This window comes from Oncorhynchus keta, chromosome 24, assembly GCF_023373465.1.
Source record: "Oncorhynchus keta strain PuntledgeMale-10-30-2019 chromosome 24, Oket_V2, whole genome shotgun sequence".
NCBI lineage: Eukaryota > Metazoa > Chordata > Actinopteri > Salmoniformes > Salmonidae > Oncorhynchus > Oncorhynchus keta.
Genome location: NC_068444.1, coordinates 14,740,005 through 14,863,771, shown reverse-complemented (window position 1 = coordinate 14,863,771; position 123,767 = coordinate 14,740,005). Strand labels below are relative to the sequence as shown.

Below are 123,767 nucleotides of genomic sequence, written 5' to 3'. Positions count from 1 at the left end.
ATTGTAAATAAGAATTTGTTCTTAACTGACTTGCCTAGTTAAATAAACATGGCACCAACATGTTGCGTTTATATTTTGTTCAGTGTACATCATAGGCTGTATTAAACATGTATTATCTATATCTCCAGTATACCGTCAGACGATTCAATTGCCATCGATTGCGCCCCCCCGGGGGGATTCTCAGTAAACCGAGTTTTATGAATGAGTCCCGGTTCATTCTAAATAAACAACCTCATTCCCATGCAGCCTGCTTGCGCCAGCAGAGCGGCTATGGTTCTCCGGTTTCACAGTAAATAGGCTACCCCGGATGGGTCTGGTCTGGCGGTCTCACTGTGCTGCTGGTCGTTGCATTTGGAGCGAGACGGAACGTGCCCGGCACAATAATGGATGGATCTTCATTCTCCAGGACCGCCTCTTGTTGTTACTCTGCCCGCTATGCATCTGCGAAACACGGCCTCCGTCTGAGCCAAGCTGGAGACTCTTCCAGCCACAGAATAGAAACATGACTTACAACGAAAACGCAGAAATAGACAATGCCATCTGAAATAAGGAGAATGAGTAGGCTATATAGCCTGGCGTGTGTCCCACATAGGAGTACAGATCTGCATTGCGCCATAAACAGCCTACTGTTCGTAGTAGTGCTGGCTCCCTAGGATGTTTTAGAGAGGCAATTGCTCGAGCCCAAAAAGCTCACCATATCGCCATTATGATAACGTTTTGCCCAATTGCACAATGCTATTTTACGCACCATAGAGTAACGGTCAAAGCGCCGGGTATGGAGCCTGCTTATTTACCTTGGAGATGGTTCCTGTCTCGGGCTCCAGCGTTCCTCTCCGGGGGGAGAAAATATCCAAAGTCCCCGAGTTAAATCATTTATAAACTTGGTCATTAACTCCTGTCTCTTCCAACCGACAGAGGAACGGGTCCGTAGGCTATTGTCGGTAAAGACTTCGGGGTCCTCTCCCCCTCTATTCTTATTCGCTCTCAATTCAATTCAAAGGGCTTTATTGGCATGGGAAACATGTTTATATTACCAAAGCAAGTGAAATAGACAATAAACAATACTCAGTCCTTCTTTCTCTATCCAGAAAACGGAGGTAGTTGTGTTACAGCGACCAGCGAGTAGTCTCCAGAGCTGATATTCGTAAGGCTCCACCTCCTCAGCTCCGAAGTTCTTCCAGTAAGTACACACACACATACACACAAAAGAATAATCAGCGTGTGACCTTCTTTTACCGGGCGATTCCCGTATTAGCGGGTGAGTCCTCCCTTTCCCTCCACTCCGCCCTGACAAGATGAAACAGTTGAAGACGCGTATTTACCCTTGAGGAAACCCATAATTCCTGACTGACAACTAGCCTACATTGTACTTTACATTCACGTCATTTAGCAGACACACTTATCCAGAGCCAATAGGGTTAAGTGCCTGCTCAAAGGCACATAGACCGATTTTCACCTAGTGGTCTCGAGAATACGAACCAGCAACCTTTCATTTACTGGCCCAATACTTTTAACTACTAGCCTACTGCTGACCGCACTGATAAAAAATAAAAATAAAAATCACTGATAAACAGTGATAACGTAAACTCACTCACTTTTGTACATTGCCTTGGTCCGTACAATTGACCTTATTTTAACGCACCAAAAACGTAATACTTCCAGATCAACTGTAATGTCAATACAATTGTAAAGCACACGTTCTCCCCTTTCCAACAGAATCAATTACATGACCTAAACGCTGACTGTTTCTGCATAATTCAAGCAGGCAATGAGCTCCGTCAGGTCTTTTTAAAAATGGCGGGTGGGGAAGCGAAACTAATGCGTGATAGTGAGAAGGAGAGATGTTGTGTGGGAAATGCGTGATAGTGAGAAGGAGAGATGTTGTGTGGGAAAATTGCCTTTTTTTCACTCGATCTGTCCAACTTATGACCTTATCGTCTCTAAAATGTAGATAAAACACTATAAAGAGTTTATATAATGTGTCATTACATACCTATGTGAAGGTTTGTGTCGAATTTGAATCTGGTTTTTAGGGCGGTGCTAAAGTGATCTTAGAAGTAAACAGTGGCTTTGAGATTGATGATCGCATGCAATGATGACGCAAAAAATGACTAGGTATCCCCCTTACCCCGTCACTGTCCATTTCTTGTTTTTAAACGATGAGAGAAGTGCTACACCTGGCGGAGAGCGATTGTAAGACAGAAATAGTTGCTTTATGCGTGCTGTACGTTTTTTCAACTTTTCTCCAAAACTATAGAGCCATTACCATGTCGATCAACGCTTGAATAGAAACCTAGTTCACACCCTCGATTTAAAAGTCAACACAGTCGCTACAGCCCCATTCGTTTTCTTTGTAGCCTCATTTGAATGTTGCGGTTCCGCACATTTGTACAGAATGGGTTGAGTTTACGTTACACAATTTAGACTCATGCTTTCTTGCCTACAGTAGGCCCAGGCTAGAATTTAGAAAAGGGACCCAATTTAGGGTAGCCTCCCAGCTAGCACATAACGTTCTGAGAACCTTAGAGCTTGGCGAGAGTGTGATTGTCTTATGGTTATTTTGCATACAACCTTCCCACAACATTCTGGGAATGGTACAAGATTGTTGCTTGGCTTTGAACATTCTCAGGAGATTTAAGGAACTTAACAAAAAAACGTAAATTTCTTGTCATTTCATTAGTTTAACAGAACGTTTCCTAAAGTTACATTTCATTTCAATTTTGGTAATGTTCTAGGAACATTCTCCAACTGCTTTGACATGGAATGTTCTCAGAGAACATGAAGAAGCAACATTCTGCTGTGAGAATTTCAGTACTTCAGCATAACATTTCCTACAGGTTTCCTCATGGTTCTATTTAAATGTTCTCAAATTGTTTCTGAGAATGTTAAGAAAACTTTCCATAAAAAAACACAAGAAAACCTTAGTAATGTTCAGAGAACATTTTAAGAATGTTATTTAAATGCAGAGGATGCGCACAGTGCAACATACAGGAAAACGGTTCCAAATAAATGACATCATTACGTGTTCCACCACCCATGTTATCTACATTATTAAATGTCCATGTGGGCTCTGCTATGTCGGTAAAACCTCCCGTTCTCTCAGACAGAAAATCAGTGAACATAAAAGTTCAATCAGGAGAAACAACAGGGATTGGCGCAGTACATTTTCATGATCTAAAGCGTGACGTAAAACCTTTTAGATTTTGTGGCATAGAGAAAGTTAAGATATCAGACAGGGGAGGTGATATCAATAATACTCTGAGTAAAATAGAATGTTTTGGATTTTCACCCTCCAGACATTATTTCCTAAAGGACTTAATGATGAAATGCCTATGAATGTTATGTTGTGAATTTGAACATGAATTATGCTCCTATTTAAGATTACTCTGTTTTTCGTACAATGTACCCAATGATTAATGAAAACTTGCTCGGTAGGTCTATGTCCTCATTTTGGTTTTACAGACGTGTTTAATACATCTTATTTACACACTTTATTTGAATATTTATGAAATACATATTGTTATATTTGGTAGCACTTCTTTGTTTTTCCTTCGCCTCCAACCCCATTCGATGTGTGGAACGGATGTGGGCGGGGCTAGGTCTACATAAGGGTGCTAATTTTAAAAAACACACAAAAGCTCTGAAGAAGGCCGTGAGGCCGATACATAAGCTTATTAAATATCAGTGATACTATCAAGATGAGTGATACTATCAAGATCAGTGATACTATCAAGATCAGTGATACTACCAAGATCAGTGATACTACCAAGATCAGTGATACTATCAAGATCAGTGATACTATCAAGATCAGTGATACTACCAAGATCAGTGATACTATCAAGATGAGTGATACTATCAAGATCAGTGATACTACCAAGATCAGTGATACTACCAAGATCAGTGATACTATCAAGATGAGTGATACTATCAAGATCAGTGATATTACCAAGATCAGTGATACTATCAAGATCAGTGATACTATCAAGATGAGTGATACTATCAAGATGAGTGATACTACCAAGATCAGTGATACTACCAAGATCAGTGATACTATCAAGATCAGTGATACTATCAAGATCAGTGATACTATCAAGATCAGTGATACTATCAAGATGAGTGATACTATCAAGATCAGTGATACTACCAAGATCAGTGATACTATCAAGATCAGTGATACTATCAAGATGAGTGATACTATCAAGATGAGTGATACTATCAAGATCAGTGATACTATCAAGATCAGTGATACTATCAAGATGAGTGATACTATCAAGATCAGTGATACTACCAAGATCAGTGATACTATCAAGATGAGTGATACTATCAAGATCAGTGATACTACCAAGATCAGTGATACTACCAAGATCAGTGATACTACCAAGGTCAGTGATACTACCAAGATCAGTGATACTATCAAGATCAGTGATACTACCAAGATCAGTGATACTATCAAGATCAGTGATACTACCAAGGTCAGTGATACTACCAAGATCAGTGATACTATCAAGATCAGTGATACTATCAAGATGAGTGTGCGGTTTCCTTTTTCCTTCATCTTGTTCAAATGTTACCATGCACCTGAAAAAAAGATTGCTCAGATGTACGAGTGTCTTTTGAATGAAGAATGTTATTTAAAAACATACATTCTGTTATCAGAAAGTGAAGAAAATGTTTCCTAAAAAACACAAGAAAACTTTAGTAATATTCAGAGAATGTTCTAAGAATGTTATTTAGAAACATATACATTCCGTTCTCAGCATCGACAAAACTCTCTATCCTATATTTTGTTAAGAGTGTGTTCAGTGTTGTCATTCAGCCATGATTCTGTGAAACATAGGATATTACAGTTTTTGATGTCCCATTGGTAGGATATTCGTGATCGTACCTCATCTAATTTATTGTCCAATGATTGCACATTGGCGAGTAATATTAACAGTAACGGCAGCTTTCCCACTCGCCTTCTGCGTGTCCTCACGAGGCATCCTGCGTTTCTTCCTCTTGCAAATAACGGGGATGTTGGCCCTAATATAATAATAATAATTTGGAGAACGTCCTGTGCGTCTTGCTTATTGAAGCAAAAATCTTCATCTAATCCGAGGTGAGTGATCGGTGTCCTGATATCCAGAAGATCTTTTTCTGCCATGAGATACGGTTGCAGAAACATTATGTACAAAATAAGTTACAAATAACGCTAAAAAACCCCACATAATAGCATAATTGGTTTGGCGCCCGTAAAACTGCTGCCATTTCTTCCTGCGCCATTTTATACATCCAACCGGCCTCAAATGCAGACCACGTGTAACCATGCCAACCCAGGACCTCCATATCCGGTTTCTTTACCAGCCCAGGACCTCCATATCCAGTTTCTTTACCAGCCCAGGACCTCCATATCCCCTGCGGGATCGTCTGAGACCAGCCACCCGGACAGCTAATGAAACTGTGGGTTTGCAACCGTAGACTGGTGGCGTTGGGGTTATGGTATGGGCCGGAATAAGCTACAGACAACAAACTCAATTGCATTTTATTGATGGCAATTTGAATGCACAGAGATACCGCATTGTCATGTCATTCATCGGCCGCAATCAACCCATGTCTCAGCATGATACTGCACGGCCCCATGTCACAAGGATCTGTACACATTTCCTGGAAGCTGAAAATATCCCAGTTCTCCATGACCTGCATACTCAGCAGAAATATCACCCATTGAGCATGTTTGGGATGCTTTGTGTACGACAACGTGTTCCAGTTCCCGCCAGTATCCAGCAACTTCGCACAGCCATTGAAGAAGAGTGGGACAACATTCCACAGGCCACAATAAACAGCCTGATCAACTCTATGCGATGAAGATGTGTCACACCAGATACTGACTGTTTTTCTGATCCAAGGTATTTGTGACCAAGAGATGCTTATCTGTATTTGCAGTCATGTGAAATCCATAGATTAGGGCCCAATGAATTTATTTCAATTGACTTATATGAACTGTAACTCAATAAAATCATACAAATTGTTGCATGTTGCATTTATATTTTTGTTCCGTCTATATACACATAGATATGTCAGTGGCCGTCGGTGCCGTTTATGATTAACGAGGATGCTTTTTTTTACTATTATGAGCAATGGCCTTATTTTCTATGTTAGCATATTGGATGACTGTCATTCATATTCCATTCACCCAGCTCAATGTAACACGGATAGGTTTAGACTACTGAATGACACTCAGATGTTCCCTATACCCATTGTGATGTCACTACAACCTGGCCTATGAAGGAAAGTTTGCAACGTACACTACTGTTCAAAAGTTTGGTGTCACTTAGAAATGTCCTTGTTTTTGAAAGAAAAGCACGTTTTTTTGTCAATTAAAATAACATCAAATTTATCAGAAATACAGCGTAGACATTGCTATTGTTGTAAATGACTATTGTAGCTGGAAACCGCTGATTTTTAAAATGGAATATCTACATAGGCGTGCAGAGGCCCAGTATCAGCAACCATTACTCATGTGTTCCAATGGCACGCTGTGTTAGCTAATCCAAGTTTATCATTTTAAAAGGCTAATTGATCATTAGAAAACCTTTTTGCAATTATGTTAACACAGCTGAAAACTGTTGGTCTGATTAAAGAAGCAATAAAACTGGCCTTTAGACTAGTTGAGTATCTGGAGCATCCGCATTTGTGGGTTCGATTACAGGCTCAAAATGGACAGAAACAAAGACCATTCTTCTTAAACTCATCAGTCTATTCTTGTTCTGAGAAATGAAGGCTATTCCATGCGAGAAATTGCCAAGAAACTGAAGATCTCGTACAACGCTATGTACTACTACTCCCTTCACAGAACAGTGCAAACTGGCTCAAACCAGAATAGAAAGAGGAGTGGGAGGCCCCGGTGCACAACTGAGCAAGAGGACAAGTACATTAGAGTGTCTAGTTTGAGAAACAGACGCCTCACAAGTCCTCAACTGCCAGCTTCATTAAATAGTACCCGCAAAACACCAGTCTCAACGTCAACAGTGAAGAAGCAATTCCGGGGTGCTGGCCTTCTATGTGCACAGGTTGAGAGAATTTTGAGTAATCAAGGTGACAGCCAGTGACACATTTAATACCGCCTTGTATACTCTTGCCTGCATCTAGCTGATCTAGGGCGTAATCATTAGTCTAACAGTTACAAATTTGAGTTTCCATTTGATAAATTCAGGTATGTTTATCCCGTTCCGTTTGCTTCCATTTAAGAAATGTTTTTCAACAGAATCGGCGGAATTAATACACCCCCGATCACACGCAAACACAGTTCACTTTCACAATACCCATGTAAAAACAACATGATCACTTTGCTCCTTGTAGACAGTATGGTGGAATGGAATGCTCGAAGCATGTTGGCTAATGGGCAGGAGTTCAAGCAGTTCATTGTGGCGATTCCAGCTAAGCATGATGTGATTTGTGTGCAGGAAACATGGCTTATTATACAGGGATGTGTATTGATTCGTAGGGACAGAGATGTGTGGGGGGAGGGCACTTCCCTACAGGATGCTAGGCAAAGGTATTGAACAGGAATATATGGTGGTGGAGGTGTGGCTGAGAGGAGGGGTGATAGTGGAACTACTATAATCCATGTCAGATATTGGACCTGGAAATGCTGGAGAGGGTGGAGGGCCGGATAGAAGTAAAGTAATGTGGTGTGGGGATTTTAATGCCCACAACACGCTCTGGGGGAAGGTGGAACGGATGGATGGAAATGGCCAAGTGATGGAAAGTATGTATGATAGAAATTAAAGATCTTGGGCGCCTGAATGATGGCCGAGGGACCAGGATTTATGTAGCCACAGGGAAAGGCTCTACCTTGGCCCTCACTCTGGTATCTAGTGCGATGGCAGGAAACTGTGAGTGGGAGTTATGGGAGGAGTCGACAGTAGGGAGTGATCATTACCCCATAGTATGAACAGTAGGCGGGAGGGAGGTGGAGGTGTCAGTGGATGGAGTAGGCAGGTGGATGTTTGGAAGGGCAAAGTGGGATCGGTTTTAGGAGCTGAGTGAGCAGGTGATGGCTCGGGTGAATATGAGAGGGGATGTGGATTGTATGAATAACTGGGTGAGAACAGCTTTAGTGGGGGCAGCTACTGAGGCTATACCTAAGAGTTCAGGGAGGAGGAGGAAGAGGAAAGCAGTCCCACGGTGGACGGAGGAGTGTGGGGAAATGGTGCGGAGTAAGAACAAGGCATTTAAAGTACTGAAAAGGACGCATAACGTCCAACATCTCCTTCAGTTTAAGCAGGCCCTGGTGAGGATAACTATCCGTCAGGCAAAGAGGGCATGTTGGCGTTGGTTCTGTGACACCATTTGGAAGGGCGACACCTCTGGGAGAATTGTGGGGAATAATTAAGAGGATGAGTGGGGTCAGAAGGGAGTGGGATTATCCAGTGTTGACGAGTGGGGAGGATGTGGCAAACTCTCCTTCCAGACCCATAGACTGCAAACTCTCCTTCCAGACCCATAGACTGCAAACTCTCCTTCCAGACCCATAGACTGCAAACTCTCCTTCCAGACCCATATCAAACATCTCCAATCGAAAATCAAATCAAGAGTCGGCTTTCTATTCCGCAACAAAGCCTCCTTCACTCACGCTGCCAAGCTTACCCTAGTAAAACTGACTATCCTACCGATCCTCGACTTCGGCGATGTCATCTACAAAATTGCTTCCAATACTCTACTCAGCAAATTGGATGCAGTTTATCACAGTGCCATCCGTTTTGTCACTAAAGCACCTTATACTACCCACCACTGCGACTTGTATGCTCTAGTCGGCTGGCCCTCGCTACATATTCGTCGCCAGACCCACTGGCTCCAGGTCATCTACAAGGCCATGCTAGGTAAAGCTCCGCCTTATCTCAGTTCACTGGTCACGATGGCAACACCCATCCGTAGCACGCGCTCCAGCAGGTGTATCTCACTGATCATCCCTAAAGCCAACACCTCATTCGGCCGCCTTTCGTTCCAGTTCTCTGCTGCCTGTGACTGGAACGAATTGCAAAAATCGCTGAAGTTGGAGACTTTTATCTCCGTCACCAACTTCAAACATCAGCTATCTGAGCAGCTAAGCGATCGCTGCAGCTGTACATAATCTATTGGAAAATAGCCCACCCTTTTTCACCTACCTCATCCCCACAGTTTTTATTTATTTTTCTGCTCTTTTGCTCACCAATATCTCTACTTGTATATGATCATCTGATCATTTATCACTCCAGTGTTAATCTGCAAAATTGTAATTATTCGCCTACCTCCTCATGCCTTTTGCACACATTGTATATAGACTCCCCTTATTTTTTCTTTTTTTTTTCTACTGTGTTATTGACTTGTTAATTGTTTACTCCATGTGTAACTCTGTGTTATCTTGGCCAGGTCGCAGTTGCAAATGAGAACTTGTTCTCAACTAGCCTACCTGGTTAAATAAAGGTGAAATAAATAAATAAATAAAAGAGATGATGGCCAAAGTGCATAGCTTGGCAAATTTGTCAGAGGAGGGTCAAAGGGGGAGAGAGGGAATGAGAGAGGAGCATCCTGGAGTGCTGGATAGGAGGGAGGATGTAAATGATGAGTTGAATTTACCATATACCATGGCAGAGATGAAAAGGGCAATAGGTAAGGCTGAGTTAACTTCACCTGGGACAGATGAGGTGTGCTATGTTATGTTGGCCCATCTTAGTGATGAGGAACTGGATAAGGTATTGATGTTGTACAACAGAGTGTATGAGGAGTGAAAACTACCAGGCATCTGGAAGGAGGCAGTAGTTGTACCAATTCGGAAGCCAGGGAAGGACCCAACGAGGCCAACAAGTAATTGGCCAATAGCTTTAACATCACATGTATGTAAGATTATGGAACGGGAGGGGAACTATGGAGCCAGTGCTCTGCTTAGAAGCAGAGGTCAGGAAGGCTCAGGTGAACATGGAGACTGTTGTAGCTGTCTTTCTTGATGTGGAGAAGGCGTATGATATGATGTGGAAGGAGGGGTTGTTAATTAAGCTTGATATTATGGGGGTAGTAGGAAGAATGTACAACTGGATAAAGGATTTCCTGTTTGGAGTTCTATCCAGGTGAGTGTGGGGAAGTCTCTCTCAGGCAGCTAGCTACCTGGTGGATAACGGTACACCGCAGTGGTACGTGATTAGTCCTCTGTTGTTCTCAGTCATGATCAATGATGTTTACGCTCAGGTACAGACGGATTTTGGAAGGTCGTTAGTTGCAGATGATGGGGCCTTATGGAAGTGGGGAAGACATGTGCCATACATAGTCAGGAAGTTACAGGAAGCAATTGATGAGGTAGAGCGGTGGGGATTTAGGTTCTCTGTAAAGAAAACTCAGACAGTGTTCTTTACCAGGAGGAAGGTGTGAGATGAGGTACGCTTGAGGTTATATGGGAGAAACTTGGAGAGGGTGGGGGCATTCAGATTCCTTGGGGTATACTTTGACACTAGGCTGACCTGAGCAGAACACATTGAGAGAGTGGTGGGAACGTGTAAGAAGGTGCTATATGTGATGTGCTGTCTGGCAGGGAAGGAGTGGAGGGCTGGGCGTTCCTCATTCAGGACCATGTATGTTGCATTGATCCAATCTGTAATAGACTATGGCAGTATAGCGTATGGTTCGGCAGCTCAGACCTCATTGGAAAGGCTAGATCTCAGTTGATGTACTGGCTAAACAAGCACTTAGAAGTGGGGATGTTGAGGTTGTAGTTTAAATGAACAAGGCAGATGCAAAAAGCATGATATGGACAGCGATGGTGCAGAGATGGCGGGAGCAGGGGAATAGAGAAACGAAGGGAAGGCATTTATTTCTAGTACAGAGGAAAGTTGGGGAGAGGACGGCAGGAAGGGACAGAGGAGAGGAGGCCATTTTTTTAGGGTGGGACACAGCCAGTTGAATAAGTCCTTAAATGTGATAGGAAAGCATCCAACAGGAAAGTGTGATTATTGCCAGGAAACAGAGACCGTGGAGCGTGTATCGCTACAGTATCAGAGGGAAAGAGAGAGGCTGAGATCTAGTATGAGGGAGAAGGGGATACAATAGATTAGTTTTAAGATTATATTGAGTAGAACGTCCTTAGATATAGTTTCAAATATTTATATTTTTTTAAGAGCAACTTGGCTGGCAGGTAGGGTTGAGTTTCTCCGTGTCTCTGGCCCACACTCCAGTACAGTAGGTGGCGGTAATGCACCATAACGTTGGATGCCAACCGCTGATAAACCCCACCGAAGAAGAAGAACGGCTGTAAAGATGGCGGCTCCCATAACGTGGAGGAGGCTGCGATACTGTGTGTACATGCCGGCCCTGGCTGGGGTTTTCACCCGAATATCAGACCGATTCTTCCGTACACGCGATCGGAGAAGAGGGTAAGATACGACTGTTGTGGAACTTAAGTGGAGAAGAAAAAGAGAGACAACACTGTTTTTCTTTGTCAGACGTAATGACAGCGCTCACATGACAACCTCTAGCTGGGTATGTCAACTCCACGATGAGAACAACTCGGCTAGCCAACCACTTGTCGTGGCAGAGATGTATGCGTGCAGCCAGTCTTTACTTACACAATGTTTCCGTGTTCTTTCATAATGTAGGGGGAAAAAGCTGTTGTCATTTTTCTAGCATGCGTCAAATAATATTGCCACATGTTTTCTGTTGTAATCTGATTGTTGCTTGCGAATAGTTTCATAATGTAATTTGATAATAGTATGGTCATAGCGAAGGTTACATAATAAACATAAGCGTTGCAAAACATTATCTCCCCTTGAATTTTCTTCCGGTTGCTTAGGCGTACTTTTATTTGTGAATTTAAATTTCCACCTCATGTGTTGTCAAGTCTCTGTGTAGGGTAACGTTAACAGTAACTCAGAAATTCTCAGAATGAGGAAATCTCTCTCGGGTCTTTTTGTGGTTTCCTGAAAACCTGAAGTTGCAACAACCGCCAGATATCTGTCTGCCAGTCAGTCTGTCCACACCTGCATATAGTCACGTGCCTCAGTTTCACATCTTTATTATCTACCATAGAGCGACACGCACACTGAGCTCTGAGTTATTGCGACACACGCTCTGAGTCTGTCTCTGGTCTAGGCTTAACTGGGAGTGCCAAGGTCTGTTCTGGAGGTAGCTTTGGGACACAACGTAGTCTGTGTTTTGGTTGAACTCCCTGAGTTCTGCACCATTCTGGTGGTCCAACCAATACACAGACTACTAGTCTGGTGGATGTCATCCACAAGGGGGAGATCAACCCTGGGCAGTCTACTCCTCATTCAGACTAGAGCTGTCTCCCAAGTGGCCCCATATTCCCTATATACTGTACGACATTTGACCAGGGCAAGTAGTTCACTGAGGGGGGAATATGGGGCCATTTGGGACACAACTTTGAGCTTTATCCTCAACCCCATAACCTAAGTAGACTAGCTAGGCGATGGGAACAATGGCCGTAGAGACGGAACAGTTTTATCTTAAACATGATCTGTAGATGTAGCTAACTAGCCAGATGCACTACATGACCAAAGATATGTGGACACCTGCTCATCCAAAATCTCATTCCAAAATTATGGGCATTAATATGGAGTTGCCCCCCCCTTTGCTGCTGTAACAGCCTCTACTCTTCTGGGAAGGCTTTCCACTAGAGGTTGGAACATCGCTGCGGGGACTTGCTTCCATTCAGCCTCTAGCGCATTAGAGGTTGTGCACTGAGGTTGACCCTGACTCACAGTCGGTGTTCCAATTCCTCCCAAAGGTGTTCAGTGGGGTTGAGGTCAGGGCTCTGTGTAGGTCAGTGTGCGGCTGCTTGTCCATGGAAACATTTCATGATGCTCCCGACGAACAGTTCTTATGCTGACGTTGCTTCCAGAGGCAGTTTGAAACTCGGTAATGAGTGTTGCAACTGAGGACAGACAATTATTTCTTCCACTTCACAAAAACAGCACTTAGAGTTGACCGGGGCAGCTCTAGCACGGCAAAAACAGCACTTACAGTTGACCGGGGCAGCTCTAGCAGGGCAAAAATTTAACAAACTGACTTGATGGAAAGGTGGCATCCTATGACTGTGCCATATTTAAAGTCACTGAGCTCTTCAGTAAGGCCATTCTACTGCCAGTGTTTGTCTATGGAGATTGCATGTCGGTGTGCTTGATTTTATACACCTGTCAGCAACGGATGTGGCTGAAATGGCCGCATCCACTAATTTGAAGGGATGTCCACATACTTTTGTGTATATAGTGTATGTCTTCCCTTCCATAAGCTTCTGGTTGATTTAGGCTTATCTGTGAATTCCTATTTGCGTTTCCATGTGTTGTCAAGTCTCTGTGTGTAGAGTAAGACTAGCTCAGAAATTCTCAGCATGAGGAAATCTTTTTTTTTTTTTTTTTTGTGGTTTCCTGAAAACCTGAAGTTGCAACAACTGCCGTCTGTCTGTCGTACAGTCTGTCCACACCTGCGTATAGTCGCATGCCTCAGTTTCACATCATCTTTAGTAGCGACTGTGAGCTTACAACTTTGAGCTTTATCTTCATCCGAAAGCCCTGAGGAGGCCATCATCACCTACACTAGCTAGGCTATATAATGGTTGTAGACAGAATGGTCATGGCACATAGAGGCTTGGCTACACAGTGTCAATGCTCCATTGACTTAGCCAAGAGATAGAGGAATGGGAAAGGCTACAGAGGGGAGGGAGACACTTGCATGTATTCAGGGTAATATTCATTAGGGCACACCGTAGCAAAACGTTTTGAAGTTGAAATTGAGTTCAAGTAGTCCCATGTTTCAATCTGTTTTCTTCCGTTTAATGCCTAATAGGAATGTGAGGTAGAAGAGGGGAGGATTGTGTTGCCGTAGACTTGGTTGTAATAAGAAACTGTGTAAATGATCTGACTTCACCCTCGAGGACTCATACAAATACACAAGGCAACCATGTTCTCAACTGAAATGGCTTGTCTTTACTACGCTGTCACCGGTACATATTGGCTATGTATCCGAATACCTAGACTTGCTTTCTAAATAGTAGGCATTTTCGGTATGTGAAAATATAAAATTTTATAGAATTTGAAATGTCAAAAATCGAGTACTTTAAATTCAAATGTTATACAAATTTCGGCTTTTCATCTAGTAGAATTTGTTTCTCACTTTTGAGGAAGATGATCAGACTTGTGTGTTTGACAGCATAATGGTCGCATTCCCTTGCTCAGATGTTGCATGAATCAACCAATGGTTGAGTGCCACATCAACTGACAAATTGCTATAACATATGCTGTGGATAGGATACTAAAAATGCCTATCCAGGCGTTATAAGATCTGGCATACGTCTGGGCAGAGGAATGTATCCAATGAGATAAGGGGACACGCAGTTTCTTTATTAAACTAGGTAAGTCTGTTAAGAACAAACTGTTATTTACAATGATGGCCACACCCTGACCCAGACGACGCTGGGCCAATTGTGCACCACCCTATGGGACTCCCAATCATGTCCGGGTGTGATACTGGTAGCAGTAGTTCTGGCGTGTGCGCTATGATGTGGCGAATGAGAGCAGATGGTCATTCCAGTTCAAGTGTTCAGCACTTTGATGGCTTGTAGATAGTTATCAGACATCATGCTCTGACACGATCTGCCTGATGGTAAGTAAGTGAACAGGTGTGGCTGGGGTGTGTGGGTTCCTTGATGCTACGGGCCTTCCTTACGCACCGTTTTGAGTAGATAAATATAAAAAATATATATGCCATTTAGCAGACGCTTTTATCCAAAGCGACTTACAGTCATGTGTGCATACATTCTACGTATGGGTGGTCCCGGGGATCGAACCCACTACCCTGGCGTTACAAGCGCCATGCTCTACCAACTGAGCTACAGAAGGACCACAATGTCCTAGATGGGTGGGAGCACGGTCCCAGTGACTTACTGGGCCGTCTTCACCACTTACTGGAGGGCCTTGCTGTCGTGGACAGCGCAGTTCTGGTATCAGGTCCTGATGCAACCAGTCAGGATGCTCTTGATGCAGCGGTAGTATTTGGAGAGGACCCTGGATGGCATGCCAAATTTCTTCAGCTGCATTAGGATGTAAAGACTAGGGTTGCACATTTTGGGGAATATTCAGAGGGGAAAACTTTCTGTGGGAATTAACAGGAATATATGGGAATTAATGGAAATATTTTCAAATTAATATTAATACTATTTAAATGTAGATGTTTTTTGCATTGGATATATTTACCATATCATATGGAGACAGAAACATAAACCTTATCATAAACAGACAGAATTGCAAATGATTAAATCCTTCCAATAGAAATAAAAACAACTTTAGTTACGACTTGAACTTTAATTAAATTAGGTGACTCTTCACATGGGATGATTTCACTGGACAACAAAATAAATGGAATATTGAAATATCCCCAATGATCCATCGCAAATCCCCAAAATGTTTAAAACATACATCTGTAAAATGATAACAAAAGCTTTAGTTTCTAGACTGTCTTCCTCTCAGGTTTCCATGTCTTCTCCCTGGACCTCCTCAATATCCACCTCTTGAAGCCTCATCTTCACTCACTTTCCAACCTGGTTGAGGATGGCTCGTTGTCAGGCTCAAAAAGCCTCATTTGCCCAGATGGCTACCAATTTTTCAACCCTTGTATTGATCAGCCTGTTGCGTGCTTTGGTGTATGTGTGTGTGTTCCCAAACAAGGACCAGTTGCGCTCTGAGGTGGCTGATGTTGGTTGGATTTGGAGGTTGATGGAGGCAAGAGGGGGGGAAAGAGCCTCAGATCCACAAAGTCCCTTCCACCAGGTGGCTGATGAGATGTTGGCACGACTGCCATATTGCATCTCCATCCCAAAGCCCTTGCTTGGAAGTGTACTTCGCCAGACTGCCAAGAACCTTTCCCTGTCGAGACACAGTAGTGATGACACCATATGCCTTGTTGATCTCTGCACCAGACAGGATGCACTTGCCAGCATACTTTGGGTCCAACATGTACTATGCGGCGTGTATGGGCTTCAGGTAGAAATCGTCACGCTTATTGATGACTGTAGTTTCCTCTGCTTGGAGCAACAGTGAAGTCAGCAGGGCAGTACGGATTTCTTCTTACATCTGCAAGCTGAGTCTGAACATCAGACAGGATGGTATTGTCTCCCTCAATCTGTGCCATGGCTACTGCTATAGGTTTCAGGCTGCTTACCACTCTCTCCCAAAATACATCATCCAGAAGGATCCTCTTGATGGGGCTGTCTATATCGACTGACTGATGGCCATTTCTTGGCAAGACTCCCCTCCAGGAAACTGTCAAACATGACAACACCACCCCAACGGGTGTGTGTGATGTGAGGGTAGGGCTCCTCCACTTTAGACCAAGCAGCCTTCATGTTCACAGCATTGTCTGATCAGTTCAAATACCTTTTGTGGTCCAAGGTCATTGACTGCCTTCAGCTCATCTGTAATGTAGTGACTGATGTGTCTGTTGTCCCTCGTCTGTGCTCTTGTGGAATACTGGTGGAGATGATGTAGTTAATTATTCCTTGCCCACGAACATTCGACCATCCATCAGAGATTGCAATAGTCTGCTTTCTATGATTTACTTGACCTTCACTTGAACTCCTGTTGACCTCTGCATCCAGCAAATGAGTAGATAAAGCATGTCTGGTTGGAAGGGTGTATACTGGGCAAAAAACATTCAGAATTCTCTTCCAATGCACATTGCCTTTGAGCATCAGAGGTGAACCAGTTGCATACACAACTCGAGCAAGACATTCATCAGCATTTCTCTGACTACGTTCCTCCATTGAGTCAAAAACTTCTGATTCCAGGAGGACCATGAGCTGTTGCTGTCGATAAGGTGTCTGATTCATATTTTTCACCTCTAATAAGAAGTAGAGGGACTTTTGTCAGGAGTTGCTTGTGAGCGCTGAGGGAACTTTATGCACTTGGCCAGTTTCTGCATCTTTGTTGCATTCTTCCCATATGATTTGGCACAGTATTTGCAAATGTACACAGTTTTTCATTCTACATTAGCTGTAGTGAAATGTCTCCACACTTTAGATAAATGCCACAGGCACTTCCTGTAAAGACTAGGAAAAAATTCCAATTCCATGTACAGATAAATAGTTAAGCAGTTATATTTAACTCCTTTGTAAGATAAATGTTTTAAAATGAAACTTGTATGGAAATGGTTGAATTAACACTCCTCAGTTAGCAGGCTCAAGCAAGCTAAAACCTAACTAGCAGAAATTGTGAACAAGTTAGAAATGATTTAAACACACTTTGCTGTCGGTTACTATTTACTAGTAAACAAAAAATAATGTATGCCATATAAAATATATTCACCCCACCCAGTTGTCATGATGTTAGGTTTATGACCCCCCCATAAATACCTTTCTCCCTTTTCTCTCCACTCTGCTGAATGGACTCTTGGAAAGCTTTCTCCATTTTCTCTCCACTGCTGAATGGACTCTTGGAAAGCCCTTCGTACCACAGAAAACGTATGTTATAATTAAAAGGTTGAGGAATGGAACAATAACCAGTTGAAAGTATCTGTTGGTACTTAAAGAATATGATAATAATAATATAATATATGCCATTTAGCTGACGCTTTTATCCAAAGCGACTTACAGTCATGTGTGCATACATTCTATGTATGGGTGGTCCCGGGAATCGAACCCACTACCCTGGCGTTACAAGCGCCATGCTCTACCAACTGAGCCACAGAAGGACCATGATGTCAGATCAGATGTTGTCTGGGACATTATATCTGATAAGACGACATATCATGTATCTTGGAAAGTCGACACATTCTAGTTATCAGATTCACACAGAATTGTTGTGCAATTTAAATGTTTAAATAGAAAACTGTTTGTGCTAAAATTACATTTAATCTTTTCATTCTAAATGAGAATTGTTTTCATAAGTAAACTATGTTCACTCAGTGGCCAAGTGAACAGACATTGGTTGGAGAGGGATGAAACACGTCCGTCTCTTCTCCAGTATAAAAGCCCCCATGACCCAATTAACGCCAGACTAAGCAAACCCCAGCGTGAGCTGGGATTGTGAATGGTTGAATATCCACTCTACAGAACTAAATTTACACGAGACCAGATCACGTGGAGGTGACGATCACCACGCAGGAAGGATGAATTTCTTCTAGACCAGCCAGAGTACAGCACAAGCTGATTATGGCAAAATGGTATGAACTTAATTCTACTTTTAGGATGTATCACTTCTTTAGTGAATAAGAGTTGTCAGCTGTATATGTGGCCTAGGAAAGGACGGGGTACTTCAACGTATCCATTCTACAACACTTCGACCAGAAAGATTCTTCAAAGAACAATGGCAATCCCTGTTGAACAAACCAGTCTACCAGTCTTCCATCTTTGACCAATCTATCGACACGCAGCTCAGAGTAAATATAGCGTCCCCCCGAAAGGGGGGTTATTAGAATGCATAAGATTCTGTATTTACGGTAGCATAGTTTCTCAAGGTCCGATAGAGACCCAATCTCCTTTGTACCTCAGTCTTCCCGCTCTTTCATTCAAACCCAACCCCCTTTGTGTAGCAAGCCGTCATGTCGGCTTTGCCTACCAGGGACTTTTTTCTTTGTATCATTGTTCGTAACCAATTGTGTGTGCATGTCTTTCTGTGATTTGATTAGTTAGTAAATTCTTATACAAATTTGCTTATCGCAGATTCATAATTTAAGCTAGAGTTTGTGCAGATAACCAAGAATTTTACGACATTCAGATGAGACTGATAGAAGGTAAAGAATAATTAATGACTGACTGCTATTGATATAAAATATCTTTAAGAGTGGATTTTGGAGATAGCTGCTCTATATAAAATAATGCTTCCGTGGGGCCCCAGGTTAATGAGTTAATTGTTGTATGATTTAATTCAATCACGTAATCAATTTGATAATGGCCTGTCATCTCATTTAATCATACTAGAGACGGCACAGTATTGTAATCAAAACTTACCAGAAAGCATGTAGTCCATGGCTCAGAGAATGTAGTAGTGTGGGCTCAATAGCATCTCATTAGTGTGCAAGATCTTGAGAATCAGCTGTACATGTGATGTAAGAGTGCAGAGGGTTGCAATTCCATTGAATTGGGGATAGTTTAACCAAAATATGCCACAAGACCTAGAATTGCCTTTTGTGTATCCCACTAAAAAAATGTTCCCTGTTATAAGAACTTTTTTGGATTAATTTAAGCAAAATTCCCGGGCTTAACTTCCGATGGAAAACTTCTGGGAAATTTACCTGAAAGTGTCTGACCATTTGCAACCCTAGTAGAGACACTGTTGTGACTTCTTGACAAGGGGTGGTGTTGGTCCATGTCAAGTCCTCAATGATGTGGACGCTGAGGAACTTAACCGATGACTCTACTGCAGTCCCGTTGATGTGGATCGAGGCATGTTCCCTTCTCTGCTTCCTGAATTCAACAATCAATTCCTTTTTTGTTTTGCTGACGTTGAGTAAGATGTTGTTCTGGCACTGCAATGCCAGTTCACTTCCATCCCTACAGGCTGACTTATTGTTGGTTATCAGTCTTACAAACGTAGTGTCATCAGCAAAGTTGACAATGGAGTTGGTGTCGTGCAAAGCCACTCTGTCGAACAGGGAGGACACACCCCTGTGGGTCCCAATGTTAAGACTCAATGTGGAGGAGATGGTGTTGCCAATCCTCACAGCCTGTGGTCTGCCCGTCAGGAAGACCAGGATCCAGTTGCAGAGGGTGGTGTCCAGACCCAGGGCTCTAAGCTTGGAGGGAACAATGTGTTACAGCCGTGTTAATAGCGATGAAATGGCGTCTTCCGTGGATCTGTTGGCGTGGGTCCAGGGTGCCTGGCATGCTGGCCTTGATGTGGGCCTTCACCAGCCTCGAAGCACTTCATGATGACCGGGGTGAGCGCGACAGGGTGATAGTCATTTGGGCATATCACCTTGTTTTTCTTGTGCATTGGTACAATGGTCTTCTTGAAGCAGGTGGCGACTACAGCCTGGGACAGGTTGACAATGTCAGAGACGACGCCTGCCAGCTGGTCAGCACACACTGAGGACGCGGCCAGGGATGCCATCTGGGCCGGCGACTTTGAGTATTAACTCTGAGAGTTTTCCTCGCGTCAGCTTTGGTGAGCAAATGCACCTGGTTGTCTGGAGCAGCGATTCTCTTCATGGATGGCTCTGTCTCAAAGCCCACAAAGCCTACCTCGTCTGGGAGGTAGGCTTCGTGGGCACCACACAGCTGGATTTGGCTTTGTAGTCTGAACGGTTGTAGTCCTTGCCACATGCGTCGTGAGTCTGAGTTGTCAGACATCAATTTGTCAATCTTTTTGCGTCCCTAATGGATTCAGAGCTGGTACCTGCTTGCCTTATACTCGTCGTGTGCTACAGAGTCATCGGGTTTTGTTGTGCTGACAATAAATGCTGCAGTATAGTCTCTCAGCATGGCTCGGATATCTACGTTCATCCAGGGGTTTTGGTACTTTTATTTGATTTAACTAGGAAAGTTAAGAACAAATTCTTATTTACAATGACTGCCTAGCAAAAGGCCTCCTGTGGGGAGGGGGTCTGTGATCAAAAATATAGGACAAAACACACATCGCAACGAGCAACGCACTACATAAAGCGACCTAAGACAACACGGCATGATAGCAACATGACGATAAATTGTTATTGTGGGCACATCATCAACACATTTCCTAATGAAGCCTGTGACTGATGTATATTCCTCAATGTTGATGGATGAGTCCTGGTGGGATGAATCTTTGAACATATTCCAATGAATATCCTCAAAATAGTACTGCAGCATCTGCATCTGTCCATCACTTTATTATTCTCTGTTTTGATGGCTCCCTCTTGAGTTGCTGCTTGTAGGCTGTAGGAACAGAGATGTGATCTGATTGACCGAAGTGAGGGCGGGGGTTGGCTTTGTACGCTTCACAAATGTTTGTATACTGAACAAAAAATGTCATTTCTGTAGCATAAGCCGCCTCCAACATAGTTTTAGGGAATTTGGCAGTACGTCCAACTGCAGAGCACTTGGTTACCATGCCAGCCCAGGACATCCACATCCGGCTTCTTCCCCAGGGGATCGTCTGAGACAGCTGACGAAACTGGGTTTGCACAACCAAAGAATTCCTGCTCCGACTGTTAGAAACCACCTCAAGGAAGCTCATCGGCTTGCTTGTCGTCCTCACCAGGGTCTTGAGCTGACTGCAGTTGAACGTTGTAACTGACTTCAGTGTGCAAATGCTCACCTATGGCCACTGGCACGCTATGGCCACTGCTCTTCACGGATTAATCCCAATTTCAACTGTACCGGGCAGATGGCAGACAATGTGTCTGGCGTTGTGTGGGCGAGCGGTTTGCTGATGTCAACGTAGTGGACAGAGTGCCCTATGGTGGGGTAATGTTATGGGCAGGCATAAGCTACAGACAACGAACAATTGCATTTTATCAATGCAATTTGAATGCACCGATGCAGTGACATGATCCTGAAGCCCGTTGTCATGCCATTCATCGGCTGCCATTTTGTTCTTTTATCTATAGGAGGCAATTACCACTCCAGCTGTAGGCTAATTCCTCTCACTCCTCCCTTTCTCTCTTCCTCTCCATGCCCCCCCCCCAAGGTCATCCTTGTTGCTCCTAGCCCCTCTCCTAGCAGAGGACGACTCCTCTCCCCTGCCTCTCTTCAGATCCCCCGGGTCGACTGGAGCTCAGGGCACCGATGGCCTCCATGCCCGCTTCCTTTGGATGGCAGAGCATGTGCCCGCCTTCAGGGTGGCTGGCACACACATCCACATCCTCACCTCCCCTGACCAGTTTTACCAGGCAATGAAGGTACTGTGTGTGTGTGTGTGAGAGGGTGTGGAGCTTTCCCTAAGTCATGTGATGTACTAAACACCCCCCAAATTATGACAATCACTTTTTTTTGGGTAAAGCCTCCTTGTTTGTGTCCTGTAATACCTGATTTTAAACTGTAATTTCTTGTTTTTTTTCTGTTCAGGCTCGAATAAAGACTGCTAAGAGGAGAGTGGTGATGGCCTCTCTGTATCTGGGTACAGGACCCCTGGAACAGGACCTGGTGGACTGTATGCAGGAAGCTCTGCAGCGTTCACAGGAGGTTGACAACTCCGACCTGCAGGTCTCCATTCTATTAGACTTCACACGCGGCTCACGAGGTAGGAGGGGTTCTGTGTATGTGAGAGGGAAAATGTTTTAACTCTTACCAAGCTCAATGTGTGCCTGTGACCCCCCCCTCTGTCTCTGTGTGTCTAGGTCAGACTAACTCTAGGACCATGTTGCTGCCGTTGCTGCAGCAGTACAGCAGTCGGATGCGTGTGTCTCTGTACCATACCCCTGATCTGAGAGGGCTGCTCCGGCTCCTGGTCCCACAGCGCTTCAACGAGACCATTGGGGTACAGCACATAAAAGCCTACCTGTTTGACGATGACCTCATCATCAGCGGGTACGCACACACACACACACACACACACACCATTGTTGTAGTTGTTGGTGTTTTTCTCATACAGTTGATGCTGCTTGGTATCCCTCTTTCAGCCTTTTTACCGGTCTCTCCTCCCTCCGTAGGGCCAACCTGAGTGACTCGTACTTCACCAACAGACAGGACCGCTATGTGCTCCTGGAGAACTGTTGGGAGGTGGCGGACTTCTTCTCTGATCTGGTGGGTGCCGTGGGAGACGTGTCATTACAGCTACAGCCTGACAACTCTGTCAGCATGATGAAAAACATGGTGCACCCCTACAGAGGTATAAAACACGTGTAACACACCAATACAAACGGTGCATTCGGGAAGTATTCAGACCCCTTCACCTTTTCCATATTTTGTTACGTTACAGCCTTATTCAAATAATTGTTTTTTTGTTTTCTCTCAATTTACACACAATATCCCATAATGACAAATCAAAACAGTTTTGTTTAGATTTTAGCAAATGTATTTACTACTCTGTTGAAGCAACTTTGGCAGTGATTACAGCCTGAGTCTTCTTGGGTATGACGCTACAAGCTTGGCACTCATGTATTTGGTGAGTTTCTCACATTCTTCTCTGCAGATCCTCTCAAGCTCCGTCAGGTTGTACGGGGAGCATCACTGCACAACTATTTTCAGGTCTCTCTAGAGATGTTCGATCGGCTTCAAATCTGAGCTCAGAGACTTGTCCCGAAGCCACTCCTGCGTTGTCTTGGCTGTGTGCTTAGGTTGTTGTCCTGTTGGAAGGTGAACCTTCGCCCCAGTCTGAGGTCCTGAGCGCTCTGGAGCAGGTTTTCATTAAGGATGTCTCTGTACTTTGCTCCATTCATCTTTCCCTCGATCCTGACTAGTTTTCCCGTCCCTGCCGCTGAAAAACATCCCCACAGCATGATGATGATGCTGCCACCACCATGCTTCACCGTAGGGATGGTATTGGCCAGGTGATGAGTGGTGCCTTGTTTCCTCCAGACTTGGCATTCAGGCCAAGGTGTTCAGTCTTGGTTTAATCAGATCATATTTTTTCTCATGGCCTGAGAGTCCATTAGGTGCCTTTTGGCAAACTCCAAGCGGGCTGTCATGTGCCTTTTACTGAGGAATGGCTTCCATCTGGCCACGCTACCATTAAAGGTCTGATTGGTGGAGTTCTGCAGAGATGGTTGTCCTTCTGGAAGGTTCTCCCATGTCCACAGGAACTTTAGAGCTCTGTCAGAGTGATTATTGGGTTCTTGCTCACCTCCCTGACCAAGGCCCTTCTCCCCCGATTGCTCAGTTTGGCCAGCTGTAGGAAGAGTCTTGGTGGTTCCAAACTTCTTTGCTTTCAGAATGATGAAGGTCACTGTGTTCTTGGACCTTCAATGCTGCAGAATGTTCTTGGTACCCTTCCCCAGATCTGTGCCTTGAAACAATCCTGTCTCTGAGCTCTACGAGCAGTTCCTTCGACCTCATGGCTTGGTTTTTGCTTTGACATGCACTGTCAACTGTGGGACCTTATATAAACAGGTGTGTGTGCCTTTCCAAATCATGTCCAATCAATTGAATTTACCACAGATGGATTCCAATTAAGTTGTAGAAACATCTCAAGGATGATCAGTGGAAACCGGATGCACTTGAGCTCAATTTTGAGTTTCATAGCAAAGGGTCTGAATACTTATTTTTAATACACCTCCAAACATTTCTAAAAACCTGTTCACACTTAGTCATTATGGGGAATTGAGTAAATGGTTTTTATTTAATACATTTTAGAATAAGGCTAACATAACAAGAGGTGAAGGGGTCTGAATACTTTCAGAATGTACTGTTCATAGCACATAAGTAACACACACATCTACAGAGGTAACACACACACGGTCCCTAGGTGCTTAACGCTTTGCTCAGCTTGGCTGGCAAGTTGTAAATGTAGTGTAATGCGTTGTTCTTGGAAAGGTCCTTGGAATCGGATTAGTTGAAAGTGTAGCTTGTTCCAGCTCAGACACACAGTGAAATCAGAGAACTGGTGTGTGAATGAAAGAGCGAGAGAGTCAGGAGAGGTAGACGGACAGAAAGAAATAGTGTGTGAGTGTGTAACCAGAGAACATTCAGTCAGGATGTTGGGTCTGGTGCTAAATGACATCATGTCTGCAGAACCGGACCACAGTTGTCACAGCGACCAGAAATAGAACAGTGAAGTCACGGAGTTGCTGGTAAACACAGAGGGAAGATGCGTGCGCACACACACTCTAATCATTAGTGAATGAAGTTCTCCTGCTGGAAGAGGGCAAACTTTACAGTAAAAGCACATCTTTAGGATGAACTCATGCTGAGGCTTGCAGGTATATCTCTCTGTCTCTGTCTGTCTCTCTCTCTCTCTCTCTCTCGGCCGTGTGGCGCCAGCCGGCAGGCGTAGACCAGACATTGACCCATAGCCGTAATGCCCAGAACTAACTTTACACACTCACCTGCTCTACTGCACCACATACCGTGTGTGTGTGAGAGGGGAGATAGAGTTTGTGGTTAAAGCTAGAATTGTTAATTGCAAAAATAACAAGGCGGGCGCCTCGCCTCTTTCGTTAAGCTGAGGGATGGACAGAGCTGAGGGATGGACAGAGCTGAGGGATGGACAGAGCTGAGGGATGGACAGAGCTGAGGGATGGACAGAGCTGAGGGATGGACAGAGCTGAGGGATGGACAGAGCTGAGGGATGGACAGAGCTGAGGGATGGACAGAGCTGAGGGATGGACAGAGCTGAGGGATGGACAGAGCTGAGGGATGGACAGAGCTATGGAGGCAAGGACTGACCATCCATGCTAACATTTATAGTATTAACTGCGTTTTGAGGCTATACATTGTTTACATTTATATTGTTTACGAACATGGGACAAAAACAAGCTTATATTTTGGGTTCCGATTGGGATGTGACAGTTGCACTAAGCTCATGAGGCATTTACAAGTTATATTCTTCAAGAATTCATTGGTATATATCATTCATTTACAGGTCCAAAAATGGATGTAGCAACTAAGGATTCTAGTTTTAACCAGGTCGGTCTGTTTTCCTCTCTTACATCCCTACATTTATTTTGTCACCAGGTAACCGGGATGATTTCTCGGCGTCGGCCCGGCAACACATCATGGAGGTGGTGAACACTGCTCGTATGCGCCAAGACATCGCCAACTCAGAACGTTTGAAGCGGGAGAGCAAGGGTGAAGAAGGGGGAGGGAAGGAGGACACTTGGGTTTTTCCTCTGGTTCAGATGAAACCTCTGGGAATACAGGTGGATGAGCAGATCACACAGGTAGTTACACACATGGACACCACTACCCTCACCAACTAATATTGAACAAAATAACTCCCATCGCATGTTTTTTTTAATTATTTTATATAAAAAAAACATTTTTAATGGTGTCTTAATAAATGTGAAAGTGGATCTGGTGTTTTAGTGAGAGGACACTACATCTGAGCATCTTATTTCCTTGTAGCGTTTGCTGACAGATGCGGGTCCCGGTGCAACTGTGTTTCTGACGTCGGGGTATTTCAACCTGACAAGAGCCTACATGTCGCTGATTCTGGGGGTGGGCGCCGACTATCAGATCCTCACCGCCTCCCCGGAGGTCAACGGGTTTTTCGGCGCCAAGGGCATTGCCGGGGAGATTCCAGCGGCCTACATCCACATTGCCAGACAGTTCTACAGCAAAGTGTGTCAGCTGGGACAGCAGGAGAGAGTTCACCTTCACGAGTACCACAGAGCACACTGGACCTTCCACGCCAAGGGTGGGACACACACACACACACACACACACACACACACCATATATAATCCTTGGCCTTAGAGCCTAGATTGATTCTGGATGGTTCTACTCTATTGTGATTAGTTCTGTTTGGCTGTGAGTTGTGACTGGTAGAGACGTACCATCAGACAGGGAGCATCCTAAACGGCACCCTATTACCTAATATTGTGCATTATTTTAACAGAGTCCTATGGGTCCTGGTCAAAAGTAGTACACTATGTAGGTATTGGGGAATTGGGTGCCATTTGGGACTCACTCATGGGGCCAATTCCAACCTGACAGAGAGTTGTACTGTTCTCTGGCTCTGCTATTCTGTCCATCTGTTAACCCAGACATGTTGCTTGAGAGATGATGCCTTGTCCAGTTGGGGAGGCAGGTAGCCTAGTGGTTAGAATGTTGAACCAGTAACCAAAAGGTTGCTAGATCGAATCCCTGAGCTGACAAGGTAAAAATCTGTCGTTCTGCCCCTGAACAAGGCAGTTAACCCACTGTTTCTAGGCTGCCATTGTAACTAAGAATTTGTTCTTAACTGACTTGCCTAGTTACATACATTTTAAAATTCACCTTTAGCGCCGATCCAAGGAAACAGTCACTACTGGGTTTGGATAGACGTTGGGGGTTTCTGTGTGCTTTAGTGTTTCCTTTATAGTTGTGGACATGGTCAACGAGAACCAAATTTAAATTTAAAAATGCTTCAAGGAATTACATCTGAATTACTACCAACCTTTCGCGGATACTTCGTTGATAGAATAAAATGGTAATGTGTCCCAAAAACTATTCTAAACAACTGAAATGTTAGTGGTGCATTAGTAGCTAGGTAAATTCTTGTTGTTTTCTTCAAAAGCCAGATTGAGCCACTGCGAGAGAGGGGGAGAAATGAACACAGTGAAGCAGCGTCAGTGGAATGTAATTTCACACGATCGTAGAAGTCCCATTTATTAGATAAAGCAGGGCGGGCTGGCCATTTCCCGTAATCACAGCACACACTGCATGGGAGAAATCACACAGCACCCAGCCTGGAGAGAATCAATGACCATTAGAGTTGACCCTGACCCCCAGCTGCAGAACAAATCACTGATGTTGGGAAACTGCTCTCTCTCTCTCCTCCCTCTTTCCTTCCTCCACCAATCCCCTTCTCCTCCCCCCTTTTCCCTCATCCTTCGCTCTCTCTCGCTCTCTCGCTCTCTGCAGGGCTGTGGTACTACCTGCGGGGGCATGTGCGGCCGTGCCTGACTCTGATTGGCTCTCCTAACTTTGGCTACCGCTCGGTGCACCGGGACCTGGAGGCCCAGATCGCCATAGTAACAGAGAACCAGGAACTACAGGCCCACTTGCAGGAAGTAGGCCATTCAAACCATCACAACTTTATTTAAACAGACTTGATGGCTTGATACTATGTTTCTGTTTTATACAGCTCTCAACCAAAAGGCCTGTCTACAAAATGCAACTAATTTGATAGCTCATGATCCCAGGAACTATGTGAAGCTGGTAATAATATGCAAAGTAGCTCGAGCGAGCAAGCAGGGAAACCTGCTGTGTGTCTCGTGTACACAAACTCATTCACACTCTCACACAATTACTCTCTCTCTCTCTCGTCTGTAACAGGAGCAGGAGATGTTGTACCAGAGGTCTACAGAGGTGTCCAGCTCTACGTTCCAGCAGCCAGATCGCCATGTCAAGCTGTGGGTCAAATTGGTCACTCCCCTCATCAAGAAGTTCTTCTGAGAGAAACAGCCAAACAAAGGTAACGCTCCCTCTCACACGCCACAGGTACCACACCCACACCTCTGAACGATCGTCTCCTAGTCACACACAGAAGTACATATGCTTTTTATAGAATGGCAGAACTTGGTTTCTCCAAAAGGTCCCTAGCCACTGCTATGTGTACCAGCCCTCAACCTAGCCCACGGCCGCATCAACCTCGGAAGCTGAACCCAGCTACCCCTGATTTGTATCCTACTCCCCCTCACACACCTTTATCCACTTTACTCCCCCCTCCTCCTCAACGTCCCGTCTCTGAGAGAAACTATCTGGCCTTTGACCCCTCAGCATCAGCATTCTGTAGTCCGCATCTGGCCCCATTCGGGTGAGTGTGAGAGAAAAGTCATTCTGCTGATGGCTAGAGTAGGCAGTGGGGTCAAAGGTGGCTTAGACGGGGGAAGGGTGGCTTATTGTGTGTGTTCTAACAGGGATGTAGACTTGCCTTACAGGAAGTATTTTCTTTTTATGGTGACGGTAAATGCTGAAGGGGAGGTGTCTCGTCACCACAGTGTTACTCAGTGAGACAAATAGCCACTAAATGTCAGTTTGTGATCAGCTGCCGTGAGGGAACAATGATGGATGGGGCCACACATTCCTCGTCATACTCCACAAGCATCCAAATACATGAACAAAGATGTTATCTATCTATAGTTTGTTTTTGTTACTGTGTTGTTCTTGTAAATTAACAAATTTAGAAATGGAAATTGAAACACACACTTACAGTGGACATACACACTCTCACTGAGCATGTGAGGTGGGATCAGGGTCTGTTGACTGACCTGGTCCGGGACACGGGGTTATCTATAGATTAACATCCATCCTCCCTCCTGCCACCCAGAAACAGCCCTAGTATCCACTGGCGTAACGCAGTTTCTCTGGAACCCCCCTGTAATGTCACCCCCCCCAAATAAAAATATTAAAGTATAGAATACAGTCCACGGTGATTAAATTGCGACATGTCTATGTGGATGGATGCTTATTGAGTCGATTTTATAGGGTTTCTGTGGTGCCATGGTGTAACTTTGCTTTAGCTAATAAATGTTTATTGGTAGGCCTATTTGGTTGTCATTTTCTCATGTTAAGCACGCTGTCACAATGCTGCCATTTGTAGCTTGCTGGCTTGTAGCAATGTAATTACTTATTCTGTAAAATTATAAATGTTTGATGAAACCGCATACTAATCAGCTACCAAATATATATTTTTGTCCTGTATAGGCTACCTGAATCTGCATGACATGAACCCTCGTACTCTCTCCCAGCTTGGATAGAAAGTTGTCCGTAAAACCAGTCTTAATGCCAAAATGATAGTTGGTCCACCTTCAAAACACTAGCTTACTAGGGATTGTTTCATTATGCAGTGTGCAGTGTACTATCTACAGCTTCACGGTGCCTTCAGAAAGTATTCAGACCCTTTGACTTCTTCCACATTTTGTTAGGTTACAGACTTATTCTAAAATTGATTTAAAATTGTTAGTTTTTTCCCCCTCAATCTACACACGCTACCCCATAATGACAAAGGAAGAACAGGTTTTTAGACGTTTGCTAATATATTACAAATAAAGGAAATATCACATTTACATAAGTATTCAGACCCTTTACTCAGTACTTTGTTGAATCATCTTTGGCAGTGATAACAGCCTCTAGTCTTCTTGGGTATGACGCTACAAATTTGGCACGTCTGTATTTGGAGAGTTTCTCCCATTCTCTGCAGATGGGCTCATGAGTGGCACAGCGGTCTCAGGAACTGCATCTCAGTGGTAGAGGTGTCACTACAGACACCCTTTGTTTGAATCCAGGCTGTATTACATCCGGCCGATTGGGAGTTCCAGATTTGGCCTGTGTAGGCCGTCATTGTAAATAAGAATTTGTTCTTAGCTGACTTGCCTAGTTAAAGGTTAAATAAAAATCTTCAAGCTCTGTCAGGCTGGATGGGGAGTGTTGCTGCACAGCTATTTTCAGGTCTCTCCAGAGATGTTCGATTGGGTTCAATTCCGGGCTCTGGCTGGGCCACTCAAGAACATTCAGAGACTTCTCCCGAAGCCACTGCTGCGTTGTCTTGGCTGTGTGCTTAGGGTTGTTGTCCTATTGGAAGGTGAACCTTCGCCCCAGTCTGAGGTCCTGAGCGCTCTGGAGCCGGTTTTCATTAAGGATGTCCCTGTACTTTACTCCGTTAATCTTTCCCTCGATCCTGACTAGTCTCCCAGTCCCTGCCACTGAAAAACATCCCCACAGCATGAGGATGCCACCACCATGCTTCACCATAGGGTTGGTGCCAGGTTTCCTCCAGACGTGAGGCTTGGCATTCAGGCCAAATAGTTCAATCTTGGCTTAATCAGACCAGAGAATCTTGTTTCTCATGGTCTGAGAGTCCTTTAGGTGACTTTTAACAAACTCCAAGCGGGCTGTCATGTGCCTTTTTAAGGAAGAGTGGCTTCCATCTGGCCACTCTACCATAAAGGCCTGATTGGTAGAGTGCTGCAGGGATTGTTGTCCTTCTGGAAGATTCTCCAATCTCGACAGAGGAGCTCTGTCAGTGACTATCAGATTCTTGGTCACCTCCCTGACCCAGGTCCTTCTCCCCCGATTGCTCAGTTTGGCCAGGCCGCCAGCTCTAGGAAGAGTCTGGTTCCAAACTTCTTCCATTTTAAGAATGATGGAGGCCACTGTTCTTGGACTTTCAATGCTGTGGACATTTTTTGGTACCCTTCCCCAGATCTGTGCCTCGACACAATCCATTCTTGAAGCTCTACGGACAGTTCCTTCGACCTCATGGCTTGGTTTTTGCTTTGACATGCACTGTCAACTGAGGGACCTTATATAGACAGGTGTGTGCCTTTCCAAATCATGTCCAATTAATTGAATTTACAACAGATGGACTTCAAGTTATAGAAACATTGAGGATGATCAATGGAAACAGGGTGCACCTGCGCTCAATTTAGAGTCTCATCGCAAAGGGTCTGAATACTTGTGTAAATAAGGTATATTTCAATAAAAAATAAAAAATAAACATTTTAGAATAAGGCTAACGTATCAACAAAATGTGGAAAAAGTCGAGGTCTGAATACTTTCGAGACAAATACATTATATGCAGTATCTGCTATTTATAAAAATGTCACATCAAATAGCCTAACAATGAGGAAAAAAGTTGTAGAGTTGGGGATAAGTTCAGCCACTTTTGAATATTGCAGCCCATACACAAATAGGCTGCAATATTCAAGTTTAAATTCAATTTGAATCCAACTGGAGAGATTCTCCTGAAGTCCTTTTTTGTGTGCAAATGTTTACCAAAGCCTGTAGGTCCAGGTTTTTGTGTAACCTTTATGGGATCGGTGTCCCTCCCGCAGGATGGTTGAACTAACGTGATTAGCATGACGTTGTAAATAACGAGAACTTTCCAGGACATAGACATGTCTTATATGGGCAGAAAGGTTACATTATTGTTAATCTAACGGCACTGTCCAATTTACAGTAGCTATTACAGTGAAAGAATACAATGCTATCGTTTGAGGAGAGTGCACAACTTATCACGGAAACTGGTTTGATACATTCAACTATGAAGGTACATAATGTACCTTACATTCAGTAATCTTGCTCTGACTTGTCATCCTGAGGGTCCCAGAAATACAGTGTAGCATAGTTTTGTTTGATAAAATCCATTTGATCAAACAATCCACATCTAATGTGTGATGGTTAGTGTCTTTTCTGCAGGGAAGCTAATTATCATTCATTTAACATTCCTGAGTGTAAACTTATTTTTAAATGTACATACAAAAATGATATGTTCTCTATAGTTATGTACTTAAATGTACCAATTGACCAATTTGGCACATTGGGAAGACTTGGTACAACATTTTGAAGAGTAATATAATGGTTCATTGGATCAGTCTTAAACTTTGCACATACACTGCTGTCATCTGGTGATTAAACTAAATTGTGCCTAGACTCCGAAGTGATATAATGGCCTTTCTCTTGCATTCCAAAGATGGGGGGGGATAGAAAATCTAAAACGCATTTAAAAAAAAATATTTTACCAGATCTGTGTGTTATATTCTCCTACATTAATTTCACATTTCCACAAACTTCAGTGTTTCATTTCAAATGGTATAAAGAATATGCATGTCCTGAGCTACAGACAGTTAGATTTGTATGTCATTTTAGGCAAAATTTTAAAAAGGGTCCGACCCGAACTAGGCAAGTCGGTTAACCAGTTGGATTTAGGGGGCGCTATTTTAATTTTTGGATGAAAAACGTTCCCGTTTTAAACAAGATATTTTGTCACGAAAAGATACTCTACTATGCATATAATATACACCTTTGGAAAGAAGACACTCTGACGTTTCCAAAACTGTAAAGATATTGTCTGTGAGTGCCACAGAACTGATGTTACAGGTGAAACCCAGATAAAAATCCAACCAGGAAGTGCTGCATTTTTTGAAACCGCCTCATGCCAATGACTCCTTATATGGCTGTGAATGAGCTACGGATGAGCTTACGTTTTCCCCAAGGTGTCTACAGCATTGTGACGTCTTTTTAGGCATTTCCCTTGAAGAATGGCTGTAAGGGACCATATGGCATGTGGTCACATGGTGTCTCCCGCAGAAAACCTTGCGTAAAATACCGAGGTAGCCATTTTTCCAATCGCTTTTTATGAGAAACCAACTGCCTCGACGGATATATTATCGAATATATTTGTTAAAAACACCTTGAGGATGGATCCTAAACAACGTTTGCCGTGTTTCTGTCGATATATTGTGTAGCTAATTTTGAAAAAAGTTTGGCCTTTTTCGGTCAATTTAAAAATGAAATACAAATAGGACAAAACCCACACCGACAAGAGAACACTACATAAAGAGAGACTTAAGACAACATGGTATCAACACATGGCAGCAGCACAGACAACCGCACAAAGGGCAAGAGGGTAGAGACGGTCCAGTTTGAGTTCTTCACTTGCTGCAGTGAACTGAAAAGTGGAGCGTCCCAGGGACGTGTGCTATGGGGATCTTTTAACAGAATGTGACTGGCAGAACAGGTTTTGTATGTGGAGGATGAGGGCTGCAATAGATATCTCACATAAGGGGGAGTGAGGCCAAAGAGGGTTTTAAATAAGCATCAACCATTGGGTCTTGCGACGGGTATACAGAGATGACCGGTTTACAGCGGAGTATTGAGTGCAGTGACGTGTCCTATAAGGAGCATTGGTGGCAAATCTGATGGCCTAATGGTAAAGAACATCTAACCGCTCGAGAGCACCCTTACCTGCCGATCTATAAATTATGCCTCCATAATCTATTATGGGTAGATGGTCATCTGAATCAAGGTTAGTTTGGGAGCTATGCTGAAAGAGGAGTAATTACGATAGCCAAGTCTAGATTTAACCTTAGCCTGCAGCTTTGCTATGTGCTGAGAGAAGGACAGTGTACCGTCTAACCATACTCCCAAGTACTTGTATGAGCTGAGTGTATCAAGCTCTAAACCCTCAGAGGTAGTAATCACACTGGTGGGGAGAGGGGCATTCTTCTTACCAAACCATATGACCTTTTGTTTTGGAAGTGTTCAGATCAAGGTTAAGGATAGAGAGCTTGTTGGACACACAAAGCTTTTATGTAGAGCATTTAACACAAAATTCAGGGAGGGGCCAGCAGAGTATGACTGTCATCTGCATATAAATGGATGAGCGATCTTCCTAATGCTTGCTGTTGCTGTGAAGAGCGTGGTGCCTAGGATCAAGCCTTGGGGTACTCCCTTGGTGACAGACAGTGGCTGAGACAGATGATGTTCTGACTTTATACACTGCACTCTTGGAGGTAGTTTGCAAACCAGGCCAAAGACCCCTCCGAGACACCAATACTCCTTAGCCGGTCCACAAGAATGGAATGGTCTACCGTATCAAAAGCTTTGGCCAAGTCAATAAAAATAGCAGCACAACATTGCTTAAAATCTAGGGCAATGGTGACCTCATTTAGAACCTTTTTAAGGTTGTAGTGACACATCCATAACCTGAGCGGAAACCAGATTACATACCCAAGAGAATACTAAACCCAGTCAGTTAATTATTGACAAGTTTTTCCAACACTTTTGATGAACAGGGCAAAATAAAAATTGGCCTGTAACAGTTAGGATGAGCTTGATCGCCCCTTTTTAATAAAGGCTGCATCGTGGCTGCCTTCCAAGCAATGGGAACCTCCCCAGATTCGGGGGGAGCGGTTTGGCGATGATGGAGGCAGCGACCTTAAAGAAAGGATCTAAACCAGATGTTTTTTGGGGGGGTCAAGTTTAAGGAGCTCCTTTAGCACCTCGGACTCTGACCGCCTGCAGGGAGAAAGTTTGTAGCGGGCAGGGGGAAAAGGGGGAGGAGCATCGGGTAGTCACATTAGAAGGGGTGGGAGATAAGGAAATGTTGGACGGGCAAGGAGGCATGGCTGAGTCACATAGGACTCGACTTAATGAAGTGGTGATTTTTAAAGAGCTCAGCCATGTGCTCCTTGTCAGTAACAACCACATTAACATTAAGTGACATGGGCAGCTGTGAGGAGGGTTTATTTTCCAGGTCTTTAACTGTTTTCCAGAACTTCTTGGGGTTAGACCCACAAAGCGAACTGCTCCTTAGTTACTTTAACTTTGGCCTTCCGGATAGCCTGAATACACTTATTTATAATTTACATGAACGAGAGCCAGTCAGCCTGTCGGTATGCGTGTGCCGAGTGATTTGCCAAATGGAATTCTTGAGGCGGAGTAACTCTGCCAGATCAGGGACTGAACCCATTTTGTTTTTTCCCAGTTTTTTTTAATGGGCTTGTATTTGTTAACGATACCACTGAAAATATATAAAAAGTCTTCCCAAGTGTTTTACAGAGGGGGTATAGAATCAGCGTGATCAATTTACAGAGGCCAGATTGTGAAGGAAGTCTTGCTCATTAAAGTTTTTTCGCAAGCGTCTATGACAAGTCAGGACAGGTCGTTTCACTGAGCAGCCATTACAAACACAGGCTATAAAACAGTGATCACTAAGGTATCAGTGTGGTGTTTTCTGTAATGACCTGTAAGGATAGCATTAATGGGAGTAGCCTTTTCTGGGTGTTTTGAGTCATACCTTGAATATGAGAGAGATTTAGGGAGTGTCATTGCTTTAGGTCTGGTCAGGTAGTTTAAGCATGTCCCTAATTTAGGTCACATAGCAGGACAAATTCAGACTTAGTGTAAGGGGCCAGGAAAGAGCTTAGGGCACAGGCAGGTGCTGATGGTGGCAGATTATAACCAGCAATTAATTTAAAGTTTAATGCGTAAAACTGGCAAATCAAATTGTTTGGGGACAGACTTGGTGGAGACAACGGAGCACTGAAGGTGTACCTTGGTAAAGACTGCCACTCCACCACGTTTGGAAGATCTGTCTTGCAGAAAAAGGTTATAACCAGAAAGGTTAACATCAGTGTTCAAAACACTCTTTCTTAACCACGTCTCAGTAATGACCAACACATATGGATTGGAGCTGTGAACCCACACTTTCAATTGGTACATTTTAGGTAATACGCTTCTACTGTTAACGTGCAGAAATCAGTGAGGCAGAGCACAATTCAGAATTGGGCTTAGCAACAGTAGATGGGCCACTGTGTACATGCACATTTTCCAGATATAATCCGCAGTAATACAATCGGGGCACGGCAGAGGACAGGGAGCGCTCTGCAGTGTTGATTTTATAACATTTGAATCATATTGTACAGCGATTTCATCAGGTAACATGAATACAAAGCCGGTGAGAGGTGGTTAGAATAAGATGGGAGGCCAAGAGTCTGTAACCAATGGAGTCAGAGTCCCAAGTGTGGGAACAAACAGACTGTCCCACAGTTGGATAAACAACCAAGTTCAAAGTCAATATACCATGCATGAGGCAAATGGCATAAAGCACAAGAGAAATACACTGCTCAAAAAAATAAAGGGAACACTTAAACAACACAATGTAACTCCAAGTCAATCACACTTCTGTGAAATCAAAGTGTCCACTTAGGAAGCAACACTGCTTGCACAACAGCATGTGCAATTTATTGTCAAATGGAATAGACAACAGGTGGAAATTATAGGCAATTAGCAAGACACCCCCAATAAAGGAGTGGTTCTGCAGGTGGGGAACACAGACTACTTCTCAGTTCCTATGCTTCCTGGCTGATGTTTTGGTCACTTTTGAATGCTGGCGGTGCTTTCACTCTAGTGGTAGCATGAGACGGAGTCTACAACCCACACAAGTGGCTCAGGTAGTGCAGCTCATCCAGGATGGCACATCAATGCGAGCTGTGGCAAGAAGGTTTGCTGTGTCTGTCAGCGTAGTGTCCAGAGCATAAAGGAGGCGCTGCCAGGAGACAGGCCAGTACATCAGGAGACGTGGAGGAGGCCGTAGGAGGGCAACAACCCAGCAGCAGGACCGCTACCTCCGCCTTTGTGCAAGCAGGAGCAGGAGGAGCACTGCCAGAGCCCTGCAAAATGACCTCCAGCAGGCCACAAATGTGCATGTGTCTTCTCAAACGGTCAGACACAGACTCCATGAGGGTGGTATGAGGGCCCGACGTCCACAGGTGGCATTTTCCAGAAAACACCAAGATTGGCTAATTCGCCACTGGCGCCCTGTGCTCTTCACAGATGAAAGCAGGTTCACACTGAGCACGTGACAGAGTCTGGAGACGCCGTTAGGTATCGAGATGAGATCCTCAGACCCCTTATGAGACCATATGCTGGTGCGGTTGGCCCTGGGTTCCTCCTAATGCAAGACAATGCTAGACCTCATGTGGCTGGAGTGTGTCAGCAGTTCCTGCAAGAGGAAGGCATTGATGCCATGGACTGGCCCGCCCGTTCCCCAGACCTGAATCCAATTTAGCACATCTGGGACATCATGTCTCGCTCCATCCACCAACGCCACGTTGCACCACAGACTGTCCAGGAGTTGGCGGATGCTTTAGTCCAGGTCTGGGAGGGGATCCCTCAGGAGACCATCCGCCACCTCATCAGGAACATGCCCATGCGTTGTAGGGAAGTCATACAGGCACGTGGAAGCCACACACTACTGAGCCTCATTATGACTTGTTTTAAGGACATTACATCAAAGTTGGATCAGCCTGTAGTGTGGTTTTCCACTTTAATTTTCAGTGACTCCAAATCCAGACCTCCATGGGTTGATAAATTTGATTTCCATTGGTAATTTTTGTGATTTTTGTTGTCAGCACATTCAACTATGTAAAGAAAAAGGTATTTAATAAGAATATTTCATTCATTCAGATCAGGATGTGTTATTTTAGTGTTCCCTTTTTGAGCAGTGTATAACAACTTTGGGCTAGTCATTATACGTTCAGTCACTCGCCTTAACAGTGCATGTGTGCTGGAGGCGACTGAAAGCTCGGGAGAGAGGGGGGTACCTACACCAGACGGGGAGAGAGGCCAGGGCAGACGGTTTACAGATTGCCTGGATTCCGCCTGGCAATGGGAGTAGGTGTCACAACCACTTGGGAGAAACTTTTCTCTGGAGGCAGATTCCTTGTAGAAAATCCCAGCTAGCAACTCTGTGGGAAAAGGTCATTAGCTAGCTATATTTTTTAAAGTGTTGGCGACATGGTCCTTTTACGACGTCCAAACCAAAGTTGTTCTGTGGCTGTTATATTTTGGGGATTCTGTGGAGGATATATTCTCTGCACAGATGGAGGGGGCTTCAAAGGCCTCTGCATTTGGGGAGGGTGGGGGGCTGTGAAAGTCTCCTGCCATTGTTAGGCTCGAGTTTTCACACCTCACTTCAGTGCTAATTTAAGTCAGATTCTTTCCTAGCAGTTTGATAGCCTTATTTAAGAAGCTTTATATAACAAAAGTATCTAAAGATTGTCTTTTACTTTTTGGCTTCAGAAAGTAGGTTCAGACTGAACATTGCTCACTCAATGTTGTGTTGGATGGTATTTCCATGTTCCGCTGTGTTTCTGCAGGGTTTGGCTTGTTTTAGTTTTTCTTGATGGTCCTTGGTGATAGTAGTCCAATCAGGTAATTTTGCCCAAAATCAAGGTTTTAGGTATGGAATTGTGACTTGGAATGACTGTTTTTAATGTTGAGGTTAGTATCCTGTACAAGTCCTTGCAGGTTGTGGGCCGACTGTTTTCTATACTGAGTATTGCCAACTCAGACAGCCTTTCCTGAGACATTACGCATTATACAGTATGTCCATTGTGCTGTGTACAATATAAACTTAGTTTTGAATGATGCCAAGATATACCAGAGATAAGGGACTGTTGATATTGCAACCACCGGTTCACCAGTATGAACAAAATCGCAAATAGCCCTCAAGAACTGTTTTTCTACTAAAGTTGATCACCACATCAGTCATTGGCTTCATCAATAACTGTGTCAATGTTGTCCCCACAATGACCGTACGTACATACCCCAACCAGAGGCCATGGATTACAAGCAACATCCGCACTGAGCTAAAGGGAGCTGAAAGCTGCCGCTTTCAAGGAGCGGGACTCTAACCCAGACGTTTAGAAGAAAGGCAAGCAACACTGAAGCATGCATGAGAGCACCCGCTGTTCCGGACGGCTGTGTGATCACCCTCTCCGTAGCCGACGTGAGTAAGACCTTTAAACAGGTCAACATTCACAAGGCTGCATGGCCAGACAGATAACCAAGAATTGTACTCCGAGCATTCGCTGACCAACTGGCAAGTGTTTTCACTGACATTTTCAACCTCTCCCTGACGGAGTCTGTAATACCAACATGTTTCAAGCAGACCACGATAGTCCCTGTGCCCAAGAACACCAAGGTAACCTGCCTAAATGACTACCAACCCGTAGCACTTACATCTGTAGCCATTTATCCGAGAAACCCTAGACCCACTCCAATTTGCCCACCGCCTCACAGATGAGACAATCTCTATTGCACCTGGACAAAAGGAAACGCTTACGTAAAAAATGCTATTCATTGACTACAGCTCAGCGTTCATTGTCATAGTGCCCTCATAGCTCATCACTAAGCTAAGGACCCTGGGACTAAACACCTCCCTCTGCAACTAGATCCTGGACTTCCTGACGGGCCACCCTCAGGTGGTAAGTGTAGATAACACATCTGCCACGCTGATCCTCAACTCAGGGGTGCATGCTTAGTCCCCTCCTGTTCACCCATGGCTGCATGGCCAAGTACGATCCCAACACCACCATCAAGTTTTCAGATGACGCAACAATGGTAGGCCTGATCACCGACAACTATCAGACAAGCCTATAGGATGGTCGCCTAGTGGTTAGAGCATTGGACTAGTAACCAAAAGGTTGCAAGATCAAATCCCCGAGCTGACAAGGTGTAAATCTGTCATTCTGCCCCTGGACAAGGCAGTTAACCCACTGTTCCTAGGCCGTCATTGAAAATAAGAATTTGTTATTAACTGACTTGCCTAGTTTAAATAAAGGTTAAATGAAGGTAAAAAATAATGGGGAGGAGGCAGTGTGCTTTCAGGATAACCTCCCTCAACGTGATCAAGACAAAGGTGATGATCGTGGACTACGGGAAAATGAGGGCCGAACACGCCCCCATTCTCATCGACGGGGCTGTAGTGGAGCAGGTTGAGAGCTTTGAGTTACTTGGTGTCCACATCACCAACAAACGACCACGGTCCAAACACACCAAGACAGTCGTGAAGAAGGCACGCCGAAGCCCATTTCCCCTTAGGAGACTGAAAAGATTTGGCATGGATCCTCTTAAAGTTCTATAGCCGCACCATCGAGAGCATCTGGTTGTATCACCGCCTGGAATGGCAACTGCTCAACCTCTGACCGCAAGGCACAACAGAGTGTGTACGGCCCTGTACATCACCGGGTCCAAGCTTCCTGCCATCCAGGACCTCTATACCAGGCGGTGTCAGAGAAAGGCCCTTAAAATTGCCAAAGACTCCAGCCACCCTAGTCATACTGTTCTCTCTGCTACCGCACTGCAAGCGGTACCCGAGCGCCAAGTCTAGGTCCAAAGGGCTTCTTAATAACAGCTTCTACCCCCAAACCACAAGATTCCTGAAAAGCTAAACAAATGGCTACCCAGACTATTTGTATTGACACCCCCACACACATTTTTTTTTTTACGGTGCTGCTACTGTTTTATCGATGCATAGTCACTTTACATCTACCTACATGTATATATTACCTCGACTAACCTGTACCCCCGCACATTGACTCTGTACTGGTGGTACTCCCTGTGTATATAGCCTCAATACTGTTATTTTATTGTTGCTCTTAAATTTTTTTGAGTAAATACTTAACCAACAATGCAGTTAAAGAAAAATGCATGTTAAGGGCTTATAAGTAAGCATTTCGCCCTCCACCTGTTGTATTCAGCGCATGTGACAATTGAATTTGATCTGTTTGCATCTGCCAATATACTGGCAGCCCAGTATCCAGACGACCTGTCCCCAGAGCTTCCTATACAGTTCATCTTTTCTGTAACGTGTTGAGCCCGGCTTTAAGGAGAATGAGAGGCTAAATTAAAAATGTTACAGAACTACAACTCCCTTCTGTCTAGCGTCCCCTGATGTTGCTATGGCAATCAAGCTTTTTTTTTACCACCCCTGTAACTGTCATTTCTGCGACAAGATCTTTTTCTAAACTAAAACTCATAAAGAACTACCTAAGAACCCATTAGGTTCTCGGTCTGATATGTGATTTTAAACACCTGAGTAAGCTCCACTGGCTGTGAGGGTGTCCGGTACGCCAGCGCTAGTATCAACACCATACCATCTCCATGTGGTTTCACAGGTACACCCTCCAGGTGCAGTTTCCCAAAATAAAAGTTAAACGTTTTTATATAAGTCTGTGGTTGAAGTAAGTACTTACTGTAGCTGTTATCTGCCAAAGAGGGGAGAAAAAAAGAAAAAAAAGCTTAGCTCTAACAATGGCTGAGTGGTTAAAAATTGATCTTATCTACAGTATGTTTATTGTTTCTGTACTGACAACAGGCTGGAAGCCTTCCAATCACACCTCACTTTCCCATTCAAAAGGTTATCGCCTGAGGTTTGTGTGTGCATGCTTGTATTGTACCGTTCTTTGCATCTGTGTGTCCTAACCATGCTTGTACAAGCTGCCCCCTAGTGGACCTTCCTAGGAACACTGGGACCGTGAGGAAAGCTGTACTATGATACAGTGGAGTTGTTTCATGCCATTTCCAAGCTCAACACGCATCTTTCTCTTACCTCACCGACATCTGTGTTCATCACATTCCTCCAATAGACATAGATGACAAATCTGTAATTATTTTTGTGCAACATTGATGCTTTTTATTAATGAAAAGGTATTTCAGATGAGTGGTCTGAGTGTTTGTTTTCTCTTGCCTCTCTCTTACACACTGAGCAGGAGGCAGACAGCGGCCAGTACCCACTTGGCAGGCTTCTCCTTGGTCTTGAGGTTGAAGGTCCAGATGAAGGTGGGACCCCTCATGCGGGTCTTGTAGACGGGACACTCATACACGTTCTTGGTCTCCTGTCGGTCCACCGGTACCGCCTTGATGAAGATCACCGGCATGTTGGGGGTCAGCTCCTTCAGACGAGCATCTGCTATCACCCCTGTCTGTGTGTCCCAGCGTGCCCCTGTACATACACAACCAGACACACACATACCTACTGTAAAAAGTTTAACTCTAAACATATAAAAACATAATCTCTCCACAATGAGACTGTATGGTTGTGTATATCTACAGTACTGTACAAATGGACCACTTAGTTATTAATGCCTGAGAAATAGCAGCGTTTTTGTGGTGGAAACGAGTTGTGTTTTCCATTAACTACAAACATTAATATGCTGAGTACATGTCAGCAGGAGGAATGTTACTACAGGATGTTTTCTACATTCCATATCCATTAGTTTTGTATTGACAGTGGAATCTGGTACATGATGAGAGTAGTGTGTGGGTCTGAAGGTGAATACACAAACTGTGTGTGGACAGCCTGTGGAGTTTTGAGATCCCTGGAGGAACCTTAAGAACAGTTGAGAGGAGAACTGATCTAGAAGTGTTTACTATGGTACTCTAACCAGCTCATCCAGTGAGTCATCCCAGGAACTGAACTTGAAAGTAAGTTGGAATAGTAGAATGCACAAGGTGCTATTTAGAAATTGGGTAGTGCATCAGTTCCTCTTGTCATATCAGTCCTTCCATATATTAGACAGCTATTTATTCAGAAATGTCCAGATCAACTAGCCCATGTTAGCTAATGTTTTTTTGCCCATAGATTTTATTGTAATATTTGGGAACTCCTGCGCTAAACGGCTCATACAGTGAGGCACCCCAGAAACTGAACTGGGCACTGTGTGTGTGGATGGATGACTCTGTAACCTAAAAGATCAATGTTTAAAAAAAAAAAAAAAATATGGTTTGACTGCACCTGTGTGTTATTGACTGACTTCATCTCCAGGAGATGGATGCTAATGGATAAAATTGCCGCAAATGTGTTATACAGTATCACTTTGGAGATAAAAAAAAAAAAATCCGGCATGGCATTTTTGTGTGTGTGTTTTACTACATAGGGAACAGGATGCCATTTTTAGAATGCAACCAAGATGATAACCCGTACCCTCCATGTAGAGTCCGTAGACGTAGGCCCCCTCCCTGGGTGGACTGGTCATGTCCTCGCGGTTCTTCTTGGTCACCTCTACAGACAGACACATCCTGTCCAGAGGCCACTCGTTCTTCCTGGCCATGGACTGCATGATAGCTGTCAGGAACGACTGGGGGTTGAAGAACCCTGCCAGCCACACCGTGGTGGGGAGAGCGAAGTCTGCTGTCCACGACTCCAATTCCTACACAGACAAAAGCGATCAGCACAGTATGTATGGACAGAATATTCAATACAATCGCATGTCATCGATAATGAATACAATGTTCGCGGAGATCTCATTCTCGGTAAACGCTATGTCGGCTCAATTGGGCGGCAGGGTAGCCTAGTGGTTAGAGCGTTGGACTAGTTGCGGAAGGTTGCGAGTTCAAACCCCGAGCTGACAAGGTACAAATCTGTCGTTCTGCCCCTGAACAGGCAGTTAACCCACTGTTCCCAGGCCGTCATTGAAAATAAGAATTTGTTCTTAACTGACTTGCCTGGTTAAATAAAGTTAAAAATGGAAAATTACCTGGCTTTAAAGGGGAGCTGAACTTCCTGATTTAGCATCGGTTCAATTCTCTTTAGGAAATAATATAATATAATATATAAATATATAATAGTAATAATATATAATAATATATGCCATTTAGCTGACGCTTTTATCCAAAGCGACTTACAGTCATGTGTGCATACATTCTACGTATGGGTGGTCCTGGGAATCGAACCCACTACCCTGGCGTTACAAGCGCCATGCTCTACCAACTGAGCCACAGAAGGACCACAAATGCGACAGAACATCTGGGTTTTGGAGCTGTGCTTTGATGGGTTTGTGTTCGAATGTGTGTTTACTTTTTGTCAAAACCGTACAGTCACTCACCCTTCTAGTTAACTTGAAACAGTCTAACCAGGTTTTGTATCAAAGTCGCCTAGACTAGCAAGCAAGCTAGCAGCCGTGGCAAAGTTGGTTTGACTTAGGCTATCCAAACTTTGGGGCTAGTTAGGGAACGTCCAATAAATTACACCATGTAAATGGAACAATTATTTTCATGTTGCACACCTAGTTGTCTCATTAAATTCTTTCAATATTAGTATATGATTTTATACCATTTTAAAGTTGGTTTGCGGTTAAGTCATTGAAATTTTGAGCTATTGACATTTTAAAAAATATTGTCCCATGTACATTGTGTAATCCCCATAGGGATATATGTCAAACCATATTGACCATAGGCATTACAATTGGGTTGCGTGCAGGTGCAATCAGAATTTGATTAATTGGGTGCTGTGGGCAGGATTGAAATAAACCCAACCAGGATTCTCCCCAAAGAATGTAAGAGAGGTGCTGTGCACTGTAGAAAAAAAATATGTATTATTTATTTATATATATATATAAGGCCAGTAGATAGATTTGCCATTTTCTGCTGAGTCCAAAGGGCGGAAGCACTGCCCTCTCCGGGACTCTCCCCGCCAACGTACTCAGCAGCACCACCTTTTTAAAAATCCTGGGGAGAACCCTGCCAACCTAAGAAACTGTTACGGTACCCTTCATTCTGTGACATACAAGTTTTTCATCATATTTCCACTGTGTAGTAAATTTTGACAAATGTTTACCTCATCACGCAGTTGGGGGGAATTCTGACCTGAGTTAAGCACATGTAAATGGAACGCAATTCCCATTTTTTTTTTATGCACTTTTCTCTATGCATATACACAGTGTACAAAACATGATTTTTCCATGAGACTGACCAAGTGAAAGCTATGATCCCATATTGATGTCACCTGTTTAAAATCCACATCTATCAGTTTAGATGAAGAGACAGGTTAAAGAATGTGTAAGCCTGGAGGCAATTGAGATATGGATTGTGTATGGGCATGACAAAAGATTTAAGTGCCTTTTGAACGGGGTATGGTAGTACAGTTGAAGTCGGAAGTTTATATACACTTAGGTTGGAGTCATTAAAACTCCACAAATTTCTTGTTAACAAACTATAGTTTTGGCAAGTCGGTTAGGACATCTACTTTGCATGATAAGTAATTTTTCCAACAATTGTTTACAGATTATTTCACTTAATTCACTGTATCACAATTCCAGGTGGTCAGAAGTTTACATACACTAAGTTGATTGTGCCTTTAAACAGCTTGGAAAATTCCAGAAAATGATGTCATGGCTTTAGAAGCTTCTGATAGGCTAATTGACATAATTTGAGTCAATTGGAGGTGAACTTGTGGATGTATTTCAATGACTACCTTCAAACGCAGTGTCTCTTTGCTTGAGATCATGGGAAAAGTCCAAAGAAATCAGCCAAGACATCAGAAAAAATTGTAGACCTCCACAAGTCTGGTTCATCCTTGCGAGCAATTTCCAAATGCCTGAAGGTACCACGTTCATCTGTACAAACAATTAGTACGCAAGTATAAACACCATGGGACCACGCAGCCGTCATACCACTCAGAAAGGAGATGCGTTCTGTCTCCTAGAGATGAACGTACTTTGGAACGAAAAGTGCAAATCAATCCCAGAACAACAGCTAAGGACCTTGTGAAGATGCTGGAGGAAACAGGTACAAAAGTATCTATATCCACAGTACAACCAGTCCTATATCGACATAACCTGAAAGGCCGCTCAGCAAGTAGGAGCCACTGCTCCAAAACCACCATAAAAATAAGAAAAACAGACTACGGTTTGCAACTGCACATGGGGACAAAGATCGTACTTTTTGGATTAATGTCCTCTGGTCTGATGAAACAACTAAAATAGAACTGTTTGGCCATAATGACCATCGTTATGTTTGGAGGAAAAAGGGAGATGCTTGCAAGCCGAAGAACACCATCCCGACCGTGAAGCATGGCAGCATCATGTTGTGGGGGTGCTTTGCTGCAGGAGGGACTGGTGTACTTCCCAAAATAGATGGCATCATGAGGAAGCGAAATTGTTAATATATTGAAGAAACATCTCAAGACATCATTCTGGAAGTTAAAGCTTTGGTCGCAAATGGGTCTTCCAAATGGACAATGACCCCAAGCATACTTCCAAAGTTGTGGCAAAATGGCTTAAGGACAACAAAGTCAAGGTGTTGGAGTGGCCATGGGAAAGCCCTGACCTCAATCCCATAAATTTGTGGGCCAAACTGAAAAAGCGTGTGCGAGCAAGGAGGCCTACAAACCTGACTCGGTTACATCAAGCTCTGTCAGGAGGAATGGGCCAAAATTCACCCAACTTATTGTGGGAAGCTTGTGGAAGGCTACCCAAAATGTTTTACTCAAGTTAAACAATTTAAAGGCAATGCTACCAAAAACTAATTGAGTGCATGTACACTTGAGACACACTGGGAATTCATTCTTAAAATATAGTGGTGATCCTAACTAACCTAAAACAGGGATTTTTTTTTACTAGGATTAAATGTCAGGAATTGTGAAACAGTTTAAATGTATTTGGCTGAAGTGTATGTCAACTTCTGACTTCAACTGTAGGTGCCAGGTGCAGTAGTTTGTGTCAAGAACTGCAACACTGCTTGGTTTTTCCATCCTCAACAGTTTTGTGTGTATCAAGCATGGTCCACCACCAAAAGGACATCCTGACAACTTGACACAACTGTCAACATGGGCCAGCATCCCTGTGGAATGCTTTCGACACCTTGTAGAGTCCATGGCCTGATGAATTGAGGCTGTTCTGAGGGCAAAAATGTCTCCCGATCAGAGAGTATATATTATGGTGTTGTACCTTGATCCTGAGCAGCAGGTCTGCATACCAACCCCCCAGGCCCTGCAAGGAGGGGTAGGCGAGCTTGGTCCAGGACTCTGGCACCGTGTCCAGGAACAGAGCGTTACCCAGCTCCTCCATGTCGGTTGTGATTGTCAACTCACCCTACAGAGACAGACAGACAAGACAATGTCCCACCCAATGTTCCATCTGAGCTGCACACAGTATCCCCCGGGACTTGCCTTGCAGAAATATCAGCCCACAGAGAGAAGCAGGAGATTGAACTTTAGAGTAGTGGTCATCAACCAATCAATTGATCTCCAAAGCATTTATTTTCCATTTTAAAAATGTATTTAAAAATCCTTGTTCCTATTATTATTTTTATTAGTCTCTGGCTGTTGGCAGTAGGTGCACCTGATATAGCTGCCCTGAGCACCAGGTAGGTGAACTGTTGCCATTTAATTTGTCTGAAGGTACACACTCTGCCCGCGGGCCCAGTGAGCAAATCAAGTGCACTATAGGCCTAGTGCTGGCCAATCGGATTGCTCAGACTACTGTGTCTGTAGTAAGTAGAAGGCATAAAATAACTTTCACTCTCCATTCATTGGAGTAAAAACATGAATTTGTGCATGAGGCAGCAATAGTGCAGTGTGTTGGGTTCTGACTTCTAAACTTGTAATATTGTTAATCATCAGGTATCCTATGGAAAGGAGAAGAGCCACGCTTGTTACACCAGAAGTTAAATGGTTTTCTGTAGGAGGAATGTATATGAGGGAGTCAATTAAGGTCGGATATGAGCCAGGGGCTTGGAATGTAAGGGAAAGGCACTGATAAAGGTGGAGAGCTGTAGATTAGTGAGGAATAGGGGCAGAGGTCAGGTCACAGTAATGGAGAAGGAACAGATTATTACCCACATCACACAACTTCCTGCCTAGCAATAAATATGTCATGTTTAGAGGGAAGGAGGAGACTTCACCTAAATTGGGGTATATATACACTTGTGCTGGTGGGAACATGTCTGACACATTGGGTACACATTGGGTGAATAAACTTGGTTTTAGCTTTTCATAGTTGTCCTTCAGTTTTTAGAACCTAACAGATGCTATATGTATTTTGCCATCAGCTGGAAGATGGTGTTCCTTTATAGTCAGTGTCAGTTGAGGAAAGAGCGCGGAGGGGTGGTAAGAGGCAGACCCTCAGTCTGCTGCTCTCTCCCTCCACTGAGACTGACCATCAGATGCAGGCACCATCAGCCCAATAAAATAAAACAATTATTTAAATGTATGCTCACTCAGCTATGCCTCACAATACAACAACGGATCTATTACCGGTATGATCATATAGCCTAACTCAATTTGAAACAACAATGCATTGGCAGGGTAATTCAAACAAAACTAATATGCGGTGATCATTTATTGGGCCTATAGCTTACTGCACAAACCTCATTGATACAGTACTGTTTTTAATTGGTTAATGTTGCATAGGCTTAAAAATCTAAGCGGTAGATCTCTGCTTGCATTTAGACTCAAAGTGATCTTGACTCGGAAAAGGTTGACTACTGTTCTAGAGTTTTCCCTGTTAACACTATCAATGTTTCCCTTTACTGTGGCAATTGTGATCGAATCAATGCAATATTAGCCACTTTCAATGCGAGATTTTGTTGTAGGCAGAACGCATCGGAGTAGGATTCTATTGCATTGGCACGCATTACTCAGCCTGTACTCTACACAGACTGGTGTGGCATAAACAATCAGAGCTGCAGTAGGGCTACTGTATATACAAATAGACCATTGACATATTACAGTATGGATCTGTCATTTACTTTGAACTGGACTTTATTTACAGTACGAGTGATCGTGAGTAGATGCGCTTGTTTTGAGATGAAAGCGAGAGATGCACATTTTGTTCATATCCTTTGCTAGTTAGTGAGTTATTAGCCCAGTTATAGATCATTTGTAGTCAGCAAGGGGGCAGTGATTGCTTCCCACAAGAACACAAAACATGTACATTTCTAGACATCTTTGAAAAGCGAGTCCGGTAAAGAGCTTTTTTTTGTGTCTAAAATGAGCAGTGTTGTTTTGAGACAGCTTATTCAAGCCTAAATAGCCAATAGGCAGAGGGTAGCATAATTTGTCTGATTATCTGTAATAATGTTATGAGAATAATAAAGCATTGTATTTTGTAAAGTGGTTTCTTGCATCAAACACAACAGCATTTTCAGTCACCTCCTTGTCTGAAGGACCGGTAGATAAACAGGTTAATGTAAAGCCCTGCATGTTTTTTTTTCAAAAGACTCTTGGAATGTAGGCCTACATTGTACACCACATATTGGCTACTACTTACTGTAGGCTGAATGATAGAACAGAAATGTTCCATGTTAAAATGTTATGGGATGTATTTTCTCCATTGTTTTTGATGGTAAGCCACTGGTAGGCCTACATTATGATCAAGTAGCCTACTTGACCACTGTTAAAACTGTGACTTAAAGTGGGTACAGCCTCTGTGTTCACTGTAAACGTGCGCTGGAAGTATTTTCACAACGTTCCAGTTTGCGCTCAGCAGACCTGAAATTTACTCAGTGCTAGAAAGAATGTGCGGGAACATTGGTCACACCATTCGCTGTACACTCCTTTCAGTTTGACTACAGACAACGACTGTGATGTCATGTCACACACACTCTGTCTCTCCCGTACCTTGAGTCCGAGGTTGAGCTCTTTGAGAGAGCGTGTGATCTCCTTGGTGAGGAAGTTCATCCTCTCACACTCCTGGAAGGCCACGATTATGTAGGGAGTTCTCTCCTCCACCTTGGCCATTATCTCTATCATGTTGAAACCATCTGGCAGCTTCTCCAGGATCTCATCCAGGATGCCCTTCACCTTTAGGAGAAAACACAGGCAAACACAGTGGCATACACACACAGGTCAGGACTCTAGTGGGGGTTAATTAAAGGCTCTGAGGTGGGGTGATAGTGTTTTTCATACCTTCTCCTCTCTGGACACCCCTCCTCCCCCAGCTGCGTCTGACTCTTTGGGCTGCATCTCCAGCACGGTGCGGAACAGCTTCTCTGAGGTGATGGTGAGGAAGCCAATCTCAGCGTTGGGGTGGAGGCCATACAAGTAGGGGCTCTCTGGAGGCAGCACCTCATCTATGTACATATGGTAGCCCTGGACACACACACACTGAGGGTTACTGATAGGTAACAATATTTTTAGTTTTCAAGGGTGTTGTCGTGTGTGTGTGTTCCAAACCTTGTAGTCAGAGTTGGGTGGTACAGGGAAGCTGGGTGCGAGGTACAGCTCTCCCTCCAGCATCTCAGGTCTGACATACTCCTCCAGATAGGTACGACACAACTTCCTGTCCCAGTCGTCTGTGATGTGGCCACCGTACATGATCTCCCCAAACAGATAGCGCAGGTCGTCCCACGGCACCTGGAGAGAGGGAGGTGGGGTGAGAGAATGGAGGGAGAGAAATGGAGAAAGAAGGGGGAGAGAGAGTGGGGTCAGACACACACTACAAGTATCGCCACCAATGTACCCTGCTGCACAGGAACCAACCAAAATCAACTTATTTGATTAGAATGAATGCGCACGTCAGCCATCGAGCATTGAACCTCAGCGATTCTTGAGCTTGGACGCTGACATTGTACACGATGCAATGCAAACAGTATAGCAGCTTTCATTGATTTCAAAGGAAGCAGTCCCTCAATGGCTGATGGCTGTTGTGCAGCAGGGCCATAAAGCTCTAGGCTGATTGAGAGATGGTGATGTCAGTCACATGTTCATTCACCTTGGAGTTGGCCTCCAGGTAGTTAGTGATGTCTCACTCACTCACCTTGTAGTTGGCCTCCAGGTAGTTAGTGATGTCTCTCTCACTCACTCACTCACTCACTCACTCACTCACTCACTCACTCACTCACTCACCTTGTAGTTGGCCTCCAGGTAGTTAGTGATGTCTCTCTCACTCACTCACCTTGTAGTTGGCCTCCAGGTAGTTAGTGATGTCTCTCTCACTCACTCACCTTGTAGTTGGCCTCCAGGTAGTTAGTGATGTCTCTCTCACTCACCTTGTAGTTGGCCTCCAGGTAGTTAGTGATGTCTCTCTCACTCACTCACCTTGGAGTTGGCCTCCAGGTAGTTGTAGAGGACGTTGACGGAGATGGTGAGGTCTCCGTTGTTGAAGGGGTAAGATCTGTTCCAGCCCTGAGCTCCAAACTTCCTCCTCTCAGCCACCACAGCGTGGAAGTAGCACAATGCAAACAGAATCACCTTGAACTCTGACTCTTTAGAGCACATTTCCAGAGTGTCCTAACACACACGTAGAGATAGGGAAGAGATTACATTCAACTCAACTCAAATTCAATTTAAGTGTGTGCAGGTACTGTACACTGAGTACACCAAACATTAGGAACACCTTCCTAATATTGAGTTGCACCCCCCCTAGGGATGCTGGCCCATGTTGACTCCAATGCTTCCCACAGTTGTGTCAAGTTGGCTCGATGTCCTTTGGGTGGTGGACCCCCTTTTTTCTCCCAAATTCCGTGGTATCCAATTGTTAGTAGCTACTATCTTGTCTCACCGCTACAACTCCTGTACGGGCTCGGGAGCGACGAAGGTTGAAAGTCATGCGTCCTCCAATACACAACCCAACCAAGCCGCACTGCTTCTTAACACAGCGCGCATCCAACCCGGAAGCCAGCCGCACCAATGTGTCGGAGGAAACACTGTGCACCTGGCAACCTTGGTTAGCGTGCACTGCGCTCGGCCCGCCACAGGAGTCGCTGGTGCGCGATGAGACAAGGATGTCCCTACCGGCCAATCCCTCCCTAACCTGGACGACGCTATGCCAATTGTGCGTCGCCCCACGGACCTCCCGGTCGCGGCCGATTGCGACAGAGCCTGGGCGGGAACCCAGAGTCTCTGGTGGCCCTTAACCACTGCGCCACACCCCCGAGCTGACAAGGTACAAATCTGTCGTTCTGCCCCTGAACAGGCAGTTAACCCACTGTTCCCAGGCCGTCATTGAAAATAAGAATATGTTCTTAACTGACTTGCCTGGTTAAATAAAGGTAAAATAAAATAAATAAAAAAAAATAAAAAATCTACACTGATTGAAGTGGATTTAACAAGTGGAATCAATAAGGGATCCTAGCTTTCACTTGGATTCACCTGGTCAGTCGGTCATGGAAATAGCATGTTTTATAAACTCAGTGTATAAGCATAGTTGTCTCTGTTTCAGCACCAACTGGTAAAAATACTCTGATCTTGTAGATTGTTTAGGCACATTTTAGAGTTAGGAAAGTATGCATGAATTATTTAAAACGGGTTTGCCTTTACGCATTCTTAATGTTTTGTAAAGTCAGTGTTTGTGTGTGAGTGTACATATGTGTTACCTGGTTGAAGAGATACAGGGCCTTGTGCAGGTTAGCTTGCATGCCGGTGGGCGGTTCGTTGGTGATCTTAATGCCATTCTCCAGCAGGCCCTGGGGGATGTAGTGCGACTCTGGCGTAGGCGAAGGCTCAGCTGACATGTACACGCGATAGTCATCATGGCTACCTATGCTGTAGCGCTCCACTAGTTTATCCAGGCTGCCTAGCCACTTGGCCACCAGGTGGATGTTCTACAAAGGGGAGGGTTTATTATTGAATACCTGGTGAGTAGTCTATATACACTGAACAAAAATATAAACTGAACATTCAGCAATTTCAAAGATTTTACAGAGTTTCCGTTCATGTACGGAAATCAGTCAATTCATATAAATTCATTAGGCCCTTGTCTATGGATTTCACATGACTGGGAAAACAGATATGCATCTTCTGGTCACAGATACAGTGCCTTGCGAAAGTATTCGGCCCGCTTGAACTTTGCGACCTTTTGCCACATTTCAGGCTTCAAACATAAAGATATAAAACTGTATTTTTTGTGAAGAATCAACAACAAGTGGGACACAATCATGAAGTGGAATGACATTTATTGGATATTTCAAACTTTTTTAACAAATCAAAAACTGAAAAATTGGGCATGCAAAATTATTCAGCCCCTTTACTTTCAGTGCAGCAAACTCTCTCCAGAAGTTCAGTGAGGATCTCTGAATGATCCAATGTTGACCTACATGACTAATGATGATAAATACAATCCACCTGTGTGTAATCAAGTCTCTGTATAAATGCACCTGCACTGTGATAGTCTCAGAGGTCCGTTAAAAGCGCAGAGAGCATCATGAAGAACAAGGAACACACCAGGCAGGTCCGAGATACTGGTGTGAAGAAGTTTAAAGCCGGATTTTGATACAAAAAGATTTCCCAAGCTTTAAACATCCCAAGGAGCACTGTGCAAGCGATAATATTGAAATGGAAGGAGTATCAGACCACTGCAAATCTACCAAGACCTGGCCGTCCCTCTAAACTTTCAGCTCATACAAGGAGAAGACTGATCAGAGATGCAGCCAAGAGGCCCATGATCACTCTGGATGAACTGCAGAGATCTACAGCTGAGGTGGGAGACTCTGTCCATAGGACAACAATCAGTCGTATATTGCACAAATCTGGCCTTTATGGAAGAGTGGCAAGAAGAAAGCCATTTCTTAAAGATATCCATAAAAAGTGTCATTTAAAGTTTGCCACAAGCCACCTGGGAGACACACCAAACATGTGGAAGAAGGTGCTCTGGTCAGATGAAACCAAAATTGAACTTTTTGGCAACATTGCAAAACGTTATGTTTGGCGTAAAAGCAACACAGCTCATCACCCTGAACACACCATCCCCATTGTCAAACATGGTGGTGGCAGCATCATGGTTTGGGCCTGCTTTTCTTCAGCAGGGACAGGGAAGATGGTTAAAATTGATGGTAAGATGGATGGATCAAATACAGGACCATTCTGGAAGAAAACCTGATGGAGTCTGTAAAAGACCTGAGACTGGGACGGAGATTTGTTTTCCAACAAGACAATGATCCAAAACATAAAGCAAAATCTACAATGGAATGGTTCAAAAATAAACATATCCAGGTGTTAGAATGGCCAAGTCAAAGTCCAGACCTGAATCCAATCGAGAATCTGTGGAAAGAACTGAAAACTGCTGTTCACAAATGCTCTCCATCCAACCTCACTGAGCTCGAGCTGTTTTGCAAGGAGGAATGGGAAAACTCGATGTGCAAAACTGATAGAGACATCCCCCTAGCGACTTACAGCTGTAATCGCAGCAAAAGGTGGTGCTACAAAGTATTAACTTAAGGGGGCTGAATAATTTTGCACGCCCAATTTTTCAGTTTTTGATTTGTTAAAAAAGTTTGAAATATCCAATAAATGTCGTTCCACTTCATGATTGTGTCCCACTTGTTGTTGATTCTTCACAAAAAAATACAGTTTTATATCTTTATGTTTGAATCCTGAAATGTGGCAAAAGGTCGCAAAGTTCAAGGGGGCCGAATACTTTCGCAAGGCACTGTACCTTAAAAAAGGTAGGGGCGTGGATCAGAATACCAGTCAGTATCTCCTTCGCATCGAGTTGATCAGGCTGTTGATTGTGGTCTGTGGAAAGTTGTCCCACTCCTTTTCAATGACTGTGCGAAGTTGCTGGATATTGTTGGGAACTGGAACAAATAGTCAATCCAGAGCATCCCAAACATGCTCAATGGATGACATGTCTGTTGAGTATGCAGGCCATGGAAGAACTGGGACATTTTCAGCCACCCGGAAGTGCGTACAGATCCTTGCGACATGGGGCCGTGCATTATCATGCTGAAACATGAGGTGATGGCGGCGGAAGAATGGCCCGACAATGGGCCTCAGGATCTTGTCACGGTATCTCTGTGCATTCAAATTGCCATTGATAAAATGCAATTGTGTTTGTTGGCCATAGCTTTTGACTGCCCATACCATAACACCACTGCCACCATGGGGCACTCTGTTCACAACGTTGACATCAGAAAATCACTCGCACACACGACACCACACACACACTGTCTATCATCTGCCCGGTAGAGTTGAAACCAGGATTCATCTGTAAAGAGCACAGTCAGGTAAAGACCCTGGTGAGGACGACGAGCATGCAGATGAGCCTCCCTGAGACGGTTTCTGACAGTTTGTGTAGAAATTCTTCAGTTGTGGAAACCCACAGTTTCATCAGCTGTCCAGTGGCTGGTCTCAGATGTGGAGGTCCAGGGCTGGCGTGGTTACACAGTCTGCGGTTGTAAGGCCAGTTGGACGTACTGCCAAATTCTCTAAAACAACGTTGGAGACAGCTTAAGGTAGAGAAATGAACATTCAATTCTCTGGCAACAGCTCTAGTAGACTTTCTGCAGTCAGCATGCCAATTGCAATCCCTCAAAGCTTGAGACAGCTGTGGCATTGTGTTGTGTGACAAAACTGCACATTTTAGAGTGGCCTTTTATTGTACTCAGCACAAGGTGTACCTGTGTAATGATCATGCTCTTTAATCAGCTTCTTGATATGCCACACCTGTCAGGTTGATGGATTATCTTGGAAAATGAGAAATGCTTACTAACAGGGATGTAAACATATTTGTCCACATCATTTGAGAGAAATAAGCTTTTTTGTGCGTATCGAACATTATCTGGGATCTTTCATTTCAGCTCATGAAACATGGGACCAAAACTTTATATGTTGCGTTTAGATTTTTGCTCATTGTAGTTAGTCTACAACTAGTCTATATGAGGTTACAATTGCAGTTTAATAACAACCAGAGCCATATAAAGCAACAGGCAAAAATATCCTTCACAAAATATTCCATGACAATGGATGCGTCCCAAATGGCACCCGTATTATAGGACCCTATCAAATCTGCATGCGGAGAACGCAGACAGAATCATGGAATTCAGACATTAAAATGGGAATTCAACAATATTCAAAAATGTATTGAAATCAACTAAATATATTGCATTTATTAGAAAATGTATGAATTTGCCCAAGATTATCATAAGAGATGAACAAAATGCATCATTGATTCCTATTTTCCTTCAACTTTCTGAATAGGCAATGCAGGAATGCCCCTCTCTGTGTTACACTGTCACACCGAGAAGATTGAACGACTGCTAGTCTTTAAGTAAACTGCGGTGTCTTAATCCAATAATACACAGGAAGCCTGGCCAACCCTAGCTGTAAGCAAGAGTGTCGGATCTGCTGGCTAGTAGCCTTTAGTGATGATGCCAATGATAACCTTCAACAATTAAATGTTAACTACAGAGTAGTCTATGTGGACCTGACAGAACAATATTATGATTATTTGCATCAATGCAGTGGCGATTTGTTTATCAAACTCTGTAATCACATGTGCACTACAGAAACACCACTAACCAAACAAGTAACTTGCTGGTGCACACTTGAATTAAAGGGCATCAACATCCAAAAATGAACATTAAATTCATTAAAAATCCTACAATGTGATTTTCTGGATTTTTTTCTCATTTTGTCTGTCATAGTTTAAGTGTACCTATGATGAAAATTACAGGCCTCTCATCTTTTTGCGGGAGAACTTGCACAATTGGTGGCTGACTAAATACGTTTTTGTCCCACTGTAGTTGAATAGGGTTCGATTTGAGATGAAGACAATAACTTGCACGCTGTTTAAACTCCAGCCTGTGAGTAAGGAGTAAGTGGTGCCCATTCAGTGTACCTGCAGTATAACCCAGTGTCCTTCTCTAGCTGCCATGTTCAGAGCAGCCTCGGCCACCACCTCCTGGCCCTGACCCAGAGACACGTTGTGGAACTTCCCGTTGTCAAAGGTGAAACCCATCTTCTTACCTGGACCAAATGACAGGATGGCAGGTTGGACATGAAACAGATAGGGTTCAAGGTCCTACAGCAAGTGTGTGTGTGTGTGTGTGTGTGTGTGTGTGTGTGTGTGTGTGTGTGTGTGTGTGTGTGTGTGTGTGCGTGTGTGCGTGCACGTGCACATACCTAGAGCTTCCACATCTTTGAGGGGGTCGACTCCTGGGGAGAGGATGAAGAACATGGGAGTAGACGAGCTGCTCTCCTCAAATGATACAGCGAACTCCACGCTCCTCCCCTCCACGTACTTTGTACCCATCTTCTCCTCCACAAAAGTACTACAACACACAGAACAAACACTCAACATTACCAGAACAAACATCTGCTTCCTTTACACTGGTGTGTGTGTGTGTGTGTCTTGTACCTGACTGCGTAGGACATCCGGTCTGGTCTCATACACCTCATCATGCAGAGTTTCTGGAGGCCTGTCTTGTTCTTCCACTCCTGAGGAAACTTTTCCTTCTCCGGAGCCTCCGACTCAACAAACTTCTTCCAGCGCTTTGCAGATCCCTCCATGTCCCGGTCCAGGTTCTTAAACTCATCAAACTCCGACAGGGCCTGACACACACACATACATTCACAAACCTCTATTACTCAGCTCTGCAGGTGGATAGTGTGTGTGTGTGATTGTCTGTACACTCTCAGAAATAAAGGTGTACAAACGCTTGTCACTGTAGTGGTATGTAATTTGTATATTTAGTTATAGGTACATCAATTAGGGTACCACCACATTGACAAGATAATTTGTTCCTTTTAAGTGGCAAAAAGGTTTTTGGGTGTTGTTTTAACACTGTAGGGTGTAAAGCCTTTTTGCATATTTCCCAGGATGTCTTTCAAGTAAATCTGAGTTACCAGTACCACCCATGACTGTTTTTGCTAGTGACTGAGACATGGTTGTGGCTTTCAGTTCTGTAGCCTTCACTAAGTTAATATTTGATAATTGAAATTAAACTCTTTATGACAACACATTACATACAGGTAACTGCCAAAATACCAGGTGCTTCGACACAGGTGTGGTTCCTGAGTTAATTAAGCAATTAACACCCCATCATCCCACATTAAATACTACAGTAATTACTATAGAATTACATTTACATTACATTTAAGTCATTTAGCAGACGCTCTTAACCAGAGCGACTTACAAATTGGATCTATAGCAATGTCAGCCATGACCTTAGATATCTCTGTTTTCTATATATTTTGGTTAGATCAGGGTGTGACTAGGGTGAGTTTTTGTATGTCTAGGGTTTTTGTATGTCTAGGGTTTTTGTAGGTCTAGGGGTTTTTGTATGTCTATGTTGGCCTGATATGGTTCCCAATCAGAGACAGCTGTTGTCTCTGATTGGGGATCATATTTAGGCACCCCTTTTCCCCACTTTCTAGTGTGGGATCTTGACTATGTGTAGTTGCCTGTCAGCACTATTTTGTATAGCGTTTTGTTTGTTCTTTATTTGTTTTGTTTAGTGAGTTTCCGTTTATTAAAATATGTGGAACGCTGCGCCTTGATCTCAGTCATACGACGAACGTGACAAGCAATCTGTAGTATACTACAGTCAGCAAAAACACTACACTTTTTTAAATATAGTAAATACTACAGTATTTAATTTGCATATACCATGCCCATTCCCCTCCCCCATTTCACAATTTGTGCCACCCATAAGTGAGAAAGCTAAATGCCAAGTATTGACCATATATTGTGTTCCCTACAGGTTATAGAAAAGAGCAGAAGCTCTTAACTATCTCTTCAGACCCCAGTACAACCTACCTATAGTCTGGAAATGTTACTCTTTTAGTATTTCTCCAGTAGGTTTCCTGAAGGAGAAAGCCCACTTATATGTCAAAGATAATAAAACAAAAACACTATAGTAAATAATAATAAATAATATTATTATAGTAAATACTACAGTAATGTCTGCAAAAATACTACAGTACACTACAATCCGCAAAAACACTACATTAATTACTATAGTATATACTTCAGCTCTTACTACAGTAGTTCTACTATAATTAACTGTAAATACTACACTATTAAAAAACTATACAGTGAATCCTACAGTAAATTCCACAAAAACACTACAGTAAATACTATAGAATTAATACCATTGTATACTATAGTATATTTTCATTTGGGATGCTTTGGGTCATGTACAAAAATGCTGGGCAGGCCATTATTTTGGCTACCATAGCTATGTCCCCATTGGATAACAATGCCCCAACCCACAGGGCACGAGTGGTCACTGAATAGTTGATTGCTCCATGCTTGATTGTTCATCTTGATCATAATAGATTCATCAAGTATATGGTTTGGCTACGTGAATTAATCTACACGCAGCCAGAGCCAGTAGCAGCAGCATCGCCCTTGCAAAAAAAACGTTACAGATTGGCAAGTGAAACGCACACTGGGCACTCTGATTCAATCAACACAGGGGTGAGCTAACTTCCTGACTGATGTCTTAAGATGTTGCTTCAATATATCCACATAATTTTCCTTTCCTCATGATGCCGTCTATTTTGTGAAGACCACCAGTCTCTCCTGCAGCAAAGCACCACCACAACATGATGCTGCCACCCCCGTGCTCCCACTTTTTCCTCCAAACATAACGATGGTCATTATGGCCAAACCGTTCTATTTTTGTTTCATCAGACCAGAGGACATTTCTCCAAAAAGTACGATCTTTGTCCCCGTGTGCAGTTGCAAACCGTAGTCTGTTTTTTTTGTGCCGGTCTTGGAGCAGTGGCTTCTTCCTTGCTGAGTGGCCTTTCAGGTTATGTCGATATAGGACTCATTTTACTGTGGATATATATACTTTTGTACCTGTTTCCTCCAGCATCTTCACAAGGTCCTTTGCTGTTGTTCTGGGATTTATTTGCACTTTTCGCACCAAAGTACGTTCATCTCCAGGAGACAGAATGCGTCTCCTTCCTGAGCGGTATGACGGCTGCGTGGTCCCATGGTGTCAAATTATGTCAATTAGTCTATCAGAAGATTCTAAAGCCATGACATAATTTTATGGAATTTTCCAAGCTGTTTAAAGGGACAGTCAACTTAGTGTCTATAAACTTCTGACCCACTGGAATTGTGACACAGTGAATCATAAGTTAAATAATCTGTCTGTAAACAATTGTTGGAAAAATTACTTAAAAATGACTTATGTCATGCACAAAAATGACTTATGTCATGCACAAAGAAAGTAGATGTCCTAACCGACTTGCCAAAACTCTAGTTTGTTAACAAGTAATTTGTGGAGTTGTTGAAAAACGAGTTTTAATGTATGTAAACATCTGACTTCAACTGTATAAATATATACTTGCTCTTAGAATGCACGACTTTGACTCGAGTCTTGACCCGTTCTACCTTGGACCCGACTTGAGACTTACTTGTGACTCAAATAATAGTGACTTGGTCCCACCTCTGGCAATAAGTTCAACTTCTAATAGCTTGGATTAGTTTAGAAAAATCTATGTTATTTGTCTTTGTCTAAAAAAAATAATTCAAAAGCCACTCGCATGTCTGAGCTATCTTTTTTGCAGGTGCATGGTAACATTTGAATAAGATGAGAAAAAAGCAGGAACCCGCACACTGCCCTTGATTGTATCACTGATCTTTCAGAAGCTTTATGTATCGGCCTCACGGCCTTCGTCAGGGCTTTTGAGGCTGTTACGTAAAGCTTGTTAAAGAGCAGTGATACTATCAAGAGCAGTGTGCGGGTTCCTTCTCTTTTCTCATTTATCTTTGTGTCGCATAAGATCAATCAATGTGCATGCAAAAACACACATTGAAACAAACCATTCAATTTTTTTTACTTGCAATAGAGCATGCTGGGAAACATTATAATAATGGGTGAGGCTTTTGAGTGTGTGTGATGACTGTACCTTTATATTCAAAATATTGGGTACAAAAATAATTCACTATTATAATAGATTATCAGCACATGTACCCTAAAAGGTACAGCACAGTACCATGTGAGATTATATGTGTACCTCTGAAAGGACATTATGCAAATGTTGATATTTTTGTACCCCTGTTTACAATACTGTACTCTAACCGTAATTTTTCTTCTGAGAGTGTAGAGTGCGTGTGTGTTTGGGCTGTGCCCACCTTGATGCCACCCCAGCCCTGGTTGGCCAGGAAGTCAACCGGAGAGCCCAGGCCAGCTTTGTACGGAAACCTCAGGAGGAAGTCCAGCTCAGTAGGGTTGATCTCCTTCTTCATCAGCAAGATCTACTCACACACACAAATAAATACTATTCTCATCCACCAAGCAGAAATGTTCTACGTAAGTATATGGGCCTGTGTGTGTCACCAAATGTCACTTTGATTCTGTAAGTTCCTATTTTGTCAAAAGTCATTCTGTCTGCGTCCCAAACGGTACCCTATTCAGTGCTCTAATTTTGACCAGGGCTCATAGGGCACCCTATTCACTAGTCTGTCTGGTGTGTTTTCTGACCTGGAATGCAACCTGAGCGATGAAGGTAAGCTTGTCCCTCTCAAACAGGCTGCGGTTGGTGTACATGAACACAGAGTAGGTGATCTGATCTATCAGGTTGTTCACTCTGTGTTTCACCTCGTCCGCCGGCTCTGTAAGCATGATGGCCACCTCAAACACAACACTGAAAGCCTACACACAGAGACAGACACACACACACACACACACACAAAACCAAGTTTTCATCAAATATTAGTTCTGAGGTTGATAATAAAGTATTGAGTATTGAGAGTGTGATTCTAAAGTCCTGTGGAGTGTTACCTTGAGGGAGAACTGGTAGATGGGGTTGATTTTGTTCAGGTCGTTGAGGATAAAGTAGAGCAGGGCAGCTCGTATTGATGCAGGTCTGTAGTTCTCTCTGGCCTCGTTGATCTTAACCTCTGTTATCTTCGCTTCGCGCACCTGAAGGCCACAAACCCAAACATTCTCCACTCACCTTCACACCATAATAGACCATCATTAGAGAAAGTGTGTTTGTGTGTGTGTGTGTGTGTGTGTGTGTGTGTGTGTACCTTCTCCTCGATCTCGGTGGCGGTTGCCTTGGTGATTTCCAGGTTCTCTACGAGGGCGGTGTCTCCCAAAAAGTTTCCGGAGGCAGCCGAGAGGCGAGCCAACAAAGAGTCCTCCAGCTGCTTCAGCACAATCTTAAAGTTGTTTTGCTGCTTGGTCAGCTCAGCCTATATACACATCGCAGAGCAACGGGGACAGGTTAGTCACAGCACCCGGAGTAGAGTAAAGGTGACCTTAGATGCTGATCTTGGCTCAGTTTTGCATTTCCCCCACTAATGGTTAAAACGGTTGGGGAATGTAGAAGCTGATCCTAGATCAGGTTGTGTGGTTCCCAACACTTCACCCCGGAGCCACACCATCTTCCACTTATCCTGAAGAAATCCACTTGAAGACAGGGGAACTGACTTTTTTTGTGTCACAAACCATATAAATTATATTGGATATCATTTTTCATTGCTTGATTTGGCTTGCCCTCTCTACACACACAAAAATAATTATACAGTGCCAAATAAGGGTTATTTGGCTTGTAACCATAGCGGATCCCTTTTCGAGTGCTATATAGAACCCTTATTTGAAGGTACTATAAAGAACCATGCTCATAAGGTTCTAAAATAAACCTTTATGGTGCAATAAAGAACCCTTTCCTAAACGACAAATAATCATTAAAAAAAGGTTCTAGCAAAGGGTTCTATAAATAACCTTTCTCGATCTCAAAGGTTCTACAAAGAACCTTTTGAAGAACCATACAGTTTTTATTTTGGTTAGCCATATTAAATTGTAAAAATCATTTAGTTCTATTTGTAAGTAAAGGAGGCTTTGTTGTGAAATTGGAAGCCGATTCTAGATTTAATTTTGGACTGGAGATGCTTAATATGAGTCTGGAAGGAGAGTTTACGGTCTAGCCAGACACCTAGGTATTTGTAGTTGTCCACATATTCTAAGTCAGAACCGTCCAGAGTAGTGATGCTAGTTGGGCAGGTGGGTGCGGGCAGCGATCGGTTGAAAAGCATGCATTTGGTTTTACTGGCGTTTAAGAGCAGTTGGAGGCCACGGAAGGAGTGTTGTATGGCATTGAAGCTCATTTGGAGGTTTGTTAACACAGTGTCCAAAGAAGGGCCAGATGTATACAGAATGATGTTGTCTGCGTAGAGGTGGATCAAGGAATCACCCGCAGCAAGAGTGACATCATTGATATAAACAGAGAAAAGAGTCTCCCCGAGAATTGAACCCTGTGGTACCCCCATTGAGACTGCCAGAGGTCCGGACAACAGGCCATCTGATTTGACACACTGAACTCTATCTGAGAAGTAGTTGGTGAACCAGGCGAGGCAGTCATTTGAGAAACCAAGGCTGTTGAGTCTGCCGATAAGAATACGGTGATTGACAGAGTCAAAGCCTTGGCTAGGTCAATCAAGACGGCTGCACAGTACTGTCTTTTATCAATGGCGGTTATGATATCGTTTAGTACCTTGAGCTTGGCTGAGGTGCACCCGTGACCAGCTTGGAAACCGGGTTACACAGCGGAGAAGGTACGGTGGGATTTGAAATAGTCAGTGATCTGTTTGTTAACTTGGCTTTGGAAAGGCAGGGCAGGATGGATATAGGTCTGTAACAGTTTGGGTCTAGAGTGTCACCCTCTTTGAAGAGGGGGATGACCGCGGCAGCTTTCCAATCTTTCGGAATCTCGGACGATACGAAAGAGGTTGAACAGGCTAGTAAATAGGGGTCGCAACAATGGCTGCAGATAATTTTAGAAAGAGAGGGGCCAGATTGTCTAGCCCAGCTGATTTGTATGGGTCCAGATTTTGCAGCTCTTTCAGAACATCTGCTATCTGGATTTGGGTGAAGGAGAAGCTAAGGCCATACAAATTTGACTTGATGTATAACAGATGCCCCACTTAACAATAGACCAAACAAATATACAAATAAATGTTTTACATAGATTCATTTTAAACTATTCCTTTTGACAAATCGATTGATTCGCTTCGTCACTGTTGTGGTTGGGATTCGGTTCAATCATGGTGAATAGAATCGTGGGAATCAAGTTTGTGAATTGTAAACAGTAAAATATGTAGTAGCCTTCCTTATGGATCATATTGTTGCGAAATTTGATTTGCAGATACATTACATGACCAAAAGTACGTGGACACGTGCTCATTGAACATATCATTCCAAAATCATGGGTTTTATGGAGTTGGTCCTCCCTTTGCTGCTATAACAGCCTCCACCCTTCTGTGAAGACTTTTCACTAGATGTTGGAACATTGCTGCGAGGGACTTGATTCCATTCAGCCACAAGAGCTTTAGTGAGGTTGTGCAATGATGTTAGGCGATTAGGCCTGGCTCGCAGTCGGCGTTCCAATTCATCACAAAGGTGTTCATTGGGGTTGAAGTCAGGGCTCTGTGCAGGCCAGTCAAGTTCTTCCACACCGATCTCGAAAAAACATTTCTGTATGGACTTCGCTTTGTGCACAGGGGCATTGTCATGCTGAAATAGGAAAGGGCCTTCCCCAAACTGTTGCCACAATGTTAGAAGCTGTAGTTTATGCTTTCAGTACTAGATTAATTCTCTGACCCTTTGATGGGGTGGACAATATGTCAGTTCATGCTGCAAAAGTTCTAATAGGTTGGAGAATGTCCTCCAGAAGTTATCATAATTACTGTATAAGTCTATGGAAGGGGGTGAGAACCATGTAGGCAGTATACCATATTTTATGATATACCGGTATTGATGCATGGACCGGTATTTTAATATTTGGTTGTTAAATGTGATATGCCATGTGTAATGAATGTCAATGTTTATAGTTTACTTCGCTACTTCAGTCATCTCTCTTCGCGCCACTTTCCACACAGACCTAGCCACGCCCCCTGTCACTCAAGGAGCGCATTTGATGTTCCTCAACCACGAGACACGTTTAGTCTGCATGGTCAATGCAGCACATGCAAAAATGTTGATAACAATGCTGTTTTTTTTTTATAAATCCACTAGTGTTCTACAATGACACTATTAGCTTGTGTTTCTTACATCAGCAAACAGCTCGTTCGTCTTTTCTTAGCAAGTTGCCCTAAATCTTGTGAGATGATAATTGTTAGTCGCTAATGCTAATAGCTAGCTAGCTAATAAATGTACTGAGTAAGAGCAAATGTAGCTAGCTAATACAGCCTGATAATACTAGTGATGGTGTAGACCTAAATCGGCATGTGGTTTATACAACAGTATCTTCTAAATCAAAGAGGAATATCCAAAGCAAGAATATGTTAGCTGCATGAAGTAACTAAGACCCTGTCACAATAACCTCCCTGGCATTTTAATTCGTTGTCATCTCAAACAACACTACTAAAGGTGCTCACTATTATATCCTAACTATAGAATTAGAATAGTCATTCTATTTCCATGATTCCAACAGTTTTTCTTGAAATCGCAAGTCAAATCGCAATTGCAACATTTGGTTAAAAATATGTACCAGATTATTTGTCCATGTAGTGCAGCCCTAGGTGGCAGTGTGGAAATGATCTCAATTGAGCAGTGGTGTAAAGTATTTAAGTAAAAATACATTCAAGTATTTTTTTTTTGTTGGCATCTGTACTTTATTTGTTTGTTTTTTGACTACATGTTTTTTGACTACATTCCTAAAGAAAATACTGTACTTTTTACTCCATACATTTTCCCTGACACCTAAAAGTACTCGTTACATTTTGAATGCTTATCAGGACAGGAAAATGGTTCAATTCACGCACTTGTCAAGAGAATATCCCTGGTCATCTACTGCCTCTGATCTGGAGGACTCACTAAACACAAATGCTTTGTTTGTAAATTATGTCTGAGTGTTGGAGTGTGCCCCTGGCTATCTGTAAATGAAAAAAAAAAAAGAAAATGGTGCCATCTGGTTTGCTTAATATAAGGAATTGGAAATTATTTTTGATACTTAAGTACATTTGATCAATTACATTTACTTTTGATACTTAAGTATATTTAAAATCAAATACTTTTCGACTTATACTCAAGTAGAATTTTACTGGGTGACTTTCACTTTTACAATTTTCTATTAACGTATCTTTACTTTTACTCAAGTATGTCAATTGGGTACTTTTTCCACCACTGCAACTGAGTGCAGGAAATGCAAAAGTGCTGAAACCTGTTTTGCTTGAAGTTGAATTGAACAGTATAAAACAATAAGATTGGAGAAAGGCTAATTGAAATCACTTAGAATGTATGTGTTGCCACCCTAGTGTTAACGGTGTGAAATGGCTAGCTAGTTAGCGGGGTGCGCGCTAATAGCGTTTCAATCGGTGACGTCACTTGCTCTGAGACCTTGAAGTAGCCTACCGTACTCTCTGATCTGGCAACAGCAGACTTACAGTGGCACATGCACACACAGAGTTGTAGGCTACATGTGGGAGCTCTTTAGCATCTTGAAAATGCGCCTCGGAAGGAGTAAGCTATGATTTGATGTTCATTTTTTCCCCAGATTTAGTCTTGGTGGCAACAATTAAGCAGCTGTACAACATAGAGGAAACACTGTATTCATCTCCGGTCACATTTTTTAAGACCATTGAAAACTGAATTTAAGACAAGACCAAGTCCATAACAAACCGTTTTGAGGACAGCCGTTTTAACAAACCCCTCATAGAGTATTCTGTCTGTTGCTGTTCTTGTTAAGTTGGATTTGGCCTGCTCAAAGTGAGCTTCGAAGTTAGACCGAAAGAGCTCGCCACCCAGCATGGCCTCCGCCATAGCCTACAGTTCTTCATTCTTCTCCCCACCGCCAGAGAGAAGACAGGGAGCAAAACCATCATTTACCTAACTCTAGGCTGCTATAAATATTTATTTGGTTTGTCATTCTATAATTTTTAATGGAATTTGAGTGGTTATTTAATATATTTGATTTGGAATTTATCAGAATACTTTTCCAGAAATAGTTTTGCCATCTCTAAGTATTCTCAAATTGGAAAAAGTAAGGGAGTGCCACTCCCCCACGCTCTACACCCCTGTCTACAGGTGTAGACAACTAAAAGACATTGTGATTAGATGTTCCCGACCACGTCCGAAAGTAGTCAGACAGGCATTGTGAGATATCTTAGGCTGCGTTTATACAGGCAGCCAAATTGACATTTTTTTGACCAATCAGATTTGAAAAGGATCTGATGTTAAAAGATCTGATGTGATTGGTCAAAAGACCAATTAGTGTAAAAAAAAATCAGGCTGTTCGTATAAAAGCAAGCTTACAAGAGTAGAAGAATACCTGTCAAATCATTTGCATACAGGGAGGATATCTGGGCACAATGTGGACACAGTGGACGGATAAGAGACATTTTACTACCATATGTAGATGCAACAGCTACAATCAGAATGTAGATCAGAACAAAGGACGCATGCTAGCTCTAGGTATAAAAACGGCTTCTGTCACCTTGAGCTCTTCCAGGTCTGGCCGTTCCTTAGCGACCACGGCGGCTAGCAGCTGGTCCTCCAGCCCATCTCTGGTAACCAGGAAGTTGATGAGCGTACACTGAGCCTGCATCTCAGGCTTGTAGTGAGGGTTGAAGTACTTAGTGTGCAGGATGAGACGGAAGCTAGGGCTGTACTCTACCTCCTTGTCTCCTATCCGGATGTACCTGCCAGACAGAATGCATGAGAGAGACTGAAGGACAATTTTGTTTTTATTGGATGGCAAAGAAATATAATACATTTTAGGTGTGGCCCTCCGGACCTCAGTGAAGACTGAATGTGGTCCTCAAGGAAAATTAGTTTGACATCCCTGCCCTATGTGGAGTCATTGTGTATCTGAAATGGCACTGTATTCCCTAAGCAGTGGACTACTTTTGACTGGTCAAAATAATATATATCGCATTAGTACCAGGTCAAAAGTAGTGCACTAAATAGGGAATATGGGATGCAGACATTGTGAGGAGTCATAGTGGCCCAGGGAGGGGTGTCAGAGGGCTGTAAGTGGTATATAGAGGTGATGATGACTTACTTGCCCTTCTTGATGGTGTTCCTGCCCAGTAAAGGGTCCAGAACGGGTTCTACATTCTCACTGATGTTCTCTAACAGCAGAGTGTCTCCGTTAGACACAGTGCTCTCGATGCTGTCCAGGTACCTGCACACACACACACACACACACACACACACACACACACACACACACACACACACACACACACACACACACACACACACACACACACACACACACAGGATAGGTAGTATATCAATGCCTGGTAAACAAGACCACACACTGGCTACTCTATCAGGACTGTGTGTGAGAAGGACTGACCCTTTCTGTCCCAGCCGGATGACTTTAAGGTTGTCTCCGTATTTCCTTTTGATCCACTTGATTCCCTGGAGCTGGGCATCCACGATGAGCGGCCAGCGTTCCGTGTTGCACAGGATGGTGGCGTTCTCAATGGACATGCGGTCACTAGGCAAGCCCTGGTTGCTCCAGGCAGCGATGTCTGCGTCATCTGTCAGCAACATCAGGGGGTCCAGCCCCTCTGTGATCGGGATGGGGACCTGGGAGAGGGAGGGTTGGAACAGGAGATTACTACAGTATACTACATCTGCATCACTTTGCTGGTTAGCAAATGTTTAATTGATAACACACTCATTCATGCAAGTCAATCTCCTTTCAAGTGATTAAGTCATGTTGAACTAATTTATCATTCTATTCATTCAGTGACCCGGGTCTGACTGTGATGTTTCCGTTACTGACGTATGGGTTGTGTGCTGAGCCAGGAGTGTGTGGTGTACCTTGAGCTCTTTGAGGTAGTGTTAGGAGTGTGTGGTGTACCTTGAGCTCTTTGAGGTAGTGTTAGGAGTGTGTGGTGTACTTTGAGCTCTTTGAGGTAGTGTTAGGAGTGTGTGGTGTACCTTGAGATCTTTGAGGTAGTGTTAGGAGTGTGTGGTGTACCTTGAACTCTCTGAGGTAGTGTTAGGAGTGTGTGGTGTACCTTGAGCTCTTTGAGGTAGTGTTAGGAGTGTGTGGTGTACCTTGAGATCTTTGAGGTAGTGTTAGGAGTGTGTGGTGTACCTTGAGCTCTTTGAGGTAGTGTTAGGAGTGTGTGGTGTACCTTGAGCTCTCTGAGGTAGTGTTAGGAGGGAGTGGTGTACCTTGAGCTCTTTGAGGTAGTGTTAGGAGTGTGTGGTGTACCTTGAATTCTCTGAGTTAGTGTTAGGAGTGTGTGGTGTACCTTGAGCTCTTTGAGGTAGTGTTAGGAGTGTGTGGTGTACCTTGAGCTCTCTGAGGTAGTGTTAGGAGGGAGTGGTGTACCTTGAGCTCTTTGAGGTAGTGTTAGGAGTGTGTGGTGTACCTTGAGCTCTCTGAGGTAGTGTTAGGAGTGTGTGGTGTACCTTGAGCTCTTTGAGGTAGTGTTAGGAGTGTGTGGTGTACCTTGAGCTCTTTGAGGTAGTGTTAGGAGTGTGTGGTGTACTTTGAGCTCTTTGAGGTAGTGTTAGGAGTGTGTGGTGTACCTTGAGATCTTTGAGGTAGTGTTAGGAGTGTGTGGTGTACCTTGAACTCTCTGAGGTAGTGTTAGGAGTGTGTGGTGTACCTTGAGCTCTTTGAGGTAGTGTTAGGAGTGTGTGGTGTACCTTGAGATCTTTGAGGTAGTGTTAGGAGTGTGTGGTGTACCTTGAACTCTCTGAGGTAGTGTTAGGAGTGTGTGGTGTACCTTGAGCTCTCTGAGGTAGTGTTAGGAGTGTGTGGTGTACCTTGAGATCTTTGAGGTAGTGTTAGGAGTGTGTGGTGTACCTTGAGATCTTTGAGGTAGTGTTAGGAGTGTGTGGTGTACCTTGAGCTCTCTGAGGTAGTGTTAGGAGTGTGTGGTGTACCTTGAGATCTTTGAGTTAGTGTTAAGAGTGTGTGGTGTACCTTGAACTCTTTGAGGTAGTGTTAGGAGTGTGTGGTGTACCTTTAGCTCTCTGAGGTAGTGTTAGGAGTGTGTGGTGTACTTTGAGCTCTTTGCGGTAGTGTTAGGAGTGTGTGGTGTACCTTGAGCTCTCTGAGGTAGTGTTAGGAGTGTGTGGTGTACCTTGAGCTCTTTGAGGTAGTGTTAGGAGTGTGTGGTGTACCTTGAGCTCTCTGAGGTAGTGTTAGGAGTGTGTGGTGTACCTTGAGATCTTTGAGGTAGGGCAGCCAGTACTTGTCCATGAGTTCAATGCGGTACTTCTTGGTGAAGTAGCCCACGTAGGAGACGAAGGCAGAGATGAGCATGACGTCACCACTCAGAGTCTTCTCCTGGATCTTAAACTGGGCCACTGACTCTGACCAACGCACCTTCTCTGAGGCCAGACCTCCCACCAGCCTGCCAGAGAGAGAAACACAGTCACACCACGTGTCAATATGACAGTTATCAAAGATGGTAGACTAAATCTTATTAAATCAAAGATATAATTTCAAATTCTAAAAATATTAAAATATCTCTATACCTATACTGAATCATATGTTCAAAGACACAGTTTGAATTTAAACCAGGAAGGCACAGGCAGTGAGTGTCATCCCATGTCTGTGGTTGTGTTTTGTGGTGCAGTGCTGTACTGTACTGAAGCTGCACATCACCTGTTGGCCAGAGAGATGGTCTGATTGGTGGCGTCTGCTTCCTGTTGACACCTCAGCTTGTCCGATGTGGCCTTCTCAAACTCCGATGTCAGTTTGGCCAGGTTAGCATTCAGTTGCTAAATACAAGACCACAACATCCCTCTTTCATGGATAATAAGACCGGGAGGGTGAGAATAGAAAGACAGCAACAAGGCACATTTCTGTTTCACAATGGAATTATTCTATTCTACACTGTAAGTTTATGTCAACTTGAGTCAAATCAAGGAAACCAGCTGCAATATGATTTCTAGTTCACTCAACTTAATAAGAAAGGTTCTGCTAACATACATTCCTGAGTTGTCTCAACACATTTGTCAAAGTTGAGTAAACTAGAAATCGTATTGTAGCTGGTTGCCTTGATTTTTTAAAGTTGACTCAACTTTTGATTTCTAGTCCTGTCAATTTAACAATGCAAGGATATCATCAGCTAAATGATTTAAGCTCCATGGACCAATGTAGCGAATTCGATGGGTAGCCCCGACCTGGTCCAGCGACGGTCAACCCAATACCTTAGCCATTACGCCAAGAGAACCGAAGTTGGATGAACTATAATAAATATTTTTACGTTGCGGGTCTCAGCAAACTAAACTCTATTGTGGGATCAACTCAGCTATTTGTGTTGCAGGATTTCAAATTCAATTGTATTTGTCACGTGCCGAATACAACCTTACAGTGAAATGATTACTTAACTGCATTGTTGGTTAAGGGCTTGTAAGAAAAAATAAGTTTTAAGAAAGTATTTAATAAACTGAAGTAAACAAATAAAAAATAGAAAAATAAAAAATAATTAAAGAAGAACAATAAAATAACAGTAATGAGGCTATATACAGGGGGTACTGGGAAAGAGTCAATGTGCAGGGGCACAGGTTAGTCGAGGTAGTATGTACATGTAGGTAGAGGTAAATTAACAGAGAGTAGCAGAAGCGTAGAAATGGGGGGTAGCCATTTAGTTAGCTGTTCAGGAGTCTTATGGCTTGGGGGTAGAAGCTATTAAGCTGCCTTTTAAACCTAGACTTGGCGCTCCGGTACCGCTTGCCATGCGGTAGCAGAGAGAACAGTCTATGACTAGGGTGGCTGGAGTCTTTGTCAATTTTTAGGGCCTTCCTCTGACACAGCCTGGTATAGAGGTCCTGGCTGGCAGGAAGCTTGGCCCCGGTGATGTACTGTGCCGTATGCAGTACCCTCTGTAGTGCCTTGCTGTCGAGGCTGAGCAGTTGCCATACCAAGCTGTGATTTGGACACCAAGGAACCTCTCAACCTGCTCCACTACAGCCCTGTTGATGAGAATGGGGCCGTGCTAGGCCCTTACTTTTCCTGTAGTCCACGATCATCTCCTTTGTCTTGATCACGCTGAGGGAGAGGTTGTTATCCTGGCACCACACTGTCAGGTCTCTGACCTCCTCCCTATAGGCTGTCTCATTGTTGTTGGTGATCAGGCCTACATCTGTTGTGTCGTCGGCAAACTTAATGATGGTGTTGGAGTCGTGCTTGGCCATGCAGTCATGGGTGAACAGGGAGTACAGGAGGGGACTGACCCCTGAGGGGCCCCTATGTTGAGGATCAGTGTGGCAGATGTGTTGTTACCGACCCTTACCACCTGGGGGCGGCCCGTCAGAAAGTCCAGGATCCAGTTGCAGAGGGAGGTGTTTAGTCACAGGGTCCTTAGCTTATTGATTAGCTTTGTGGGGACTATGGTGTTGAACGCTGAGCTGCAGTCAATGAATAGCATTCTCACATACTGTAGGTGTTCCTTTTGTCCAGATGGGAAAGGGCAGTGTGGAGTGCAATAGAGATTGCGTCATCTGTGGATCTGTTGGGGCAGTATGCAAATTGATGTGGGTCTAGCGTTCCTGGGATTATAGTATTGATGTGAGCCATGACCAGCCTTTCAAAGCACTTCATGACTACAGACGTGAGTGCTACGGGTCGGTAAACATTTAAGCAGGTTACCGTGGTGTTCTTGGGCACAGGGACAATGGTGGTCTGCTTGGATTACATCTCCGGATTACATCTTCTAACTAAAGGCAACCGTGACAAAGAGAGGGAGAAGCATCCATCCATGTATATGGGTAAGAGAGTCTAGCAAGCTACATTTTCAGATATGACGCTTTTCTAATTTTGTCAGATAGTCGTTTTCATTTCAAGTTAAAGTGTACTGTTAGCTAGCTAGCTAACATTACGTGTATGATCTGTGTAGTAATATTATTTGTATCTCAGAGCCATTTGCATTGCTAGTTAGAGCCTAATGTTAGCTAGCTAACATTGAACCTGGTTGGTTAGCTACCTGCAGATTCATGCAGGGTAGTAATGTTATGAGTTGGGATTATGGTTAATTGTTTAGCTAGCTAGCTACATGTCTAAACAAAAGACTCCACTATGCAAGTAACTATTTCACTAGAATGTTTATGATGTCACTGCGACAACAGTTGATAGCCAGAGTGAATTTACCAGCTACGGCTATCTACTCCGATTTCAGAGAATTCTCATCTGAGTGTGCCAGAGCGCAGAATAACTGACGAATTTACGAACGTTAAATATGGCTGTGTGTAAACATTGGCAAAAAAAGCATAATTAAATTGTTGCCAGCAGCAGATACATTCACCAACGCTCTGGACAACATAAAAACAGCCTAACCAGGTCTAGGGCGAGTAAAATGGTCAGTGAGCTGTTCTCTCATTTCTGTCTGGAAGTAGCTAGCAGGCTAGCCAACGTTAGCCAGTTAGCTTGGGTGCTTGACTGCTGTTGTTGGGTCGGAAAGTTCAGACCAACCCTACTTTTCGGCCAGAGCTTCCAGTGTGCGCTCTGAACACTCCAAGAGGCGAAACGCTCTGAATTTACGAACACCCAGAGCACACTCTAGCACTCCAGATTAAATTTACGAACAAACCCATTGTACAAGCCTTTAGTCTTGAAATCTTTGGTTGTTTACTACATAGCCTCACATGTGAATCCTTAAAGAGAAGGGTGGGGCTAAAGCTTTTAAGAGGGTGTGAACGATGCTTAATGGGTGTAGACAAAGAAGAGCTCTCCAGTAGGTACCAAAACATAGATAGGGCCATTTTTTCAAAAGTGAGTTTACACGTTTATCAACTTTCAAAGCAGAATTACTTTCCCATTGTTCCCACTGTAGTGTATGATATACCATTTCCTAGCTCTGAGTCTCTCCTTTTATCCAATGTAAAAAACACAATTTCAAATCGAGCCGATCGGTCATATATAAGTGAATTCCCCAAATACTTTTGGTCCTCTAAAATGGGGAGATTATGTCCAAAAAGTGCTTTAATTTCTAAAAAGTTCACCTGATATCGATGAAAATACCCTCAAATTAAAACTGACAGTCTGCACTCTAACCTTTTAGTCATTGTATCATTTCAAATCCAAAGTGCTGGAGTAAAGAGTCCCCCCAAAAATGTCACTGTCCCAATACTTTTGAAGCTCACTTTAGATGCACATCTTAAATCAGGTTACAGACCAGTTAACTAGGCCTAAGACCCCTAGATTTAGCGAGTGCAACTATATTAGAAGGCTAGTTAATTGGTTTTGTAACAATTCTATTGTATTCTCTCACATTGATCTTGGTCTTGATGATGGAGAGTTTGTCCAAGGCAGCGGCTAGCTCAGCATTGGCCTGGGCCAGAGTCTGGCGTTTGGGCTCCACATCACAGTACACCTCGTAGAACATCACAATGTTGATGCACCACGAACACAGACCTGCAGCAGCAAGTGACTTAGAGCGGATGTATTCTGGCTCGAATGTGGGGTCATTCTTAAACGGTCTGCACAGGGAATAAAAAGAAGATACACACAAAATCTATTATCAACATCAACATCAATCATCAAAGATATAAGGGGAAAAGGGACTCAAAACTTCAGAGAAATAAGGATTTCCTGATGAATCAGCTAAAGTGTTTGGATGTCAGCTAGGTTTGTGTTTCTCACTGGAAGGCCTTAATGCAGGTGTCAGGGATGTTCTCCTTGTTGTAGTTGATCAGGGCGTCCAGGAAGGCGTCCACCTTAGCCATGACGTTCTTGGCAGCCTTCCAGCTCTTGTCTTTAGGCACCTTCCCTCCGGGGGCCATCAGGATCATCACAGCACCCATCACGTTCACCACCGCCTCCGGAGGTGAGCCAAATGACTTCAACTCTGTCAGGTTGTTCTGCAGTACAGGGGGAACAGAGAGGTTATACGACACACAGAGTCACTTAACTCACTGAACAACACATACATACACTCTTCAGCATTTTCGGCTCACTGCAGTAGTTTCAATGCTCGATTCCTACTAATCTTGTTAACTATCCTAGAATGTGTTGAAAGCTCTATACATACTTACACACACGTTATGTTCTATCACCGTGGGGCCCTAAAATTAATTTCCATTCAAATTCCCTAAAGTTAACTATAACCACTAACTTTTTATCCCAACTCTAATTCTAACCCAAACCCCTAAACTTAAAATAGCCTTTGTCCTCATGGGGACGTGGGAAATGGCCCCTCCGGGATAATTTTACTTGTTTTATCCTTGTGGGGACATTTGGGGATTTTAGAAACCAACCCCCACACACACACACATCCAGACCTTGTTGAGAGTGTTGAGAGCCTCCTGGGCAGCCAACAGTGCAGGTTCTGCTTTGGCCAAGTCCTCTTCACAAGACCTCTGTTTCTCTCCCACATTCTTGGCGATTACTTGCACTTTGAGCTCCTCATCGTTGGCTATGACCTTTTCCTTGGACACTTTCTCTGTTTCTACACCGACCACCTCGATGAGCTTGTCAGCATCCTCATTCTTCTGCTTGAGCTCCACCTCCTGCACGGCCAGCTTGGCCTTCAGATCATCCACCTGGTGGAGGGAACACACACATCAGAAACAGAACACAACTACACACACATCAGAGACAGAAGACAACGCTGTGCAACACTTCTGCAGGTTGTTCGTCATTGGTGTAAAAGGAGAATATGTTCTTAGTCAACTTCATTGGTAAATTCAAGTTTGGTGGGTTATAAATGTATCAATGCCTAATAAAGTAATGACTAGTGGTGGGCACCAATATCGATAATTCGATGATATCGATTTCGTTTGATATCGATATGACGTAGGCATGATATCGTTTAAAACTTATTTTACCCGCTTTCTACACTCTTTTGTAAAAATAAATAAACGCACCAGCATTTCCTGCCGCACTCGGCGTATGGCTAGCAGAGCAAAGACATAGCATGGGTTCACCCATGGTGTCACGTCCTGACCTTAGTTCCTTTTTTATGTCTCTGTTTTAGTTTGGTCAGGGCACGAGTTGGGGTGGGCATTCTATGTTTTGTATTCTATGTTTTGTATTTCTATGTGTTTGGCCTGGTATGGTTCCCAATCTGCTCCAGGTTACCACGCTGCTTTGGTGGGTAGTGTTTTCTGTCTCTGTTCCAGACAGTACTGTTTTGTTTGTTCTGTCTTGTTCTAGTGTTCAGTGTAATTAAAATATCATGAACACGTACCACGTTGCACCTTGGTCCTCTCCTTCTTCCACCAACGACAACCATTACAGAACTACTCACCAAAAAAGGAACAAGCAGCTTGGTAACCTGGAGCAGAGGGTTCTGGACTCCTGGACTTGGGAGGAGATTTTGGACAGTAAGGGACCCTGGGCACAGGCTGGGGAATATCGCCGTCTCAGGGAAGAGCTGGAGGCAGCTAAAGCCGAGCGGCAGCGATATGAGGAGTTAGCACGGCAGCACAACAGGAACGAGAGGCAGCCCCAAAAATGTATTGGGGGGAGCACACGGGGAGTGTGGCTAAGTCAGGTAGGAGACCTGAGCCAACTCCCCGTGCTTACCGTGGCGAGAGGTTGCCGGGCAGGCACCGTGTTATGCCGTGAGGCGCACGGTGTCCTCAGTGCGCAGGCATAGCCCGGTGCGCTACATCGCAGCTCCTCGTATCGGCTGGGCTAGAGCGGGCATCGAGCCAGGAATAATGAAGCCGGCTCAGCGCATCTGGTCTCCAGTGCGTCTCCTCGGCCCGGGTTATATGGCACCAGCCCTACGCACGGTGTCCCCGGTTCGCCAGCACAGCCCAGTGCGGTCTGTTCCACCCCGCTGCACTTGCCGGGCTACAGGGAGTATCCAGCCAGGACAGGTTGTGCAGGCTCGGTGCTCGAGACCTCCAGTGAGCCTCCACGGTCCGGTCGATCCGGTGCCTCCTCCACGCACCAGGCTGGGCAGCCCCACGCACCAGGCTGGGTGCGCCCTTCACTCCGGCGCTGCCAGAGTCTCCCGTCTATTCGGGGCCCGCTGAAAGGGCCCCCAGTCCGGGGTCGGCGGCAAGGGTCGCCGCTCCAAAGGCGCCACCTAAGTGGGCCCAGACTAAAGTGGAGTAGGGTCCACATCCCGCGCCGCCACCATGGACAGATGCCCACCCAGACCCTCCCCTATGGGTTTAGGTTTTGTGTCCGGAGTCCGCACCTTTGGGGGGGGTACTGTCATGTCCTGACCTTAGTTTCTTTTTATGTCTCTGTTTTAGTTTGGTCAGGGCGTGAGTTGGGGTGGGCATTCTATGTTTTGTAGTCTAGGTTTTGTATTTATGTGTTTCGCCTGGTATGGTTCCCAATCAGAAGCAGCTGGCAATCGTTGTCTCTGATTGAGAACCATACTTAGGTAGCCTGTTCCCACCTGTGTTTGTGGGTAGTTGTTTTCTGTCTCTGTGTCTCTACCAGACAGGACTGTTTCGGTTGTGTTTCAGTGTTCAGTTATTGAATACATTTAACATGGACACTTACCACGCTGCGTATTGGTCCGATGCTTCTTACTCCTCATCAGAAGAGGAAGACAATCGTTACATATGGGACTAGCTTGCTAACTCTTATAGCAAACAATGGTGATGGAACAAAGTAGAAGGCAACAGACAACTGCTGGTGGAAAGCTTTCTCACATTGTAAGAAAGCTAATAGTTGTTGTGTCATACATGTGTTCTTTACATTCTTTAGTTAATACTTGTGCACACTTCATCTGGTTTTAGGCAACTGGCTATTTTTGCTTTAGTTAACGTTGCCTAACCCCACAACCCCAGCTAGTCAGCAAGCCAAGTACAGTGCCTTGCAAAAATATTCACCCCCTTGGAATTTTTCCTATTTTGTTGCAGTATAACCTATCATTTAAATTGATTTTTATTTGGATTTCATGTAATGGACATACACAAAATAGTCCAAATTGGTGAAGTGAAATGAAAAAAAGAACTTGTTTCAAAAAATTATTTTTAAAAACGGAAAAGTTGTGCATGCATATGTATTCACCCCCTTTGCTATGAAGCCCCTAAATAAGATCTGGTGCAACCAATTACCTTCAGAAGTCACATAATTAGTTAAATAAAGTCCACCTGTGCGCAATCTAAGTGTCACATGATCTGTCACCTGATCTCAGTATATATACACCTGTTCTGAAAGGCTCCAGAGTCTGCAACACCACTAAGCAAGGGGCACTACCAAGCAAGCGGCACTATGAAGACCAAGGAGCTCTCCAAACGGTTGTGGAGAAGTACAGATCAGAAGTACAGATCAGGGTTGGGTTATAAAAAATATCCGATACTTTGAACATCCTACGGAGCACCATTAAATTCATTATTCAATGGAATTAATCTGAGAGGCAACAAAAAGACAAGATAACCCCGAAGGAGCTGCAAAGCTCCACAGTGGAAATCGGAGTATCTATCCATAGGACCACTTTAAGCCGTACACTCCACAGAGCTGGGCTTTACAGAAGAGTGTCCAGAAATAAATAAGCAAACATCAAAAGGCATGTGGGAGACTCCCCAAACATATGGAAGAAAGTACTCTGGTCAGATGAGACTAAAATTGAGCTTTTTGGCCATCAAGGATAACGCTATGTGTGGCGGAAACCCAACACTTCTCATCACCCCGAGAACACCATCCTCACAGTGAAGCATGTTGGTAGCAGCATCGCGCTGTGGGGATGATTTTCATCGGCAGGGGCTGGGAAACTGGTCACAATTGAAGGAATGATGGATGGCTTTAAATACAGGGAAATTCTCGAGGGAAACCTGTTACAGACTTCAATTGACTACTCACCTTCCAGCAGGACAATGACCCTAAGCATACTGCTAAAGCAACACTTGAGTGGTTTAAGGGGAAACATTTAAATGTCTTGGAAAGGCCTAGTCAAAGCCCAGACCTCAATCCAATTGAGAATCTGTGGAATGACTTAAAGATTGCACCATCAGAACCCATCCAACTTGAAGGAGCTGGAGCAGTTTTGCCTTGAATGGGCAAAAATCCCAGTGGCTAGATGTGCTAAGTTTATTGAGACATAACCCAAGAGACTTGCAGCTGTAATTACTGCAAAACGCGGCTCTACAAAGTATTGACTTTAGGGGGGGGTGAATAGTTATGCACGCTCAAGTTTTCTCTTTTTCTGTCCTATTTCTTGTTTGTTTCACAGTAATGGTATTTGAATGTTTGGTTTGTTAAATGTGATACGCCGTGTGTAACGTCCATTTGTATAGTTTACTCCGCTACTTGAGTCCTTCCTCTCCGCTCTCTCTCTCTATGCCACTTTCAACACCATACCTAGTTCCACCCCCTGTCACTCTAAGAGTATTAGTGAGGCCGGGCACTGATGTTGGGCAGGCCAATCAAGTTATTCCACACCAATCTCGACAAACCATTTCTGTATGGACCCCGCAAACAGTTGCCTCAAAGTTGGAAGCACAGAATCATCTAGAATGTCATTGTATGCTGTTAAGATTTCCCTTCCACTGGAAATAAGGGGCCTAGCCCGGACCATGAAAAACAGCCCCAGACCATTATTCCTCCTCTATCAAACTTTACAGTTGGTATTATGCATCGGGGCAGGTAGCGTTTTCCTGGCATCCGCCAAACCCAGATTCATCCGTTGGACTGCCAGATAGTGAAGTGTGATTCATCACTACAGAGAACGTGTTTCCACTGCTCCAGAGTCCAAAGCAGTGGGTTTTACATGACTCCAGCTGACGCTTGGTATTGCGCATAGTGATCTTAGGCTTGTGTGCGGCTGCTCAGCCATGGAAACCCATTTCATGAAGTTCCCGACGTACAGTTTATTGTGCTGATGTTGCTTCCAGATGCAGTTTGGAATTCAGTAGTGAGTGTTGTATTGCAACCGAGGACAGACGATGTTGTCACGCTACGCAATTCAGCATTCGGCGGTCCCGTTCTGTGAACTTGTGTGGCCTACCACTTCGCGGCTGAGCTGTTGTTTCTCCTAGACATTTCCACTTCACAATAACAGCACTTACAGTTGACAGAGGCAGCTCTAGCAGGACACAAATTTGACGAACTGACTTGTTGGAAAGGTGGCATCCGATGACGGTGCCACGTTGAAAGTCACTGAGCACTTCATTAAGGCCATTCTACTGCCAATGATTGTCTATGGAGATTGCATGGCCATGTGCTCAATTTTATACAGTACACCTGTCAGCAACGAGTGTAGCTGAAATAGCTGAATCCACTCATTTGAATGAGTAGCACAAATAATTTGAAAGGGCACAAATTATATAGAAACCTTAAAATGAAGATATGATATTGATACAGTATAAAATGTAATAGCCTGTTTGTGTTACATTTAGTGCATGTGGATAACTAACTCCCAGACCGTGTGTGTGGTGGTATACTGTATATCTGACCTGAGCGGAGGTGTTCTCCAGTTTGGTTAATCCGTTCTCCAGGCGCTCCATCTTGGACAGCAGCTCGCTCCTCTTGACGGCCAGGAGGTTCTGGTAGAGTTTGATCTGCTCCAGGAAGGTCTTCGGCGTGGTGTAGTTGTAGCGACGGTCTGACAGCAGGTAGGACTTGGACATCTCATTCACTGTCTTATGGACAAAGGCCATGAACTGGCTCAGAGAGTCCTTCACCTCGGGCTGGGGCGGGGAGAGAAAATCGTACACACAGGAATACAGTAAAAGCTAGATGAGGGGTCTACATGAGGCAACTCAGGGAATGGGCTAGGGATTGTTTTGGAAGGGGGTTGAGGGGTGTATAACGTGTCTTCCTTACCATGATGCCCTCTGTCTCGGAGAGGAAGCGAGCACTGACAGACACCAGCGCCTCCTCTGGCCACTCGTGGAACCAGTCAATGGAGGTGCAGTTGACCACCGCAGGGAACTTCCTGGCTCGCACCCTCAGAGTGGATCCCACCGGAGAGAAACACAGGATCACCTACAGGACAACACACAAGCGCACACACACCTTACCCACCTAGCATATTTGGTTCCTTGGAAGTTGTGGGAATGTATGTTTTTGGTTTCACATTGGTTGTGGCAACGAAGCATTTACATTTACATTTAAGTCATTTAGCAGACGCTCTTATCCAGAGCGACTTACAAATTGGTGCATTCACCTTATGACATCCAGTGGAACAGCCACTTTACAATAGTGCATCTAAATATTTTAAGGGGGGGAGAATGATTACTTTATCCTATCCTAGGTATTCCTTAAAGAGGTGGAAGCCATACGTTTCCTGACCGGTAAAACTAAGCGCTTTTATATGCTCTGAAAACAGAAGTGAAAATGTAGCCTGATCTGGGAATGTTCATTTTTAGGTTGCAGGGAGGTTCTGAGAATGTTTTACTCTGGTTCCCTGAAAGTTTGCCTGGGAGGTTTTATTAACGCTCTGAGAACGGAAATTATTTGAAGGTAATTAAATAACATTATGCGAACATTCTCAAAATGTTTTATGGTTATTATTGAACGTTTTCTTTAACACTCTTAAGAATGGAATCTAAAGGTTATTTGGAGGTTTTTAATTAACTTCCTTAAACCTTTCACTTAATGTTTCAATAATACTTTTAATACCTCAGCACTACCCCTGACTATTTTGGGGAAACTTTTTTGAACTCCAAACACAGATAGGACACATGGAAATGTATTTTCTCATGCATTAATCATGCATTTAATTTATTGTGACACAGCATCAGTGATAATCCAAAATCCTGTGGTCTTCTGTTATCTATCCATGGATCTAGTGAAATCTAATTTTATTAGTCACATCCACATATTTAGCAGATGTTATTGTGAGTGTAGCTAAATACTTGTGCTTCTAGCTCCAACAGTGCAGTAGTATCTAACAATTCACAACAATACACATAAATCTAAAAGTAAAATAATGGAATTAAGAAATATATAAATAATAGGATGAGCAATGTCTGAGTGGCATTGACTAAAATACAGTAGAATACAGTATATGCATATAAAATTAGTAAAACAGTATGTAAACATTATTAAAGTAACCAGTGTTCCATTTAAAGTGACCGGTGATTCCATGTCTATTGTAACGACCCTGGGTTTATAAGCGTGAAATCGACTCTGCCGCTTGAGCATGCTTTTGCGGCACAGTCGATAGCGCGCCGGACCTCGGGCTCGAAGGTCGAGGGTTCGAGACCTGCTCCCTGCTGTTTCATTACACTATGTACATAGAGCAGCAGACTCTAACGTGCAGGGTTGAGTAACCAGGTGGTAGCTGGCTAGTGACAGTGACTTAAGTTCAGGGCAGGGTACTGGGTGGAGGCTGGCTAGTGATGGCTATTTAACAGTCTGATGGGCTTGAGATAGAAGCTGTTTTTCATTCTTGGTCCCAGCTTTGATGCACCTGTATTGACCTCTCCTTCTAGATGGTAGCGGGGTGAACAGGCAGTGGCTCAGGTGGTTGATGTCCTTGATGACTTTTTTGGCCTTCCTGTGACGGGTGCTGTACAGTAGGTGTCCTGGAGGGCAGGCAGTGTGCCCCTGGTGATGCGTTGGGTAGACCGCACCACTAGGGATGTGGCGGTCACACAATTTCGTCAGCCGGTGATTGTCAAGCAAATAACTGTCGGTCTCACTGTAATTCACCGTTAATTAACAAACTAATATATAATCTCTTTGCTTCCACACATCCACTGATGCTGACCTTTGGAACAACTACATTTTAAAAAGTATAATAAACCCATGTAATATAGCATTCACCTTCACAATAAATCTATTATTTATTTTAGACAGGTGTCACGTTCTGACCATAGTTCTTGTGTGTTTTCCTTGTTTTAGTGTTGGTCAGGACGTAAGCTGGGTGGGAATTCTATGTTGTGTGTCTAGTTTGTCTTTCTGTGTTTGGCCTGATATGGTTCTCAATCAGAGGCAGGTGTTAGTCATTTGTCTCTGATTGGGAACCATATTTAGGTAGCTTGTTTTGTGTTGGGGTTTGTGGGTGATTGTTTCCTGTCTTTGTGTTTTCTGCACCAGATAGGACTGTTTCGGTTTTCATGTTTATTGTTTTGTATTCTGTTCATGTTGAGTTACCTTATTAAAATAACATGAACTCTAACCACGTTGTGTTTTAGTTCGCCTCTCCTTCCCAGGAAGAAAGCCGTTACAACAGGTCTAAAGAAGCATGAAATTAAGAAAATGTAGTCTATTTCAGAAGAACAGAATAGCATACTCTGAGTTGTCCTTATATTAGGTCCTCATCTGGCTATGCCAAATGGCTGTGGGCTACACTAGTTCATTTAGCAGACAAGTGTAACGGTCATCGGTGGAAGTAGGTGAGGACCAAAGCGCAGCGTGGTACTTGTTCATGTTATTTATTTAAACTGAACACTATCAAACAAAGAAACAAAGAAACACAACCGAAACAGCTCCGTCAGGTGCAAAACACAGTAAACAGAAAATAATCCACTAATTTGAAGGGTTGTCCACATACTTTTGTATATATAGTGTATTTCTTATTTCTCATGTTTGTTACATTTTTTATAGTATTACATTGATATTGATTATTGATTCTTGGAAACCGATTTCTTAAATTAAAATCAATTGGAGCTGATTTCCTGGTGTTTTTTCCCCAGTCATTTATGTCCAACAATGACAATTCCACACACAAAAAAAGTTAGGGTTTTAGCTCAGATAAGAAATTTGGCCCCGCAGGTCGCCAGTTGGGGAACACTGGTGTAAATGTTATAGGGATATTGTTATCCACGTCAGCAGCAACAATGTTAGGATTAAACATTCATAGGTCACCAAGCGCAACAAAACTTGAGCGTGTAACTTAGCTAGAAAGATGTGTTGATATCTAGTAATTGTCTCTGGCCCCCTCCCAGTTAGGGGGAGTGATGAGTTTTACAGCCGACTCACACAAATCGCTGGTTGAAAACAGTTTTTCGAATTTGTGGATAACTGGAACACATTCTGAAACTCACCAAAAAACAGGACCAAGCCTGGCCTGCTAAAGAGTGACAGAATCCATCCGAGCTGGAGGGGTGCTCTCATCTTATCTATCAACATAGACAAGGCTCTAACTCCTCTAGCTCTACAATGAGATAGGGTGCAGGCAGCAGGCTGTTAGCCATTACTGAAAGAGATTGTGATAATACCTCATATCTTAAAATAGGAATACTTCATGTTAGATCCTTCACTGACCATAAACCTGATGTGATTGGCCTGACTGAAACATGGCTCAAGCCTGATGAATTTACTGCGTTAAATGAGGCCTCTCCTGCTGGTTACACTAATGACCATATCCCTCTCTCATCCCGCAAAGGTGGAGGTGTTGCTAACATTTATGACAGAAAATTTCAATTTACAAGAGCGTCTAGTCATGAAATCTATGCAGCCGACTCAATCACTTTTTATAGCTACTGTTTAAAGGCCTCCTGGACCGTATACAGTGTTCCCCACCGAGTTCCCTGAATTCCTATCGCACCTTGTAGTCATGGCATGTAATATAAAAAAGTTTGGTGACTTCAATATTCACATGGAGAAGTCCACAGACCCATTCCAAAAGGCTATCGGAGCCATCATCGACTCAGTGGGTTTTGTCCAACATGTCTCCAGACCTACGCATTGCCACAATCATACCCTGGATCTAGTTTTGTCCCGTGGAACCGATATTGTGGATCTTTAAAAAAATCCTCATTATCCTGGACCATCGGACCACCAACTTATTACGTCTGCAAGTCTTTACTGAAGACTAATTTCTTCAGTAGGTCCTATGATTGCGTGTAGTCTGGCCCAGGGGTGCGAAGGTGAATGACAAGGCACTGGAGTGACAAACCACCCTTGCTGTCTCTCCCTGGCTGGCTCCCCTCTCCACTGGGATTCTCTGGCCCTGACCCTATTACAGGAGCTGAGTCACTGGCTTGCTGGTGCTCTCCTATTCCGTCCCTAGGAGGGGTGCATCACATCATGCAAGCCTTTTTTTCTCTCGATATACTTAACTTCAGTGGATTGAGTCACTGATCTTCCAGTCTGGTTTTGCGCCCCCTCGGGCTCGTGTGGTGGGGGAGATTTTCGTGGGCTATACTCAGGGTAGTAAGTCGCCACTATTTATGCTGCAATAGTCTATGTGCTGGGGGGCTAGGGTCAGTCTGTCCTATCTGGTGTAATTCTCCTGTCTTATCTGGTGTCCTGTGTGATCTTAAGTATGCTCCCTCTAACTCTCCCCTCCCAGAGGACCTGAGCCCTAGGACTATGCCTCAGGACTACCTGGCCTGATGACTCCTGGCTGTCCCCGTACCCAGTATATTGTGCTGCTGCTCCAGTTTCTGCTGTTCGGCCTGCGGCTATGGAATCCTGACCTGTTCACCAAACACACTACACACTACTACTCTGAATGCTTGGCATTGAAAAGCCAACTGACATTTACTTCTGAGGTGATGACCTGTTGCACCCTCTATAACCACTGTGATTATTATTTGACACTGCTGGTCATCTATTAACGTTTGAACATCTTAAAGAATGATCTGTCCTTAATGGCCATGTACTCTTATAATCTCCACCGGGCACAGCCAGAAGAGGACTGGCCACCCCTCAGGGCCTGGTTCTTCTCTAGGTTTCTTCCTAGATTCCTGCCTTTCTATGGAGTTTTTCCTAGCCACTGTGCTTCTACATCTGCATTCCTTCTCTTTGGGGTTTGAGGCTGGGTTTCTGTATAAACACTTTGTGACATCTGCTGATGTAAAAATGGCTTTATAAATACATTTCATTGATTGACAATCACGCTTTAACCAAACTCTAAGAAACATATGGTTCTCAGAACATTATGTGCTAGCTGGGTGACCCCTCTGTAATGCTGCTGAACATACAGACCAAAACCCTCAACAGCCCCCAATGACAAGCCAGACTGGCCACACTGAGTATCACCTTGAGCTGTTTGCGGACTCTGTCGATGAAGAACTTCCAGCAGTTTTCGCGTGAGTCTGGCAGGCCCACAGCCTTGACCTCGTTCCTCATGGCAACAATGATGTTCTCCACCTCATCGTCTTGGAACAGACCAGGGATCTCCCCCGACGCCAGCAGATCATTGATCAGCACCAGGAACTCCTCCTCGGCCACCTGGCTGTCGGTCATCAGGAACACCGTCCCTATGTTCTTCACCCCAGCCTTCATGTACTGGGCAGCCACGTCCAACTACCAGGAGACAGAGGGAGAGGAGAAGAGAGGAGGGCAAGGGAGATGTGTATCAGCATCTTAACAGAGGTTAACAGGTGGCCAGAGCATAGGATCACACCTTGAGGTCGGGGATGCCATAGCCTTTCCTCAGGGTGATCTGGAACACCTCCAGGTTGGCGATGCTGGCAGCGAGGCGAGACAGAGACTGCTTGCCGCTGCCGCCCACCCCGACCAGCAGGGCGTTACCGCGAGGAGACTCCAGGATACGGTTGATACGGCAGATATGGGACATTGCATCCTCAAACAGCACCTGAAGAACAAACACATATGCACGTACGCACACAAACAAACAGGGTCACAACAGGAAGGTCTAGGACTAGACTCTCTCTTCATCTCAATCAGGTTTTTAACTACTCTGGGTACTATCCAGTGATGACGCAATGCCAACACAAGGTATTTGCTTTTGTAGTGTGTCATAGTAGACTCACCAGGTTCATGACAGCGTTGATTTCGTTGTAGCTGTCCAGGCCCTCCAGTAGCAGCTTGTTCAGAACCACCCAGTCTGGAATAGGGAAGTATTTGGGCTCGCCGATGCCTTGGGCAAAGTGGCAAAAGATGTTGGGCTTCTCAAAGAGGAAACCTGCATCCATTTCCTGCAGACAGAGGAAAATACACACCAATATGGACAATGGGAAATCTACTGTTAATATTGAATAACTTTGTTCAACATTAGTTTAGATTTTTTCTCAATATCAGACAATATGTGTGTGTGTGTGTGTGTGTGTGTGTGTGTGTGTGTGTGTGTGTGTGTGTGTGTGTGTGTGTTAAGTCTTACCTCGAAGCACTTCTTGCAGATCTCTCCCTCAATCTTGGCAAACAGCACCATGTCCTTCTCCTCCACCAGCTTGTCTCCGTACACACGGTCACACTCATGAAGCCACAGTCTCACCAGCTCAGCAGGGGCCCTCACACACTCTGGCATGGAGAACAGAAGACCCTGGCAGCAGACAGGAGAGACACAGAGGGACCAATTGAACATCTCACACACAGGCACTAACATGATGGTGAACTCTCACCACATGTACACACACAGACAGCAAGATATCTCCTTCCTCTCCTCAGTAATCCATAACAAAGTGTCTCAAACCAACTTTATGATGTATGATCAAGATGCCCATCATATAGATGTAAGGGAGAAGGGTTTACCTGGAAGATGTTGGAGAGGTCTCTGAGGTTAAAGACGTAGTGGAACTTGACTGCCGTGGGAAGGAAGGAGGTGGAGATCCTCTGGTGGAACACTGGAGAAGAAAATATACACACAGACAGGTAAGAACATGGAAACAGGGAAAATACTGTAGGCCTATATAATGCATTGGTTTCCCCCATCTCTGACTCTAGTTCAATGTCATCAAATTAGATGGATGAGATGTTGAATTAAGTCATTACATTTTCAGTTTGACATGATGATTATCTCAGTGTTTCTAGGTAGTGTTCTTACTGATTGCGGAGGTGACCAGCGTAGAGCAGAACTTCTTGACAGCGGGGAGAAAGCCATTCATGTCCAGATGTTGGGAGAAGATGGAGTTGTAGATGCTTTGGAGTGCGTCCTGGCCTGGGAAACTCACCGCAAAGACACAGAAGTGCCTCTGAGAGAGAGAGAGAGAGAGAGAGAGAGAGAGAGAGAGAGAGAGAGAGAGAGAGAGCAGGTTTACAGTATATTACCATACATAAGGCAACTATGGGATGCAGAGGGTCAAGAGCAGTCTAAAACAGAACGACTAGAGAGGTTTCTTCTACTATGCTTATTCTCCAGCCTTGTGGTCCTTCTTAGCTCTTGGCGCTAACGCCAGGGTAGTGGGTTCGATCCCGGGACCACCCATACGTAGAATGTATGCACACATGACTCGCTTTGGATAAAAGCTAAATGGCATATATATATATATATATTGTGTGTAGCGTTAGTCTGGTGAGTACCTGCAGTCGGGGGTCGATGGTGAAGCTGCCAGCTGTAGGGTTCATACAGGCCACGTACTGGCAGTTATGGATGTCCTTCAGAGTCAGCTTGGCTCTGTCATACCTGGGACGGGAGGCAGGGAGAGGGGGATGAAAGGGAGGGAGAGAGGAGGAGAGAGATAGAGGTATCAAAACAGTGATTGTAGTTATGTTGTGGTTGTGTAGTGGTTGACTAGTCAATGGCTGTGATCGTACCAGTGTCCGTGGTCCATGTGCTGGCGGATGAGTGTGTGCGGAGCCACAGTGAAGTACTTGTCGACCTCAGGCATGTTCATGTCGTCTATGAAGTAGATGAGACTCTTGCTGCCGGGGGGGCCGTAGTTCCGGCCTGCCTTCTTCTCCAGGGGTTTCTCCAGTATGGCCTGCAGCATGGCCGAGGTTGTGTAGAAGTTGAAGGGGACAGACTGGACCACATAGTAATCAGTGCTGAGGCTGCGGAGCTTGTCTCCCATCAGGACTGACTTGCCACTGCCCGCGTTGCCCACCAACATCACAGGACACTTCCTCTCCATCAGTTTGTCCATGAAGTAGCGGATACGGATGGTCTCAGCCGTGTGAACCAGAGACGCCTGAGAGGAACAGGAGACAGAGAGTAAAGGTCAGAAGAATAACTCTCCAGAATCTGGTGCTTAACAATCCTCTTAAGCTGACTGTCACTGAAATCGGGCACTAGAGTTCCTTTAAAAAACATGTAGATGTTTACATGACTTATTTGATCGATTTCTCAATGTTTAATAAGTCAGAAGACAGCAATCCAGACTTTCCTAGGAGCATGTAAATGTTCTCTGTCAAATAAACTTGTATTTGCCTCCCTCTGGTGTTTGACTGCATCATTACATCCGATTTATTCCACTTCACTGCAACATTACATCAAAAGGGCAGCCCTTAGAAAAACATTTATCCAGCTCGGCTGCTTCATGCAACAGACATACTAAAGGAATCGTTGAATTTGTCTCAGGCAGGCGGATCTAAATACATAACTTTCATAGCAGTATGATAAAGAATGCGATCTACACACTTTCTTAAACCTAAAATAAGTAAAGATGTAATTGTGTGTGGAAGTCAAACATTTGTTTTTCATCGGAGGCAGACACATTGCATTTGCTCAGAACAACAGAATCAAGCCCTTTACATAGCCCTTCTCCCCTTGTCTGTAGGCGGTACACATGCTGTTTAAATGGCCCAAATATTACACATTCACAAATGTAACAAATTTTGACGAAAGAATGAAAAGGCGTTTTCATTTCAGTCACATTTTTTAAATGTATTATAACCCCTCTCCTGTGAAGTCGTGACTTGCGACATACGCCTAGTTTCCTGAAACGGGTCACATATCATCACATTTGTATATGTTTTATTGTACTTTTATTGTGTATTAGATCATATGGGTTGAAAAGTGTTTTTTTGTTAGACATAAATAAACTATTCCAGGTGAAAGCCAAAGGTCATAGCTTTCTAGGGAGGGGAAACACTACTACATCAATAACATATTGCCCTCATGCTAGATTGATGACTGAAGCCAAAGGTCATAGCTTTCTAGGGGTGGGGGACACACTACTACATCAATAACATATTGCCCTCTGAAGCCAGGTCATAGCTTTCTAGGGGTGGGAGACACTACTACATCAATAACATATTGCCCTCATGCTAGATTGATGACTGAAGCCAAAGGTCATAGCTTTCTAGGGGTGGGGGACACACTACTACATCAATAACATATTGCCCTCATGCTAGATTGATGACTGAAGCCAAAGGTCATAGCTTTCTAGGGAGGGGAAACACACTACTACATCAATAACATATTGCCCTCATGCTAGATTGATGACTGAAGCCAAAGGTCATAGCTTTCTAGGGGAGGGGAAACACACTACTACATCAATAACATATTGCCCTCATGCTAGATTGATGACTGAAGCCAAAGGTCATAGCTTTCTAGGGAGGGGAAACACACTACTACATCAATAACATATTGCCCTCATGCTAGATTGATGACTGAAGCCAAAGGTCATAGCTTTCTAGGGGTGGGGGGACACACTACTACATCAATAACATATTGCCCTCTGGCTAGATTGATGACTGAAGCCAAAGGTCATAGCTTTCTAGGGGTGGGGGACACACTACTACATCAATAACATATTGCCCTCTGGCTAGATTGATGACTGAAGCCAAAGGTCATAGCTTTCTAGGGGTGGGGGACACACTACTACATCAATAACATATTGCCCTCTGGCTAGATTGATGACTGAAGCCAAAGGTCATAGCTTTCTAGGGGTGGGGGACACTACTACATCAATAACATATTGCCCTCTTGCTAGATTGATGACTGAAGCCAAAGGTCATAGCTTTCTAGGGGTGGGGGGGACTACTACATCAATAACATATTGCCCTCTTGCTAGATTGATGACTGAAGCCAAAGGTCATAGCTTTCTAGGGGTGGGGGAAACACACTACTACATCAATAACATATTGCCCTCATGCTAGATTGATGACTGAAGCCAAAGGTCATAGCTTTCTAGGGGTGGGGGACACTACTACATCAATAACATATTGCCCTTTTCTAGATTGATGACTGAAGCCAAAGCGAAACAACGCAAAATGGCTGCCAGCTCAATTAACTCTCCAAAATCCCAATTTATTTGAGAGAAACGTCTTACTACAACACTGTTGCGCCACAGAGCACCTCCTAACAAAGACAAACTACAATGTCCTAAGAGTCTTGGAAGCTAAGAGTTAGTCCACCGTGTCATTCATTAATTGGGTGAGTTGCTAGGCAGACAGACAGGACTCTGACCTGCAGTGGGAGGTCTGGATCCAGCTGGAACTTGGGGACTAACTCGGTCCAGGGCTGGAACTTCTTGGAGTCTCTGTCGATGTAGTAGTCAAACACAGTCCCTGCAGATGGGAACTTGATGGTCTTGAACTCATTCACCCACCACTTACTGAACTCCACACGGTAGTCTGTCAGCTACCGACCAAACACACACATACAGACAGAGAGAGAGAAGTTAAGTTAGTCAGAACTTAGCAGAATCTGACTGTCACTTTCCTTCACTTGTTCATGGAAAGTCTGCATTTCACACAGTGAAAATATTACCCTGGCTGCCTCTGAAATTGCATGTTATTCCCTATATAGTGCACTACTTTTGACCAGGGCCTTAGAGGGATGCAGTGACCCCCTTTGGACTCAAGAGATTTTAGCGTTTTTAAACACCTGTAACTGCCACTATCTGCAATCTTTTTACTTTATTTTTATTTTACATAGTCCACAAGGTGGCACAGCACCCCTCTTACAGTATTTGGGGAGAACCCTGCACCCCTTGAGGATGAACGTAGCTACCTGGTCCTGGAACATGGCCCCTCCGAAGGCCCAGATGCAGGCGAACACAAAGTAGAGCTCGTAGAGTTCTTTGTTGGAGTCGGGCGGGGTGTTCTCAGGCACCAGTAGAAACTCCATGAAGTGGAGCAGGGTTTGGACCAGTGTGACCTCTGGGATAGGAGTGATTTTCTTGAAGCCGAACTTGAGCTTCTCCAGACAGGTAGGCAGGTACTTGTCAAACAGGATGAACAGGTTGGCTTTCTCCGACTGGACCTCTCGCTTCTCGATCCAGCTGGTCACCACCCTGAAGGAACACAATAACAGACAGGACAGACACATGGTCACTCAGGTCAATAAATATGTGTTGCAGGTTAGGGGTTAATTCCACAAATTAATGGATTCTAATTAAATTCTCTTTCCCTGTAAATTCCATTTAATTCAACTCAAATTCCAGGTCAGACTTTGAATTCAGAGATAATTGAATTCCTCTGAATTCCAATGTTAGGTAAATTCCAATAATTCAATTCCCAATTAAATATCATCCCCAACAATTTCCCAAATTCCAATTAGAATTCAATTCCTTCAGGCTTTTAGGCTGATCATGTCACTGTTCAGTCAGCATAGCTATACTGGAACTATAGAAATACAAATTGCAGTCCATTTCTTATACTAAATGCATTAATTCCATCAACTGGAAAATGTACAAATATTGAATTCTAATTCAAATCAATTCCAAATATTATTAATTTTACAATTCCAATTCAAACTTGAATTCCAATTCCATAACTTGAAGATTGTTGAAATTCTAATTGAATTCAACATAAATTCTCCACTTCATGAGTGAATTCAATAATTTCATTGGAATTTCAAATGAAATTGTAATTGACACCAACCCTAACGTGTCCAATTGTCCCTGTTCAAAGGTAGTGCACTATATACGGAATAGGGTGTCATACGGGACACCACCGAGGTGTTCGATTTAATGTACACTATATGACCAAAAGTATGTGGACACCTGTTCGTGGAACATCTCATTCCAAAATCACGGACATTCATATGGAGTTGGTCCCCCCTTTGCTGCTATAACAGCCTCCACTCTTCTGGGAAGGCTTTCCACTAGATGTTGGAACATTGAAGCAGAGACTTAGCAGAGACCAGTCAAGTTCTTCCACACCAATCTCGATAAACCATTTCTTTATGGACCTGTCTTTGTGCAGGGGAGTATTGTCATGCTGAAACAGGAAAGGACCTTCCTCAAACTGTAGCCAAGGTTGGAAGCACAGAATTGTCTAGAATGTCATTGTATGCTGTAGCATTACGATTCCCCTTCACTGGAACTAAGGGGCGTGGCCCAAACCATGCAAATCAGCCCCAGATCATTATTCCTCCTCCACCAAACTTTACAGTGGGCACTATGCATTCTGGTAGGTAGTGTTCTCCTGGCATCCGCCAAACCGAAATTCATCTGTCGGACTGCCAGATGGTGAAGCATGATTCATCACTCCAGAGAATGCGTTTCCACTGCACCTGAGTCTAATGGCTGTGAGCTTTACACCACTCCAGCCGACACTTGGCATTGCGCATCTTAGGCTTGTGTGTGGCTGCTCAGCCATGAAAACCCATTTCATGAAGCTCCGGACAAACAGTTCGTGCTGACGTTGCTTCCAGAGTCAGTTTGGAACTCGGCAATGAGTGTTGCAACCAAGGACAGACGATTTGAACGTGCTACGCACTTCAGCATTCCGCGGTCCCGTTCTGTGAGCTTGTGTGGCCTACCACTTCACGGCTGAGCCACTGTTGCTCCTAGACGTTTCCACTTCACAATAACAGCACTTACAGTTGACCGGGGCAGCTCTAGAAGGGCAGAAATTTGATGAACTGACTTGTTGGAAAGGTGGCATCCTATGACGGTGCCACGTTGAAAGTCACTGAGCTCGTCAGTACAAGCAATTTCACTGCCAATGTTTGTCTATGGGGATGAATTGACTGTATGCTCGATTTTATACACCTGTCAGCAACGGTTATGGCTGAAATAGCCGAATCCACCAATTTGAAAGGGTGTCCACATACTTTTGTATATATAGTGTATGTGTAGGGAGGTACTGACGGGCTCCATCCCAGGTCAGCAGAGTTGATGAAGAGGATTCCAGCCCGGGACACGGTGGCTGGAGTGGCCGTCCGCAGGTCCTTAATCTCAAACACCAGACGCATGGTGGAGTTAAGAGGGATGCGTTCGTTACTGGCCAGAGTCAACACCTACACAGACACACACACGGGGTTAGGACCATACAAACATACACACACAAGCAGTCTCTGTCTCACCTTGTTGCCAAAATCCCCAACCTGGAGGTGTTCCAGATCACCCTGAGATCAAGGTACACACACACAAACACACACAGACCTTGTTGTCATCCATGACAGTATTGAGGGATTCGATCCACATAGGGTCGATGTCTCCATCCAGTACGATCCACTTGGGCCCGTCATGGCTGATGAGGGCCAAATCTCTCATCACACAGGAGAAAAGACCTGCAACCAGCGTGGCGGCACACAACATTACACAACAACCAGACAGACTCAAAAATAGTCTTGTCACGATATCAACATTTTACAAATGATATGATACCAGGCCAAGTATCACGATACCAAGTAGTATCACGATACCACGGTGGAAAGAAATCAGTGGCCTAGCATCCTGCTCGCCCCTTCCCCCGACACTTGTTCACGTTTTATAAACGTTCTCCAAAAACTTCTCACTGAAATGTACACTTCGACTCAATACAACACATTGAATTTAACGTCACACTGATCAGCGTATAATAGAATACTGCATAGAATGGCTGATTGCTCATATTTGCAAAGGCCTAGCTGTGATTTGGCTGGAGGAATGGGAGGAAGGAATAAACAGTACATCAGTGGAGGCTGCTGAAGGGAGGACGGCTCATAATAATGGCTGCAACGGCACAAATGGAATGGTATGAAACACCTAGAAACCGTGTTTGATACCATTCCACTGATTCTGCTTCAGACATTACCATGAGCCCGTCCTCCCCAATTAAGGTCTGTGTTTGTGTGTTTGTGTGTGTCTGCCACCAACCTCCTGTGAGATATATGCATAATGATCTGCATGTCATTGTGTCAGTAAGGGGAGAACACTGCATGAAACCTTGTTTACTCTTCAGTTAACACAGACACACACACTGTCTCTGTCTCCCTCACTCTTGTAAAAACACACACACACACACACACTGCTCCCAACTTTTAATATGTTAGGCACCAAAAATAATTTAAGGCGCACCAGAAAGAAATAGATTTTTGATATAGTTTAGGCTTCCATTAGGCCTATATGAATCCTACCTTTTGAAGCACATCTCATGAGTAGCAGACCCTTTTCCTTTCTTCCTGTGCCCATCAAATTTACCTAAACCTACTGTCAAGATACAAGGTTGTAAGCTAGCTAGCTAACATGACTGAACAATGTTGTTTGTTATCAAACCAATAATTAGCGACCCAGGATTAGTTTAAAACGCCCCGCGACATGGTTTGTGAACTGATATAAAATGCATACAAATCCCGATAGAAAAAAAAGGCATATCTGGTAATATGGGTCACATTGAACCGTTTAGGCTAGAGACAAGACCTCTGGTAATATGGGTCACATTGAACCGTTTAGGCTAGAGACAAGACCTCTGGTAATATGGGTCACATTGAACCGTTTAGGCTAGAGACAAGACCTCTGGTAATATGGGTCACATTGAACCATTTAGGCTAGAGATAAGACCTCTGGTAATATGGGTCACATTGAACCGTTTAGGCTAGAGACAAGACCTCTGGTAATATGGGTCACATTGAACCGTTTAGGCTAGAGACAAGACCTCTGGTAATATGGGTCACATTGAACCGTTTAGGCTAGAGACAAGACCTCTGGTAATATGGGTCACATTGAACCGTTTAGGCTAGAGACAAGACCTCTGGTAATATGGGTCACATTGAACCGTTTAGGCTAGAGACAAGACCTCTGTTAATATGGGTCACATTGAACCGTTTAGGCTAGAGACAAGACCTCTGGTAATATGGGTCACATTGAACCGATTAGGCTAGAGACAAGACCTCTGGTAATATGGGTCACATTGAACCGTTTAGGCTAGAGACAAGACCTCTGGTAATATGGGTCACATTGAACCGTTTAGGCTAGAGACAAGACCTCTGGTAATATGGGTCACATTGAACCGTTTAGGCTAGAGACAAGACCTCTGTTAATATGGGTCACATTGAACCGTTTAGGCTAGAGACAAGACCTCTGGTAATATGGGTCACATTGAACCGTTTAGGCTAGAGACAAGACCTCTGTTAATATGGGTCACATTGAACCGTTTAGGCTAGAGACAAGACCTCTGTTAATATGGGTCACATTGAACCGTTTAGGCTAGAGACAAGACCTCTGGTAATATGGGTCACATTGAACCGTTTAGGCTAGAGATAAGACCTCTGGTAATATGGGTCACATTGAACCTTTTAGGCTAGAGATAAGACCTCTGGTAATATGGGTCACATTGAACCGTTTACGCTAGAGACAAGACCTCTGGTAATATGGGTCACATTGAACCGATTAGGCTAGAGACAAGACCTCTGGTAATATGGGTCACATTGAACCATTTAGGCTAGAGACAAGACCTCTGGTAATATGGGTCACATTGAACCGTTTAGGCTAGAGACAAGACCTCTGGTAATATGGGTCACATTGAACCATTTAGGCTAGAGACAAGACCTCTGGTAATATGGGTCACATTGAACCGATTAGGCTAGAGACAAGACCTCTGGTAATATGGGTCACATTGAACCGATTAGGCTAGAGACAAGACCTCTGGTAATAATGGGTCACATTGAACCGTTTAGGCTAGAGACAAGACCTCTGGTAATATGGGTCACATTGAACCGATTAGGCTAGAGACAAGACCTCTGGTAATATGGGTCACATTGAACCGATTAGGCTAGAGACAAGACCTCTGGTAATATGGGTCACATTGAACCGTTTAGGCTAGAGACAAGACCTCTGGTAATATGGGTCACATTGAACCGTTTAGGCTAGAGACAAGACCTCTGTTAATATGGGTCACATTGAACCGTTTAGGCTAGAGACAAGACCTCTGGTAATATGGGTCACATTGAACCGTTTAGGCTAGAGACAAGACCTCTGTTAATATGGGTCACATTGAACCGTTTAGGCTAGAGACAAGACCTCTGGTAATATGGGTCACATTGAACCGTTTAGGCTAGAGACAAGACCTCTGTTAATATGGGTCACATTGAACCGTTTAGGCTAGAGACAAGACCTCTGGTAATATGGGTCACATTGAACCGATTAGGCTAGAGACAAGACCTCTGGTAATATGGGTGACATTGAACCGTTTAGGCTAGAGACAAGACCTCTGGTAATATGGGTCACATTGAACCGTTTAGGCTAGAGATAAGACCTCTGGTAATATGGGTCACATTGAACCTTTTAGGCTAGAGATAAGACCTCTGGTAATATGGGTCACATTGAACCGTTTACGCTAGAGACAAGACCTCTGGTAATATGGGTCACATTGAACCGATTAGGCTAGAGACAAGACGTTTTCTTTGCTGTAAAGCTGCAAGCATGCCTGTTGCGAAGCAGTGCTACATTCTCCCACTCTGACACTCAGAGGCTGCATGACACTGAACTTGCAAAGTCTACTCAGACTGGTCTGTGCTATTAGTTATAACAGGCGATAAAATGATACAATGTATCAACATTGCTCACTTTGCATGCTGCTCCAATGTAAGATCCCACCACAAACGGACCAAGCAGCGTGGTCAGGAGGAGAGGACAAAACGGAACCCCCCCAACAAATGTTTTTAGGGGGGGCAGATGACGTGGGCGTCAGTGCTGAGGGGTGAGTCCGAGACCGAGGAGGAATTCTTGGACCGTTTGAGTGAGGAGTGGATGGCAGTGGAGGGACAAAAGAGTTTGGAGGGGTTGGAGTCTGGAGCAAGACAGTCGCTTTGAGGAGCGTGTGACCCTTCAGGCACCATGCTTTGCGGTTACACGGACTGTGTCTCCGGTACGCATCCACAGCCCGGTGCGCTCTGTGCCAGCTCCCCGCATTTGCCGTGCTAAAGTGGGCATTCAGCCAGGACGGATTGTGCCGGCTCAGCGCTCCTGGTCCAGAGCCTTCAGCGACGGTGGGCGGTCCAGAGCCCCCCGCGAGGGTTCCCAGTCTGGAGCCTCTGGCGACGATCTACGGTCCGGAGCCTCCGGTGACGATCTACGGTCCGGAGTCCCCAGAGACAATCCACGGTCCGGTTCCACAGAAGTGGAGGGATCAGCAAGCAGAGCGGGGTCTACATCCCGAACCGGAGCCGCCACCGAGGCTAGATGCCCACCCGGACCCTCCCCCATGGAGTCAGGTTTTGCCGGAGTCCGCACCTTTGGGGGGGGTACTGTCACGCCCTGACCTTAGAGAGCCTTTTTATTTCTCTATTTGGTTAAGTCGGGTGTGATTTGGGTGGGCATTCTAGTTTTTCTATGTATTTGTTGGCACCACAAACCCCGACCTATGGGTATGGTTCCCAATCAGAGGCAGCTGTCATTCGTTGTCTCTGATTGGGGATCATACTTAGGCAGCCCTTTTTCCCACCTTAGATTGTGGGATCTTGTTTTAGCATAGTTGCTGTCTAGCCCTGCAGAACTTTACATTCGGTTTTGTATTTTGTTGTTTTGTCGGAGTTCAGTATTAAAAATCATGAACACTTTCCACGCTGCACTTTGGACTCATTCATCTAACGACGGACGTAACACACGCGTACAAATCTAACAACAGAAGACTCATCAGGGTCTGGGTCTGTATCCCGGCTCGCCATCATGGCTAAATTATATTTTTAAAAACTGACAGAAGAATAGACGGGCGTGAAGAGAGGATGGAGAGAAGCAGGTGAGTGAGGGCTGGTAGGGGATGTGAAGAGAGGATGGAGAGAAGCAGGTGAGTGAGGGCTGGTAGGGGATGTGAAGAGCGAATGGAGAGAAGCAGGTGAGTGAGGGCTGGTAGGGGATGTGAAGAGCGGATGGAGAGAAGCAGGTGAGTGAGGGCTGGTAGGGGATGTGAAGAGAGGATGGAGAGAAGCAGGTGAGTGAGGGCTGGTAGGGGATGTGAAGAGCGAATGGAGAGAAGCAGGTGAGTGAGGGCTGGTAGGGGATGTGAAGAGCGAATGGAGAGAAGCAGGTGAGTGAGGGCTGGTAGGGGATGTGAAGAGCGAATGGAGAGAAGCAGGTGAGTGAGGGCTGGTAGGGGATGTGAAGAGCGGATGGAGAGAAGCAGGTGAGTGAGGGCTGGTAGGGGATGTGAAGAGCGGATGGAGAGAAGCAGGTGAGTGAGGGCTGGTAGGGGATGTGAAGAGCGAATGGAGAGAAGCAGGTGAGTGAGGGCTGGTAGGGGATGTGAAGAGCGAATGGAGAGAAGCAGGTGAGTGAGGGCTGGTAGGGTATGTGAAGAGAGGATGGAGAGAAGAAGGTGAGTGAGGGCTGGTAGGGGATGTGAAGAGCGAATGGAGTGAAGGCTGGTAGAGGATGAGGCTGATTGATTATAGCTGCCACACGTGATTATGCACATGAAAGTGAAGTGGATATTATTGGACATGCGCATACAAGACACTAGTGGCTGTTGCTTAAATTCAACTGAATGCATAAACAAAACTTCATAAACATTTTATAACAGACGCCAGTATGTTCTTTAGATCGGTAAGGATGAAAAAGTTGGTAGTATCATATGAAACGGTACTACGGTATTCTAAAATATTGGTATCATAAGTATCATGACGTTTTAGTACCGTGATATTAATGTGGTACCGGTATACCATGCAACATTACTCAAAAACACTTCAACACTATTAACTCAGGTTGTACAGATGGGGCATTGTGGCTAGAACTAGAGAGAGAAGTCCAGATGCAAAGCTGCTTGACTTATTGTGATGTTAGGGCTTCATTGACTACACGTTTCAACTATATTTTAGCCTAACTAATTCCATCGTACCGTCCTTCCATTCTCGGGTGGCAGGGTTGATGATGCCAAACAGCTCGTCACAGGTGACAGCCTTGGGGTCCAGATCCACGATCACCGGCTTCCTCTTCATGGTCTGATAGGTCTTATTCAACGAGCGCATCACCTGGAGACACAACACAATAGTTTGGCTTCTAACCAAACAGAACATTTGGCTCTATCCAAAATGGCACCCTATTCCCTTTTTAGTGCATTACTTTTGACCAGGGCCCATAGGGTGGCATTTGAAATGCAGACTCTTCCCAGACAACTGGAGTCAGAAAAGCACAAGAGATGTTAGAGGGATGAGGATTTATGGTACCTTGGACTTGCCGGTGCCGGCATTGCCGATGATGAAGACGGAGTGTCGGACGGCCAGCAGCTCTTCCAGCTGAACCACCTTCAGAATAAAACTGTCCTCCGCCTGCAGATTCAGGTCCAGCACTGACTTCTTCACTACCTGAGAAGCACACCCACACAACAAATACCTCAGTTACAGATGTAAAATGTTAATTTGAGGCAGTTCGCTACAGCAAGGAAAATAATCCTGAAGCATCAGGAAATTGGAATTATTATGTGGATTATAATGAATGTTGTAGAGGCTGATAAATTTTTCGGGAAGGGAAAATCAAGTCTGAAATTTCAATGTAGAAATTACAAATTTCAGAAGCCTTTTTAAACCACAAATACACTACAAGTTTTACATTTCCTGCATTGCATAAAAGTTCTCCTGCAACAGGGTGATCAATTACGATCCTACATCTGTAGCATCAGAAACTCCTTTTTTAACAAAGATAACCGTTTTTTACTTCAGATGATAGAGATACAGTATAAACACAGGTGTACATTTATTTGAGTGCTCATGTTACTTCTGCCCTTCCCACCTCTGTCCTGTGTTCTGTCTAGTTAAGGAGAGGCAAGTGTGTATGTGTGTGTGTTTGTGAGTGTCCGACCTTCTCAAAGTCCAGGTTTCTCTTCCTGGGGACATCCAAAGCAGGGAACAGGTCTCCAATCAGTCCCAGGAACACAGGTGAGTCATCCATCACGATCTTGGGGACGTTGAAGTCTCTTAGAGCCCTCATCAGGACCTGGTCCTCCGGGCGACCCGGGTCTCCTCTCTTCAAAGAGCCGGCCACCACCAACACAGACTTAATGGCACGAAGACCCCAGTCATAGTGGTCCTGTACACACAAACACAACACAAAGGAAACTATATGAAGATGTTTTAAAGAGATGGTGAGAATGTAAAATCTCTGTGGTTGTGAGCAGACAGCAAGTCTGGGTGAATAGGGTGAGAGTGACAGTGTATTAAAGCAGCGAGGTAGCTACTGTACCTGTTTGGAAAGCAGCTCTTTGCAGAGGGTGTAGAGGGTGATGAACTTCCTGGCCAGGACTCTGGCGTCAATGAAGCCTTCAGCCACCAACATGATCTCACAGATTAACTCAAAGTCCGGCACCACCATGGCGCATGGCCTACAGGAGAGAGACACTCAGGTATGAAGACAAGTAAGGGCAAGAGAGAAAGAGACGGTGACAGAGAGAAACAGTCTGCAAAAAAGAGGGAGAAAGAAGATAAAGAGATGGTGCGGCTGACAGATGGAGAGAGTTTGCGAGATAGACAGGCAGAGGGAAAGATCCACTATGTGTATGGTACCTGAACAGAGCCTTGAGGTTCTCCGGTAGCTCTGCACGGCCGGCGTATCCCGGGTTCATGGTGATGAAGGCTCCCACGGTGGGGATCAGCTTGATGGTCTCACCCAGGAAGTTAAAGATGATCTTCTTATCTCTGATAGCGTCCTGAACAGACTTCACCTGGGGGGGGAGTAGGATCAGTGTCACCATGAGAGAGAAAGAGAGAGAGAGATAGAGGAGGGAGTGAGATGGGGGAAAGAAAGAGAGGGGGGGAGAGAGATCACGATCAAGGTTTGTGGTGTAGAAATAGAGGCATAACTTACCTGTACTGCGATGACAGACAACACCTCCACAGAGATTCGGTTGAACTCGTCAAAGCAGCCCCAGGCCCCAGTCTGAGCCAGACCCTTATAGATGTCTCCACAAGACTGGAAAGACAGGACAACATGAGGCCCAATCAGAAACCACAGCAGAATCTATTGTATGCTTGAATAAGATGACATTTTTTGGCAATATAAGAAGTCTGAGCAACAGATTCACCTTGTAATCCATCTGCTCAGAGCAGTTGAATACATAGACCATGATGCCGAGGGCTCGGCCCAAATCCTTGGTGGTCTCGGTCTTCCCGGTACCGGCAGGACCGGCCGGAGCCCCGCCCATGATGAGATGGAGAGACTGGGTCAGAGTGATGTAACACCTGGGGGAGAGACAGAAACTCTTCACATGATCGCTCACACAACAGAACTGAACAAAACGGAGTGAGACATTATGTCAGTTTGTCATTTTTGGGACAAAATTAGTATTGAAGTGGTAACATCCTGTCAAGATCAAATGTGAAAATATATATTTTGATGGATTAGATAGAATTCATATGAGCTGAGCTGTGATTGGTCTGTACACCTGTCAGTCAGAGGGGTGATGACCAATCGTGGGGTATTTCCCAGATACTCGTAGGAGTATCTGAACAGGGCATCACAGATGTTGGCGAAGCAGTGCTTGTTATTGTCGTCCCAGCGATGCCTCAGCTGAGACTGCCACATGAACGCCCCGACGTTATCAATCTGGAACAAAAAGACAGAGACAGAGCATATAGTCAAAACATTAGAGACCCTCGTAAAAACACCAGAGACCCTAGTCAAAACCACAGAGACCCTAGTCAAAACCACAGAGACCCTAGTCAAAACCACAGAGACCCTAGTCAAAACACCAGAGACCCTGGTCAAAACAATGAGTGGTGAACAAGTTGAGCCCCTCCCCTCATCATAAGAAGCAACTCGCCCGCCCTCTGGTCATTCTCGAGCATGCCGAACTTCCTCACACTCTTGCAAGTCGGGGACTGCGGTGAGATATCTCACTCATAATATCAGAGAACCAGGGTTACGCAAATAATCTTAAATTATCTTTCAATTATTTGTTTCGATATCTCACGTGGGATATGGCCAACTTCCATATCGCAAACGTGCTCTCTTTCCGAAGCCAGATAGTCTCATCGTATCAACCCTCAGAGGCCCCGCCACTGAGAACACTACGCACCAAAGAACGCGCAGTGAAGTCTAGCCAGTAGAACCTCATAAAAGTATGAGGGGACGCCCAAAAAGCCACATTGCAAATCTCCTGCAAGGAGATGCCCTTGAACAGAACCTCTGGTTCAGTGAGCCCCCAGGCCTTTCGGAAGCTGTAACCCCTTGCTTTTATAGGCCAATCTAATAGCTTCCACAATCCAATGTGATAACCGTTGACGAGTGAGGGGCCTTCCCTTGCAGGGATGCACCCAGGACACAAAGAGTTGGATGTAAGTCACCACAGTCGTAGTGTCCGTTCTGATAAAGACGGGGCAATTCCAAAGGGAGTGTAGAAAGTGTCTCAGTGAAAGAAACACTGTCAGCAATTCAAGGTAATTTATGTGAGCAATGTGGAGTTCACACTCTGTTTATTGCATTCCCCTCGTGAACTGTGCCTCAGCCCGTGAGTGATGCATCTGTCGTCACCAATACCCCGAGCGGAGTGCCAGAAACAAAGATAGAGGGGCTCTTCCAGTGACTGAGAGCCAAGAGACAATCTGACGATTGAGGTTACGCCGCGTACACAGATGTTGGGAAAACATGTTGTGCAAACACGTTGGGCAAACACCCAGCGTTACTCATCCGTTCTCATCCTCAGTAGGCCAAGAGGTACTACTGAGATGGACGATGCCTTCCCCTGGTGCTTGAACTAGTGCCGGGGGGAGAGCCGTGGCACAAAGGGCACACTCAGGGGTTAGAGTCGATTCCTTCCGTCTTCCTTGAGAGCGAACGCATGAGAATGGGAAGGGTTCAAGGAGCAAGGCCAGTCCAGACCAAATCTGAACCAATCATAGATGTCTTTTTTTGGGTCGAATTAAGGCCACTACGGACTGGACCAAATCTGAACCAATCATAGACGTCTATGTTTCCCAAGTTTGAACAGCACAGTACAGTAGCAGGACACGACATTAAGGCTTGTCCACTTGTCCAGGGCAAGTAAAAAAAATAGTCGGACAACCAGAATATAGATTTCATTTGTCCGAATGGACAAGTAAAAAAATCACAATATTAAACAGTTACTTAGATCAGAATAGGATCAGGCAGCGGCGTTGCTACAGCGCACAGCAGGGCATGGTTGACATTCTGAGTGAATTGCCTGTATTCCTATTTGCTCTAGCCTATTTCAATAAATATGTTATATTTACACAAAACAAGAGAACAATGTAGACAGAGCTAAGAGTCTCACCAAAGCAGCGCAAAATATCTGGTCAGAAAATACCTTGTGTTTTTTTTCTCTCTCCCAAATGATCTGGGCCAATAGCCAAAGTCTATTTTCATATCACGGAAACTCTTATTGTTGCATAAGCCCAAATGTTACATTTTCTCTACACTTGATATGAAAATGACTTGGCCTGTTAAGCCACTGTTTCAGTTTAATGCATGCTACATTTCTTCTGCCGTGCTATTTCATGATCAAACAATTAATGAATCTAACAGAGTTCTCGGCTAGCTCAGAAACTTTTAAGTTGTTTTTGAACCCCAAAACATGGGAGGCCTAAGGTAATAATGAGAGATTAGAAACAAGACAAATTAAAGTTATGAAGAGTATTTTCCAAACTATTCTAATAAGGTGTTTAATATCCTAAAGTTGCAGCTTTTAGATGGGAATCATTATGAAAGCCGTGGTGTCAATGCTATTCTCATTCACAGATTTATGTTGAATTATAAATATTTTTGGCCATATTGATATTGATTAAACAATGGATGGAAAAATCTAATGAAGAGTCAAAAGAAAACTTAGGCTACAGCTGAGGAAAGCTTATGAAATAACTGTGTAGTTGGCCTAGGCCTATTGCCATATTATTCTAGCAATGTGCAACCTACCTACAACAAATATAGTAGCCAAGGCCTAATAAGAGTGTTAATTGCTAAATTGGAATTATTTTGACACCTATTATTATTTTGACGGCCTATTTATTGCGTTACCTCCTTACTTCATTTGCACACACTGTATACTGATTTTCTATTGTGTTATTGACTGTACGTTTGTTTATCCCTGTATAACTCTGTGTTTTTGTTTGGTTTTTTTCACCTTTATTTAACCAGGTAGTTGAGAACAAGTTCTCATTTGCAACTGCGACCTGGCCAAGACAAAGCATAGCAGTGTGAGCAGACAACACAGAGTTACACATGGAGTAAACAATTAACAAGTCAATAACACAGTAGAAAAATAAGGGGAGTCTATATACAATATGTGCAAAAGGCATGAGGAGGTAGGCGAATAATTACAATTTTGCAGATTAACACTGGAGTGATAAATGATCAGATGGTCATGTACAGGAGCAGAAAAGTAAATAAATAAAAACAGTATGGGGATGAGGTAGGTGAAAAAGGGTGGGCTATTTACCAATAGACTATGTACAGCTGCAGCGATCGCTTAGCTGCTCAGATAGCTGATGTTTGAAGTTGGTGAGGGAGATAAAAGTCTCCAGCTTCAGCGATTTTTGCAGTTGGTTCCAGTCACAGGCAGCAGAGTACTTGGAAAGAAAGGCGGCCAAATGAGGTGTTGGCTTTAGGGATGATCAGTGAGATACACCTGCTGGAGCGCGTGCTACGGATGGGTGTTGCCATCGTGACCAGTGAACTGAGATAAGGCGGAGCTTTACCTAGCATGGACTTGTAGATGACCTGGAGCCAGTGGGTCTAGCGACGAATATGTAGCGAGGGCCAGCCGACTAGAGCATACAAGTCGCAGTGGTGGGTGGTATAAGGTGCTTTAGTGACAAAACGGATGGCGCTGTGATAGACTGCATCCAGTTTGCTGAGTAGAGTGTTGGAAGCCATTTTGTAGATGACATCGCCGAAGTCGAGGATCGGTAGGATAGTCAGTTTTACTAGGGTAAGCTTGGCGGCGTGAGTGAAGGAGGCTTTGTTGCGGGATAGAAAGCCGACTCTTGATTTGATTTTCGATGTTTCGATGGAGTTGTTTGATATGAGTCTGGAAGGAGAGTTTGCAGTCTAGCCAGACACCTAGGTACTTATAGATGTCCACATATTCAAGGTCGGAACCATCCAGGGTGGTGATGCTAGTCGGGCATGCGGGTGCAGGCAGCGATCGGTTGAAAAGCATGCATTTGGTTTTACTAGCGTTTAAGAGCAGTTGGAGGCCACGGAAGGAGTGTTGTATGGCATTGAAGCTCGTTTGGAGGTTAGATAGCACAGTGTCCAATGACGGGCCGAGAGTATATAGAATGGTGTCGTCTACGTAGAGGTGGATCAGGGAATCGCCCGCAGCAAGAGCAACATCATTGATATATACAGAGAAAAGAGTCGGCCCGAGAATTGAACCCTGTGGCACCCCCATAGAGACTGCCGGAGGACCGGACAGCATGCCCTCCGATTTGACACACTGAACTCTGTCTGCAAAGTAATTGGTGAACCAGGCAAGGCAGTCATCCGAAAACCCGAGGCTACTGAGTCTGCCGATAAGAATATGGTGATTGACAGAGTCGAAAGCCTTGGCAAGGTCGATGAAGACGGCTGCACAGTACTGTCTTTTATCGATGGCTGTTATGATATAGTTTAGTACCTTGAGTGTGGCTGAGGTGCACCCGTGACTGGCTCGGAAACCAGATTGCACAGCGGAGAAGGTACGGTGGGATTCGAGATGGTCAGTGACCTGTTTGTTGACTTGGCTTTCGAAGACCTTAGATAGGCAGGGCAGGATGGATATAGGTCTGTAACAGTTTGGGTCCAGGGTGTCTCCCCTTTGAAGAGGGGATGACTGCGGCAGTTTTCCAATCCTTGGGGATCTCAGACAATATGAAAGAGAGGTTGAACAGGCTGGTAATAGGGGTTGCGACAATGGCGGCGGATAGTTTCAGAAATAGAGGGTCCAGATTGTCAAGCCCAGCTGATTTGTACGGGTCCAGGTTTTGCAGCTCTTTCAGAACATCTGCTATCTGGATTTGGGTAAAGGAGAACCTGGAGAGGCTTGGGCGAGGAGCTGCGGGGGGGGAGCTGTTGGCCGAGGTTGGAGTAGCCAGGCGGAAGGCATGGCCAGCCGTTGAGAAATGCTTATTGAAGTTTTCGATAATCATGGATTTATCGGTGGTGACAGTGTTACCTAGCCTCAGTGCAGTGGGCAGCTGGGAGGAGGTGCTCTTGTTCTCCATGGACTTCACAGTGTGCCAGAACGTTTTGGAGTTGGAGCTGCAGGATGCAAACTTCTGCCTGAAGAAGCTGGCCTTAGCTTTCCTGACTGACTGCGTGTATTGGTTCCTGACTTCCCTGAACAGTTGCATATCACGGGGACTATTCTATGCTATTGCAGTCCGCCACAGGATGTTTTTGTGCTGGTCGAGGGCAGTCAGGTCTGGAGTGAACCAAGGGCTGTATCTGTTCTTAGTTCTGCATTTTTTGAACGGAGCATGCTTATCTAAAATGGTGAGGAAGTTACTTTTAAAGAATGACCAGGCATCCTCAACTGACGGGATGAGGTCAATGTCCTTCCAGGATACCCGGGCCAGGTCGATTAGAAAGGCCTGCTCACAGAAGTGTTTTAGGGAGCGTTTGACAGTGATGAGGGGTGGTCGTTTCACTGCGGCTCCGTGGCGGATACAGGCAATGAGGCAGTGATCGCTGAGATCCTGGTTGAAGACAGCGGAGGTGTATTTGGAGGGCCAGTTGATCAGGATGACGTCTATGAGGGTGCCCTTGTTTACAGAGTTAGGGTTGTACCTGGTGGGTTCCTTGATGATTTGTGTGAGCTTAGATTGTAGGACTGCCGAGGTGTTAAGCACTGCTTTGCTTTATCTTGGCCAGGTCGCAGTTGTAAATGAAAACGTGTTCTCAACTGGCCTACCTGGTTAAATAAAGGTGAAATTTATAAAAATGTAAAAGAGGAGGAAAAATTTAATTATAATTATGCAGTTCTGAGGACAGCAGAGTTGCTCTGCAGCCCATGATGATGGGCTCTTTGACTGTGTCTATCACGACACAAGGCGAGACCCAGATGCAGACACAGGAGGCAGATGGTTGGAGTCTTACAATGTTTATTAATCCAAAAGGAGTAGGCAAGAGAATGGTCGTGGACAGGCAAAAGGTCAAAACCAGATCAGAGTCTAGGAGGTACAGAGTGGCAGACAGACTTGTGGTCAAGGCAGGCAGAATGGTCAGGCAGGAGGGTACACAGTCTAGTAGGTACAGAGTAGCAGACAGGCTCGTGGTCAAGGCAGGCAGAATGGTCAGGCAGGAGGGTACAGAGTCTAGGAGGTACAGAGTGGCAGACAGGCTTGTGGTCAAGGCAGGCAGAATGGTCAGGCAGGAGGGTACAGAGTCTAGGAGGTACAGAGTGGCAGACAGGCTCGTGTTCAAGGTAGGCAGAATGGTCAGGCAGGCGGATACAGAGTCCAGAAACAGGCAAGTGTCAAAACCGGGAGGACTAGAAAAAGGAGAATAGCAAAAACCAGGAGAACGGGAAAACTGCTGGTTGACTTGGAAAAACATACAAGACGAACTGGCACAGAGAGACAGGAAACACAGGGATAAATACACGGGGGAAAATCAGCAACACCTGGAGGGGGTGGAGACAATCACAAGGACAGGTGAAACAGATCAGGGCGTGACAGTGTCACTTTTTCCATAGGCTAAATTATTTAAGTTTCCTCCTATGTACTTCATTCATTTTCAGTCATGCTTTTGGATGATGGTGTTAGACTTTTTTGGGGGGGGGGGCCCCAAGTGACTTCAGTAAAAAATCTGTCATACTTGTCCGAATGACAAGTGGCTAAAAAAGTTAATGTCAAGCCCTGAGTAGAGTGCAGTACTGTACCATACAGTACAGTACAGTACAGTACATACGGTTTCCATCCAATTTGCGACAGATTTTCATGAGAATATTCTAAAATCCACATAAAAACAATACGCACATTTTCCCACCAGAGATGTGTTTCCATCAAATTGACTTGTTGCAGATGAAAGGCTATGCGTGATGACGTCGTGCACATAAAAATACCTTTACATTTTCTTGTAACGAAAAACAAAATACAAGTTAAATGGGTTTCCATCACATTTTCAACTCTACTGATGGTTTTCTCACAATAAATGTTACATAGTGAATGTGCCCACTCTGGTATTGGCACGTGCAGATACAGTCTGCTCGCTGTTGGCTAGAGCGCACGTATAGCCTACATGACAAGATTATTATGGACAAAAGAGAGAGATTATTTGTATTTGTCAAACGGCAGCCAAGCATCGATAATCATGCACTTTCACCACCCTGTGAAGTTCATCTAGTTTGGGGTTTGTCCCAATTACATTTGGCTTCCGCCACGCTAGCTGGGAGTAATCGAACATTGCTTGCGAGTGTTCGAGACCCAGGCAGACAAAATCCAAGGTGTGCGTGTCTTTGCCTGATATGGTTGACCCTGCTCAGGCAGGGGCCTTGCTCGGTACTCCTTGGGTCGAGTTAGCAGGCTCCATGGCTCCAGAAAACACCTAATCCGAGAACAAAGTGAAACATAGCTAGCGTTCACCTCGTGGGTAAGTAGCCTAGCTAGTTAGCACAATGTTAGCCAAAGGAAGCTAACGCTTTGTTGGTCTTGCGACGAACAAAAGCATGGCTCTCTACCAATAAGCAGTGAAGCTAGGACGTCGATCTAGTCACTGCGGCACGGTAGTGGGTTGAGCTTAGTGAGAGAAAGCTATTAATTTTACCCTTCCAGGTAGAAAACTAGTCGGTAGCATAGCAAGCCTTGTGGCGAGCTAGCCAGGTTAGCTAAGCCTTGCAGCTAAGCTAGCCAAGCAATGTGACGCTAGCTACCAAAGGAGACAATGGTAAGAAAAAGCATAAAAGCAAATTCTTGCCTGAAGTGAAAACGTTCCTTTCGGCAAAGTCAGACAACACAGAAGACGAAAGCTGAAAACATGTGCTCGGCATTGTAACCTCATGTCACATCTGTGAACAGTTTAACATGAAAATAGATCAAGTCGTGCTAAGGAGCACTTAGAGTAGTACTCTTCGTGAGGAAGAGAGGTGAGAAGACCAGAGGGCGGGCGAGTGACTCCTTACGATGAGGGGAGGGGCTCACCTTGTTCGCTACTTGACCTGTCTGTCTCTGACATACGTGTGTGATTGGTTCTTCGAGCTTCTGAGATTCTGGAGAATCCCACATTTGAGATATCGAAATGAATCATTTAAAAAATAACTCTAACCCTAGACCAGTTTTGTTTTGCTTGTTAGTTCAGTGGTTCCCGACAGAGAGAGGGTTAGGCTTACCTTGGTGCTGATGAGTTTGGAGACTACGTCTCGAGCGTGGACGTCGATAGTACAGATGGTCATGATCTTCTGACGGTCTCCTCTGGACAGCTCTCCTATCAGCAGCGTGATCAGAGTGTTCAGCTGGGTCACCTGTTTCTTGAAGTAGTCCTTGAGGGCGTTCTCATAGCCCTCCTCCAGCCTGGCGAATGCTATGCCCACCTCCGTGGTCCACCAGATTTGAGTGGTGGCCAGGGCAATCTGGAACACAACACAACACATGTTGACATACGTACTCGCAACAAAAAAAATTGTGATGATTTGAGTTATCTGCACACAAATCAAGATGGTGCTGCAGTGGATAGCAGCCATTTCATGGGCTCCTAATTTGTGTGTTTTTTTACACAGATCTTAAATGTTGTTGTACATGTCTTCTCCATCATTTCCTATGACCGAAAACAGCTTCTGGACATCAGAACAGCGATCACAAAACTTGATTTGGATGACAAATTCTACTTCAACGTGTCGGCAGCTCTGGACGTTCTGCTTACTCTGGACCAGGCCCTAATCCCCGGGACTCGAAAGAGGAAGCAACGCCGCAAGAGAGGCCACTCTCCATATTTTCAAGCATAGTGGTGGCTTCTTAATGTTATGGGTATGCTTCTACTCATTAAGGACTGGGTCGTTTTTCAGGATAAAAAAATACATGTAAAGGAGGTAAGCACAGGCAAAATCCTAGAGGAAAACCTGGTTCAGTCTGCTTTCAACTGGACACTGGGAGATGAATTCACCTTTCAGCGGGACAATAACATAAATCACAAGGGCAAATCTACACTGGAGTTGCTATACTGGAGTTGCTATACTGGAGTTGCAAGAAGACAGTGAATGTTCCTGAGTGGCGGAGTTACAGTTTTGACTTAAATCTACTTGAAAATCTATGGCAAGACTTGAAAATGGTTGTCTAGCAATGATCAACAACCAATTTGACAGACCTTGAAGAATTTAGAAAAGATTAATGGACAAATATTGCACAATCCAGGTGTGGAAAGCTCTTAGAGACTTACCCAGAAAAACTCACAGCTGTAATCACTGCCAAAGGTATTTCTACAAAGTATTGACTCAGGGGCATGAATAATTATGTACATGAGATATTTCTGTATTTTCAATACATTTGCGAACATTTCTAAAATGATGTTTAACCAAGAGATAGGTGAGAGTACATACCTGGGCTGGGTAGTCAAACAGCCACTGTTCTCTGGGTTTCTCCTCGTAGGCCTGGACCGCCTCTCCAAACTCCACTCTCAGAGTGGCACACATCCTCTCCAGCACACGGTTCAGCCACATCTCAACCTGCACACAAACACAGAAGGAACATCTAAAAATACTGCATAGCATTGACTGTAGTATACAGAGCCGTAATGTAAGATTTACACACATAGTTATACAGTAGTATATGACTGTTTCCACACCTGTCCTGAACAGTCACAGTCCTTGTCAAAGGTGACATACTCAATCTCTTCACTCCACATTCCCAGGGCCACCTTGATGGGCTTGCCACTCTCGTCCAGCTGGAACTTGAGGTTGGACAGGCTGTCAAACAGCTTGGACAAATGCTTGCTGACCTGCAGATGGGAATACAGGCAGTCACACACTGGAGATATAGGATAATATGTGGTCTGTTGCTGTGTTCTGTAGATGTACTGGCTGCCTGGAAGCATACCTCCACAGGGTCATTTCCATTGGACAGGATGTCCAGCAGGTCAGCAGAGGAGACGAAGTAGAACCTGGGGAAGGCCAGACGCTTGGTCTCCAGGTACTCAGCCAGAGCCTTCTCACACATAGCCAGTCTGAGGGGCAACACACATGGAGATAACCATTATACTCATTGATTGGCATGGTCAAACCAGGGCAACATTGAAATCTTATATAATAATATTTGTTCTAAGCCATTGTTTTACCCTGTCTCCAAACCCTCCAGTTTCTCCAGAAGCCCTTTCTTATTGGTGGACTCCACCACGTTGGTAACCTTCGTTGCCTCAGCCATGATTTCCTTGAAGTCCATGTCGATGCCATCAAATCGTTTGGAGTCTTCGGGCAGTTGGCAGCGGATGTCCTCAGAGCCAATGAAGATGCTCTCCAGATGGGTCCAGGTGCGCTGCACAGTGAACCAGATGGAGATGACGGAGTCTGCAGTGGACAGCCTATGCTGCCAGCCAGACACCTCCTCCAGGAAGTGAGCGATGTACTTGGAGGTCATCAGAGTCTGCAGCTGTACCTGAGGTCACCAAAGAAGAAGAACAGGGGTTAGTCACTGATGTCATACATCTCCATAGTCATCAGGAAGTACATCTGCACAGGGAGCCAAATGATGGAGGTTCCAGTGAATGGAACTCAATGGACAGATCGCAAATGACACTCTATAGTGCACTACTGGCACTGCATGAAATGGGTGTGATGACGGCCTATCTAATCCTGTTTGATGTGGTTGTGTGTTGTGTGTCGTGTACCTGGTTGTCCTCCAGAGTCTCCACCAGCTCCTCGTTGGGTTTGAGCAGCATGGTGCCTGTCCGGCCATGAGGCTCGTGTTCAAACACCATGGAGCTCCACGTGCTGTCCAGCTCGGCCAGAGTCTGAGAGGAAGGAAGGAGACCACATGGCAGGGGTTAGTAGGTTGAGAGAGACTAAAAGGCCTGTTCACTATAATCACTAACCTATAATCACTAGCCTAACTACTATAGTTTCTATATGTGTCCTCACCTTCTCCATGCCAGACTCCTTGACGGCCTTGTCCACGATGCTGCGCACCTCGTCCTCAAACTGGTGCAGGTTGAGCTTCAGCAGGTCCTCAAAGGTGGTCTTCTCAGACATATCAAACTTCACCTGGGGGTGGACATGGATTACAGGTTCAGTAAAAGCTTTATAACCTAGCTCTTAGCTATATGATAGCTATATCAGCTCTTTATGACACATCATCAGTCCTGAATGTAATAAGGAAATGGAGAGAAGCATTTTCCAATGTCATTGGATGCATCCCTAATGGCATCCTACTTCCTATATAGTCCTATAAAGGGGAAAGGGTGCCATTTGGGACACGGCCATTGGTGCCTTTGACTGAAGCTGACTTGTACCTTGGTGGCCATCATGAGCTGCAGCCAGTGGCGGTCCCTGATGGCCGGGTTCTGCAGTTCTCCCACGGCGCGCAGTGACGTCATCATGTTCTTCACCATGCTGTCCAATCCGGTAAAGGCATCCCAGGCTCTCATCTCCTTGTCCAGCCCCTTGATGTCCTTGGCGTACTTCTTGGTGTCCATATCCATCTCATCCACGTTGATGTCCTTCCACAGGGTGGTCTTCCAGTCATCCATGTTCCCGCTCACCTGCAGTCACAACAAGCACACAGTCACTCACTGTCCGTCAATCTATTGAATCAGTCAGTGATTATCTAACCATTGACTCGGGTCAGCATAAGATCAGAGTAGAGAATACAAACAAGATTAATAAAAAAACATCTGTTAACCAGTGACACTATTGCATGCATCCAGATTTTTTCCCCCATTAGGTTGATGCCTTTTTTTTAAACACCAGTATGTATGCCTGTGAGCTGTGGTCTTACCAGCAGGATCATGTCCCAGAGTTCTTTGAGCAGGACGATCTCCTTGCGGCAGGTTTTGAGCTGTTTGTAATCGGGAACATTCACCTCAAACAGACCGGCCGAGTCTGACAGGCCCTCCATCTCTTCCTCCAAGCCCATGATATCCATCTGAATCTGTGGTTACACACCGGATTGGAAGGTTTAGGGTTTATACTCAAAACAGATCTTAAATTAGATCCACAAAACATTTTGAACTACTCACATCATCGAGAGCCCCGTGTGGGTTTTCAAAAGAGAATTGGAAGAAGGGCTGCTGTCTGAACTTCTCTCTAAACTCATACTGTTTGATCTGTGGACACACAGGACACACAGCTTCACACCATGCCGATACAGTAACTCTCTCTTCGTCCGTCGTCTCTATGTGATTTATATAGATGTAGCTACATATGGATAGATGTGTTAAAAATTACCTCAAATTGCTGGCATTTCCTTCGGACGATGTTGACTTCATGTGCTTGCAATGGAGCCAAGTTCTGTTTGACTTGGAGGGACGTCTTTTTCACATTATTCCAGTGCTCTGGAAGATCCTAAACAAAGACACATCGTTTCATGTTTAAAGGCTAAATAAAGCTCAGCTTCTTGTTCTGTTATTGAGCAAGGGAAACCCATGCAGTAAAGAGGTTCTGCCCTTGCTTAAAGAGCTGATATAAAACAATATCTCTAGTGATCCTAGATCTGTAGTAAGGTGCCACTTTTACCTGGAGTCAGATCTGTGTGTCGCCTACCTGTAGCTGAGCATGGACCTCGTCAGGCAGCTCCTCTCCAAAGTCTTTGAGGAACTGGATGGTTTCCTTGAGAGGGGAGAACATGGTGTCTGTGGCTGCCTGTCTGTCTTTCATCCTCATCAGGTGACCCATGACCCCCACCAGGCCCTGGTAATCCCCTTCCTCCACGGTCTTGGTCAGCCCATCCTTCACCTCCTTGATGAAGCCGTCCAGGTCCCTCAGGCTAGGAGAACACACACACACAAACACACGCAGACAAAGATGCGCTCACACACACACACCCACACAGCAGCAGCAGACAATTAACAGTTGAAGAAAGTCTTCATCCTACCAATGAATCCCATTCTGAAGGTCTTTAACGCAACACCCAGCAGTACTATTGTCCTGTCACTGTTGGTCTGTACCTGTTGGTGACTCGGTCTATGAGGAACTGTTTGAACATGAGGCTCCAACGTTTGATGGTGTTGAGCAGGGCATGTTTGAAGGGACGGATGTCAATCTGGAGCCAGTGCTGCAGCACCTGGGAGTTCTCCAAGTTGCTCACCTCCTTGTACAGTTTCTCATACGTATCGATCTGTAGGGGAACACACACAGCACTCATTGGGACCAACCCTGGAGAACCTAACACTCCTACATCAGTGGAGGCTGCTGAGGGGAGGACGGCTCATAATAATGTCCAGAACAGAGTAAATAGAATGGCATCATACACATGAAAACCATGTGTTTGATGTATTGATATCATTCCAATCATTCCACTCCAGCCATTACTACAAGCCCGTTCTCCCCAATTAAGGTGCCACCAACCTCCTATGTCCTACATAAATTGCTAAGAGTCCCTACTGTGTTTTAGGGGGTGCATCCTAAACGGCACACTATTCCCTAAAGAGTGCATTACTTTTGACCGGAGTCCTACGGGAATAGGGTGTCATTTGGAATGCAGCCAGGGACTTCTTTCTGTACCTCTTCCTTGAAATCTTTCAGTGTGGGGGGGTTTTTGGGCACGCTGTCCTCTCCGTGCGCCTCAATCTCCTCGGGGGAAAGAACTTTGCCGTAGAGGAGGAACTGCTCCATGAAGTCATCCCTGTCATCCTGCCACAGGTAGGCGTATTTATAGAGCACGTCCCGATACTCCTGGGCCTCTTTCATGGCCCCAACCACCTGGTTCAACACATTCTCACGCATGTCTGACAGCTCTGACATCTCATCCAACTCCACCTTGAGGGACACATGGGAGAAACATACAAAGACACACACCATAGTTTACACAGGGTATGATGGTTCAAAATGGGACACACACATAGGTAACATTCAATCTCACACACACACACAGGGTTGTACTCACATCGTAGCATGTTTTGTTGGTCATTGATATCCGAGGAACTAGTTCAGCAACTTGGTACACATCATGGATGAGACTCTCGACCAGGTCGTAAAAGCCATCAGATATGCCATAGACCAAAGACGGGTGGAACGATGTGTCTCCATCCTCCAATTCAAAACGCACCTCAAACAGTGGGTTTATACTCGACTGCAAGTCAACACAACACGCCAGTTAGTAGCACATAAAGGGATTTAACACGACTGATACCTGTGAGGGTTTGTCTCCAAGATGAATTATACCTTGGCGAGCATGTTACTAGCAAGGAACTTGAGAGACACATTGACGACTTTGTAGAACCCATCCAGGACTTTGTCATCAATGTAGTCGACGTAGGCCATCCACGAGTAAGTGCTCTCATCTGCTCCAAACAGCTTCTTATTCTCCTACAGACACCAGATACACAGACTCTTCAGCATGGCACACTTATCAAACATTGACTTTACAAAACATTAAGAACACCTGCTCTTTCCATGACATAGACTGACCAGGTGAAAACTATGATTCCTTTTTGATGTCACCTGTTAAATCCACTTCAATCAGTGTAGATGAAGGGAAGGAAACAATTTAAAGAACATTTTTAAGCCTTGAGAAACTTGAGACATGGATTGTGCATATGTGCCATTCAGAGGGTGAATGTGCAAGACAAAATATTTAAGTGCCTTTGAACGAGATGTGGTAGTAGGTGCCAGGCACACCGGTTTGTGTCAAGAACTGCAACTCTGCTGATACACTCTCTTGTGTGTATCAAGAATGGTCCACCACCCAAAGGACATCCAGTCAACTTGACACAACTGTGGGAAGCATTGGAGTCAACATGGGTCAGCATCCCTGTGGAACACTTTCGACACCTTGTAGAGCCCATGCCCTGATGAACTGAGGCTGTTCTGAGGACAAAAGGGCTGGTGCAACTCAATAGAAGGTGTTCTTAATGTTTTGTACACTAAGTGTACTGAACTCTCCCATAGTGTACTTATTCACTGTTTGTTACATACTGTATGTAGTAGTTGTTTCTTTACCTGTGTCAGTTGGTGGAGTTTCTCGCCAGACTCTTTGATGGCAGCGTACTTCTTGTTAAGGGCTGCTTGTCTTCCATCCAGGTCCAGCAGAGAGTCCTTATTGTCCTTCCTCTCAAACATGGGGCTCACAGACCACTCCTGTCATTCACATCACAATACAACCATCACATCTTCCCTCCAGTGGTACAGTACAGAGGGGAAAGCAGGGGTGTATCAGATAGACGGTCCTAACCTCCATAATTATGTGCATGGCCTCCACGTTGGTCTTAGCCTGGTTGATTCTGCTCTCAAAGTCATGCAAGTTGTCTCTCATCTGCTGGATGTACTCCCACACACCTGGCACACACATAAGTGACCATTATGACCATATGTTGTGAATATGACTAGTAATGTAGTGTTATCAGCCTTCAGTCCAGTACCTTCCCCATGCCAGCTCAGAGTGCTCTCAGCCAGGGCCAGTTTCTCATCGATGCCCTTCAGCTCCTCCTCAAGCAGTGGAAACTCCACTGGCAGGACGGTGGCTAGGATCTGTGGATGACAGATACCACCTCAGAAGGTTTTTACATTGAGTTTGTGTCTTTCAGTTGCAGTTTTAGAATTAAAACTCCACTCCTTGTATGTTAACCAAACATACATATATTCATCCATCTGTCTATGCCCTCCCTTCCAGTGTCCTGTCCTGTACCTGGTTGTACCAGGAGACGATGAGGTCCAGGTTGCCCACGTATTTCCTGAAGGTCTCACTCTGGGAAAAGACTTCAGCAGCGCTGGGAGGCACATCCTGCTGGCCCTGGATGGTCAGATACTTCACCTCCCTCAGAACGGCCACCAGCTGCAGCGAGATAAACATGTTACTCCTTTCACACCTCACAGAGATATGGCTAACTCTAGCATAGTCTGTTTAGTCTACAGAAAGTGTCAAGACAGAGTGTGTGTTTGGAGAGAGAGAGTGTGTGTGTGTGTGTGTGTGTGTGTGTGTGTGTGTGTGTGTGTGTGTGTGTGTGTGTGTGTGTGTGTGTGTGTGTGTGTGTGTGTGTGTGTGTGTGTGTGTGTGTGTGTGTGTGTGTGTGTGTGTGTGTGTTTAGAGGGCGTTTTCCAGCCAGACCTGCTTGTTGAAGTTGACACTGAGGACGTTGTTCTTGGTGTTGCGTAGAAGCAGAGGCTGCTCCAGGTTGAACTGGCAGTCAGTGCCGACCCGGGATGTCCACTCTGTGTACACGCTCACACAGTACTGGTGCAGCAGCCCCATCATCTCTTCATACTTCTGGAACACCAGCCTGGCCTCATCCGTGTCCATACACCTGGATACAACACAACACACAGGACTGTTAGCCTCCAATTCACACTGACAGCAACTGTCTGCAAGGCCATTTTAATGCATTTCATTTCAACATGCATATTCATAGAAAAAAAGTTAAAAGGTGAGGAGTCTCAGATGCTTTGTACATAGTTAACCAGGACACTGACAGTAGTGTATACTAGAGTATGAGTGGCGGACCATACTACAGCACGTACGGGTGGTGGATAGCCTTGAAGTTCTTCATGGGGATCTGGATGCGGTCTTGTACCTCCCTGGCCCAATTGAGTTGCCCGGCAACGTGGGGCATGTTTTTGGCAATGGGCGGGACACCTTTACATGTCTCCACGGCTGCCATCTGGGCGTCGTACACCAGCTTGGTGTGGTCCAGCTCTGAGCTGAACATTTCCACCAGCTCCTTGTACTTAGAACAGATCTGGTTCTGGATGTGAGGGCGCTCCAGGATGAAGCCAAACATGTCCAACATCTACATGCAGGAGGAAATGGAAGGGGGTTTAGAAGAGTGACTTTCACTACTGTACATACTTTAGGTTTCAGAACACCTTACATTAGACTGACCTTGACAGCAGACTCTGTGGAGGCACAGTCATCGAAAGCCTGGCACAGGATGGTGCCTAACCGTCTCTCAAAGTCCAAGATCTGGTCCTGGAACTTCCTGAAGTTCTCATCAAAGCTCTGAGGGAGAGGGAAAGAGGAGCAACTCTTATTCCCTAGCAGTGCACTACTCTGAACATCACAGCTGGCTCTGCATCTGACATTACACCTTACTCCCTAGTAGTGCACTACTCAGAACAACACAGCTGGCTCTGCGTCTGACATTACACCTTACTCCCTAGTAGTGCACTTCTCTGAACAACACAGCTGGCTCTGCGTCTGACATTACACCTTACTCCCTAGTAGTGCACTACTCAGAACAACACAGCTGGCTCTGCGTCTGACATTACACCTCATTCCCTAGTAGCGCACTAGTTGTCCAGAGCCAAGGTTGGTTACCTTGTTGCCTGTGTCGATGGCGTCGTATTTGCACTCTGCAAATATTTTGATGAGATCAAGGAACTCCTCGTAGATGCTGAAGACCATGTTTCCCAGGGCGCTGCCTCGGACCCCCTGGATGTCCACCTTCTCCAGCTTTAGCAGCTCCACTGACACCGCATACACCTCCTACCAGACGCAGGTTAGCCCAGTGTGTGTGTGTGTGTGTGTGTGTGTGTGTGTGTGTGTGTGTGTGTGTACCTCTATGGTCTGTAGACGCTGCAGGAAGGCATCCAGCCTGGTAAACACCAGGTGTGAAGGGAAATCCCAGTTCTTTGAGTTTCCATTCTAGACATAAATGTACAGAGATAATTGACTTTAGTCATAGAGTTGAAGGTAACACTTGAAGGTTTGATGAAATGTTGCCTTGAGTGTTGTAAAGTAAGTGAGAGTGTAAAAATGTATACTGACTTTGAAGTATTTGTCCATGTCGACTTTGCACTGATTGTAAGTCTCTCTGAGGGTCACCAAGGTGACAATGCTCATCCTGATGTTTCCCAGAATCTCGTCGATCTCCCCCATAAGGCCCTTCATCACCTCCTCTGGACCCAGGAAGTTCCTTGTCTGCAGCATGTATGTAGCAGTTTCTTTACTAGGTGAAATGTGTTTTCGTAGTAGGGGCTAGGTCTGAGAAGTGTCTAGGGAAGGGGGCTAGGGGGTAAGTATATTCTGATTGGAGTTATTAAAAAGACATTGAAAAGACATGCACTTTGAAAAATCATCACTGACAATTACCATATCAATGAAGAGGTTGCAGATTTCTTGGAGGATGACAATGATCCTAGCAGGGTGGCTGTAGTGCTCAGAGTTAGCCCAGGTTAGACACACTGTGTGCATCACAGCTCCCACGTAGGTTGGCAGCTGCAAATAGGACAGAGGGAAAAGGTGTAAAGTGAAGGTTTAAAGATAATTATCTGAATTAATAGGATGGACACATGAAGCTGTTTTCACCTGTGAGTACTCCAACTGTTCAATCTCATCAAGTATCTTCTGCAGTGGCTTCAGATAAAGAACAATATCCCGTGCTTCCGTCCGACCTACAATGGAGGAGGGTGGCAGAACATAAAATGCATGCAGGTCCACAACCATTTGTGTTCAAACAGGGAAATCTGAGTTGTTTAACCTTCATTGACATCCCTGTAGATACTCTTCAGTGCTGGCCAGTAGGTACTTGATGCTTTTTCAACAATTTCGGCCATCTTGCGCACTTTTGGCTCCATCAACTTCAGAAAAAAGAAAGGACCATGACCAATTGACCTATCAGTATGCATACTCCTGATACCTGCAGCGCAGATCGAGTTAGGGCTAGATTCAATCAGATTGACATCCACATAGTGTTGTTTTGGCAGTGTCGGAACTGCATTATAGCTGTCAAATCCACAAGCGACCTGTTGCGTTACTTTATCACGGACACTGCCATTGGATGCAACTAAACCACACAGACTATAATCCGATAAAGCCCACGCAGCCGCATTAGAAGTTCATGCAGCTGCGTTACAAATTCAAACACTCAAATTAGACTGATTGCCATAAATCCTCAATCCAAATTAACATGAAAACATGCATTAGCCTAACATCAATGGTTTGACATTGGAGAGTCATTATTGCTAACATCGATAGAGCCTACGACTTCTACTAGCACCGTTTAGAAGTTGTAACGCAGTATGTATAATAAGGAAGGGAGTCGTTTGTGACACACAGGAGCAGCAACTCATCAATATGTCAGCTCATACCTAGCCCAGAATGTACTCTTATGAAGCCAAATGTTTTTTTGTTTTTTTTACCAGGTAAGTTGACTGAGAATACATTCTCATTTACAGCAACAACCTGGGGAATAGTTACGGGGGAGATGAACGAGCCAATTGTAAGCTTGGGATGGTTAGATGACTGTGATGGTATGACAGCCAGATTGTGAATTTAGCCAGGACACCAGGGTTAACACCCCTACTCTTACAATAAGTGCCATGGGATCTTTAATAAGCACAGACAGTCAGGACACCTGTTCAACAACCCCTCCAAAATACAGCACACTACACAGAGAAACGGCTTCTTTTTTTTTTACAGAGAAAAGAGTGCCTCCTACTGGCCCTCCAACACCACTTCTAGCAACATCTGGTCTCCCATCCACAGACCAACCCTGCTTAGCTTCAGAAGCAAGTCAGCAGTGGGATGCAGGGTGGTATGCTGCTGGCTAGAGTTACCATTTCTCCTTAAGGTCCACGGACAAGAGAACGACTGATAATCAGCCGGGCCGATATTGTCCTTTTCTAGTCTATCGGCCTTTCTCTATCGGCTTAGCCCCTCTACATAGCAAAATTGTTGCTATGCCAGCTGCCACTCACCACCTGCACAATGCAGAGGAATGTCTAGCTGGAAAAATCTGCAGCAGCAAGCTGGATCATTATCCAACAGAAAGGTGCAGTATTGAGAACTGGATGAATTGACACAGTGACCAAAATCGACCAGCCGCAATCGTATCTGTAAATTGACAATTGATAGTCGGATTAGATGATTGTCATAATAGGGGAATAATAAAGTGTTTTAAAATGCCTAAATAAAGGTTGTCAATAGGGTTAGCTACCTAAGAATATTCCTACATGTTTATGGACCAAGAACAGTGTGTGTGTGTGTGTGTGTTCTCACTTCTCAAACTATGGGCAGATTTCAGTCATTCAGACAGAACGTGCATCATTGTTTTAACTTTTTTCATACTCTCGCTCTCCTTGTTAAATATTATTCACATTTGTGGCTTTACGCCATTGAGCTAGTTCTCATAGTAGCAGTAAACAGCAGCAAGTGATATGAGAAGCAAGTATATGAGCGATGGGGAGATGTGAAAGGGAGCGGAGATACAGCCTTGCTCTATCCAATCGTAGCAGTAGGATCCAAGTTACAACCCGCCCATTTCTTGACAGCTGAACTAGCCTATTTAATTGTTTCTAATTTCGAGAGTCCCGTCCTGTTCAGCCACCCACTATCGCTGTCCTTCCATTGAAAGTGAATGACACCACCAAAACATCTGCTATGTAGTGATGGGGAGTAGACTCCAAAAAAATTAATTCTTCGACTCCTTGCCCGCCGACTCCCGGTGTCGACTTCCATTTGTTGGTGTCAAGCTTCGATTCCGCCTCTGCAACGGAGGAAACTATTTGCCATTGTCTACATCTGAGAACAAACTATTGCATCTATACCGGCAAAGGGAGGGAGAGAGAGCGGAAGGGTACAGCCATAGGTAGTCAGAACTGTACATCGGTAATCAAAAGATGTATTGGCTATCGCAATGTCGAACTATCGCAATGTCTCACACAAGTTAACTAAAGTAGGGGCTATCAATGAGTAGGCTGAGCTATTCTACACGCAACAGACCGAACACCAAACACACACTAGCGTTTTTCATAGCAAAAAGAAAGAGCAGGGGAGCCAGTGAGGGAGAGAGGGGATCGGTGCAGGTAGACACAGTCGGAACCGTGCGCATAGGCTATATCTTGGTAATCTGTATATCTCGCAACGTCTTGTCTTGCAATGCCTCGTAAATTGACTAAAAGTATATACCAGGCTATGAATGAGTATGGCTAAGCTATTATTCATTGTGCCAGCGAATTGAAGTTGAATGTCGCCAAATGCATCAGTTTAATTATGCCTAAATGTGCAAAAAAAGTATTTTTCCTAACGCTTATTTAATGAAACCCTGGCTGCTTGTTGATGTCCTAGGTCAGGGTTCTCCAACCCTGTTCCTGGAGAGCTACCTTCCTGTAGGTTTTCAGAAGCTCATGTCAGCAGGATGTGGACATTGTTATTAGGAAGGACATCTACCATGGATCGCTAAAATAATGATTATGATCACACCATCAATTTACAGTGGCAAGAAAAAGTATGTGAACCTTTTGGAATTACCTGGATTTCTGCATAAATTGGTCATAAAATGTTATCTGGTCTTCATCTAAGTCACAACAATAGACAAACACAGTGTGCTTAAACTAATAACACACAAACAATTATACGTTTTCATGTCTTTATGAAACACACTGTGTAAACATTCAACCAGCGTCTCTAGTAATACCTGTCTGAATAGGGCTATAACATGGCAAAGAATAGGCTTATCAGCGTAGAGTGCAACGTCTGCACTGGGATCCTGCGCACAGCAGAAATATCTCTGAACTATTCTAGTTCCTAGACATCACCTTCTAAATTCAAACCTAATAGGCATTTTATAGGCTAAGTTGATGAGCAAGTGGGCGGCATCATGCTCATGTCAGTCCTCTAGAACGCACATGCAGTCTTCCAAGTACGACTCTGCAATAATGAGGTGATGTGTACATGTATGCGCATCTGCTTCAGAATATTTTGGGAGTCGAGCAAGAGTCGACTCCTTCAACTACGACCACAGGAGTTGGAGTCGAGCAAGAGTCGACTCCTTTTACTCCAACGACAGGAGTCGGAGTCATCTCCACGAATCCTGGAGTTGTGCACCATTACTGCTATGCAGCTGTCAGCCAGCACGGGTTATTACTGGCTATCCAGACTCCTTTCTCCGACGAAACGCTACGCCACACCCACAGACATGAGTTTCTTCTCCGCAATGAGTCTAGATCTGAGTACCTACCCAACCCTTCACCGAATGCTAGCACATTTGGGGTCGTCTGATCGGTACAGAAAACGATGGGTTGGGAGAGAGCCAGAACACACGTGGGTAAAGCGGCGGTTTGAAAATGTGTCATTGGCTTTGATACTCTGATCGGTTAGAGACAATACAATCGCTTATGACAATACAAACGCCCCTTGTCACCACAAACAACTTCAATGATGGCAGTCTTAGACTAAAGTATGTATAGAATGTCAGATCAGGGGAATAATTTAGTGTGAGTCATCAGGCTAGATTAGTGCTTGATCTGATTGAATCCTGACCTGCTAATGCAGGTCCCCTTTCGCTGTCGATTCAACACCACCTATTGTTGGCCTAACCCAATCAGAACCATGGACAGCTCCTAGCACTGACAGCGCACAAAGACACACGTTTCAAACAACAATATCATCTTTCATATTGTAAAATAGGGTACCTGTGCATAAATACACTCCAGGTTCACGAGTCTGTTGTTCCAGAAATCAAACTCCACTCTGGGCAGTGGGTTCAGTCCATCCAGGATCGGCTGGGCAGAGTCTTTACTTATAACCTCTGTCACCTGGTGAGTCCAGTCGATTATCACCGTCTCAAAGGCATGCATCAACTTACTGTCAATGGAGCAAGAGAGCCTGCATTGGGGGAAAGGAGACAATGCACTGTATTACAGTGAAGGTGAATGTATTATACGATTTGAGACATTAGGGGAGGTGACAGTTTAATACCGGTAGGTGTATTCTGAATCTTCAAGAGCATCTGCGTTTGCTGGTAATGGCAGGAATGTTCTGCCTTTGATTTGACCTCCAACGACGAACACTTCATTCTTCAGTTTGTGTGCATGGCGAGACACATCATCTGAAACCACCCTGGGCCAGCATCTGGTGTTGTCTTTGTTGGTGTGTAGAGGGTAAGCAATCTGGAGAAACACTTGTTAAATTTGTGAGCGACCGTTTAATTTATCAATAGCTACAACCAGTCCCTTGAGTATGAGCACCTCAAATGTTCTAGCTACTGCTTGAGCTCCTATTCCTCTTGTAGCTAGAATATTAGCTCAAAACTATTGTGCAGCTCCTGCACCTACAGTGGAAGTCGGAAGTTTACATACACCTTAACCAAATACACTTATACTCAGTTTTTCACCATTTCTGACATTTAATCCTAGTAAAAATTCCCTGTCTTAGGTCAGTTAGGATCA

At 44.5% G+C, this 123,767-nt stretch overlaps 3 protein-coding genes, 1 non-coding gene and 1 pseudogene across 4 annotated transcripts; 2 read left to right on the top strand and 3 right to left on the bottom strand.

The window, feature by feature from the left end:
* The window catches only part of LOC118402733 (suppressor of cytokine signaling 3-like), an 8,708-nt pseudogene extending 7,412 nt beyond the window's left edge, over positions 1–1,296 (bottom strand).
* Positions 1,297–11,242: 9,946 nt separating this feature from the next.
* LOC118402732 (CDP-diacylglycerol--glycerol-3-phosphate 3-phosphatidyltransferase, mitochondrial-like) lies at positions 11,243–42,492 on the top strand. The gene is made up of 10 exons (XM_035800926.2): positions 11,243–11,381; positions 21,621–21,831; positions 21,998–22,172; positions 22,270–22,459; positions 22,582–22,760; positions 25,544–25,749; positions 25,934–26,225; positions 27,434–27,582; positions 27,848–27,986; positions 41,353–42,492. Exons 1-9 carry the CDS (start codon positions 11,266–11,268, stop codon positions 27,965–27,967), a joined length of 1,638 nt encoding a protein of 545 aa, XP_035656819.1. The 5' UTR covers positions 11,243–11,265; the 3' UTR covers positions 27,968–27,986; positions 41,353–42,492.
* Positions 39,637–116,118, bottom strand: LOC118402731 (dynein axonemal heavy chain 17-like). The gene is given in 66 exon segments (XM_052477853.1): positions 39,637–41,585; positions 42,567–42,792; positions 46,309–46,452; positions 48,981–49,163; positions 49,269–49,451; positions 49,536–49,715; positions 50,400–50,591; positions 51,677–51,904; positions 55,918–56,045; positions 56,202–56,350; positions 56,437–56,630; positions 60,172–60,294; positions 60,521–60,691; positions 60,821–60,961; positions 61,072–61,236; positions 66,477–66,569; positions 66,571–66,653; positions 66,656–66,681; positions 67,044–67,166; positions 67,344–67,579; positions 69,177–69,369; positions 69,624–69,739; positions 73,231–73,438; positions 73,602–73,819; positions 74,240–74,500; positions 79,322–79,555; positions 79,692–79,853; positions 84,804–85,070; positions 85,171–85,362; positions 85,541–85,705; positions 85,888–86,049; positions 86,259–86,350; positions 86,551–86,698; positions 87,027–87,129; positions 87,261–87,634; positions 89,857–90,030; positions 90,403–90,685; positions 92,489–92,637; positions 92,783–92,910; positions 98,433–98,565; positions 98,761–98,898; positions 99,392–99,619; positions 99,773–99,911; positions 100,093–100,250; positions 100,394–100,498; positions 100,611–100,767; positions 100,971–101,131; positions 108,852–109,091; positions 110,055–110,180; positions 110,300–110,452; positions 110,551–110,677; positions 110,789–111,105; positions 111,338–111,460; positions 111,588–111,710; positions 111,959–112,207; positions 112,444–112,596; positions 112,685–112,771; positions 112,893–113,009; positions 113,208–113,430; positions 113,612–113,781; positions 114,168–114,422; positions 114,550–114,735; positions 114,828–114,971; positions 115,605–115,742; positions 115,837–115,940; positions 116,024–116,118. Coding segments are annotated over 65 exon segments (11,076 nt in total). The 5' UTR covers positions 115,918–115,940; positions 116,024–116,118; the 3' UTR covers positions 39,637–41,337.
* Positions 57,849–57,902, top strand: LOC118357776 (U7 small nuclear RNA). The gene has a single exon (XR_004820358.1). It is a non-coding gene; the product is annotated as a U7 small nuclear RNA (small nuclear RNA).
* Positions 116,119–116,256: 138 nt separating the features above from the next.
* On the bottom strand, positions 116,257–119,043 carry dnah9 (dynein, axonemal, heavy chain 9). The gene is made up of 9 exons (XM_035735048.1): positions 118,906–119,043; positions 118,690–118,815; positions 118,366–118,518; positions 118,156–118,242; positions 117,916–118,083; positions 117,481–117,597; positions 117,120–117,388; positions 116,710–116,905; positions 116,257–116,436 (listed from the first exon to the last, which is right to left on the bottom strand). Exons 1-9 carry the CDS (start codon positions 119,041–119,043, stop codon positions 116,257–116,259), a joined length of 1,434 nt encoding a protein of 477 aa, XP_035590941.1.
* Positions 119,044–123,767: the final 4,724 nt, after the last annotated feature.

Coding starts and splice junctions, on each gene's coding strand:
- LOC118402732 (XM_035800926.2), top strand. CDS start 11,266: ATGGCGGCTCCCATAACGTGGAGGAGGCTGCGATACTGTGTGTACATG. Junction 22,173..22,269: donor CTTCACACGCGGCTCACGAG/GTAGGAGGGGTT, acceptor CTGTGTGTCTAG/GTCAGACTAACTCTAGGACC. Junction 26,226..27,433: donor CTGGACCTTCCACGCCAAGG/GTGGGACACACA, acceptor CGCTCTCTGCAG/GGCTGTGGTACTACCTGCGG.
- dnah9 (XM_035735048.1), bottom strand. CDS start 119,043: ATGGTTGTGGACCTGCATGCATTTTATGTTCTGCCACCCTCCTCCATT. Junction 118,816..118,905: donor AACAGTTGGAGTACTCACAG/GTGAAAACAGCT, acceptor TCCTATTTGCAG/CTGCCAACCTACGTGGGAGC. Junction 116,437..116,709: donor GTGTCAACTTCAACAAGCAG/GTCTGGCTGGAA, acceptor ATCTCGCTGCAG/CTGGTGGCCGTTCTGAGGGA.